This window comes from Vidua macroura, chromosome 13 (genome assembly GCF_024509145.1).
Source record: "Vidua macroura isolate BioBank_ID:100142 chromosome 13, ASM2450914v1, whole genome shotgun sequence".
Taxonomy (NCBI): Eukaryota; Metazoa; Chordata; class Aves; order Passeriformes; family Viduidae; genus Vidua; species Vidua macroura.
The window spans coordinates 20,348,163-20,488,792 of record NC_071583.1 but is presented as its reverse complement, the minus strand read 5'-3'; the positions used below and the strand labels follow the sequence as shown (position 1 = coordinate 20,488,792).

Below are 140,630 nucleotides of genomic sequence, written 5' to 3'. Positions count from 1 at the left end.
GAAGGCAGCTTGGGGATACCCATGGGGAGAGGAAGTGGCAGTGGGATCTACAGGGTCTTTGGAGATTTCCTCGTAGACAGATCTACTGGTGTCCTCTTCTCAGAACTCCAGAAAGGGCTGACCAGGCCCTTATTACTGCTGGAGGTGCTCCACAAGCAGTCTGGGTGTGAGGGGAAGCCCCCGCCTTTCATCTCCTGTCCAGAGCTGCGACTGTGGAAAGAGAGGAGAGCCTGAGGCCACCAGCTGCCAGTGGCACACTGGGACCCTCCTACACAGCAGGGCCCAGAGCTGGCAAGGCTCCCCAGCCCGGCTGGAGCTGCTGGCACACCTTGGCCCAGCTGGACAGCTGCCCCCCAAGGCCCCGGCGAGCAGGGCACGGCTCTGGGCAGGCTCCCTGGCCAGGAGCGGGCCCCAGAGCGTGACTGCCTTGCAAGGGCAATCTCATCCCTGCTCTTTCTCCTCCCCACCTTGCCTCACCTCTGCCCTGTGCCCCTGGGGCTGCTCTTGGCCAGGCAGCCTCAGTGGGAGCCAGCAGTGGCTGCAGCCCCAGCGGGCCCCCCAGGACAAGGCCCAGCAATTAAGAGGCCAATGAAAGCACTGAGCAGCAGCAGAACCCTCAGCAGAGTTTTTTGGACAACCACAGACTGGCCACAACTCCACTGCAGCCTCTCTGGGAACCTTTCCTGTCTATAAGAGACTTTCAAAATAAGCTGTTTGAGGGGAAAAGCAACAAAACACTCACCGTTTTCTCTTCCAGGAATACCAGATTCTAAAGCAGCACAACATGAAGACAAGCTCCAAAAGAAGCATGCCTGCCATTAACCCTAGCCAGTAGCCTGTTCCATGACAGAAACCCCTTCCGATGCCCTTCTGGGAATCTGGAACAGGTGCTGTGGTGCTGGCTGCATCTGTGGGAGCAACGGGGAGTGTGAGCCCGCGCTGTGCTGCACTGCTGAGCTGGCAGCACGGTGCATACGGCCAGGACGCTCTCTGTTTCCCCCAGAGCTGGGGCCTGCAGGCACCTTGCTGACCCTTGGCACAGGCTGTGCCACCCAACAAAGCCCAGCAGGCCGGGAGGAGAGCCCGGGGCCAGCGCAGCTGCTTGGGCAGTCGCTGCTTTGACGGACACGGGCCAAACCCATCCCTGAGCAGCCCCTGCCAGCCCTGGCCCTCCCTGCCCTGGGACGGCTCCCCCAGCCCCAGGGGACAGAGTCAGGCCCTGTCAGGAGCCAGTGCAGCCCCTGCCCAGTCAGGAGCCAGGGCTGGCTCTGGCCCTGGGCTCGCAGCAGGGCTCCCTCTCGGGGCTGCTCCCGTGCCTTGGGCCTCTGGGCACTCAGGGCCAGCTCCGGGAGCAGCTGCAGCGGGAAGGGCGTTGGTGCGCGAGTCCCGATTCCCCGGGGCTGTGAACGAGCTCCAGAGGCCTGGAAGCCGAGGCGCCTCCAGCTTTGGCTGCTGCCGGGCCGTGCAAGGGCAGGGCCTGGGGGAAGAGCTGCTGCCACACAGCCCCGCCGAGGGCTGAGCCCGGCTGAGCCCGGCACAGCAATTACCTCCTGTGCCTGTGCCCGTGCCTGGCATTGCCTTCCTTCCTGCAGCAGAGCTTGCCACTGAGCCACTGCTTCCTCCGGGATGTGCCTCCTTCTGCAGGGATGTTTGGTCCGTCACTTGAAAAAGGAAGAGGCACAGCTGGATCAGATGGAAACATTCCCCATTGGAGAGGTGGCATCTTCCGGAGGCAATGCTTGTCAAAGTCACAGGTAAAGATCAGGAGAATGCCCAGGCTGTGGGGGTCAGAGAACTCCCTTGTGCAAACAGCTGCATCTCCTCATCTGCTCAGAGACTGGGAAATTGCAGGGGATCTCAGGGTGTGCATAACTCGTGATGCAGTTTGGGCTCCCTGTCAGCTGCTGTCAAATGCCTTCCTGCAGTGGCTGGGGAGAAGCTGCAGCCAGGCCAGGCTGGGAAACAGCCCTGCAGGCCGTGAAAGCAGCAGCGGGGCAGCCAGGCTGCCATGGATCTCCTCCCGCTGTACTGGGCACGGCGTGTCCAGATGTGCAGGGAAATCCCCCGGCTGCTGAGTCCCAGAGGAGGCTGAGGGGAATGTACCCACCTTGTCCTCCCTGTGCTTCCTTCTGTGTTTGTCTCAGGAATTCGTTTGACTCATGAGACTTTGTGGCTGCAGTATCTTGGGTCTTTCCTTTTGGAGGACCTTAAGAGAAAGAGGGAAAGTTGTTCCATTTCCCAGGAATGGATCCCACAAAACCAGTGCACAGCCTGTGGGGTCAGCAGGGGCACACTACTCACCCCTGCGACGGGAGGTCTGTTGGTGGGCAGCATCCAGCCCAGGAGCTGGAGAAGTCCTCCCTGCAGACACACCTGTAACTGAATAGCCACAGGAGCTTCTGTCATCTCTGCAGATCTGCACGGGCACCACTGAGCCGCAGAAGCGCTGAGGGGATGGTGCAGGGCGAGGGCACACACGTGCATGGTTCTGTCCTGGCACCTGCAGCAATGCCCCCCTGGCCGAGCTTTGGGCTCTGAGCTGGCAGCTCTCCCAGGGGGAAAGGCCTTGACCTACCCTCAGCATCTCCCAGAGGGTCAGTACTGGGTATGGGTTGGGAAGCTGCACCACCTTCAGCAACAGGTTCAGCTGCAAAGAAAGGCAGGACAGAACAGCTCCCGTGGCGCTGTAGGAGATCCTCAGGCTGCACCCAAGGTTCAGCCCCGGGGCACAGCCCTGGGCCCAGCCCCTTCCCTCTCTGCACTCCTCTGTGGCTGCACAGAGCACACGGAAGGACACACTGGCATTGCACATGGGAGGAAGATGGACAGCCAAATGCTCCTTCCTCCCACTGATAGCGATCCTGTGGGATCGCTCCGGGCTCCAGAAGGGAGCAGGGCAAGGCTTCCAGTTTCCTTCAAACTTAAGATGATGTTAAGGGAAATGGCTCATGAGTGAGCTCTTGTCACATTGACTCAGGTTATTCTCTCAGGAAAGGCACACTGAAAACTTGCCTCCAACATCCTCCAAGATCTTCAAGCCATTTTCCAGCAGGGCTTCCAAATAATCCAATTTGCGATCCCAGTCTAGAAGGGAGCACAGACCAGAACCATTTCTATGGTATGCTGGAGTCCCCCTCTGCCTCAGGGAACTGAGTACTGCAAGGGGGTTGTGTACGGCTGTGGGAACCAGATGCAAATGGATATGACCAAAGCTGCACAGGGGCCTGGGGAGCTCTGGGCTGGCTCCTGGTCACTCTCCACACTCTTTCCCTGTCCGTGCAACATCCCTGGAGGGGCAGCTGGAGCAGCCCAGGGCGCTGGGGGCTTTCTTCCTCCCACAGAGGAAATCCTCCCTAAAGCCCAAGGGTAGACTGCAGCAGGCAGTGCCACAACTGTCTCTCCCTCCCTCTGTCCCTCCTGCTCTCCTTCTGCTAGGACACTTCCCAGAGCCCCAGGGGACATAGCCAGGTCCTCACAGGACACACTGGAGCCTTGCTCCTGCCCTCTGCCCTTTCCCCACCATGGTCACCCTGTGCAGTCTCTCCCAGGTTTCGGGATATGTCTCCCACGGTGGGACCCCAGCAGGACTGCTCAGTACCCGAGTGCCCTGAGCCTGCTCAGGATAATTCCCCTGGGCTGTGCCGCTCTTGTCTGGGCTGTGCCTGCACTGCCAAGCAGCAGAGAGGGCAGCTCAAGCCTCAGCAGGGCTCAGGCCCAGAGACACAGCAGTTACCTCCAGTGACTGTGCCTGGCATCGCCTCCCTTCCTGCAGCAGAGGCTGCCAATGAGCTACTGGTTCCTCCGGGAAACTCAGCCTTTAGCACAGCCTCTCCTTCCATCTCTGGAGAAAGGAAGAGGCACAGCTGGATCAGGGGGGCTGTTCCCCATTGGGGATGGGGCATCTTCAGGAGGCAAGGCTTGTCAAAGACATTGATATTGATCAGGAAACGTCCCAAGCTCTTGTCACTGGGCCAGAGCACTCCCTTGTCAGTAGCACACCCTTGCAATCAGCTGCGCCTCCTGATCTGCTCCGACACTGGGAAATTGCAGGGGATCCCAGAATGTGCATGGCCCGTGATGCAGTTTGGCCACCTTGTCAGCTGGTGCCAAATGCAGAGGCTGGGGACTGGGAAACAGCCCTGCAAGGTGTGAAAGCAACAGTGGGGCCGCAAGGCTGCCATGGGTTCCTTCCCACTGTTCCGCGCACAGCATGTTCAGATGTGCAGGGAAAGCCCCCAGCTGCTGAGTCCCAGGGGAAGGCTGAGGAAAATGCTCTCACCATGCTCTTTGTGCAGTTTCTCCACTATTTGTTTCAGGATGTTGTTTGACTCAAGCGATTCCTTCTCTCCTCTAGGTTTGTTCTTCCCTCTCAGAGGACCTTAACAGAAAGTAGTTCCATTTCCCAGGACTGGATGCCACAAAACCAGTGCACAGCCTGTGGGGTCAGCTGGGACACACTACTCACCCCTGAGAAGGGAGCCGGGCTTGCGTGAAGCAATCAGCAAAGGGGCAGGAAAATTCCTCCCTGCAGACACAGCTGTAATTGAACAGCCAGAGAAGCTTCTGTCACCTGTCCTGGCAGGCTGTCAGCAATTATTCCTTAGTGGGACAGTGGGAACATACCTGCAGGAGGCTCCAAGGGCGTCAGAACTTCATTCAGCCATGCTAATGGAGAAGCCTTCTCATCAATCTCATCTAGAACGGAGCACAGATGAGAACATTTTTCAGGGTGTGCTGGCATCCCCTTCTGCCTCTGAGAAATGGGCACTGCAAGGCAGTTGGGTAAGGCCGTGGCAGCCAGATGTCAATGGACATGGCCAAAGCTGCACAGGGGCCTGGGGAACTCTGGGCTGGCTCCTGGTCACTCTCCACACTCTTTCCCTGCCCTGTGCAACATCCCTGGAAGGGCAGCTGGAGCAGCCCACGGCCCAATGGGAGTCTCTCACTCTCATGCAGAGGAAATCCTCCCTAAAGGCCAGGGGAAGACTGCAGCAGGCAGTGCCACAACTCTCCCTCCCTCCCTCCCTCCCTCCCTCCCTCCCTCCCTCCCTCCCTCCCTCCCTCCCTCCCTCCCTCCCTCCCTCCCTCCCTCCCTCCCTCCCTCCCTCCCTCCCTCCCTCCCTCCCTCCCTCCCTCCCTCCCTCCCTCCCTCCCTCCCTCCCTCCCTCCCTCCCTCCCTCCCTCCCTCCCTCCCTCTGTCCCTCCTGCCCTCCTTCTGCTAGGACACCTCCCCCAGCCCGAGGGCCCATAGCCAGTCCCTCACTGGAGCCAGTTTCACACTGGAGCCTTGCTCTCGCCCTCTGCCCTTTCCCCACCATGGGCACCCTGTGCAGTCTCTCCCAGGTTTCGGGATGTGTCTCCCACAGAGGGACCCCAGCAGGACTGCTCAGTACCCGAGTGCCCTGAGCCTGCTCAGGATAATTCCTCTTGGCTGTGCCGATCTTTTCCGGGCTGTGCCCACACTGCCAAGCAGCAGAGAGGGCAGCTCAAGCCTCAGCAGGGCTCAGGCCCAGAGGCACAGCAATTACCTCCAGTGACTGTGCCTGGCATCGCCTCCCTTCCTGCAGCAGAGGCTGGCACAGAATCACTGCTTCCTCTGGGAAATGCTTCCTTCTGCACAGCCTCTCCTTCCATCTCTGGAGAATGGAAAAGAGACAGCTGGATCAGATGGAAACATTCCCTTTTGGGAATGGGGAAAGTGACAGCTTCAGGAGGCGATACTTGTGAAAGGCATGGGTAAGGATCGAAAAACACTCAGGATTTTGGGACTGTTGGATGCTGGTCCCTTCTCCAAACAGCCCCTAAACCTGATCTACCCAAAGACTGGGAAATTGCAGGGGATCTCAGGGTGTGCACGGCCCATGGTGCAGTTTGGGCTCCCTGTCAGCTGCTGCCAAATGCCTTCCTGCAGCGGCTGGGGAGAAGCTGCAGCCAGGCCAGGCTGGGAAACAGCCCTGCAGGCCGTGAAAGCAGCAGCGGGGCAGCCAGGCTGCCATAGATCCCTTCCCGCTGTGCCGGGCACGATGTGTCCAGATGCGCAGGGAACGCTCCCGGCTGCGGAGTCCCAGGGGAAGGCTGAGGGAAATGCTCTCACCATGCTCTTTGTGCAGTTTCTCCACTATTTGTTTCAGGATGTTGTTTGACTCAAGCAATTCCTTCTCTCCTCTAGGTTTGTTCTTCCCTCTCGGAGGACCTTAACAGAAAGTAGTTCCATTTCCCAGGACTGGATGCCACAAAACCAGTGCACAGCTTGTGGGGTCAGCAGGGACACACTACTCACCCCTGCGAAGGGAGCCGGGCTTGCGTGGAGCAATCAGCAAAGGGGCAGGAAAATTCCTCCCTGCAGACACAGCTGTAATTGAACAGCCAGAGAAGCTTCTGTCACCTGTCCTGGCAGGCTGTCAGCAATTATTCCTTGGTGGGACAGTGGGAACATACCTGCAGGAGGCTCCAAGGGCTTCACAACTTCATTCAGCCATGCTAATGGAGAAGCCTTCTCATCAACCTCATCTAGAACGGAGCACAGATGAGAACATTTTTCAGGGTGTGCTGGCATCTCCTTCTGCCTCTGAGAAATGGGCACTGCAAGGCAGTTGGGTAAGGCCGTGGCAGCCAGATGTCAATGGACATGGCCAAAGCTGCACAGGGGCCTGGGGAACTCTGGGCTGGCTCCTGGTCACTCTCCACACTCTTTCCCTGCCCTGTGCAACATCCCTGGAGGGGCAGCTGGAGCAGCCCACGGCCCAATGGGAGTCTCTCACTCTCATGCAGAGGAAATCCTCCCTAAAGGCCAGGGGAAGACTGCAGCAGGCAGTGCCACAACTCTCTCTCCCTCCCTCCCTCCCTCCCTCCCTCCCTCCCTCCCTCCCTCCCTCCCTCCCTCCCTCCCTCCCTCCCTCCCTCCCTCCCTCCCTCCCTCCCTCCCTCCCTCCCTCCCTCCCTCCCTCCCTCCCTCCCTCCCTCCCTCCCTCCCTCCCTCCCTCCCTCCTCCCTCCCTCCCTCCCTCCCTCCCTCCCTCCCTCCCTCCTTCCCTCCCTCCCTCCCTCCCTCTGTCCCTCCTGCCCTCCTTCTGCTAGGACACCTCCCCCAGCCCACGGGCCCATAGCCAGTCCCTCACAGGACACACTGGAGCCTTGCTCTCGCCCTCTGCCCTTTCCCCACCATGGTCACCCTGTGCAGTCTCTCCCAGGTTTCGGGATGTGTCTCCCACAGAGGGACCCCAGCAGGACTGCTCAGTACCCGAGTGCCCTGAGCCTGCTCAGGATAATTCCTCTTGGCTGTGCCGATCTTTTCCAGGCTGTGCCCGCACTGCCAAGCAGCAGAGAGGGCAGCTCAAGCCTCAGCAGGGCTCAGGCCCAGAGGCACAGCAATTACCTCCAGTGACTGTGCCTGGCATCGCCTCCCTTCCTGCAGCAGAGGCTGGCACAGAATCACTGCTTCCTCTGGGAAATGCTTCCTTCTGCACAGCCTCTCCTTCCATCTCTGGAGAATGGAAAAGAGACAGCTGGATCAGATGGAAATATTCCCTTTTGGGAATGGGGAAAGTGACAGCTTCAGGAGGCGATACTTGTCAAAGGCATGGGTAAGGATCGGAAAACACTCAGGATTTTGGGACTGTTGGATGCTGGTCCCTTCTCCAAACAGCCCCTAAACCTGATCTACCCAAGACTGGGAAATTGCAGGGGATCTCAGGGTGTGCATAACTCGTGGTGCAGTTTGGGCTCCCTGTCAGCTGCTGCCAAATGCCTTCCTGCAGCGGCTGGGGAGAAGCTGCAGCCAGGCCAGGCTGGGAAACAGCCCTGCAGGCCGTGAAAGCAGCAGCGGGGCAGCCAGGCTTCCATGGATCCCTTCCCGCTGTGCCAGGCACGGTGTGTCCAGATGTGGAAGGAACGCCCCCGGCTGCTGAGTCCCAGGGCAAGGCTGAGGGAAATGCTCCCACCTTGTCCTCCCTGCAGCATTTCCCTCAGCATTTGCCACATGAGTTCAGATGGTTCCAGGGATATCTTGTTTGCTGTGTCTTTGATCTTCTCTGTTGGAGGACCTTAGAGCAAAATATTTCCATTTGCAGGACTGGATGGCACAAAACCAGTGCACAGCCTGTGGGGTGAGCAGGGACACACCACTCACCCTTGTGATGGGAGCTGGGCTTGTGTGCAACTTCCACCAAAGGTCCTGGGAAAGTCCTCTCTGCCGACACACCTGTAACTCAACAGCCACAGGAGCTTCTGTCATCTCTGCAGATCTGCACGGGCACCACTAAGCCGCAGAAGCGCTGAGGGGATGGTGCAGGGCGAGGGCACACACGTGCATGGTTCTGTCCTGGCACCTGCAGCAATGCCCCCCTGGCCGAGCTTTGGGCTCTGAGCTGGCAGCTCTCCCAGGGGGAAAGGCCTTGACCTACCCTCAGCATCTCCCAGAGGGTCAGTACTGGGTATGGGTTGGGAAGCTGCACCACCTTCAGCAACAGGTTCAGCTGCAAAGAAAGGCAGGACAGAACAGCTCCCGTGGCGCTGTAGGAGATCCTCAGGCTGCACCCAAGGCTCAGCCCGGGGGCGCAGCCCTGAGCCCGGCCCCTTCCCTCTCTGCTCTCCTCCGTGGCTGCACAGAGCACACGGAAGGACACACTGGCATTGCACATGGGAGGAAGATGGACAGCCAAATGCTCCTTCCTCCCACTGACAGCGATCCTGTGGGATCGCTCCGGGCTCCAGAAGGGAGCAGGGCAAGGCTTCCAGTTTCCTTCAAACTTAAGATGATGTTAAGGGAAATGGCTCATGAGTGAGCTCTTGTCACATTGACTCAGGTTATTCTCTCAGGAAAGGCACACTGAAAACTTGCCTCCAACATCCTCCAAGAACTTCAAGCCGTCATTCATCAGGACTTCCAAATAATCCAAGTCATGATCCCAGTCTAGAAGGGAGCACAGACCAGAACCATTTCCATGGTGTGCTGGGATCCCCTTCTGTCTTTGGGAGCGGGGCACTGCAAGGCAGTTGGGTAAGGCCGTGGCAGCCAGATGTGAAAGGACACGGCCAAAGCTGCACAGGGGCCTGGGGAGCTCTGTGCTGGCTCCTGGTCACTCTCCATCCTCCTTGCAGGCCCTGTGCAACATCCCTGGCAGGGAGGGTGGAGCAGCCCAGGGCCCATTGGGACTCTCTCCCTCCCACAGCGGAAACCCTCCCTAAAGCCCAGGGGAAAACCATCCCCCAGCGCTTCCCGGCAAGCAGGGAGCGCTCTCCCGGGAAAGGGGAGCCAGGCTGCCGGCTCACCTGTTCCCTGCGCTTGCAACGGAGCAGCCTGGGCAGCCCTGGCAGGCAGGGCCACGGCCAGGAGGAGCGGGAGGAAGAGGCGTAGAGCAAGGGCCATGGTGCCTCGCCCTCTGCCAGTCCCTCAGCTCTTGCTGCCACCGCTGTCCTGACACCGCTGTCCCAATGTCAGCACCACTGCTGCCACCGCCGCTGCTGCTGCAACAGTTGTGCTCAAGGACTGACTGCTCGGTCCTTGTGGTGCTGTGCAGCCACGGGGCTCTGGCACCTCTGTGACCTCAGAGCCTGCTGTGACCTCAGCCTGCTGTGACCCCAGAGCCTGCTGTGACCTCATGGCATTGGCTGTACCCCCAGAGTGTACACCCATCTGTACAAATGGACTGCTCTGATTGTAAATGTTTTGCTTCATCCAAGGGCCATTGCTCAGCAAAACCTTTATTTTGCCTGCTGACATTGCTGGTCAGACTGTGTGCCTGGAGACACTCTTGATTGTTACGGTACAAATTTATTTTATTGTTTCCTTGTTAGGTGGTTTGTTCTGTTGTACCCCAATTTTCACCCTGAGTTTGCTTGCCCCTGGGTTTTACCCTCCCTCAAAGCTGACCCTCATGCCATTCCCCGCCTCTTGTTCAGCTCTTTCCCTGCCTGTCATAGCAACCCAGTCCCTTGGTCCCCGAACCTTCCCTGCCACTTTCACATGGGGCCAATCCCTGATTGCAACACCCCTTTGGAATTCCCCTATTCCTCGAAGCCCCACTGGCCCATGTGGCCCATCCTCTCCACCCTCCTACCCCAACTGGCTCCAGACACTTGGTGTAATCCCCCCACTCCTCCCCTGAGGATTCCCTGTTGGTTAGCTGTTTGTATGCGCCCCCTGACTTGTATCTTGCACAGGAGTGCCCGGGGCTCTTTGTTTCTGTTCTTTTCACCTGAAATAAACCCTTTCTTGTGGAACCTCAAGACGGAGAGCTGCCTCCTCTCTCCTCTGCCTGGTCCCTGTTGTGGCTTGTTTCTGGCACCTTCCAGCAAGTGGCTCTAAAGGTTCTGCCTCTGGTAAATCCCCCTGCCGAGGCAGTTCCGCACTCCTGGTGTGGCGCAGGCGTTCTAAGAACGAGCCCGGGTTCTGACAGTCACTTCACTAATCTACCGAATGTCCCTTCTGAAGAATGCCTCCTCTGGTGCCCTGCCACCTCACACACCAGAGCGTGATTCACATACTGCAGCCCAGAGTTAGGTTTTTGCAGCATTGAAATGGATGTGGTCAGCAGGATTGCTGGGGATAAATCGCTACAGAACTGAACTAAAAATGGGGGCACCATCCCAGGCTGGACTTAAATAGGCACAGGAATTTTGGAAAGATGAGGATGTTCTAGATGTATATGATAATCTGTGCAAAGAAGATTGTTGTATATTTTATTGTCATGTACTGTTAAGATATACTCTTATAAGAAGTTTTAAAATGCACATGCCAGTGACAGGGATTGCAACACAATGTCAAAACCACCTGGACAAGGGAGGGAGAACTTAATTTACAATCAAATGAACTTGGCCAGCCCAGAGATGGATCGTCCATCAAGGCGGTCTGAGGAACACCCGGACGAAGAATACGTGATAAATATCTGAGATTGAGATAGCCGGAGCCATCGGGGAGATACATCTCAATGCCGAATTCCGGGAACGTGATCATGGGTGCTCATCACTCTCCGGAAGTGTTTTGTTCAACTTGCCACAGAGAAAGAACTCCACCTGAATATGTGCAGTCCAAAAAGGAAGAAAAGGGACTCTGCCTCGGGCAAGAAAAACCGTATAAAAATTGCTCAGGCAGGACAGTTGGCGTGAAGCATAGGGGACCCTCTGCTGTAGCGGTCAAACCTGTGTCTCACCGAAGTGCTGATACCCGGGTTCAGAGCACTGCCTTTTTTTGGATAGTGGCTTTTCATTGTTATTCTCTAAATTTTTATTTGGTCCAATAAATACATTTTTTTAAATTAATAAATTGGAGCATTCATTTATAACAATCTTGGTGAGCCTTGATGTGATCTGATTTGGGGGTCTGGGGAAACCCTTTTTTGTCTAGGCGGTGCCCTGCCAATTTCAACGGCTGGAGGGCACTGGGGAGTCCCGTAGAACCAAACAGATTTTGAATTCGGAGCCAGAGCCACTATCAAAAAAGGGGGATAAAACGGGCCCAGAGCTCTTGGGAACTCGGAGCAGAATCTCCGAGGCCGCGGTTAATTTTTTTCACTCATAAAAATCTACATGCATGAAGAATCCACGCGGGAAAAAGGACCGTAAGTATCGCATGGTTGAGTGAGGGGTGATCGAGCGTGTGTGTGAGATGTGACATTGTCACGGGGTGAGAGAGGCCCCAAGACGATCGCAGTTCCACTCTTCCACGAGGAAAGTGGTCGGTTGCGGGGGAAGCAAACGGAATGGGGAAATCTCATTTTACGCGTAAAGCGTGCAACTCAGGGAGTTCAGGGGTTCGATCACGGGCAGATTGATGAGGGAGGGTATGTTCTCGGGTGTTTGAGAACTGGTAAACTGTGGCAAGCACATTTCTCTCTCTCTCAGGATTTTTTATTGAGGTGCACAGAGAGAAATGAAAGAGAAAACAATTTCTATTTCTGCTCCTTGTTTTTCTCTTGTGGAATGTGTTTGGAGAATTGTTTACCCAGAGTGAGCGCTTGGTTGGATCATGGTGGATTGTTTGGGCCTGACAGCCAATTGGATCCACCTGTGTCCGGGCTCTGGAGAACAGGGTCACGAATTGTGAGGAGTTAGATATGATGGTTAGAGAAAGTGGCATGTAGTGTTTGGTATCCTCTTTTATATAGCATATTGGTGTGTTGTAGCATAGTTATGGTGGAGAAATCGTTCGGCCTTCTGAGGTGGAGTTGGACATCATCGTTCTTCCCATTGGGTTCGCCGACATCTACAACAGTAAACTTCTTTGGTCCAGGACTTTGGAAGTCCGGGGAAAAGGTAAGAGAGCTCACCACCAGTTGCTGGTCCACAGAGCGGTTTGCTGTGAGTGATAGGCTGGTAACATTCAATCGGGACAGGCTAAAACCTCAGTATCATCCAGGACGGATTCAAGGACTTTGGTAAAGGAGTTGAGGTAAGCAGGCTTGTTGAGGTATGGGGCAGAAAAAGAGTAAAATTCAGGGAAAATCCCAGGGGAAACCTGGTAAAGGGCAGCAGGACTGTTTGCCAGAAATCCCAAGGGGAAGCCCATTGGGGTGGATTTTGGAGCATTGGGAGCACTGCCCCCAGAGACGGAGGAAATCTAAGGAAAAGATGATACATTACTGTGTGGAGGTATGGGGGAACATGGAAATTGGGAAATAGCAGTTTTGGCCCATGTTTGGCACATTTGATACAAGAATGTGTCAGGCCTTATACGATGGTATATATGAAGAAAGCGGGCCAGAAGGGGAGGAGCTGGACTATGCCAGATTGTGGGAATATGCTGGTGTCAGGCTATTCCCGGTCCGAACTCAGGGTGTTAACATAGATCAGGGTGAGACCTGGGAGCCCTTGGACAACCTTCCACCCCCATACCTAAACCAGGTCCAGCCCCCAGTGCCCGCTCCAGTGGATCACCCGCCTCAACCCGCACAGGCACAGGCACCGCCGTGTAATATACAGCCCCCGGCTCTGGCGGTGCCGGACCCGCCGGGTCCCTCTCAGCCCCCGCCTGTGCCACAGCAGGCGGACGGCCCCGGGCACACACTCCCTGCCGGCGAAACTGCCTCTCCTCCAGCCAGCAGGACGCGTCGCAAGACGCGGAGGGAGAACCATGGTGATAGTGAGGGGGAAGGGGACAGACCCGGTCTCTACCCCTAAGGGAAGTACCAACCGCTCCTGGAGACATTGGGCATGTAAATGTGCCTATCAATACGGGAGACGTAAGAGCCTTCAGAAGGGAAACGGGGAAATTAATGGATGACCCTCTAGGGGTAGCGGAGAGGCTGGATGAGTTTTTGGGGAACAGTATCTATTCATATGATGCTATCTGCACCATTCTGAGGTCGTTGTTCAACACCGAGGAAGGGGACATGATAGGGCAGGCTGCAATAACGGATTGGGAACACAGGAATCCCCGGGCGGGGGGAGCGGGGCCGAGAGGTGGCCTGAACAGAGGCCATCATGGAATGCCCAGTCGGAGGAGGATCGGCTCAAAATGATAGGGCTGAGGAACATGGTAACACAGGGAATTGAGGGGGCGGTACCAAAGGGGCAGAACATCAGTAAAGCATTGGGGGAATGCCAGGGGAGGGTTGAAACACCTACCAAATGGCTGGAACGGTTAAGAAAAAGTCTCTAGATGTATTCAGGCACTGACCCTAATTTTCTGCTTGGGGCTATTTTGTTAAAAACACAATTTATTGCTAAAACGTGGGAGGACATGTGGAAAAAGCTAGAAAGAATAGAGATATGGCAAGAGAAAAGCCTCCAAGAATTGCTAAGGGAGGCACAGAAGGTTTACATGAGGCGGGACGACGACAAACAAAAGGCTCAAGCAAGGGTGTTGGTGGCGGCGGTACGGGAAGCGCAAAAACAGGAGCGGCTTCAGGATCCCGGAAAGCCGGCACCAACGCAACGGCCCCGGGGCAAGCTGAACCCCCCTCAAAAGAAGGGCACAAACAAACAGGTAAGTGGCCCTGAGTGCTTTCACTGTAAACAGAGAGGGCACTTCAAGAGGGAGTGCAAGAAAAGAATAAAGGATGAACAAATTTTTCAGGAGGATTAGCGGTGTCAGGGGCTCTATAATTTGGGGTCCAGAACACCTGGAGAGCCCTTGATACAAGTTAAAAATTGGACCCCAGAAACAAGAATTGGTATTTTTGGCGGATTCAGGCGCAGAAAGAGCCACAGTTCAGCGACTGCCACCGGGATGTACTAAAAGTAAGGACTCAATGGTGGTCATCGGGGCCAAAGGAGAACCATTTAAGGTACCGGTTTTGAAAAATGTGGAAATGGAATTGGAAAATAAGTTTTGCCTGGGGAACTTACTGCTGGTAGAAGAAGCAGATTATAACTTGCTGGGGAGGGATTTAATGGTAGTCCCGGGGCTAAGCCTGATAGCACAGGACTCCCAGCTAACGGTAACTTTATACAAACTGACCGTGGAGGATGAGAATAAAATAAACCCTAAAGTGTGGCACACACAGGGAGAGGCGGGGAGGTTAAATATGGAGCCTATTCACATTGAGATTGAGAGGCCAGAGGATCCGATCAGGATCAAAGAGTACCCAATTCCCATGGAAGGTAGGAGGGGACTGAAACCTGTAATAGAGGATCTAATCAAGAAGGGCACATTAGAGCTGTGTATGTCAAGACATAATACTCCTATCCTGGCAGTACAAAAGGTGGATGGTAGTTATAGGCTGGTGCAAGATTTGCGGGCGGTAAATCAAAGGACAAAAACCTTGTTTCCTACCGTCTCGAACCCGTCCGCACTACTGAATAACGTATCCCCGGCAGATACCTGCTACAGTGCAATAGATTTAAAGGATGCCTTTGGGACTTGTCCGCTAGCCTGGGAAAGTCAGGACTATTTCGCATTTCAATGGGAGAACCCGGACACAACTAGAAAGCAACAATTAAGGTGGACATCCTTGCCTCAGGGCTTCGTAGATTCGCCCAACCTATTTGGGCAAGCCCTTGAGAAACTCTTAAGTGAGTTTGTGCCAGTCAAAGGGACCAAGTTATTACAATAGGTGGATGATCTGTTGGTAGCCGGACCCAGGGAGGAGGAGGTACAGGCAGGTACAATAGCACTATTAAACTTTCTGGGGGAGAAAGGGTTGAAGGTCTCAAAATCCAAATTACAGTTCACAGAGCCCGAGGTCAAGTACCTAGGACACTGGTTAACAAAGGGTAAAAAGAAGCTGGGTCCGGACAGGATAACTGGTATTATCACCTTACCCCCTCCCCAGACAAAGAGGGAGGTCAGGCAGCTGCTGGGGCTTCTAGGATACTGCCGGCAATGGATCGAGGGATACAGCGAGAAGGTAAGGTTTCTTTACGAAAAGCTTACCATGGATAAGCTCAAGTGGCCAAAGCAGGATGAGGAAGGTTTTAAGGAAATAAAGGACGCTCTTGTGGCTGCCCCGGTGTTGAGCCTTCCTGATGTAAGGAAACCTTTTCAACTGTTTGTGGACGTCAGCAATCACACTGCCCATGGGGTTCTAACCCAGGACTGGGCAGGGGCCAGGAAGCCAGTGGGATACGTATCAAAGCTTCTAGACCCTGTACGTAGAGGGTGGTCCACCTGCTTACAAGCAGTTGTAGTAGTAGCAATATTAGTAGAAGACGCTAAGACGGTAACCTTCAGGGCAGCACTGGTAGTTGACACCCCACATAGTATACGGAGCATTCTGCAGCAAAAGGCTGATACATGGCTGACTGATGCCAGGCTCCTAGAATACTGTATTAATCCACTCCCAGGATTTGGAGTTGTGGACTACCTCGGCCCAAGACCCCTCACAATTCCTATTTGGGGAGGCAGCAGGAGTGCCTTTCCACGACTGTGCCGAAGTGGTGGAACTACAAACTAAAATAAGACCAGACTTGGAAGAGGAAGAATTGGAAAAAGGTGAGAAATGGTTTGTGGATGGGTCTGCAAGGGTCATAGTCAGGAAAAGGAAGTTGGGTTATGCGGTGGTGGATAGAAGGACCGGGGACGTGGTGGAATCTGGGCCCCTGAATGCTGGGTGGTCAGCACAGGCTTGTGTGTTATATGCGGTATTGAGGGCCTTGTGGAAATTAGAAGGGAGAAAAGGAACAATTTGTACAGATTCAAAATATGCATTTGGGGTGGTACACACGTTTTGGAGGAATTGGGAGGAAAGGGGGCTGCTCAATACCTGGGGAAAAGGGCTGGTGCATGAGGAAATAATCAGACGGATCTTAAAGGCTATAAGGGGGCCAGAGGCAATTGCTGTAGTCCATGTAAAGGGGCACCAAACGGGAATGCGCTTCCGCACCAGAGGGAACAATTTTGCAGACAAAGAGGCCAAAAGCACGGCTTTGATGGAGGCAAGTACCCTGGGAATCGAGGAAGGGGAGGTTCAGGAGTATCCTCCCCACCCCTCCCCGAAGGAAATCAAGGGGTACGAGAAGATAGGAGGCCGGCTAGAAGGAGGTAAGTGGAAATTGCCAAACGGAAGGGAGTTATTGTCTAAGGACTACACCAGAAAGATCCTGAGGAGATCGCATCAACAAACACACTGGGGTGCTCAGGCCCTGGCAGAGCAATTCCTGAGATTTTTTGGGTGCAAAGGGATTTATGAATTAGCCAAACAAGAGGTACAGGGATGTATGGTTTGTCAAAGGATTAATCAGGCAAGGACCCGAAAGGTGGCACTGGGAAGCCGCCCACTGGCATACAGACCTTTTGAAAGGATTCAGGTAGATTTTACTGATCTGCCTAAGGTGGGGAGATGCAAATTCTTCTTAGTAATAGTAGACAAACTAACTCACTGGGTAGAAGCCCTCCCGAGCTCTCGGGCAACGGCTCAAACAGTATCAACATTTCTACTGGAAGAAATCATTCCCCGATATGGGTTAATAAAATGCATAGATTCGGATCAAGGCACGCACTTCAAAAATTGTTAGACAACTAGCTGACTCTCTAGGGAGCCGGCGGGAATACCACACCCCTTGGCATCCCCAGAGCTCTGGACAAGTTGAAAGGATGAACCAAACATTAAAGGCTCAACTGGCAAAATTAATTTTGGAAGCAAAAATGTCTTGGTTAAAGTGTCTCCCCTTAGCCTTATTAAATATTTGAACCATGCCTCACTCCGAGACTGGGCTGTCACCTTTTGAAATGCTGTATGGGATGCCATATGAACATGGTATGCCAGTAGGGCATCCAAGGATAGAAGATGGACAGATACAACCACACCTCATATCTATAAGTAAAAATCTACAGGAATTGTGGAAACAGGGAATCCTGACACAAAATACCCCTTTAGGCTTCTCCATACACAGAATACAACCAGGGGACAAGGTGCTCATAAAAACATGGGAAGAGGTCCCATTAACACTTCACTGGGAAGGCGCTTTTCTTGTCCTCTTAACCACAGATACAGCCATACGAACAGCAGAAAAGGGTTGGACCCACGCATCCCGAGTAAAGAAGGTCGAGCCACGGGAAGAGATGGCAGAGTGGAAAATCACCTCTCCACCTGGGGACCTAAAGCTCACTTTGCGTCGACCAAGTAAATGACTGGTAGGGAGCCGATAAGGTGCACTAAGCCCGATTGTGAATGTTACCCATTTGTGCATTTCAAATGTGAGTACTGTAACGAGGTTTGGGTCATACGCTGTAGAAGGGGGTATTGGCCAAGGGGTTTGTGTGATAAGTGCCTGGAAGAAGAACTGTGCCTGACTAGCCGTATCTTAGAGCTTGCCACAAGACTGGGGATAATCGACGTAGATTCTGAAATTTGGTTTTGTGTGTTCCAAACCGGGATAAGGGAAAAATTGAAATCAAAGGCTCAAATTCTTGCTATCGAGTGCTGAAGGTTAAATAAAGTACGCTGCAGTGCAGACACAGTTAAACTGTCGAGGTGGGGTGTCTTTAAACGGAGGTGTGCAGCTCGGTGCAGGTATGACAGCACAGAAGACTATTCTTGCTGCCGAGGAGATGGCTTACCTCGCCACTGGTGGCACCCCAGTGGGCGCAGGCAGAGGCAGAGGAATAATAATAATCGTGGGGGTCCTGATCTACCTGAATCTGGTAATGTGCCTCAAGACCGGTACGCGTTTGAGGAACTTGCCCAGCACAGAGGTGCAAGGCCCCGGCAACGGGTGCGGGCACTGCGTACAGACTGCCCAGAAAGAACACGGGGAATCGGAGGCTCCGACATCCCCAGTCCCAAAGAACTGCAGCAAGGGTAAGATAAAGGGGCACTGCCCCAGGAACAGCACTCAGCAGGGGAATAGCAGGCTAAAAGGAAGAACAAGGTGGTATACACAAAAGGTGACCCCTAAGGACGGGCGGTCAGAGCGCAAGGTACATAAAAGAAATACTGAACAGGTACCTGTCCCGATCTGTGATAAATGTAACCGAACAGTATGGACCGGGGGAAAAATGGAGTCAGTGTTTGTAGCATACTTTCGGGCCAATCCGTTATGCAATGACAATAACCAGTTGGGAATGTATGTTATGGGTGGTAAAACATATTGGGTGGGGAAGAACTTAAAGTATGAAACTAAGACGTCCCTCAAAGGTGAGCCGGTTATCTTGGACCTTTTAGAGGATCAGGATGACTGAGTTGGCTTGCAATATGACCGAATGTTCTGCTTTTCGAGGAACAAAGAGGGAGTGGACCCAGGGAGCAAAATGAAACAGCTATCACAGGAGCTGAGAAAACAGGAAGCAGAAATGAGGAAAAGAAGGATGGAGCAGGAAAGGCTGAGAACCCTAAGCGAGCAGTATGATCAGCTGGAAAAGCAGTATACCAGCTGGGGTTTACCTGCCTCAGATCAAAACCTATTTGTGGATCTGATGCAGGAAATCGCAACGGAATTGGGCTTATCTAATTGCTGGATCTGCGGGGGGCTCAAATCAGCGGAAAAGTGGCCTTGGAAAGGTGAGAGCCTAGCCCCAGAGCAACTCCTAAAATGGGATAATGCCAAAACCTCAAAAACAATTCAGAGACCTGAGGGTTGGGTCTTGGGCAAAAGAGTGATTGGGATGTTCTGCGTTAGCAGGGAGGCAAAGGCATACATTGAAATGGTAGGATACGCTCCATGTGTGTCCACTCTGACAATAAACTCCTCTAACAAAAGCAGAGTGTGGCAACCTGAGAACCCTACAGGGTACTGGAGCCAAGGAAAAAGAGACAAATGTGAATGGAGTGAAAAAATTGGACTTTGCTGGAACAAAAGCTCTGGAACTAACCCTTACCAATCCTTGGAGGAGTTGAGGGGGTTCTCGAACGAACGCAAAATCAAAAACGTCAGGTGGAAAGCCCCGAATGGTTTGTATTGGATCTGTGGGAAGAAAGCATACAGCGAGTTGCCTCAGCAGTGGAAAGGATCACGTATAATAGGATTAATCAGACCTGCTTTCTTTACCCTACCTCGGTCAGAACGCAGCTCACTTGGGCCCCCCTTATACGAAACACTGAGCAGGAAGAGAAGGGAGGTAAAAAAGAAGGTCCCTGTTTTTGGTGGGGGTCAGACTTGGGGTGAGGAGGAGTGGCCCGCAGAAAGGATAATCGAATATTATGGTCCTGCAACATGGGCTCAGGATGGAAGCTGGGGGTATAGGAGCCTGATTTTGTTGTAAAATGCAGGCGAACCCAATGGGAAGAATGATGATGTCCGACTCAGTTCAGAAGGCTGAATGATTTCTTTATTTATTCTTTATGCTATAATACATTAATATACTATATAAAGGAGGCTACTAAAAACTACACGCTACTTTCTCTAACTACCATATCGAACTAACTAACAACTCGTGACCCTGTTCGCCAGAGTCCAGACACAGGTGGATCCGATTGGCCACCAGGTCCAAACAATCCTCACCAGCATCCAATCAAGCAATCACCCCAGGTAAACAATTCTCCAAGCACATTCCACATCAGAAAAACAAGGAGCAGAAACAGAAATTATTTTCTCTTTCTTTCTCTCAGTGTACCCCCATGAAAAATCCTGAGAGAGAGAGAGAAATGTGCTTGCCCCAGATTTATCTGTTAAACCGGCTGATAAGACTGCAGGCAGTGGTGGAGGTCGTTTGTAACCACACCTCAGACGCCCTTGAGCTGCTATCTAAACAACACTCCCAGATGAGGGCCTTTGTATATCAAAACAGCATAAGCCCTCGACTATTTATTAGCAGAAGAGGGAGGGGTCTGTGGAAAATTTAATGAATCGGAATGTTGTGTAGAGATTGATGACTATGGGGAAAGCATCAGAGGCCTGGCAACAGAAATTAAAAGGGGAGCACATGTTCCAGTACAAAAATGGAACTCCATACTCCAAGCATCCTGGTGGGATTATCTGTTTGATGGAGCATGGTGGAAGAAGGTAATACTCTTTATATTATGTTCAATAGCCGGGATCATACTCCTACCCTGCCTGATACCATGCTTTATTAGGTTGATACATTCCGTAGTACAGGGCACGCAAGCAGCAGCCATGCCCACAGACCCAGAATGTGCGATGGGAAAAACAAATCAAGTATCAAAAATAATGAAACTGGGAGAGGAAAACGTACACCGTAGAGCAGCAGATGCTTTGGCCAGATTTGAAGAACAGATAAAAGGGGAAGGGGAGGTCTACAGACTGTATCAGGGAATTCCGAGGGAAGACTGGCATAATGAACCTTGAGGTAACTAAGATTTGAGAAATAAGATGATAATATAAAGCACCAGTAAACGTAGTTGTGTAGAAGGTAGAGAAAGCACGTATTAATATGTTTATATAGAAGGGGAGGGATTGTTCTATGTGTATATGATAATTCGTGCAAATAAAATTGTTGTATATTTTATTGCCATGTACTGTTAAGATATACTCTTATAAGAAGTTTTAAAACGCACATGCCAGTGACAGGGATTGCAACACAATGTCAAAACCACCTGGACAAGGGAGGGAGAACTTAATTTACAATCAAATGAACGTGGCCAGCCCGGAGATGGATCGTCCATCAAGGCGGTCTGAGGAACACCCGGGACGAAGAATACGCGATAAATATCTGAGATTGAGATAGCCGGAGCCATCGGGGAGATACGTCTCAATGCCGAATTCCGGGAACGCGATCATGGGTGCTCATCACTCTCCGGACGTGTTTTGTTCAACTTGCCACAGAGAAAGAACTCCACCTGAATATGTGCAGTCCAAAAAGGAAGAAAAGGGACTCTGCCTCGGGCAAGAAAAACCGTATAAAAATTGCTCGGGCAGGACAGTCGGCGTGAAGCATAGGGGACCCTCTGCTGTAGCGGTCAAGCCTGTGTCTCACCCAGCGCCGATACCCGGGCTCGGCCCTGACCTTTTTTTGGATAGTGGCTTTTCATTGTTATTCTCTAAATTTTTATTTGGACCAATTAATACTTTTTCTTTAATTAAGAAATTGGAGCATTAATTTATCGCAAGGACAAGATAGCAGAGAGCAATGTAAAAATCGGCTGAAAATAAAAGGAGGAAATGCTAAAGGAGTTATTTGTGCACATTTGGGGGTTTGTTTTTCTTGGGTGCAGAGCAAAATCAAAAGCTCCTAAATGCCCAAAAGATTGGAAATGTGGAATGTCCTCCATAGCAGAGTGTCAGACCTCTGGATCCCTAGAACAATTTTATCGTGGTGGAACAGTGGCAGCTTGAGCTGGTGCCTCTGGAGGACCCTGAACAAAGAACCTCTGGGCTTTTATACCCTCCCAGCTGAAGTGGGATAGTCGGGGTCTTCCTGCTGTGTCCGAGTGCCCGGTCACTGGCTGGCACCGCAGGTCCCCAGGTCCTCTGCTGAGCCATCCCTCTCCTACAGTCAAGTTCAGTCTGTCACATTTGGCTTTTCTCTCTGACCCACCACCAGGACCACAAGAGCACATCGTCCTGAGGATGTAAAAATGCCTGTTCTTGCTGGAACATTGCTGTTGCGTGACAGCCCTGCAGGCAGAGCGGGCAGCTGTAGGGATGTTGACTCGTTTCCCTGGTGCCAGCCATGCTGCATGCATCGGAGCTCCTGGCTGTTGGTGCTCGCTGGGACACGGCCCGGCCCGGCACCACGGGGAGTTACAAAGCGTCTTCAAGGAATCCCCATGTTATGGACAAATTCAATTGGGGAGGCTAATTATAGATAAATCAATTAACAAGAATTTATTAAGCAAGCGGTATTAAGCAAAAAACAGCGCTGGGCGGCCGGGGTGTTTCCACTCTGCCACGGCGCACCTTCCCCCTTTGACCTTTTTGTTTTTATAGTCCCCCCTTTTTTTCGGTTGACGTATTTTCTCTCGATGTACTCTGCGCCGGTGCAATTGGTTGCTAGGGGGTCCTTTTTCTCTCTGCCCTTGGTGGTCATGGGGATGAAGGCTCCTTATCTTCTTTGCCGGTTGTCCTTGGCCTAAAAGTTAGCTTGTATATAGTTAGTTACACAGTCTTCTGTGCTAGCAGCATTTGCACAATTCTTAAGCAGAATACTTGTTGTTTATCAAGCCCCCCCCTGCCTTTTTTCTCCTCTTTCTCTTCTCACAGTCTGAAATTCTCTATTCAGTTTAAATTCTTATCTTCTTTCAATGTTCGTTTTGATGAACAAAGACCTTTTTATTACAATCCCTCCTCTTTCTCTTTACCAATTTGTTCATTAAAACGCTTTAAGTCTTGGTGGCTTAAGACCAGGGTTTCATCTACTTCTGAGTCCCTGGGCAATGCTTCATACCTCTCCCTAATAAGCATTAGATGAGCTGCCTCTAGTCTTCCTTTTACAATGTCTATGATTTTATTAAAAATGCAAGGTCCAAAAGTCAAACCTAGTAACAACAATATCACAGGACCTGCAATTCCCCATATACAGAATTTCTCCTTGAGTGCCATACCATGGAACTTTGCATCCTTTAGGACACCATGAGACCTGTAAAAATTTATCTGGATGGGTAACAGCCCAGGCAGTTGCTATGGTTTCACAGCCCCAATATCCACACAGATATTCCCCAGGGTAATTACAATATCCCCTCCCAGGATTGGAACTAGGACACCAATAGATAGCGTGGAAGTCAGGTTTACTCCATCCCCACACAGAGTTCACCAAGTCCTCATTAGTAACTAAAAAAGTAGGAGCTACAGTGGTGGCATTTTGCTTAACATCTTTCCCTTGGTCTATTTTGGTCAGAGTCCAGTTAAATGGCTGGTGTGCATAGTCCCCTTGTACAGGCCAGGTACAACATATAACTAATATGTACAGAATTTGCCAGCAAGGGTGGAGTCCAAACTTCCCCAGAACTTGATTATCATTATTTCCCCCTTCCCACTGTTTGGTTTGACATGTTATTGCCAGGCTCACCTTTACCCTTGGGAGATCAGTATCCTTGAAGCAGTTCTTGAAATACCTTTGAATTGTCCCAGTTTGAGGGCTTTTTCCTCCACTGCTTCTTATCCCTCTGCCTCGCTCGCCGACCCGGTTGCTTCGAGCCGCGAGGTGTACCATCTTCTCGGCAGCAAGGATATTCTTCAGGAGGACCCTTACTCTGTTTTTGCTGCCTCTTTTTGAATGATTCCCAATTCTTATCCTTCACTTGCGGTGAATTACACTGAATTCCAGGTAAAGTCTTCTGGCAATTCCCTTTTATAATTTGAACAATTAGGAGAATTGATTCATTAGAGTGGTAACAACAATTTTCAGGCCTAGCCCCCTTAGTAAACACCTCCCACCACTCTTGGGATTCCCTTGGTAGGCTCCCGTTCTCTTCTCTAATCTCTAGGACTGACTTTGTCAGTTCTCTTTCTAATTGGTAACACCCTTTACAAATACCCCTAGGAGGGGTGCCTCTATAACTATGGACCCACCACCGTTCCTGGCAGATTTTACAAATATAGCATACAAAAGGGTAACAATCACAATCCTTATTTGTACAATAGACTCTAAAATCATCAGTTATAGGATATCAATAGTCCAATATCTCACTATACCAGCTGGTTTGTACAATTTTTACTGAGTCCATTAAGTCCGTTTAAATGTGACCTTAAGATCTCCGGGTTGGCTGGTTATTCTCCAGGGGTCTTCGGCAGCAGCAGCAGTAATCGGTCCCTTTATTCGGCTCGCATGTGTCCATCCCTTCTCGGCGGTTCTGACTGCAGTTTCTGTAGTAAGTAAAACAACATAGGGGCCTTCCCAGTTTGGGATTAGTAAGGTTTCTTTCCAGGTTTTTTATTAACACCTTATCACCTGGTTTTATATTATAAAAGGGCCTTTTTAAATCAGGAAGACTGAGAACCGGTGCATTTACTAATTCTGCCTTGAGGTCCTGTAGTTTTTCCTATCTTCACGAGTCCACTTAAGCAAGCCTTCTTTTGTTAGTTTCTCATATAGGAATTTTACTTTCCCGCTAAATCCCTCTATCCATTGTCTACAGTACCCAAACAATCCTAACAGCTGTCTAACCTCCCGCTTTGTCCTTGGCCCTGGCATAGCTAAGATTCCCTTAACCCTTTCTGGGTCTAGTTTCTTCGTTCCTTGACTCAGTCTATGTCCGAGATACTTCACCTCTTTTCCCACAAATTGTAATTTGGATTTTGACACTTTGAGTCCTTTCAGGCTTAGAAAATTGAGTAATCTTATACTCTCTTCCCTGACAATTTCCTCTTCTTTCCCAGCTACTAACAAGTCATCTACATACTGAATCAGGACAGCCCCTTCTCTCAACTGAAAATCTGTAAGCAGCTGCTCCAGTGCCTGGCCAAATAAATTAGGGGACTCTGTAAACCCTTGTGGAAGTACCGTCCAACAGAATTGTTGTTTCCTGTGGGTGTCTGGGTCTTCCCATTCAAAGGCAAAATAGTCCCTACAACTTTCTTTAAGGGGACATGCCCAAAATGCATCCTTTAAATCTATGACACTATACCACTGATTTTCGGGGCCTAACTGACTTAATAAAGTATGAGGGTTAGTTACTACAGGGAATCTTTCTACAGTCCTTTTGTTAATTTCTCGTAAATCATGTACCAAACGGTATTTCCCATCGGGTTTTTTTTAACAGGAAGGATGGGAGTATTAAAAGGGGACATGCAGGGTTCTAATAACCCTTGTGCTTTTAATCTTTCAATTTCAGGTTTGACCCCTTTCCTTCCTTCATTTGGAATTGGGTACTGCTTAACTCTAACTGGGACTTCAGGATTTCTTAATATTATCTCAAAAGGTTTTATGTCCAATCGGCCTGCTTTTTCTGGGGTATACCACACTTCAGGGTTAATTTTCTGTTCGTCCTCTACCCGAAGAGGACATAATTTAATATTTAGCTTCTTGTCATTTATGTTGATTCCAATTCCTAATTCAATCATCAAATCTCGTTCCAGTAAGTTATAGTCAGCCTCTGGAACTAACAACAGTGACCCTATACCTATTTTGGAGCTGGTTTCAAAAATCATGGCTTTGATTACAGGCACTTTAAAGGCTTCCCCTTTTGCCCCGACTACCTGTATTGTTTCTCTTGATAATTTACACCCTGAGGGAAGGGTTTGAACCGTTGATCTCTCAGCTCCTGAGTCCACAAGAAACTCATATTCTTGCTGCTGGGGACCAATTTTTAGTTTTACCAGGGGCTCTGTTTTTTCCTGGGTCCCCAGCAAATAGAGCCCCTGACCCCCTCAATCTTCCTTGAATTGCTTTTCATCTGCCAACCTTTTTCTGCATTCCCGCCGAAAATGCCCTCTCTTACCACAATAAAAGCAGCTTCCTTGTCCACTCTCCTTTTCTCTTCTCCCTTCTTCTACCTTCTGGCCCTTCGGCTTACTTCCCTGGAACTGACTAAGCGTTCCCCTCTGCCCTTCACGTACCACAGCCATCATCACTCTTGCTTGTTTCCTATGTCCTTCCTCCTCTCTCCGTACATACACTTTCTGAGCTTCCCACAACAATTCATCCAGGCCTCTACCATGCCAATCCTCAATCTTTTCCAATTTTCTCCTAATATCAGGCCAGGCTCTGGCCACGAACTGGGTCTTTAACAACATCTGTCCTTCCGGAGTGTCAGGATTTACTCCGGAGTACAGCTGAAAAGATCTCTGGAGCCGTCCTAACCATTCCGTGGGGTCCTCATCTTTCTTTTGACTCTCACAAAAAGCTTTATTCACATTCTGCCCCTTAGGGACTGATTCTCTGATTCTCTGGATAAGAATTGTTCTTAAGTCTGCCATATGTGTCCTATGCAGGGGATCCTGCTTATCCCAATTAGGACGCTGTAAAGGCCATTTAGTATCTGCTTGGGGTCCTGCCTGATGGTCTCTATCCCAAATTCTCATACCGGCTGTCCTGATCATCCCTCGCTCCTCAGATGTGAATAAAATCCCCAGTATTGACTGCATTTCGTCCCACTTATACACGTTGGGCCCCAGAAACTGATCCACCCGCTCTGCAACTCCGAGGGGGTCTTCCAATAGATGTCCCATTTCTTTCTTGAACTCCCTCACATCTCCTGAATTAAGAGGTACCTCCACATAACCTATTCCTGGAATTTGGGCTGGTTGTCCCTGCTGACCAGCATTAGGATTAGGGATCATTCCCAAAGCTACTTCCCTTAATGGATATAGAGCTTGCCTTTCCCTCTTGCTTTTCCCCCTTGTTAGGCTACGAGTAACACGATGATTTTCCTCAGGGACCGGTTCCAGGATTTCTACTTCCTGGTTTTCAAAATCCCCCCCTTGATCTAAATTGGGGTAGACTACTGGTGGTGCTGGTGGAGGTGGAGGAGGGGGAGGTATGTATGGTAGAGGGGGTGCAGTTGGAAACTCCTCAGGCTTTTTATTTTTCTTTTTTTTTTTTCTCCCTGGGTGCTTAAGGCAAAAAGTTTTGCTCTTGTTTCCCCCACTATCCAGAGAGCAGCGTACTTGCTCTCTTCCATATCAAAAGGTTCTTTAGAATTTACATAAATGTTTAATGCCTGGCAAATCCAGTCCTCGAATCTTCCAAACACTGGCCAAAATAAATTATCACCACAGATTTGTTTCCCTCCCCATACTTCCATACAATAATGTATCATTTTTGCCCTATCCTTCCCTTTTCTTGAAGGGTATTCATCCCAAGATTTTATTATTAAACCTAACGGACTGTCAGGTGGTATCTGGGGAAACTTTACCGGGGTCCCCGTCCCCATGGAATCAGAGGGCTTGCTTTTCCTCTGTCCCATCTTCCAGGACACCTTCACACACACACACACACACTCGCGGCCCCCTGTTCGTGGCCCAGCCCCTCTCGGGGTCTGGAAACCGCACTACTTAGAGGTCCACACTTGCCTCGTCCTAAAAGGACGTCTCGTACGTTATGTCCTGGGATCCCAACCCCAACCGAGCGGATCCCACTTTTATACTCACGCTGTCCTGCGTCTTCGCCCGGGCTTCATGCACAAAGATTACGGGGTTACCAGTATCCCTTTTGCTTAATACCGAATTTAGGTTCGTCGCTAAGGGCCCGAGAAGGAAAAGCCTGCACCAGGGCCGCTGAAAAGGCAGCGGGGCGCCTCCCTGATTAGGAATTCCTGCCCGGTTGCCCTTATCCGAGTCACGGCACCAAATTTGTTATGGACAAATTCAATTGGGTAGGCTAATTATAGATAAATCAATTAACAAGAATTTATTAAGCAAGCGGTATTAAGCAAAAAACAGTGCTGGGCGGCCGGGGAGTTTCCACTCTGCCACGGCGCACCTTCCCCCTTTGACCTTTTTGTTTTTATAGTCCCCCCTTTTTTCCGGTTGACGTATTTTCTCTCGATGTACTCTGCGCCGGTGCAATTGGTTGCTAGGGGGTCCTTTTTCTCTCTGCCCTTGGTGGTCATGGGGATGAAGGCTCCTTATCTTCTTTGCCGGTTGTCCTTGGCCTAAAAGTTAGCTTGTATATAGTTAGTTACACAGTCTTCTGTGCTAGCTGCATTTGCACAATTCTTAAGCAGAATACTTGTTGTTTATCAAGCCCCCCTCCCCTTTTTTCTCCTCTTTCTCTTCTCACAGTCTGAAATTCTCTATTCAGTTTAAATTCTTATCTTCTTTCAAAGTTCGTTTTGATGAACAAAGACCTTTTTATTACACCCACACGTTAAAGCACACGATTCAGCCTGGGATTTTAAGTTGTTTGTCAACTTAAAGAGGGCCTAAACAAGTCTGCAAGAGGCCTAAACAAGTCTCCTATGAATTCTCTCCGTGGCAAGTTCAGTTCCGTCCCCGAATGCCCCTCAGCGTTCCCAAGGCAGTGGCAGGAGCCAGGCGCTCAGCCGGAGCCCCGCTGGGCGGGAAGAGCGCGACACAGAGCGAGCCCTTGGTGCCCGGGATGGCCACAGGCCCGGGAGAGCCGGGCGGGCAGCGCCAGGGCCCTGCTCAGGGCTCCCCAGGCTCCTGTGGCATCGGTTCCATCCCCTCGGGCGCTGAGCGGTGCCCGGTCCCGCCGCTCTGCCTGCGGGGCTGCCTGTGCCCGGCTCCGCTGGAGGCAGGGCCGGGGCTGCGGCCCCTGGGCTCGGGGTGCCGCCTGCCCGGAGCTCAGCACCGCCCGTGCCGTGCCCGTGCAGCGCAACCCGGCGGGGCAGCTCCGCCTCGCCCCCTCGCCACAGCCGTCCCGGCAGGGCGGCTGCCCCTGGGCCGCGGCAGCCCCGAGCCGGACGGGCCCGGGAGGGCCAAGCAGGGAAGCCGGGAGGGCTCCGGCCCCTGCGTGCCTCAAAAGAGACTCCAGCCCCACTGCCTGCAGCAGGAGGGACGCAAAGCACCGGCACGCTTATGAGAGTCCGCAGCCCTCTCCACATCTGAAATGAGACCCCAAAACCCCGTCACGGGCCTCAGCAGAGACCCCCAGCACCCTGCACACCGTGGGAGACATCCCAAGCCCCCTGCGTGCCTCACACAGGATTCCAAATCCCTTGCATGACTTACAGTGGACCCCCAGAGTCCTCCATGCCTCAGAGAGAACCTAAAATATCCCTGTGTGTCTCACAAGGGACCCTAGTGCCTCGTGCACCCTTTGGGGGACTCCAAAGCCCCCACGTGCCTTATGGGGAAGCCCAGGCCAGCTAGGCCAAGTGTTTTGACCTGGAAATCAAGTGTGATTGCAGCTGGCTTGTTGTGCCTCTGGGGCTGTTCATCAGCCCCATCAGGCCCCGAGGCCACACAGCCCTTCCCTTCCCTTCTGGCCCTCGCCCAGAGGAGCAGACCCTGTGCAGCACCCTGGATTGCTGATGGCCCATCAATTAGGTCCTATCAAGTGTGTGTTAATTAGGGAGGAGCTTTGTTTTGCCTGCTGGCATTGCAGGTCAGGCTGTGTCCCTGGAGATGTTCTTGATGGCTTCCCTCTTTTCCTGGGCATGCCACTGGAGGAGCTCCAGGCCCAGATGATCCCACAGAAGGAAATGTGCCCTCAGCCCAGGGACGCTCAGCATGGGCTCCCCCAGCCCCTCGGGGCCCCGCCGCTGCTCACAGCAGCCCCTGCCTGGCTCCTGCCTGCCCTCACCGTGGGCATCCACGGCTGCTCCTGGGCATGGAGCTCAGCCAGTGCTGGTGCTGGCTGGGCTTTGCTGGTGGTACCACCCGGACACGGGGGTGACAGCTCCATCTCTTTATTGCAACCGAAGTGGGGGCCATCACCTACCCTGGCAGGGGCGGGGGGTTACCTTCAATAGCGTTTAGGGGGCAGGGCCAGGGAGCTTAGGGGCAGAGGAGGGACCATGTTGGTCTCAGTTGGGGCTGGAGGGTGCTGGGCTGGTACCGGGGTCTTTAGAAGAACTGGGGCATGGGCTGGGACGGGACAGAGGGAGATCAAAAATGGGTGAAGGCAGCTTGGGGATACCCATGGGGAGAGGAAGTGGCAGTGGGATCTACAGGGTCTTTGGAGATTTCCTCGTAGACAGATCTACTGGTGTCCTCTTCTCAGAACTCCAGAAAGGGCTGACCAGGCCCTTATTACTGCTGGAGGTGCTCCACAAGCAGTCTGGGTGTGAGGGGAAGCCCCCGCCTTTCATCTCCTGTCCAGAGCTGCGACTGTGGAAAGAGAGGAGAGCCTGAGGCCACCAAGAGAGGAGAGCCTGAGGCCACCACCTGCCAGTGGCACACTGGGACCCTCCTACACAGCAGGGCCCAGAGCTGGCAAGGCTCCCCAGCCCGGCTGGAGCTGCTGGCACACCTTGGCCCAGCTGGACAGCTGCCCCCCAAGGCCCCGGCGAGCAGGGCACGGCTCTGGGCAGGCTCCCTGGCCAGGAGCGGGCCCCAGAGCGCGACTGCCTTGCAAGGGCAATCTCATCCCTGCTCTTTCTCCTCCCCACCTTGCCTCACCTCTGCCCTGTGCCCCTGGGGCTGCTCTTGGCCAGGCAGCCTCAGTGGGAGCCAGCAGTGGCTGCAGCCCCAGCGGGCCCCCCAGGACAAGGCCCAGCAATTAAGAGGCCAATGAAAGCACTGAGCAGCAGCAGAACCCTCAGCAGAGTTCTTTGGACAACCACAGACTGGCCACAACTCCACTGCAGCCTCTCTGGGAACCTTTCCTGTCTATAAGAGACTTTCAAAATAAGCTGTTTGAGGGGAAAAGCAACAAAACACTCACCGTTTTCTCTTCCAGGAATACCAGATTCTAAAGCAGCACAACATGAAGACAAGCTCCAAAAGAAGCATGCCTGCCATTAACCCTAGCCAGTAGCCTGTTCCATGACAGAAACCCCTTCCGATGCCCTTCTGGGAATCTGGAACAGGTGCTGTGGTGCTGGCTGCATCTGTGGGAGCAACGGGGAGTGTGAGCCCGCGCTGTGCTGCACTGCTGAGCTGGCAGCACGGTGCATACGGCCAGGACGCTCTCTGTTTCCCCCAGAGCTGGGGCCTGCAGGCACCTTGCTGACCCTTGGCACAGGCTGTGCCACCCAACAAAGCCCAGCAGGCCGGGAGGAGAGCCCGGGGCCAGCGCAGCTGCTTGGGCAGTCGCTGCTTTGACGGACACGGGCCAAACCCATCCCTGAGCAGCCCCTGCCAGCCCTGGCCCTCCCTGCCCTGGGACGGCTCCCCCAGCCCCAGGGGACAGAGTCAGGCCCTGTCAGGAGCCAGTGCAGCCCCTGCCCAGTCAGGAGCCAGGGCTGGCTCTGGCCCTGGGCTCGCAGCAGGGCTCCCTCTCGGGGCTGCTCCCGTGCCTTGGGCCTCTGGGCACTCAGGGCCAGCTCCGGGAGCAGCTGCAGCGGGAAGGGCGTTGGTGCGCGAGTCCCGATTCCCCGGGGCTGTGAACGAGCTCCAGAGGCCTGGAAGCCGAGGCGCCTCCAGCTTTGGCTGCTGCCGGGCCGTGCAAGGGCAGGGCCTGGGGGAAGAGCTGCTGCCACACAGCCCCGCTGAGGGCTGAGCCCGGCTGAGCCCGGCACAGCAATTACCTCCTGTGCCTGTGCCTGCGCCTGGCATCGCCTTCCTCCCTGCAGCAGAGCTTGCCACTGAGCCACTGCTTCCTCCGGAATGTACCTCCTTTTGCAGAGATGTTTGGTCCGTCACTTGAAAAAGGAAGAGGCACAGCTGGATCAGATGGAAACATTCCCCATTGGAGAGGTGGCATCTTCCGGAGGCAATGCTTGTCAAAGTCACAGGTAAAGATCAGGAGAATGCCCAGGCTGTGGGGGTCGGAGAACTCCCTTGTGCAAACAGCTGCATCTCCTCATCTGCTCAGAGACTGGGAAATTGCAGGGGATCTCAGGGTGTGCATAACTCGTGGTGCAGTTTGGGCTCCCTGTCAGCTGCTGTCAAATGCCTTCCTGCAGTGGCTGGGGAGAAGCTGCAGCCAGGCCAGGCTGGGAAACAGCCCTGCAGGCCGTGAAAGCAGCAGCGGGGCAGCCAGGCTGCCATGGATCTCCTCCCGCTGTACTGGGCACGGCGTGTCCAGATGTGCAGGGAAATCCCCCGGCTGCTGAGTCCCAGAGGAGGCTGAGGGGAATGTACCCACCTTGTCCTCCCTGTGCTTCCTTCTGTGATTGTCTCAGGAATTCGTTTGACTCATGAGACTTTGTGGCTGCAGTATCTTGGGTCTTTCCTTTTGGAGGACCTTAAGAGAAAGAGGGAAAGTTGTTCCATTTCCCAGGAATGGATCCCACAAAACCAATGCACAGCCTGTGGGGTCAGCAGGGGCACACTACTCACCCCTGCGACGGGAGGTCTGTTGGTGCGCAGCATCCAGCCCAGGAGCTGGAGAAGTCCTCCCTGCAGACACACCTGTAACTGAATAGCCACAGGAGCTTCTGTCATCTCTGCAGATCTGCACGAGCAGCACTGAGCCGCAGGAGCGCTGAGGGGATGGTGCAGGGCGAGGGCACACACGTGCGTGGTTCTGTCCTGGCACCTGCAGCGATGCCCCCTGGACGAGCTTTGGGCTCTGAGCTGGCAGCTCTCCCAGGGGGAAAGGCCTTGACCTACCCTCAGCATCTCCCAGAGGGTCAGTACTGGGTATGGGTTGGGAAGCTGCACCACCTTCAGCAACAGGTTCAGCTGCAAAGAAAGGCAGGACAGAACAGCTCCCGTGGCGCTGTAGGAGATCCTCAGGCTGCACCCAAGGCTCAGCCCCGGGGCACAGCCCTGGGCCCAGCCCCTTCCCTCTCTGCACTCCTCTCTGGCTGCACAGAGCACACGGAAGGACACACTGGCATTGCACATGGGAGGAAGATGGACAGCCAAATGCTCCTTCCTCCCACTGATAGCGATCCTGTGGGATCGCTCCGGGCTCCAGAAGGGAGCAGGGCAAGGCTTCCAGTTTCCTTCAAACTTAAGATGATGTTAAGGGAAATGGCTCATGAGTGAGCTCTTGTCACATTGACTCAGGTTATTCTCTCAGGAAAGGCACACTGAAAACTTGCCTTCAACATCCTCCAAGATCTTCAAGCCATTTTCCAGCAGGGCTTCCAAATAATCCAATTTGCGATCCCAGTCTAGAAGGGAGCACAGACCAGAACCATTTCTATGGTATGCTGGAGTCCCCTTCTGCCTCAGGGAACTGAGTACTGCAAGGGGGTTGTGTACGGCTGTGGGAACCAGATGCAAATGGATATGGCCAAAGCTGCACAGGGGCCTGGGGAGCTCTGGGCTGGCTCCTGGTCACTCTCCATCCTCCTTGCAGGCCCTGTGCAACATCCCTGGAGGGGCAGCTGGAGCAGCCCAGGGCGCTGGGGGCTTTCTTCCTCCCACAGAGGAAATCCTCCCTAAAGCCCAAGGGTAGACTGCAGCAGGCAGTGCCACAACTGTCTCTCCCTCCCTCTGTCCCTCCTGCTCTCCTTCTGCTAGGACACTTCCCAGAGCCCCAGGGGACATAGCCAGGTCCTCACAGGACACACTGGAGCCTTGCTCCTGCCCTCTGCCCTTTCCCCACCATGGTCACCCTGTGCAGTCTCTCCCAGGTTTCGAGATATGTCTCCCACGGAGGGACCCCAACAGGACTGCTCAGTACCCGTGTGCCCTGAGCCTGCTCAGGATAATTCCCCTGGGCTGTGCCGCTCTTGTCTGGGCTGTGCCTGCACTGCCAAGCAGCAGAGAGGGCAGCTCAAGCCTCAGCAGGGCTCAGGCCCAGAGACACAGCAGTTACCTCCAGTGACTGTGCCTGGCATCGCCTCCCTTCCTGCAGCAGAGGCTGCCAATGAGCTACTGGTTCCTCCGGGAAACTCAGCCTTTAGCACAGCCTCTCCTTCCATCTCTGGAGAAAGGAAGAGGCACAGCTGGATCAGGGGGGCTGTTCCCCATTGGGGATGGGGCATCTTCAGGAGGCAAGGTTTGTCAAAGACATTGATATTGATCAGGAAACGTCCCAAGCTCTTGTCACTGGGCCAGAGCACTCCCTTGTCAGTAGCACACCCTTGCAATCAGCTGCGCCTCCTGATCTGCTCCGACACTGGGAAATTGCAGGGGATCCCAGAATGTGCATGGCCCATGATGCAGTTTGGCCACCTTGTCAGCTGGTGCCAAATGCAGAGGCTGGGGACTGGGAAACAGCCCTGCAAGGTGTGAAAGCAACAGTGGGGCTGCAAGGCTGCCATGGGTTCCTTCCCACTGTTCCGCGCACAGCGTGTTCAGATGTGCAGGGAAAGCCCCCGGCTGCTGAGTCCCAGGGGAAGGCTGAGGGAAATGCTCTCACCATGCTCTTTGTGCAGTTTCTCCACTATTTGTTTCAGGATGTTGTTTGACTCAAGCGATTCCTTCTCTCCTCTAGGTTTGTTCTTCCCTCTCAGAGGACCTTAACAGAAAGTAGTTCCATTTCTCAGGACTGGATGCCACAAAACCAGTGCACAGCTTGTGGGGTCAGCAGGGACACACTACTCACCCCTGCGAAGGGAGCCAGGCTTGCGTGGAGCAATCAGCAAAGGGGCAGGAAAATTCCTCCCTGCAGACACAGCTGTAATTGAACAGCCAGAGAAGCTTCTGTCACCTGTCCTGGCAGGCTGTCAGCAATTATTCCTTAGTGGGACAGTGGGAACATACCTGCAGGAGGCTCCAAGGGCGTCAGAACTTCATTCAGCCATGCTAATGGAGAAGCCTTCTCATCAATCTCATCTAGAACGGAGCACAGATGAGAACATATTTCAGGGTGTGCTGGCATCCCCTTCTGCCTCTGAGAAATGGGCACTGCAAGGCAGTTGGGTAAGGCCGTGGCAGCCAGATGTCAATGGACATGGCCAAAGCTGCACAGGGGCCTGGGGAACTCTGGGCTGGCTCCTGGTCACTCTCCACACTCTTTCCCTGCCCTGTGCAACATCCCTGGAGGGGCAGCTGGAGCAGCCCACGGCCCAATGGGAGTCTCTCACTCTCATGCAGAGGAAATCCTCCCTAAAGGCCAGGGGAAGACTGCAGCAGGCAGTGCCACAACTCTCCCTCCCTCCCTCCCTCTGTCCCTCCCTCTGTCCCTCCTGCCCTCCTTCTGCTAGGACACCTCCCCCAGCCCGAGGGCCCATAGTCAGTCCCTCTCAGGACACACTGGAGCCTTGCTCTCGCCCTCTGCCCTTTCCCCACCATGGTCACCCTGTGCAGTCTATCCCAGGTTTCGGGATGTGTCTCCCACAGAGGGACCCCAGCAGGACTGCTCAGTACCCGAGTGCCCTGAGCCTGCTCAGGATAATTCCTCTTGGCTGTGCCGATCTTTTCCGGGCTGTGCCCGCACTGCCAAGCAGCAGAGAGGGCAGCTCAAGCCTCAGCAGGGCTCAGGCCCAGAGGCACAGCAATTACCTCCAGTGACTGTGCCTGGCATCGCCTCCCTTCCTGCAGCAGAGGCTGGCACAGAATCACTGCTTCCTCTGGGAAATGCTTCCTTCTGCACAGCCTCTCCTTCCATCTCTGGAGAATGGAAAAGAGACAGCTGGATCAGATGGAAACATTCCCTTTTGGGAATGGGGAAAGTGACAGCTTCAGGAGGCGATACTTGTGAAAGGCATGGGTAAGGATCGGAAAACACTCAGGATTTTGGGACTGTTGGATGCTGGTCCCTTCTCCAAACAGCCCCTAAACCTGATCTACCCAAAGACTGGGAAATTGCAGGGGATCTCAGGGTCTGCATAACTCGTGGTGCAGTTTGGCCTCCCTGTCAGCTGCTGCCAAATGCCTTCCTGCAGCAGCTGGGGAGAAGCTGCAGCCAGGCCAGGCTGGGAAACAGCCCTGCAGGCCGTGAAAGCAGCAGCGGGGCAGCCAGGCTTCCATGGATCCCTTCCCGCTGTGCCAGGCACGGTGTGCCCAGATGTGGAAGGAACGCCCCCGGCTGCTGAGTCCCAGGGCAAGGCTGAGGGAAATGCTCCCACCTTGTCCTCCCTGCAGCATTTCCCTCAGCATTTGCCACATGAGTTCAGATGGTTCCAGGGATATCTTGTTTGCTGTGTCTTTGATCTTCTCTGTTGGAGGACCTTAGAGCAAAATATTTCCATTTCCCAGGACTGGATGGCACAAAACCAGTGCACAGCCTGTGGGGTGAGCAGGGACACACCACTCACCCTTGTGATGGGAGCTGGGCTTGTGTGCAACTTCCACCAAAGGTCCTGGGAAAGTCCTCTCTGCCGACACACCTGTAACTCAACAGCCACAGGAGCTTCTGTCATCTCTGCAGATCTGCACGGGCACCACTGAGGCGCAGAAGTGCTGAGGGGATGGTGCAGGGAGAGGGCACACACGTGCATGGTTCTGTCCTGGCACCTGCAGCAATGCCCCCCTGGCCGAGCTTTGGGCTCTGAGCTGGCAGCTCTCCCAGGGGGAAAGGCCTTGACCTACCCTCAGCATCTCCCAGAGGGTCAGTACTGGGTATGGGTTGGGAAGCTGCACCACCTTCAGCAACAGGTTCAGCTGCAAAGAAAGGCAGGACAGAACAGCTCCCGTGGCGCTGTAGGAGATCCTCAGGCTGCACCCAAGGCTCAGCCCGGGGGCGCAGCCCTGAGCCCGGCCCCTTCCCTCTCTGCTCTCCTCTGTGGCTGCACAGAGCACACGGAAGGACACACTGGCATTGCACATGGGAGGAAGATGGACAGCCAAATGCTCCTTCCTCCCACTGACAGCGATCCTGTGGGATCGCTCTGGGCTCCAGAAGGGAGCAGGGCAAGGCTTCCAGTTTCCTTCAAACTTAAGATGATGTTAAGGGAAATGGCTCATGAGTGAGCTCTTGTCACATTGACTCAGGTTATTCTCTCAGGAAAGGCACACTGAAAACTTGCCTTCAACATCCTCCAAGAACTTCAAGCCGTCATTCATCAGGACTTCCAAATAATCCAAGTCATGATCCCAGTCTAGAAGGGAGCACAGATCAGAACCATTTCCATGGTGTGCTGGGATCCCCTTCTGTCTTTGGGAGCGGGGCACTGCAAGGCAGTTGGGTAAGGCCGTGGCAGCCAGATGTGAAAGGACACGGCCAAAGCTGCACAGGGGCCTGGGGAGCTCTGTGCTGGCTCCTGGTCACTCTCCATCCTCCTTGCAGGCCCTGTGCAACATCCCTGGCAGGGAGGGTGGAGCAGCCCAGGGCCCATTGGGACTCTCTCCCTCCCACAGCGGAAACCCTCCCTAAAGCCCAGGGGAAAACCATCCCCCAGCGCTTCCCGGCAAGCAGGGAGCGCTCTCCCGGGAAAGGGGAGCCAGGCTGCCGGCTCACCTGCTCCCCGCGCTTGCAACGGAGCAGCCTGGGCAGCCCTGGCAGGCAGGGCCACGGCCAGGAGGAGCGGGAGGAAGAGGCGTAGAGCAAGGGCCATGGTGCCTCGCCCTCTGCCAGTCCCTCAGCTCTTGCTGCCACCGCTGTCCTGACACCGCTGTCCCAATGTCAGCACCACTGCTGCCACCGCTGCTGCTGCTGCAACAGTTGTGCTCAAGGGCTGACTGCTCGGTCCTTGTGGTGCTGTGCAGCCACGGGGCTCTGGCACCTCTGTGACCTCAGAGCCTGCTGTGACCTCAGCCTGCTGTGACCCCAGAGCCTGCTGTGACCTCATGGCATTGGCTGTACCCCCAGAGTGTACCCCCATCTGTACAAATGGACTGCTCTGATTGTAAATGTTTTGCTTCATCCAAGGGCCATTGCTCAGCAAAACCTTTATTTTGCCTGCTGACATTGCTGGTCAGACTGTGTGCCTGGAGACACTCTTGATTGTTACGGTACAAATTTATTTTATTGTTTCCTTGTTAGGTGGTTTGTTCTGTTGTACCCCAATTTTCACCCTGAGTTTGCTTGCCCCTGGGTTTTACCCTCCCTCAAAGCTGACCCTCATGCCATTCCCCGCCTCTTGTTCAGCTCTTTCCCTGCCTGTCATAGCAACCCAGTCCCTTGGTCCCCGAACCTTCCCTGCCACTTTCACATGGGGCCAATCCCTGATTGCAACACCCCTTTGGAATTCCCCTATTCCTCGAAGCCCCACTGGCCCATGTGGCCCATCCCCTCCACCCTCCTACCCCAACTGGCTCCAGACACTTGGTGTAATCCCCCCACTCCTCCCCTGAGGATTCCCTGTTGGTTAGCTGTTTGTATGCGCCCCCTGACTTGTATCTTGCACAGGAGTGCCCGGGGCTCTTTGTTTCTGTTCTTTTCACCTGAAATAAACCCTTTCTTGTGGAACCTCAAGACGGAGAGCTGCCTCCTCTCTCCTCTGCCTGGTCCCTGTTGTGGCTTGTTTCTGGCACCTTCCAGCAAGTGGCTCTAAAGGTTCTGCCTCTGGTAAATCCCCCTGCCGAGGCAGTTCCGCACTCCTGGTGTGGCGCAGGCGTTCTAAGAACGAGCCCGGGTTCTGACAGTCACTTCACTAATCTACCGAATGTCCCTTCTGAAGAATGCCTCCTCTGCTGCTCTGCCACCTCACACACCAGAGCGTGATTCACATACTGCAGCCCAGAGTTAGGTTTTTGCAGCATTGAAATGGATGTGGTCAGCAGGATTGCTGGGGATAAATCGCTACAGAACTGAACTAAAAATGGGGGCACCATCCCAGGCTGGACTTAAATAGGCACAGGAATTTTGGAAAGATGAGGATGTTCTAGATGTATATGATAATCTGTGCAAAGAAGATTGTTGTATATTTTATTGTCATGTACTGTTAAGATATACTCTTATAAGAAGTTTTAAAATGCACATGCCAGTGACAGGGATTGCAACACAATGTCAAAACCACCTGGACAAGGGAGGGAGAACTTAATTTACAATCAAATGAACTTGGCCAGCCAGGAGATGGATCGTCCATCAAGGCGGTCTGAGGAACACCCGGACGAAGAATACGTGATAAATATCTGAGATTGAGATAGCCGGAGCCATCGGGGAGATACATCTCAATGCCGAATTCCGGGAACGTGATCATGGGTGCTCATCACTCTCCGGAAGTGTTTTGTTCAACTTGCCACAGAGAAAGAACTCCACCTGAATATGTGCAGTCCAAAAAGGAAGAAAAGGGACTCTGCCTCGGGCAAGAAAAACCGTATAAAAATTGCTCAGGCAGGACAGTCGGCGTGAAGCATAGGGGACCCTCTGCTGTAGCGGTCAAACCTGTGTCTCACCGAAGTGCTGATACCCGGGTTCAGAGCACTGCCTTTTTTTGGATAGTGGCTTTTCATTGTTATTCTCTAAATTTTTATTTGGTCCAATAAATACATTTTTTTAAATTAATAAATTGGAGCATTCATTTATAACAATCTTGGTGAGCCTTGATGTGATCTGATTTGGGGGTCTGGGGAAACCCTTTTTTGTCTAGGCGGTGCCCTGCCAATTTCAACGGCTGGAGGGCACTGGGGAGTCCCGTAGAACCAAACAGATTTTGAATTCGGAGCCAGAGCCACTATCAAAAAAGGGGGATAAAACGGGCCCAGAGCTCTTGGGAACTCGGAGCAGAATCTCCGAGGCCGCGGTTAATTTTTTTCACTCATAAAAATCTACATGCATGAAGAATCCACGCGGGAAAAAGGACCGTAAGTATCGCATGGTTGAGTGAGGGGTGATCGAGCGTGTGTGTGAGATGTGACATTGTCACGGGGTGAGAGAGGCCCCAAGACGATCGCAGTTCCACTCTTCCACGAGGAAAGTGGTCGGTTGCGGGGGAAGCAAACGGAATGGGGAAATCTCATTTTACGCGTAAAGCGTGCAACTCAGGGAGTTCAGGGGTTCGATCACGGGCAGATTGATGAGGGAGGGTATGTTCTCGGGTGTTTGAGAACTGGTAAACTGTGGCAAGCACATTTCTCTCTCTCTCAGGATTTTTTATTGAGGTGCACAGAGAGAAATGAAAGAGAAAACAATTTCTATTTCTGCTCCTTGTTTTTCTCTTGTGGAATGTGTTTGGAGAATTGTTTACCCAGAGTGAGCGCTTGGTTGGATCATGGTGGATTGTTTGGGCCTGACAGCCAATTGGATCCACCTGTGTCCGGGCTCTGGAGAACAGGGTCACGAATTGTGAGGAGTTAGATATGATGGTTAGAGAAAGTGGCATGTAGTGTTTGGTATCCTCTTTTATATAGCATATTGGTGTGTTGTAGCATAGTTATGGTGGAGAAATCGTTCGGCCTTCTGAGGTGGAGTTGGACATCATCGTTCTTCCCATTGGGTTCGCCGACATCTACAACAGTAAACTTCTTTGGTCCAGGACTTTGGAAGTCCGGGGAAAAGGTAAGAGAGCTCACCACCAGTTGCTGGTCCACAGAGCGGTTTGCTGTGAGTGATAGGCTGGTAACATTCAATCGGGACAGGCTAAAACCTCAGTATCATCCAGGACGGATTCAAGGACTTTGGTAAAGGAATTGAGGTAAGCAGGCTTGTTGAGGTATGGGGCAGAAAAAGAGTAAAATTCAGGGAAAATCCCAGGGGATACCTGGTAAAGGGCAGCAGGACTGTTTGCCAGAAATCCCAAGGGGAAGCCCATTGGGGTGGATTTTGGAGCATTGGGAGCACTGCCCCCAGAGACGGAGGAAATCTAAGGAAAAGATGATACATTACTGTGTGGAGGTATGGGGGAACATGGAAATTGGGAAATAGCAGTTTTGGCCCATGTTTGGCACATTTGATACAAGAATGTGTCAGGCCTTATACGATGGTATATATGAAGAAAGCGGGCCAGAAGGGGAGGAGCTGGACTATGCCAGATTGTGGGAATATGCTGGTGTCAGGCTATTCCCGGTCCGAACTCAGGGTGTTAACATAGATCAGGGTGAGACCTGGGAGCCCTTGGACAACCTTCCACCCCCATACCTAAACCAGGTCCAGCCCCCAGTGCCCGCTCCAGTGGATCACCCGCCTCAACCCGCACAGGCACAGGCACCGCCGTGTAATATACAGCCCCCAGCTCTGGCGGTGCCGGACCCGCCGGGTCCCTCTCAGCCCCCGCCTGTGCCACAGCAGGCGGACGGCCCCGGGCACACACTCCCTGCCGGCGAAACTGCCTCTCCTCCAGCCAGCAGGACGTGTCGCAAGATGCGGATGGAGAACCATGGTGATAGTGAGGGGGAAGGGGACAGACCCGGTCTCTACCCCTAAGGGAAGTACCAACCGCTCCCGGAGACATTGGGCATGTAAATGTGCCTATCAATACGGGAGACGTAAGAGCCTTCAGAAGGGAAACGGGGAAATTAATGGATGACCCTCTAGGGGTAGCGGAGAGGCTGGATGAGTTTTTGGGGAACAGTATCTATTCATATGATGCTATCTGCACCATTCTGAGGTCGTTGTTCAACACCGAGGAAGGGGACATGATAGGGCAGGCTGCAATAACGGATTGGGAACACAGGAATCCCCGGGCGGGGGGAGCGGGGCCGAGAGGTGGCCTGAACAGAGGCCATCATGGAATGCCCAGTCGGAGGAGGATCGGCTCAAAATGATAGGGCTGAGGAACATGGTAACACAGGGAATTGAGGGGGCGGTACCAAAGGGGCAGAACATCAGTAAAGCATTGGGGGAATGCCAGGGGAGGGTTGAAACACCTACCAAATGGCTGGAACGGTTAAGAAAAAGTCTCCAGATGTATTCAGGCACTGACCCTAATTTTCTGCTTGGGGCTATTTTGTTAAAAACACAATTTATTGCTAAAACGTGGGAGGACATGTGGAAAAAGCTAGAAAGAATAGAGATATGGCAAGAGAAAAGCCTCCAAGAATTGCTAAGGGAGGCACAGAAGGTTTACATGAGGCGGGACGACGACAAACAAAAGGCTCAAGCAAGGGTGTTGGTGGCGGCGGTACGGGAAGCGCAAAAACAGGAGCGGCTTCAGAATCCCGGAAAGCCGGCACCAACGCAACGGCCCCGGGGCAAGCTGAACCCCCCTCAGAAGAAGGGCACAAACAAACAGGTAAGTGGCCCTGAGTGCTTTCACTGTAAACAGAGAGGGCACTTCAAGAGGGAGTGCAAGAAAAGAATAAAGGATGAACAAATTTTTCAGGAGGATTAGCGGTGTCAGGGGCTCTATAATTTGGGGTCCAGAACACCTGGAGAGCCCTTGATACAAGTTAAAAATTGGACCCCAGAAACAAGAATTGGTATTTTTGGCGGATTCAGGCGCAGAAAGAGCCACAGTTCAGCGACTGCCACCGGGATGTACTAAAAGTAAGGACTCAATGGTGGTCATCGGGGCCAAAGGAGAACCATTTAAGGTACCGGTTTTGAAAAATGTGGAAATGGAATTGGAAAATAAGTTTTGCCTGGGGAACTTACTGCTGGTAGAAGAAGCAGATTATAACTTGCTGGGGAGGGATTTAATGGTAGTCCCGGGGCTAAGCCTGATAGCACAGGACTCCCAGCTAACGGTAACTTTATACAAACTGACCGTGGAGGATGAGAATAAAATAAACCCTAAAGTGTGGCACACACAGGGAGAGGCGGGGAGGTTAAATATGGAGCCTATTCACATTGAGATTGAGAGGCCAGAGGATCCGATCAGGATCAAAGAGTACCCAATTCCCATGGAAGGTAGGAGGGGACTGAAACCTGTAATAGAGGATCTAATCAAGAAGGGCACATTAGAGCTGTGTATGTCAAGACATAATACTCCTATCCTGGCAGTACAAAAGGTGGATGGTAGTTGTAGGCTGGTGCAAGATTTGCGGGCGGTAAATCAAAGGACAAAAACCTTGTTTCCTACCGTCTCGAACCCGTCCGCACTACTGAATAACGTATCCCCGGCAGATACCTGCTACAGTGCAATAGATTTAAAGGATGCCTTTGGGACTTGTCCGCTAGCCTGGGAAAGTCAGGACTATTTCGCATTTCAATGGGAGAACCTGGACACAACTAGAAAGCAACAATTAAGGTGGACATCCTTGCCTCAGGGCTTTGTAGATTCGCCCAACCTATTTGGGCAAGTCCTTGAGAAACTCTTAAGTGAGTTTGTGCCAGTCAAAGGGACCAAGTTATTACAATAGGTGGATGATCTGTTGGTAGCCGGACCCAGGGAGGAGGAGGTACAGGCAGGTACAATAGCACTATTAAACTTTCTGGGGGAGAAAGGGTTGAAGGTCTCAAAATCCAAATTACAGTTCACAGAGCCCGAGGTCAAGTACCTAGGACACTGGTTAACAAAGGGTAAAAAGAAGCTGGGTCCGGACAGGATAACTGGTATTATCACCTTACCCCCTCCCCAGACAAAGAGGGAGGTCAGGCAGCTGCTGGGGCTTCTAGGATACTGCCGGCAATGGATCGAGGGATACAGCGAGAAGGTAAGGTTTCTTTATGAAAAGCTTACCATGGATAAGCTCAAGTGGCCAAAGCAGGATGAGGAAGATTTTAAGGAAATAAAGGACGCTCTTGTGGCTGCCCCGGTGTTGAGCCTTCCTGATGTAAGGAAACCTTTTCAACTGTTTGTGGACGTCAGCAATCACACTGCCCATGGGGTTCTAACCCAGGACTGGGCAGGGGCCAGGAAGCCAGTGGGATACGTATCAAAGCTTCTAGACCCTGTACGTAGAGGGTGGTCCACCTGCTTACAAGCAGTTGTAGTAGTAGCAATATTAGTAGAAGAAGCTAAGACGGTAACCTTCAGGGCAGCACTGGTAGTTGACACCCCACATAGTATACGGAGCATTCTGCAGCAAAAGGCTGATACATGGCTGACTGATGCCAGGCTCCTAGAATACTGTATTAATCCACTCCCAGGATTTGGAGTTGTGGACTACCTCGGCCCAAGACCCCTCACAATTCCTATTTGGGGAGGCAGCAGGAGTGCCTTTCCACGACTGTGCCGAAGTGGTGGAACTACAAACTAAAATAAGACCAGACTTGGAAGAGGAAGAATTGGAACAAGGTGAGAAATGGTTTGTGGATGGGTCTGCAAGGGTCATAGTCAGGAAAAGGAAGTTGGGTTATGCGGTGGTGGATAGAAGGACCGGGGACGTGGTGGAATCTGGGCCCCTGAATGCTGGGTGGTCAGCACAGGCTTGTGTGTTATATGCGGTATTGAGGGCCTTGTGGAAATTAGAAGGGAGAAAAGGAACAATTTGTACAGATTCAAAATAGGCATTTGGGGTGGTACACACGTTTTGGAGGAATTGGGAGGAAAGGGGGCTGCTCAATACCTGGGGAAAAGGGCTGGTGCATGAGGAAATAATCAGACGGATCTTAAAGGCTATAAGGGGGCCAGAGGCAATTGCTGTAGTCCATGTAAAGGGGCACCAAACGGGAATGCGCTTCCGCACCAGAGGGAACAATTTTGCAGACAAAGAGGCCAAAAGCGCGGCTTTGATGGAGGCAAGTACCCCGGGAATCGAGGAAGGGGAGGTTCAGGAGTATCCTCCCCACCCCTCCCCGAAGGAAATCGAGGGGTACGAGAAGATAGGAGGCCGGCTAGAAGGAGGTAAGTGGAAATTGCCAGACGGAAGGGAGTTATTGTCTAAGGACTACACCAGAAAGATCCTGAGGAGATTGCATCAACAAACACACTGGGGTGCTCAGGCCCTGGCAGAGCAATTCCTGAGATTTTTTGGGTGCAAAGGGATTTATGAATTAGCCAAACAAGAGGTACAGGGATGTATGGTTTGTCAAAGGATTAATCAGGCAAGGACCCGAAAGGTGGCACTGGGAAGCCGCCCACTGGCATACAGACCTTTTGAAAGGATTCAGGTAGATTTTACTGATCTGCCTAAGGTGGGGAGATGCAAATTCTTCTTAGTAATAGTAGACAAACTAACTCACTGGGTAGAAGCCCTCCCGAGCTCTCGGGCAACGGCTCAAACAGTATCAACATTTCTACTGGAAGAAATCATTCCCCGATATGGGTTAATAAAATGCATAGATTCGGATCAAGGCACGCACTTCAAAAATTGTTAGACAACTAGCTGACTCTCTAGGGAGCCGGCGGGAATACCACACCCCTTGGCATCCCCAGAGCTCTGGACAAGTTGAAAGGATGAACCAAACATTAAAGGCTCAACTGGCAAAATTAATTTTGGAAGCAAAAATGTCTTGGTTAAAGTGTCTCCCCTTAGCCTTATTAAATATTCGAACCATGCCTCACTCCGAGACTGGGCTGTCACCTTTTGAAATGCTGTATGGGATGCCATATGAACATGGTATGCCAGAAGGGCATCCAAGGATAGAAGATGGACAGATACAACCACACCTCATATCTATAAGTAAAAATCTACAGGAATTGTGGAAACAGGGAATCCTGACACAAAATACCCCTTTAGGCTTCTCCATACACAGAATACAACCAGGGGACAAGGTGCTCATAAAAACATGGGAAGAGGTCCCATTAACACTTCACTGGGAAGGCGCTTTTCTTGTCCTCTTAACCACAGATACAGCCATACGAACAGCAGAAAAGGGTTGGACCCACGCATCCCGAGTAAAGAAGGTCGAGCCACGGGAAGAGACGGCAGAGTGGAAAATCACCTCTCCACCTGGGGACCTAAAGCTCACTTTGCGTCGACCAAGTAAATGACTGGTAGGGAGCCGATAAGGTGCACTAAGCCCGATTGTGAATGTTACCCATTTGTGCATTTCAAATGTGAGTTACTGTAACGAGGTTTGGGTCATACGCTGTAGAAGGGGGTATTGGCCAAGGGGTTTGTGTGATAAGTGCCTGGAAGAAGAACTGTGCCTGACTAGCCGTATCTTAGAGCTTGCCACAAGACTGGGGATAATCGACGTAGATTCTGAAATTTGGTTTTGTGTGTTCCAAACCGGGATAAGGGAAAAATTGAAATCAAAGGCTCAAATTCTTGCTATCGAGTGCTGAAGGTTAAATAAAGTACGCTGCAGTGCAGACACAGTTAAACTGTCGAGGTGGGGTGTCTTTAAACGGAGGTGTGCAGCTCGGTGCAGGTATGACAGCACAGAAGACTATTCTTGCTGCCGAGGAGATGGCTTACTTCGCCACTGGTGGCACCCCAGTGGGCGCAGGCAGAGGCAGAGGAATAATAATAATCGTGGGGGTCCTGATCTACCTGAATCTGGTAATGTGCCTCAAGACCGGTACGCGTTTGAGGAACTTGCCCAGCACAGAGGTGCAAGGCCCCGGCAACGGGTGCGGGCACTGCATACAGACTGCCCAGAAAGAACACGGGGAATCGGAGGCTCCGACATCCCCAGTCCCAAAGAACTGCAGCAAGGGTAAGATAAAGGGGCACTGCCCCAGGAACAGCACTCAGCAGGGGAATAGCAGGCTAAAAGGAAGAACAAGGTGGTATACACAAAAGGTGACGGACCGCCCTAAGGACGGGCGGTCAGAGCGCAAGGTACATAAAAGAAATACTGAACAGGTACCTGTCCCGATCTGTGATAAATGTAACCGAACAGTATGGACCGGGGGAAAAATGGAGTCAGTGTTTGTAGCATACTTTCGGGCCAATCCGTTATGCAATGACAATAACCAGTTGGGAATGTATGTTATGGGTGGTAAAACATACTGGGTGGGGAAGAACTTAAAGTATGAAACTAAGACGTCCCTCAAAGGTGAGCCGGTTATCTTGGACCTTTTAGAGGATCAGGATGACTGAGTTGGCTTGCAATATGACCGAATGTTCTGCTTTTCGAGGAACAAAGAGGGAGTGGACCCAGGGAGCAAAATGAAACAGCTATCACAGGAGCTGAGAAAACAGGAAGCAGAAATGAGGAAAAGAAGGATGGAGCAGGAAAGGCTGAGAACCCTAAGCGAGCAGTATGATCAGCTGGAAAAGCAGTATACCAGCTGGGGTTTACCTGCCTCAGATCAAAACCTATTTGTGGATCTGATGCAGGAAATCGCAACGGAATTGGGCTTATCTAATTGCTGGATCTGCGGGGGGCTCAAATCAGCGGAAAAGTGGCCTTGGAAAGGTGAGAGCCTAGCCCCAGAGCAACTCCTAAAATGGGATAATGCCAAAACCTCAAAAACAATTCAGAGACCTGAGGGTTGGGTCTTGGGCAAAAGAGTGATTGGGATGTTCTGCGTTAGCAGGGAGGCAAAGGAATACATTGAAATGGTAGGATACGCTCCATGTGTGTCCACTCTGACAATAAACTCCTCTAACAAAAGCAGAGTGTGGCAACCTGAGAACCCTACAGGGTACTGGAGCCAAGGAAAAAGAGACAAATGTGAATGGAGTGAAAAAATTGGACTTTGCTGGAACAAAAGCTCTGGAACTAACCCTTACCAATCCTTGGAGGAGTTGAGGGGGTTCTCGAACGAACGCAAAATCAAAAACGTCAGGTGGAAAGCCCCGAATGGTTTGTATTGGATCTGTGGGAAGAAAGCATACAGCGAGTTGCCTCAGCGGTGGAAAGGATCACGTATAATAGGATTAATCAGACCTGCTTTCTTTACCCTACCTCGGTCAGAACGCAGCTCACTTGGGCCCCCCTTATACGAAACACTGAGCAGGAAGAGAAGGGAGGTAAAAAAGAAGGTCCCTGTTTTTGGTGGGGGTCAGACTTGGGGTGAGGAGGAGTGGCCCGCAGAAAGGATAATCGAATATTATGGTCCTGCAACATGGGCTCAGGATGGAAGCTGGGGGTATAGGAGCCCGATTTTGTTGTAAAATGCAGGCGAACCCAATGGGAAGAATGATGATGTCCGACTCAGTTCAGAAGGCTGAATGATTTCTTTATTTATTCTTTATGCTATAATACATTAATATACTATATAAAGGAGGCTACTAAAAACTACACGCTACTTTCTCTAACTACCATATCGAACTAACTAATAACTCGTGACCCTGTTCGCCAGAGTCCAGACACAGGTGGATCCGATTGGCCACCAGGTCCAAACAATCCTCACCAGTATCCAATCAAGCAATCACCCCAGGTAAACAATTCTCCAAGCACATTCCACATCAGAAAAACAAGGAGCAGAAACAGAAATTATTTTCTCTTTCTTTCTCTCAGTGTACCCCCATGAAAAATCCTGAGAGAGAGAGAGAAATGTGCTTGCCCCAGATTTATCTGTTAAACCGGCTGATAAGACTGCAGGCAGTGGTGGAGGTCGTTTGTAACCACACCTCAGACGCCCTCGAGCTGCTATCTAAACAACACTCCCAGATGAGGGCCTTTGTATATCAAAACAGCATAAGCCCTCGACTATTTATTAGCAGAAGAGGGAGGGGTCTGTGGAAAATTTAATGAATCGGAATGTTGTGTAGAGATTGATGACTATGGGGAAAGCATCAGAGGCCTGGCAACAGAAATTAAAAGGGGAGCACATGTTCCAGTACAAAAATGGAACTCCATACTCCAAGCATCCTGGTGGGATTATCTGTTTGATGGAGCATGGTGGAAGAAGGTAATACTCTTTATATTATGTTCAATAGCCGGGATCATACTCCTACCCTGCCTGATACCATGCTTTATTAGGTTGATACATTCCGTAGTACAGGGCACGCAAGCAGCAGCCATGCCCACAGACCCAGAATGTGCGATGGGAAAAACAAATCAAGTATCAAAAATAATGAAACTGGGAGAGGAAAACGTACACCGTAGAGCAGCAGATGCTTTGGCCAGATTTGAAGAACAGATAAAAGGGGAAGGGGAGGTCTACAGACTGTATCAGGGAATTCCGAGGGAAGACTGGCATAAGGAACCTTGAGGTAACTAAGATTTGAGAAATAAGATGATAATATAAAGCACCAGTAAACGTAGTTGTGTAGAAGGTAGAGAAAGCACGTATTAATATGTTTATATAGAAGGGGAGGGATTGTTCTATGTGTATATGATAATTCGTGCAAATAAAATTGTTGTATATTTTATTGCCATGTACTGTTAAGATATACTCTTATAAGAAGTTTTAAAACGCACATGCCAGTGACAGGGATTGCAACACAATGTCAAAACCACCTGGACAAGGGAGGGAGAACTTAATTTACAATCAAATGAACGTGGCCAGCCCGGAGATGGATCGTCCATCAAGGCGGTCTGAGGAACACCCGGGACGAAGAATACGCGATAAATATCTGAGATTGAGATAGCCGGAGCCATCGGGGAGATACGTCTCAATGCCGAATTCCGGGAACGCGATCATGGGTGCTCATCACTCTCCGGACGTGTTTTGTTCAACTTGCCACAGAGAAAGAACTCCACCTGAATATGTGCAGTCCAAAAAGGAAGAAAAGGGACTCTGCCTCGGGCAAGAAAAACCGTATAAAAATTGCTCAGGCAGGACAGTCGGCGTGAAGCATAGGGGACCCTCTGCTGTAGCGGTCAAGCCTGTGTCTCACCCAGCGCCGATACCCGGGCTCGGCCCTGACCTTTTTTTGGATAGTGGCTTTTCATTGTTATTCTCTAAATTTTTATTTGGACCAATTAATACTTTTTCTTTAATTAAGAAATTGGAGCATTAATTTATCGCAAGGACAAGATAGCAGAGAGCAATGTAAAAATCGGCTGAAAATAAAAGGAGGAAATGCTAAAGGAGTTATTTGTGCACATTTGGGGGTTTGTTTTTCTTGGGTGCAGAGCAAAATCAAAAGCTCCTAAATGCCCAAAAGATTGGAAATGTGGAATGTCCTCCATAGCAGAGTGTCAGACCTCTGGATCCCTAGAACAATTTTATCGTGGTGGAACAGTGGCAGCTTGAGCTGGTGCCTCTGGAGGACCCTGAACAAAGAACCTCTGGGCTTTTATACCCTCCCAGCTGAAGTGGGATAGTCGGGGTCTTCCTGCTGTGTCCGAGTGCCCGGTCACTGGCTGGCACCGCAGGTCCCCAGGTCCTCTGCTGAGCCATCCCTCTCCTACAGTCAAGTTCAGTCTGTCACATTTGGCTTTTCTCTCTGACCCACCACCAGGACCACAAGAGCACATCGTCCTGAGGATGTAAAAATGCCTGTTCTTGCTGGAACATTGCTGTTGCGTGACAGCCCTGCAGGCAGAGCGGGCAGCTGTAGGGATGTTGACTCGTTTCCCTGGTGCCAGCCATGCTGCATGCATCGGAGCTCCTGGCTGTTGGTGCTCGCTGGGACACGGCCCGGCCCGGCACCACGGGGAGTTACAAAGCGTCTTCAAGGAATCCCCATGTTATGGACAAATTCAATTGGGGAGGCTAATTATAGATAAATCAATTAACAAGAATTTATTAAGCAAGCGGTATTAAGCAAAAAACAGCGCTGGGCGGCCGGGGTGTTTCCACTCTGCCACGGCGCACCTTCCCCCTTTGACCTTTTTGTTTTTATAGTCCCCCCTTTTTTTCGGTTGACGTATTTTCTCTCGATGTACTCTGCGCCGGTGCAATTGGTTGCTAGGGGGTCCTTTTTCTCTCTGCCCTTGGTGGTCATGGGGATGAAGGCTCCTTATCTTCTTTGCCGGTTGTCCTTGGCCTAAAAGTTAGCTTGTATATAGTTAGTTACACAGTCTTCTGTGCTAGCTGCATTTGCACAATTCTTAAGCAGAATACTTGTTGTTTATCAAGCCCCCCCCTGCCTTTTTTCTCCTCTTTCTCTTCTCACAGTCTGAAATTCTCTATTCAGTTTAAATTCTTATCTTCTTTCAATGTTCGTTTTGATGAACAAAGACCTTTTTATTACAATCCCTCCTCTTTCTCTTTACCAATTTGTTCATTAAAACGCTTTAAGTCTTGGTGGCTTAAGACCAGGGTTTCATCTACTTCTGAGTCCCTGGGCAATGCTTCATACCTCTCCCTAATAAGCATTAGATGAGCTGCCTCTAGTCTTCCTTTTACAATGTCTATGATTTTATTAAAAATGCAAGGTCCAAAAGTCAAACCTAGTAACAACAATATCACAGGACCTGCAATTCCCCATATACAGAATTTCTCCTTGAGTGCCATACCATGGAACTTTGCATCCTTTAGGATACCATGAGACCTGTAAAAATTTATCTGGATGGGTAACAGCCCAGGCAGTTGCTATGGTTTCACAGCCCCAATATCCACACAGATATTCCCCAGGGTAATTACAATATCCCCTCCCAGGATTGGAACTAGGACACCAATAGATAGCGTGGAAGTCAGGTTTACTCCATCCCCACACAGAGTTCACCAAGTCCTCATTAGTAACTAAAAAAGTAGGAGCTACAGTGGTGGCATTTTGCTTAACATCTTTCCCTTGGTCTATTTTGGTCAGAGTCCAGTTAAATGGCTGGTGTGCATAGTCCCCTTGTACAGGCCAGGTACAACATATAACTAATATGTACAGAATTTGCCAGCAAGGGTGGAGTCCAAACTTCCCCAGAACTTGATTATCATTATTTCCCCCTTCCCACTGTTTGGTTTGACATGTTATTGCCAGGCTCACCTTTACCCTTGGGAGATCAGTATCCTTGAAGCAGTTCTTGAAATACCTTTGAATTGTCCCAGTTTGAGGGCTTTTTCCTCCACTGCTTCTTATCCCTCTGCCTCGCTCGCCGACCCGGTTGCTTCGAGCCGCGAGGTGTACCATCTTCTCGGCAGCAAGGATATTCTTCAGGAGGACCCTTACTCTGTTTTTGCTGCCTCTTTTTGAATGATTCCCAATTCTTATCCTTCACTTGCGGTGAATTACACTGAATTCCAGGTAAAGTCTTCTGGCAATTCCCTTTTATAATTTGAACAATTAGGAGAATTGATTCATTAGAGTGGTAACAACAATTTTCAGGCCTAGCCCCCTTAGTAAACACCTCCCACCACTCTTGGGATTCCCTTGGTAGGCTCCCGTTCTCTTCTCTAATCTCTAGGACTGACTTTGTCAGTTCTCTTTCTAATTGGTAACACCCTTTACAAATACCCCTAGGAGGGGTGCCTCTATAACTATGGACCCACCACCGTTCCTGGCAGATTTTACAAATATAGCATACAAAAGGGTAACAATCACAATCCTTATTTGTACAATAGACTCTAAAATCATCAGTTATAGGATATCAATAGTCCAATATCTCACTATACCAGCTGGTTTGTACAATTTTTACTGAGTCCATTAAGTCCGTTTAAATGTGACCTTAAGATCTCCGGGTTGGCTGGTTATTCTCCAGGGGTCTTCGGCAGCAGCAGCAGTAATCGGTCCCTTTATTCGGCTCGCATGTGTCCATCCCTTCTCGGCGGTTCTGACTGCAGTTTCTGTAGTAAGTAAAACAACATAGGGGCCTTCCCAGTTTGGGATTAGTAAGGTTTCTTTCCAGGTTTTTTATTAACACCTTATCACCTGGTTTTATATTATAAAAGGGCCTTTTTAAATCAGGAAGACTGAGAACCGGTGCATTTACTAATTCTGCCTTGAGGTCCTGTAGTTTTTCCTATCTTCCCGAGTCCACTTAAGCAAGCCTTCTTTTGTTAGTTTCTCATATAGGAATTTTACTTTCCCGCTAAATCCCTCTATCCATTGTCTACAGTACCCAAACAATCCTAACAGCTGTCTAACCTCCCGCTTTGTCCTTGGCCCTGGCATAGCTAAGATTCCCTTAACCCTTTCTGGGTCTAGTTTCTTCGTTCCTTGACTCAGTCTATGTCCGAGATACTTCACCTCTTTTCCCACAAATTGTAATTTGGATTTTGACACTTTGAGTCCTTTCAGGCTTAGAAAATTGAGTAATCTTATACTCTCTTCCCTGACAATTTCCTCTTCTTTCCCAGCTACTAACAAGTCATCTACATACTGAATCAGGACAGCCCCTTCTCTCAACTGAAAATCTGTAAGCAGCTGCTCCAGTGCCTGGCCAAATAAATTAGGGGACTCTGTAAACCCTTGTGGAAGTACCGTCCAACAGAGTTGTTGTTTCCTGTGGGTGTCTGGGTCTTCCCATTCAAAGGCAAAATAGTCCCTACAACTTTCTTTAAGGGGACATGCCCAAAATGCATCCTTTAAATCTATGACACTATACCACTGATTTTCGGGGCCTAACTGACTTAATAAAGTATGAGGGTTAGTTACTACAGGGAATCTTTCTACAGTCCTTTTGTTAATTTCTCGTAAATCATGTACCAAACGGTATTTCCCATCGGGTTTTTTTTAACAGGAAGGATGGGAGTATTAAAAGGGGACATGCAGGGTTCTAATAACCCTTGTGCTTTTAATCTTTCAATTTCAGGTTTGACCCCTTTCCTTCCTTCATTTGGAATTGGGTACTGCTTAACTCTAACTGGGACTTCAGGATTTCTTAATATTATCTCAAAAGGTTTTATGTCCAATCGGCCTGCTTTTTCTGGGGTATACCACACTTCAGGGTTAATTTTCTGTTCGTCCTCTACCCGAAGAGGACATAATTTAATATTTAGCTTCTTGTCATTTATGTTGATTCCAATTCCTAATTCAATCATCAAATCTCGTTCCAGTAAGTTATAGTCAGCCTCTGGAACTAACAACAGTGACCCTATACCTATTTTGGAGCTGGTTTCAAAAATCATGGCTTTGATTACAGGCACTTTAAAGGCTTCCCCTTTTGCCCCGACTACCTGTATTGTTTCTCTTGATAATTTACACCCTGAGGGAAGGGTTTGAACCGTTGATCTCTCAGCTCCTGAGTCCACAAGAAACTCATATTCTTGCTGCTGGGGACCAATTTTTAGTTTTACCAGGGGCTCTGTTTTTTCCTGGGTCCCCAGCAAATAGAGCCCCTGACCCCCTCAATCTTCCTTGAATTGCTTTTCATCTGCCAACCTTTTTCTGCATTCCCGCCGAAAATGCCCTCTCTTACCACAATAAAAGCAGCTTCCTTGTCCACTCTCCTTTTCTCTTCTCCCTTCTTCTACCTTCTGGCCCTTCGGCTTACTTCCCTGGAACTGACTAAGCGTTCCCCTCTGCCCTTCACGTACCACAGCCATCATCACTCTTGCTTGTTTCCTATGTCCTTCCTCCTCTCTCCGTACATACACTTTCTGAGCTTCCCGCAACAATTCATCCAGGCCTCTACCATGCCAATCCTCAATCTTTTCCAATTTTCTCCTAATATCAGGCCAGGCTCTGGCCACGAACTGGGTCTTTAACAACATCTGTCCTTCCGGAGTGTCAGGATTTACTCCGGAGTACAGCTGAAAAGATCTCTGGAGCCGTCCTAACCATTCCGTGGGGTCCTCATCTTTCTTTTGACTCTCACAAAAAGCTTTATTCACATTCTGCCCCTTAGGGACTGATTCTCTGATTCTCTGGATAAGAATTGTTCTTAAGTCTGCCATATGTGTCCTATGCAGGGGATCCTGCTTATCCCAATTAGGACGCTGTAAAGGCCATTTAGTATCTGCTTGGGGTCCTGCCTGATGGTCTCTATCCCAAATTCTCATACCGGCTGTCCTGATCATCCCTCGCTCCTCAGATGTGAATAAAATCCCCAGTATTGACTGCATTTCGTCCCACTTATACACGTTGGGCCCCAGAAACTGATCCACCCGCTCTGCAACTCCGAGGGGGTCTTCCAATAGATGTCCCATTTCTTTCTTGAACTCCCTCACATCTCCTGAATTAAGAGGTACCTCCACATAACCTATTCCTGGAATTTGGGCTGATTGTCCCTGCTGACCAGCATTAGGATTAGGGATCATTCCCAAAGCTACTTCCCTTAATGGATATAGAGCTTGCCTTTCCCTCTCGCTTTTCCCCCTTGTTAGGCTACGAGTAACACGATGATTTTCCTCAGGGACCGGTTCCAGGATTTCTACTTCCTGGTTTTCAAAATCCCCCCCTTGATCTAAATTGGGGTAGACTACTGGTGGTGCTGGTGGAGGTGGAGGAGGGGGAGGTATGTATGGTAGAGGGGGTGCAGTTGGAAACTCCTCAGGCTTTTTATTTTTCTTTTTTTTTTTTTCTCCCTGGGTGCTTAAGGCAAAAAGTTTTGCTCTTGTTTCCCCCACTATCCAGAGAGCAGCGTACTTGCTCTCTTCCATATCAAAAGGTTCTTTAGAATTTACATAAATGTTTAATGCCTGGCAAATCCAGTCCTCGAATCTTCCAAACACTGGCCAAAATAAATTATCACCACAGATTTGTTTCCCTCCCCATACTTCCATACAATAATGTATCATTTTTGCCCTATCCTTCCCTTTTCTTGAAGGGTATTCATCCCAAGATTTTATTATTAAACCTAACGGACTGTCAGGTGGTATCTGGGGAAACTTTACCGGAGTCCCCGTCCCCATGGAATCAGAGGGCTTGCTTTTCCTCTGTCCCATCTTCCAGGACACCTTCACACACACACACACACACACTCGCGGCCCCCTGTTCGTGGCCCAGCCCCTCTCGGGGTCTGGAAACCGCACTACTTAGAGGTCCACACTTGCCTCGTCCTAAAAGGACGTCTCGTACGTTATGTCCTGGGATCCCAACCCCAACCGAGCGGATCCCACTTTTATACTCACGCTGTCCTGCGTCTTCGCCCGGGCTTCATGCACAAAGATTACGGGGTTACCAGTATCCCTTTTGCTTAATACCGAATTTAGGTTCGTCGCTAAGGGCCCGAGAAGGAAAAGCCTGCACCAGGGCCGCTGAAAAGGCAGCGGGGCGCCTCCCTGATTAGGAATTCCTGCCCGGTTGCCCTTATCCGAGTCACGGCACCAAATTTGTTATGGACAAATTCAATTGGGTAGGCTAATTATAGATAAATCAATTAACAAGAATTTATTAAGCAAGCGGTATTAAGCAAAAAACAGTGCTGGGCGGCCGGGGAGTTTCCACTCTGCCACGGCGCACCTTCCCCCTTTGACCTTTTTGTTTTTATAGTCCCCCCTTTTTTTCGGTTGACGTATTTTCTCTCGATGTACTCTGCGCCGGTGCAATTGGTTGCTAGGGGGTCCTTTTTCTCTCTGCCCTTGGTGGTCATGGGGATGAAGGCTCCTTATCTTCTTTGCCGGTTGTCCTTGGCCTAAAAGTTAGCTTGTATATAGTTAGTTACACAGTCTTCTGTGCTAGCTGCATTTGCACAATTCTTAAGCAGAATACTTGTTGTTTATCAAGCCCCCCCCCCCTTTTTTCTCCTCTTTCTCTTCTCACAGTCTGAAATTCTCTATTCAGTTTAAATTCTTATCTTCTTTCAAAGTTCGTTTTGATGAACAAAGACCTTTTTATTACACCCACACGTTAAAGCACACGATTCAGCCTGGGATTTTAAGTTGTTTGTCAACTTAAAGAGGGCCTAAACAAGTCTGCAAGAGGCCTAAACAAGTCTCCTATGAATTCTCTCCGTGGCAAGTTCAGTTCCGTCCCCGAATGCCCCTCAGCGTTCCCAAGGCAGTGGCAGGAGCCAGGCGCTCAGCCGGAGCCCCGCTGGGCGGGAAGAGCGCGACACAGAGCGAGCCCTTGGTGCCCGGGATGGCCACAGGCCCGGGAGAGCCGGGCGGGCAGCGCCAGGGCCCTGCTCAGGGCTCCCCAGGCTCCTGTGGCATCGGTTCCGTCCCCTCGGGCGCTGAGCGGTGCCCGGTCCCGCCGCTCTGCCTGCGGGGCTGCCTGTGCCCGGCTCCGCTGGAGGCAGGGCCGGGGCTGCGGCCCCTGGGCTCGGGGTGCCGCCTGCCCGGAGCTCAGCACCGCCCGTGCCGTGCCCGTGCAGCGCGACCCGGCGGGGCAGCTCCGCCTCGCCCCCTCGCCACAGCCGTCCCGGCAGGGCGGCTGCCCCTGGGCCGCGGCAGCCCCGAGCCGGACGGGCCCGGGAGGGCCAAGCAGGGAAGCCGGGAGGGCTCCGGCCCCTGCGTGCCTCAAAAGAGACTCCAGCCCCACTGCCTGCAGCAGGAGGGACGCAAAGCACCGGCACGCTTATGAGAGTCCGCAGCCCTCTCCACATCTGAAATGAGACCCCAAAACCCCGTCACGGGCCTCAGCAGAGACCCCCAGCACCCTGCACACCGTGGGAGACATCCCAAGCCCCCTGCGTGCCTCACACAGGATTCCAAATCCCTTGCATGACTTACAGTGGACCCCCAGAGTCCTCCATGCCTCAGAGAGAACCTAAAATATCCCTGTGTGTCTCACAAGGGACCCTAGTCCCTCGTGCACCCTTTGGGGGACTCCAAAGCCCCCACGTGCCTTATGGGGAAGCCCAGGCCAGCTAGGCCAAGTGTTTTGACCTGGAAATCAAGTGTGATTGCAGCTGGCTTGTTGTGCCTCTGGGGCTGTTCATCAGCCCCATCAGGCCCCGAGGCCACACAGCCCTTCCCTTCCCTTCTGGCCCCCGCCCAGAGGAGCAGACCCTGTGCAGCACCCTGGATTGCTGATGGCCCATCAATTAGGTCCTATCAAGTGTGTGTTAATTAGGGAGGAGCTTTGTTTTGCCTGCTGGCATTGCAGGTCAGGCTGTGTCCCTGGAGATGTTCTTGATGGCTTCCCTCTTTTCCTGGGCATGCCACTGGAGGAGCTCCAGGCCCAGATGATCCCACAGAAGGAAATGTGCCCTCAGCCCAGGGACACTCAGCATGGGCTCCCCCAGCCCCTCGGGGCCCCGCCGCTGCTCACAGCAGCCCCTGCCTGGCTCCTGCCTGCCCTCACCGTGGGCATCCACGGCTGCTCCTGGGCATGGAGCTCAGCCAGTGCTGGTGCTGGCTGGGCTTTGCTGGTGGTACCACCCGGACACGGGGGTGACAGCTCCATCTCTTTATTGCAACCGAAGTGGGGGCCATCACCTACTCTGGCAGGGGCGGGGGGTTACCTTCAATAGCGTTTAGGGGGCAGGGCCAGGGAGCTTAGGGGCAGAGGAGGGACCATGTTGGTCTCAGTTGGGGCTGGAGGGTGCTGGGCTGGTACCGGGGTCTTTAGAAGAACTGGGGAATGGGCTGGGACGGGACAGAGGGAGATCAAAAACGGGTGAAGGCAGCTTGGGGATACCCATGGGGAGAGGAAGTGGCAGTGGGATCTACAGGGTCTTTGGAGATTTCCTCGTAGACAGATCTACTGGTGTCCTCTTCTCAGAACTCCAGAAAGGGCTGACCAGGCCCTTATTACTGCTGGAGGTGCTCCACAAGCAGTCTGGGTGTGAGGGGAAGCCACTGCTTTCATTACCTGTCCAGAGCTGCGACTATGGAAAGAGAGGAGAGCCTGAGGCCACCAGCTGCCAGTGGCACACTGGGACCCTCCTACACAGCAGGGCCCAGAGCTGGCAAGGCTCCCCAGCCCAGCTGGAGCTGCTGGCACACCTTGGCCCAGCTGGACAGCTGCCCCCCAAGGCCCCGGCGAGCAGGGCACGGCTCTGGGCAGGCTCCCTGGCCAGGAGCGGGCCCCAGAGCGCGACTGCCTTGCAAGGGCAATCTCATCCCTGCTCTTTCTCCTCCCCACCTTGCCTCACCTCTGCCCTGTGCCCCTGGGGCTGCTCTTGGCCAGGCAGCCTCAGTGGGAGCCAGCAGTGGCTGCAGCCCCAGCGGGCCCCCCAGGACAAGGCCCAGCAATTAAGAGGCCAATGAAAGCACTGAGCAGCAGCAGAACCCTCAGCAGAGTTTTTTGGACAACCACAGACTGGCCACAACTCCACTGCAGACTCTCTGGGAACCTTTCCTGTCTATAAGAGACTTCAAAATAAGCTGTTTGAGGGAAAAAGCAACAAAGCACTCACCATTTTCTCTTCCAGGAATACCAGATTCTAAAGCAGCACAACATGAAGACAAGCTTCAAAAGAAGCATGCCTGCCATTAACTCTAGCGAGTAGCCTGTTCCATGACAGAAACCCCTTCCGATGCCCTTCTGGGAATCTGGAAGAGGTGCTGTGGTGCTGGCTGCATCTGTGGGAGCAACGGGGAGCGTGAGCCCGCGCTGTGCTGCACTGCTGAGCTGGCAGCACGGTGCATACGGCCAAACCCTTCTCTGAGCAGCCCCTGCCAGCCCTGGCCCTCCCTGCCCTGGGACAGCTCCCCCAGCCCCAGGGGACAGAGTCAGGCCCTGTCAGGAGCCAGTGCAGCCCCTGCCCAGTCAGGAGCCAGGGCTGGCTCTGGCCCTGGGCTCGCAGCAGGGCTCCCTCTCGGGGCTGCTCCCGTGCCTTGGGCCTCTGGGCACTCAGGGCCAGCTCCGGGAGCAGCTGCAGCGGGAAGGGCGTTGGTGCGCGAGTCCCGATTCCCCGGGGCTGTGAACGAGCTCCAGAGGCCTGGAAGCCGAGGCGCCTCCAGCTTTGGCTGCTGCCGGGCCGTGCAAGGGCAGGGCCTGGGGGAAGAGCTGCTGCCACACAGCCCCGCTGAGGGCTGAGCCCGGCTGAGCCCGGCACAGCAATTACCTCCTGTGCCTGTGCCTGCGCCTGGCATCGCCTTCCTCCCTGCAGCAGAGCTTGCCACTGAGCCACTGCTTCCTCCGGGATGTGCCTCCTTCTGCAGGGATGTTTGGTCCATCACTTGAAAAAGGAAGAGGCACAGCTGGATCAGATGGAAACATTCCCCATTGGAGAGGTGGCATCTTCTGGAGGCAATGCTTGTCAAAGTCACAGGTAAAGATCAGGAGAATGCCCAGGCTGTGGGGGCCAGAGAACTCCCTTGTGCAAACAGCTGCATCTCCTCATCTGCTCAGAGACTGGGAAATTGCAGGGGATCTCAGGGTGTGCATAACTCGTGGTGCAGTTTGGGCTCCCTGTCAGCTGCTGCCAAATGCCTTCTTGCAGAGGCTGGGGAGAAGCTGCAGCCAGGCCAGGCTGGGAAACAGCCCTGCAGGCCGTGAAAGCAGTAGCGGGACAGCCAGGCTGCCATGGATCTCTTCCCGCTGTGCCGGGCACGGCGTGTCCAGATGTGCAAGGAAATCCCCCAGCTGCTGAGTCCCAGAGAAGGCTGAGGGGAATGTACCCACCTTGTCCTCCCTGTGCTTCCTTCTGTGATTGTCTCAGGAATTCGTTTGACTCATGAGACTTTGTGGCTGCAGTATCTTGGGTCTTTCCTTTTGGAGGACCTTAAGAGAAAGAGAGAGAGTTGTTCCATTTCCCAGGAATGGATCCCACAAAACCAGTGCACAGCCTGTGGGGTCAGCAGGGGCACACTACTCACCCCTGCGACGGGAGGTCTGTTGGTGCGCAGCATCCAGCCCAGGAGCTGGAGAAGTCCTCCCTGCAGACACACCTGTAACCCAAAAGCCACAGGAGCTTCTGTCATCTCTGCAGATCTGCACGAGCAGCACTGAGCCGCAGGAGCGCTGAGGGGATGGTGCAGGGCGAGGGCACACACGTGCGTGGTTCTGTCCTGGCACCTGCAGCGATGCCCCCCTGGCCGAGCTTTGGGCTCTGAGCTGGCAGCTCTCCCAGGGGGAAAGGCCTTGACCTACCCTCAGCATCTCCCAGAGGGTCAGTACTGGGTATGGGTTGGGAAGCTGCACCACCTTCAGCAACAGGTTCAGCTGCAAAGAAAGGCAGGACAGAACAGCTCCCGTGGCGCTGTAGGAGATCCTCAGGCTGCACCCAAGGCTCAGCCCGGGGGCGCAGCCCTGAGCCCGGCCCCTTCCCTCTCTGCTCTCCTCTGTGGCTGCACAGAGCACACGGAAGGACACACTGGCATTGCACATGGGAGGAAGATGGACAGCCAAATGCTCCTTCCTCCCACTGATAGCGATCCTGTGGGATCGCTCCGGGCTCCAGAAGGGAGCAGGGCAAGGCTTCCAGTTTCCTTCAAACTTAAGATGATGTTAAGGGAAATGGCTCATGAGTGAGCTCTTGTCACATTGACTCTGGTTATTCTCTCAGGAAAGGCACACTGAAAACTTGCCTCCAACATCCTCCAAGATCTTCAAACCATCATTCATCAGGACTTCCAAATAATCCAAGTCATGATCCCAGTCTAGAAGGGAGCACAGACCAGAACCATTTCTATGGTGTGCTGGAGTCCCCCTCTGCCTCAGGGAACTGGGTACTGCAAGGGGGTTGTGTACGGCTGTGGGAACCAGATGCAAATCGATATGACCAAAGCTGCACAGGGGCCTGGGGAGCTCTGGGCTGGCTCCTGGTCCTCTCCACACTCTTTCCCTGCCCTGGCAACATCCCTGGAGGGGGAGCGGGAGCAGCCCAGGGTGCTGGGGGCGTTCTTCCTCCCACAGAGGAAATCCTCCCTAAAGGCCAAGGGTAGACTGCGGCAGGCAGTGCAACAACTGTCCCTCCCTCCCTCTGTCCCTCCTGCTCTCCTTCTGCTGGGACACTTCCCAGAGCCCCGGGGACATAGCCAGGTCCTCACAGGACACACTGGAGCCTTGCTCCTGCCCTCTGCCCTTTCCCCACCATGGTCACCCTGTGCAGTCTCTCCCAGGTTTCGCGATGTGTCTCCCACAGAGGGACCCCAACAGGACTGCTCAGTACCCGAGTGCCCTGAGCCTGCTCAGGATAATTCCCCTGGGCTGTGCCGCTCTTGTCTGGGCTGTGCCTGCACTGCCAAGCAGCAGAGAGGGCAGCTCAAGCCTCAGCAGGGCTCAGGCCCAGAGACACAGCAGTTACCTCCAGTGACTGTGCCTGGCATCGCCTCCCTTCCTGCAGCAGAGGCTGCCAATGAGCTACTGGTTCCTCCGGGAAACTCAGCCTTTAGCACAGCCTCTCCTTCCATCTCTGGAGAAAGGAAGAGGCACAGCTGGATCAGGGGGGCTGTTCCTCACTGGGGAGGGGGCATCTTCAGGAGGCAAGGCTTGTCAAAGACATTGATATGGATCAGGAAATGTCCCAAGCTCTTGTCACTGGGCCAGAGCACTCCCTTGTCAGTAGCACACCCTTGCAATGAGCTGCGCCTCCTGATCTGCTCAGACACTGGGAAATTGCAGGGGATCCCAAAATGTGCATGGCCCGTGATGCAGTTTGGCCACCCTGTCAGCTGGTGCCAAATGCAGAGGCTGGGGACTGGGAAACAGCCCTGCAAGGTGTGAAAGCAACAGTGGGGCCGCAAGGCTGCCATGGGTTCCTTCCCACTGTTCCGCGCACAGCATGTTCAGATGTGCAGGGAAAGCCCCCAGCTGCTGAGTCCCAGGGGAAGGCTGAGGGAAATGCTCTCACCATGCTCTTTGTGCAGTTTCTCCACTATTTGTTTCAGGATGTTGTTTGACTCAAGTGATTCCTTCTCTCCTCTAGGTTTGTTCTTCCCTCTCAGAGGACCTTAACAGAAAGTAGTTCCATTTCTCAGGACTGGATGCCACAAAACCAGTGCACAGCTTGTGGGGTCAGCAGGGACACACTACTCACCCCTGCGAAGGGAGCCAGGCTTGCGTGGAGCAATCAGCAAAGGGGCAGGAAAATTCCTCCCTGCAGACACAGCTGTAATTGAACAGCCAGAGAAGCTTCTGTCACCTGTCCTGGCAGGCTGTCAGCAATTATTCCTTGGTGGGACAGTGGGAACATACCTGCAGGAGGCTCCAAGGGCTTCAGAACTTCATTCAGCCAAGCTAATGGAGGAGCCTTCCCATCAACCTCATCTAGAACGGAGCACAGATGAGAACATTTTTCAGGGTGTGCTGGCATCCCCTTCTGCCTCTGAGAAATGGGCACTGCAAGGCAGTTGGGTAAGGCCGTGGCAGCCAGATGTCAATGGACATGGCCAAAGCTGCACAGGGGCCTGGGGAACTCTGGGCTGGCTCCTGGTCACTCTCCACACTCTTTCCCTGCCCTGTGCAACATCCCTGGAAGGGCAGCTGGAGCAGCCCACGGCCCAATGGGAGTCTCTCACTCTCATGCAGAGGAAATCCTCCCTAAAGGCCAGGGGAAGACTGCAGCAGGCAGTGCCACAACTGTCCCTCCCTCCCTCCCTCCCTCCCTCCCTCTGTCCCTCCTGCCCTCCTTCTGCTAGGACACCTCCCCCAGCCCACGGGCCCATAGCCAGTCCCTCTCAGGACACACTGGAGCCTTGCTCTCGCCCTCTGCCCTTTCCCCACCATGGTCACCCTGTGCAGTCTCTCCCAGGTTTCGGGATGTGTCTCCCACAGAGGGAACCCAGCAGGACTGCTCAGTACCCGAGTGCCCTGAGCCTGCTCAGGATAATTCCTCTTGGCTGTGCCGATCTTTTCCGGGCTGTGCCCGCACTGCCAAGCAGCAGAGAGGGCAGCTCAAGCCTCAGCAGGGCTCAGGCCCAGAGGCACAGCAATTACCTCCAGTGACTGTGCCTGGCATCGCCTCCCTTCCTGCAGCAGAGGCTGGCACAGAATCACTGCTTCCTCTGGGAAATGCTTCCTTCTGCACAGCCTCTCCTTCCATCTCTGGAGAATGGAAAAGAGACAGCTGGATCAGATGGAAACATTCCCTTTTGGGAATGGGGAAAGTGACAGCTTCAGGAGGCGATACTTGTGAAAGGCATGGGTAAGGATCGAAAAACACTCAGGATTTTGGGACAGTCGGATGCTGGTCCCTTCTCCAAACAGCCCCTAAACCTGATCTACCCAAAGACTGGGAAATTGCAGGGGATCTCAGGGTGTGCACGGCCCACGGTGCAGTTTGGGCTCCCTGTCAGCTGCTGCCAAATGCCTTCCTGCAGCGGCTGGGGAGAAGCTGCAGCCAGGCCAGGCTGGGAAACAGCCCTGCAGGCCGTGAAAGCAGCAGCGGGGCAGCCAGGCTGCCATGGATCCCTTCCCGCTGTGCCAGGCACGGCGTGTCCAGATGTGGAAGGAATGCCCCCGGCTGCTGAGTCCCAGGGGAAGGCTGAGGGAAATGCTCTCACCATGCTCTTTGTGCAGTTTCTCCACTATTTGTTTCAGGATGTTGTTTGACTCAAGCGATTCCTTCTCTCCTCTAGGTTTGTTCTTCCCTCTCAGAGGACCTTAACAGAAAGTAGTTCCATTTCCCAGGACTGGATGCCACAAAACCAGTGCACAGCCTGTGGGGTCAGCAGGGACACACCACTCACCCTTGTGATGGGAGCTGGGCTTGTGTGCAACTTCCACCAAAGGTCCTGGGAATGTCCTCTCTGCCGACACACCTGTAACAAAACAGCCACAGGAGCTTCTGTCATCTCTGCAGATCTGCACGGGCAGCACTGAGCTGCAGGAGCGCTGAGGGGACGGTGCAGGGCGAGGGCACACACGTGCATGGTTCTGTCCTGGCACCTGCAGCGATGCCCCCCTGGCCGAGCTTTGGGCTCTGAGCTGGCAGCTCTCCCAGGGGGAAAGGCCTTGACCTACCCTCAGCATCTCCCAGAGGGTCAGTACTGGGTATGGGTTGGGAAGCTGCACCACCTTCAGCAACAGGTTCAGCTGCAAAGAAAGGCAGGACAGAACAGCTCCCGTGGCGCTGTAGGAGATCCTCAGGCTGCACCCAAGGCTTAGCCCGGGGGTGCAGCCCTGAGCCCGGCCCCTTCCCTCTCTGCTCTCCTCCGTGGCTGCACAGAGCACACGGAAGGACACACTGGCATTGCACATGGGAGGAAGATGGACAGCCAAATGCTCCTTCCTCCCACTGACAGCGATCCTGTGGGATCGCTCTGGGCTCCAGAAGGGAGCAGGGCAAGGCTTCCAGTTTCCTTCAAACTTAAGATGATGTTAAGGGAAATGGCTCATGAGTGAGCTCTTGTCACATTGACTCTGGTTATTCTCTCAGGAAAGGCACAATGAAAACTTGCCTCCAACATCCTCCAAGAACTTCAAGTCATCATTCATCAGGACTTCCAAATAATCCAAGTCATGATCCCAGTCTAGAAGGGAGCACAGATCAGAACCATTTCCATGGTGTACTGGGATCCCCTTCTGTCTTTGGGAGCGGGGCACTGCAAGGCAGTTGGGTAAGGCCGTGGCAGCCAGATGTGAAAGGACACGGCCAAAGCTGCACAGGGGCCTGGGGAGCTCTGTGCTGGCTCCTGGTCACTCTCCATCCTCCTTGCAGGCCCTGTGCAACATCCCTGGCAGGGAGGGTGGAGCAGCCCAGGGCCCATTGGGACTCTCTCCCTCCCACAGCGGAAACCCTCCCTAAAGCCCAGGGGAAAACCATCCCCCAGCGCTTCCCGGCAAGCAGGGAGCGCTCTCCTGGGAAAGGGGAGCCAGGCTGCCGGCTCACCTGCTCCCCGCGCTTGCAACGGAGCAGCCTGGGCAGCCCTGGCAGGCAGGGCCACGGCCAGGAGGAGCGGGAGGAAGAGGCGTAGAGCAAGGGCCATGGTGCCTCGCCCTCTGCCAGTCCCGCAGCTCTTGCTGCCACTGCTGTCCTGACACCGCTGTGCCAATGTCAGCACCACTGCTGCCACCGCCGCTGCTGCTGCAACAGTTGTGCTCAAGGGCTGACTGCTCGGTCCTTGTGGTGCTGTGCAGCCACGGGGCTCTGGCACCTCTGTGACCTCAGAGCCTGCTGTGACCTCAGCCTGCTGTGACCCCAGAGCCTGCTGTGACCTCATGGCATTGGCTGTACCCCCAGAGTGTACCCCCATCTGTACAAATGGACTGCTCTGATTGTAAATGTTTTGCTTCATCCAAGGGCCATTGCTCAGCAAAACCTTTATTTTGCCTGCTGACATTGCTGGTCAGACTGTGTGCCTGGAGACACTCTTGATTGTTACGGTACAAATTTATTTTATTGTTTCCTTGTTAGGTGGTTTGTTCTGTTGTACCCCAATTTTCACCCTGAGTTTGCTTACCCCCGGGTTTTACCCTCCCTCAAAGCTGACCCTCATGCCATTCCCCGCCTCTTGTTCAGCTCTTTCCTTGCCTGTCATAGCAACCCAGTCCCTTGGTCCCCGAACCTTCCCTGCCACTTTCACATGGGGCCAATCCCTGATTGCAACACCCCTTTGGAATTCCCCTATTCCTCGAAGCCCCACTGGCCCATGTGGCCCATCCCCTCCACCCTCCTACCCCAACTGGCTCCAGACACTTGGTGTAATCCCCCCACTCCTCCCCTGAGGATTCCCTGTTGGTTAGCTGTTTGTATGCGCCCCCTGACTTGTATCTTGCACAGGAGTGCCCGGGGCTCTTTGTTTCTGTTCTTTTCACCTGAAATAAACCCTTTCTTGTGGAACCTCAAGACGGAGAGCTGCCTCCTCTCTCCTCTGCCTGGTCCCTGTTGTGGCTTGTTTCTGGCACCTTCCAGCAAGTGGCTCTAAAGGTTCTGCCTCTGGTAAATCCCCCTGCCGAGGCAGTTCCGCACTCCTGGTGTGGCGCAGGCGTTCTAAGAACGAGCCCGGGTTCTGACAGTCACTTCACTAATCTACCGAATGTCCCTTCTGAAGAATGCCTCCTCTGCTGCTCTGCCACCTCACACACCAGAGCGTGATTCACATACTGCAGCCCAGAGTTAGGTTTTTGCAGCATTGAAATGGATGTGGTCAGCAGGATTGCTGGGGATAAATCGCTACAGAACTGAACTAAAAATGGGGGCACCATCCCAGGCTGGACTTAAATAGGCACAGGAATTTTGGAAAGATGAGGATGTTCTAGATGTATATGATAATCTGTGCAAAGAAGATTGTTGTATATTTTATTGTCATGTACTGTTAAGATATACTCTTATAAGAAGTTTTAAAATGCACATGCCAGTGACAGGGATTGCAACACAATGTCAAAACCACCTGGACAAGGGAGGGAGAACTTAATTTACAATCAAATGAACGTGGCCAGCCCAGAGATGGATCGTCCATCAAGGCGGTCTGAGGAACACCCGGGACGAAGAATACGCGATAAATATCTGAGATTGAGATAGCCGGAGCCATCGGGGAGATACGGGGAGATACGTCTCAATGCCGAATTCCGGGAACGCGATCATGGGTGCTCATCACTCTCCGGACGTGTTTTGTTCAACTTGCCACAGAGAAAGAACTCCACCTGAATATGTGCAGTCCAAAAAGGAAGAAAAGGGACTCTGCCTCGGGCAAGAAAAACCGTATAAAAATTGCTCAGGCAGGACAGTCGGCGTGAAGCATAGGGGACCCTCTGCTGTAGCGGTCAAGCCTGTGTCTCACCCAGCGCCGATACCCGGGCTCGGCCCTGACCTTTTTTTGGATAGTGGCTTTTCATTGTTATTCTCTAAATTTTTATTTGGACCAATTAATACTTTTTCTTTAATTAAGAAATTGGAGCATTAATTTATCGCAAGGACAAGATAGCAGAGAGCAATGTAAAAATCGGCTGAAAATAAAAGGAGGAAATGCTAAAGGAGTTATTTGTGCACATTTGGGGGTTTGTTTTTCTTGGGTGCAGAGCAAAATCAAAAGCTCCTAAATGCCCAAAAGATTGGAAATGTGGAATGTCCTCCATAGCAGAGTGTCAGACCTCTGGATCCCTAGAACAATTTTATCATGGTGGAACAGTGGCAGCTTGAGCTGGTGCCTCTGGAGGACCCTGAACAAAGAACCTCTGGGCTTTTATACCCTCCCAGCTGAAGTGGGATAGTCGGGGTCTTCCTGCTGTGTCCGAGTGCCCGGTCACTGGCTGGCACCGCAGGTCCCCAGGTCCTCTGCTGAGCCATCCCTCTCCTACAGTCAAGTTCAGTCTGTCACATTTGGCTTTTCTCTCTGACCCACCACCAGGACCACAAGAGCACATCGTCCTGAGGATGTAAAAATGCCTGTTCTTGCTGGAACATTGCTGTTGCGTGACAGCCCTGCAGGCAGAGCGGGCAGCTGTAGGGATGTTGACTCGTTTCCCTGGTGCCAGCCATGCTGCATGCATCGGAGCTCCTGGCTGTTGGTGCTCGCTGGGACACGGCCCGGCCCGGCACCACGGGGAGTTACAAAGCGTCTTCAAGGAATCCCCACACGTTAAAGCACATGATTCAGCCTGGGATTTTAAGTTGTTTGTCAACTTAAAGAGGGCCTAAACAAGTCTGCCAGAGGCCTAAACAAGTCTCCTATGAAATCTCTCCGTGGCAAGTTCAGTTCCGTCCCCGAATGCCCCTCAGCGTTCCCAAGGCAGTGGCAGGAGCCGGGCGCTCAGCTTAGAGCGCGACACAGAGCGAGCCCTTGGTGCCCGGGATGGCCACAGGCCCGAGAGAGCCGGGCGGGCAGCGCCAGGGCCCTGCTCAGGGCTCCCCAGGCTCCTGTGGCATCGGTTCCGTCCCCTCGGGCGCTGAGCGGTGCCCGGTCCCGCCGCTCTGCCTGCGGGGCTGCCTGTGCCCGGCTCCGCTGGAGGCAGGGCCCGGGAGGGCCAAGCAGGGAAGCCGGGAGGGCTCCGGCCCCTGCGTGCCTCAGAAGAGACTCCAGCCCCACTGCCTGCAGCAGGAGGGACGCAAAGCACCGGCACGCTTATGAGAGTCCGCAGCCCTCTCCACATCTGAAATGAGACCCCAAAACCCCGTCACGGGCCTCAGCAGAGACCCCCAGCACCCTGCACACCGTGGGAGACATCCCAAGCCCCCTGCGTGCCTCACACAGGATTCCAAATCCCTTGCATGACTTACAGTGGACCCCCAGAGTCCTCCATGCCTCAGAGAGAACCTAAAATATCCCTGTGTGTCTCACAAGGGACCCTAGTCCCTCGTGCACCCTTTGGGGGACTCCAAAGTCCCCACGTGCCTTATGGGGAAGCCCAGGCCAGCTAGGCCAAGTGTTTTGACCTGGAAATCAAGTGTGATTGCAGCTGGCTTGCTGTGCCTCTGGGGCTGTTCATCAGCCCCATCAGGCCCCGAGGCCACACAGCCCTTCCCTTCCCTTCTGGCCCCCGCCCAGAGGAGCAGACCCTGTGCAGCACCCTGGATTGCTGATGGCCCATCAATTAGGTCCTATCAAGTGTGTGTTAATTAGGGAGGAGCTTTGTTTTGCCTGCTGGCATTGCAGGTCAGGCTGTGTCCCTGGAGATGCTCTTGATGGCTTCCCTCTTTTCCTGGGCATGCCACTGGAGGAGCTCCAGGCCCAGATGATCCCACAGAAGGAAATGTGCCCTCAGCCCAGGGACACTCAGCATGGGCTCCCCCAGCCCCTCGGGGCCCCGCCGCTGCTCACAGCAGCCCCTGCCTGGCTCCTGCCTGCCCTCACCGTGGGCATCCACGGCTGCTCCTGGGCATGGAGCTCAGCCAGTGCTGGTGCTGGCTGGGCTTTGCTGGTGGTACCACCCGGACACGGGGGTGACAGCTCCATCTCTTTATTGAAACCAAAAAGCTCATTTGGGAATCTCTCAGTCAGGGTTCAGTTGACCACTTCCAAGTCCTTTCCTGGGGCTTTCACCTTATGCCCTGGATGGAGGTCTGGGCCTGTGGCCTCAAAGAAGCCCAGAGCTTGAAGGGTCAAATAAAAACTCGTCAGACTGCAAGCTGCTGCTAATTCTCTCTGAGCTGTAGAGGTCTCGGGACCAGCCACCAGCTTTCAGCTTTTCTTCAAGGCTGTGCCTGTGGAGAGAGGAGAGCCTGAGGCCACCAGCTGCCAGTGGCACACTGGGACCCTCCTGCACAGCAGGGTCCAGAGCTGGCAAGGCTCCCCTGCCCGGCTGGAGCTGCTGGCACACCTTGGCCCAGCTGGACAGCTGCCCCTCAAGGCCCCGGCGAGCAGGGGACGGCTCTGGGCAGGCTCCCTGGCCAGGAGCGAGCCCCAGAGCGCGACTGCCTTGCAAGGGCAATCTCATCCCTGCTCTTTCTCCTCCCCACCTTGCCTCACCTCTGCCCTGTGCCCCTGGGGCTGCTCTTGGCCAGGCAGCCTCAGTAGGAGCCAGCACTGGCTGCAGCCCCAGCGGGCCCCCCAGGACAAGGCCCAGCAATTAAGAGGCCAATGAAAGCATTGAGCAGCAGCAGAACCCTCAGCAGAGTTCTTTGGACAACCACAGACTGGCCACAACTCCACTGCAGCCTCTCTGGGAACCTTTCCTGTCTACATTAGACTTTCAAAAGACACTGTTTGAGGAAAACATGAACAAAACACTCACTGTTTTCTCCTCCAGCAATACCAGATTCCAACGCAGCACAACATGAAGACAAGCTCCCCACCAGCCACAATGGACATTAATGTTAGCAAACAGCAAGTTTCCTGACAGAAACCCCTTCCGATGCCTTTCTGGGAATCTGGAACAGGTGCTGTGGTGCTGGCTGCATCTGTGGGAGCAATGGGGAGCGTGAGCCCGCGCTGTGCTGCACTGCTGAGCTGGCAGCACGGTGCATACGGCCAGGACGCTCTCTGTTTCCCCCAGAGCTGGGGCCTGCAGGCACCTTGCTGACTCTTGGCACAGGCTGTGCCACCCAACAAAGCCCAGCAGGCCGGGAGGAGAGCCCGGGGCCAGCGCAGCTGCTTGGGCAGTCGCTGCTTTGACGGACACGGGCCAAACCCATCCCTGAGCAGCCCCTGCCAGCCCTGGCCCTCCCTGCCCTGGGACAGCTCCCCCAGCCCCAGGGGACAGAGTCAGGCCCTGTCAGGAGCCAGTGCAGCCCCTGCCCAGTCAGGAGCCAGGGCTGGCTCTGGCCCTGGGCTCGCAGCAGGGCTCCCTCTCGGGGCTGCTCCTGTGCCTTGGGCCTCTGGGCACTCAGGGCCAGCTCCGGGAGCAGCTGCAGCGGGAGGGGTGTTGGTGCACAATTCCTGTTTCCCAGGGACTGACCGTTGGGGTCTGAGCTGGCAGCTTTCCAAGGGGAACAGGCCTTGACCTACCCTCAGCATCTCCCAGAGGATCATTCCTCGATCCCAGAGGCTCCGTCCTGGACAAGGGTTGGGAATCTGCATCACCTTCACCAACAGGGTTATCTGCAAAGAAAGGCAGCACAGAACAGCTCCTGTGTCTCTGCTGAAGATTCTCCTTCAGGCCAGAGTGGCAGAGAGTGCCCCTGGGTGATTGGTGGCCTCCAAGGCACTCGCTCAGCTCTGCCTCCCACTCAGGAGCAGGGGCAGGGGGAGCACGTGCCTGCGGCGGCCCCACACTGGGTTGGAAGGAGCCCCTTGCTGGGCAGTCGGGGCAGAAAGGACTCCCTGGAGCTGCCAGCAGCTCTAAACCCAGCCCCAGCCAGGGCCAGGCCTTGACAGCAGCAGCAGCAGCAGGAGCAGCTCAGGCTCCCTGGGGCCGGCAAAGGAGCTGTGAAAGGCTCAGCCCCGGGGCACAGCCCTGGGCCCAGCCCCTTCCCTCTCTGCTCTTCTCCCTGGCTGCACAGAGCACACGGAAGGACACACTGGGTGGAAGATGGACAGCCAAATGCTCCTTCCTCCCACTGACAGCGATCCTGTGGGATCGCTCTGGGCTCTAGAAGGGAGCAGGGCAAGTTTTCCAGATTCCTTGAACGCTGCAGTTATGTTAAAGGTAAATGTAGCATGAGTGAGCTCTTGCCACATAGGCACTGATTACTCTGTCAGGAAAGGCACTCTGAAGACTTGCCTCCAACATCCTCCAAGGACTTAAAATGGTTATGTGCCAGAATTTCCAGATCATCCATCTCACGATCCCAATCTAGAAGGGAGCACAGATCAGAACCATTTCCATGGTGTGCTGGGATCCCCTTCTGCCTCTGAGAAATGGGCACTGCAAGGCAGTTGGGTAAGGCCGTGGCAGCCAGATGTCAATGGACATGGCCAAAGCTGCACAGGGGCCTGGGGAACTCTGGGCTGGCTCCTGGTCACTCTCCACACTCTTTCCCTGCCCTGTGCAACATCCCTGGAGGGGCAGCTGGAGCAGCCCATGGCCCAATGGGAGTCTCTCACTCCCACACAGAGGAAATCCTCCCTAAAGAACAGGGGAAGACTGCAGCCGGCAGTGCCACAACTGTCCCTCCCTCCCTCTGTCCCTCCTGTCCTCCTTCTGCTGGGACACCTCCCCAAGCCAAAGGGCAAATAGCCAGGCCCTCTCAGGGCCTTGCTCTCACCCTCTGCACTTTCCCCACCATGGGCACCCTGTGCAGTCTCTCCCAGGTTTCGGGATGTGTCTCCCACAGAGGGAACCCAGCAGGACTGCTCAGTACCCGAGTGCCCTGAGCCTGCTCAGGATAATTCCTCTTGGCTGTGCCGATCTTTTCCGGGCTGTGCCCGCACTGCCAAGCAGCAGAGAGGGCAGCTCAAGCCTCAGCAGGGCTCAGGCCCAGAGGCACAGCAATTACCTCCAGTGACTGTGCCTGGCATCGCCTCCCTTCCTGCAGCAGGGGCTGGCACAGAATCACTGCTTCCTCTGGGAAATGCTTCCTTATGCACAGGCTCTCCTTTCATTTCTGTAGAAAGGAAGAGGCACAGCTGGATCCGATGGCGCTGTTCCTCAACCAGAAGGTGGCATCCTCAGGAGGCGATACTTGCCGAAGTCATGGATAGGCTTCAGGAAATCAGATGGGCTTTGGGGGTCTCTCCCTAAAACCCTCCCTCCTTCAAACAGCTTCCTTTCCTGATCTGCTCAGAGACTGGGAAATTGCAGGGGATCTCAGGGTGTGCACGGCCCATGGTGCAGTTTGGGCTCCCTGTCAGCTGCTGCCAAATGCCTTCCTGCAGCGGCTGGGGAGAAGCTGCAGCCAGGCCAGGCTGGGAAACAGCCCTGCAGGCCGTGAAAGCAGCAGCGGGGCAGCCAGGCTGCCATGGATCCCTTCCCGCTGTGCCAGGCACGGCGTGTCCAGATGTGGAAGGAACGCCCCCGGCTGCTGAGTCCTAGGGGAAGGCTGAGGGAAATGCACCCACCACGGCGTCTCTCCAGATCACTTAGCATCTGGTCCAGAATTTCGGAAGGCTTCAGAGATTTATTTTCTCCTTTAGCTTGGGTCTCTCCTTTTGGAGGTCCTTAAGAGAAAGTTGTTCAATTTCCCAGGAATGCATGGCACAAAACCAGTGCTCAGCCTCTGGGGCCAGCAGGGACACACTACTCACCCCTGCGATGGGCGCTGGGCTTGTGCACAGCATCCAGCCCAGGAGCTAGAAAATTCCACTCTGCAGACACACCTGTAACTCAACAGCCACAGAAGCTTCTGTCACCTGCTTCTTGCCATGTTGTCAATCACTATTCTATGGAAGAACATAGATATCTTACCTGTGGGAGGACCCACTGGATCCAAATTTTCTTCCAGCCAAGGTGCTGGAAAAACATTTCCAGCAATCCAACCTAGAAGGGAGCACATATCAGAACCATTTCCATGGCAGCAACTGACAGAATGAGAGGACAGAGTCTTAAGCTGTGCCAAGGGAAATATACGTTGGATATTAGGAAAAAGTTTTTTACAGAAAGCGTGATAAAGTACTGGAGTGGTTTGCCCATGGAGGTGGTGGAGTCACCATCCCAGGATGTGTATTAAAACAGACTGGAAGTGGCACTCCATCCCATTGTGTAGCTGAGGTGTTAGGGCTGGGTTTGACCTGATGATCTTGAAGGTCTCTTCCAACCCAGTCATTCTGTGATTCTGTAATTCATGGTGTGCTGGGATCCCCTTCTGCCTCTGGGAGCGGGGCACTGCAAGGCAGTTGGGTAAGGCCGTGGCAGCCAGATGTGAAAGGACACGGCCAAAGCTGCACAGGGGCCTGGGGAGCTCTGGGCTGGCTCCTGGTCACTCTCCATCCTCCTTGCAGGCCCTGTGCAACATCCCTGGCAGGGAGGGTGGAGCAGCCCAGGGCCCATTGGGACTCTCTCCCTCCCACAGCGGAAACCCTCCCTAAAGCCCAGGGGAAAACCATCCCCCAGCGCTTCCCGGCAAGCAGGGAGCGCTCTCCCGGGAAAGGGGAGCCAGGCTGCCGGCTCACCTGCTCCCCGCGCTTGCAACGGAGCAGCCTGGGCAGCCCTGGCAGGCAGGGCCACGGCCAGGAGGAGCGGGAGGAAGAGGCGTAGAGCAAGGGCCATGGTGCCTCGCCCTCTGCCAGTCCCGCAGCTCTTGCTGCCACCGCTGTCCTGACACCTCTGTCCCAATGTCAGCACCACTGCTGCCACCGCTGCTGCTGCCGCAACAGTTGTGCTCAAGGACTGACTGCTCGGTCCTTGTGGTGCTGTGCAGCCACGGGGCTCTGGCACCTCTGTGACCTCAGAGCCTGCTGTGACCTCAGCCTGCTGTGACCCCAGAGCCTGCTGTGACCTTCAGGCTGAGGCGGGATTGTGTGGGATGGATCTCAAGAGGTACCCTCCCAGCCAGGAGAGTATGTCCTGCCAGGCAGGTGCATCCAATCTTTCAATCTTTGGGTTTTTTGTTTTTTTTTTTTTTTTTTTTTTTTAACAAGAGCTGCGTTATACAGCTTTGGACAAATGAGACATTTCATGGTTCTACATGCAATAGCATTGTCAAGTCCAAAATTCAACTCACATTGGTGATTCCCACTATTGCAGGCAGCACCAGCCCTGCCATACAACACTGTGCTCAGTGCTGGGTTTTGGGGCATGACTGACACGACAACTAGGCCTTGTCATCCCCAAAAGCAATGTCTGATCAGTGTGTGTGGACACAGGCAGCCTCATCCAGCTGTTCATGATTAAACCTGTCCAGTTACTGGTTTTCTTTCAGTCATTAATCCATTCACTCTAATTTCCTGGCTGCTGTACATCACATGATGTATTTAAAAATAGATGAGGAATGACTTACATGGCTTCTATACCCCCGGCTAAAAGCAGCACCCAAATAGTACTGTCTTGATAACTACTCAAGCCTTACAGTGAAGTGTTTTTCTACATTACACTGAATTATCAGAGAAATAAGGTGTTCCTGCATCACTCAAACTATTTTACTTATTATTTACTTTGAAGATCATTTAGTTGAGGGATGAAGGAACCTGTTAGCTTGTTATCAAATAGTCTAATTGAAAGCTCACTGGAGAGATGTAAATTTGAGCTTGAAGAAATCTGTACCCAGGAGAACAGTCATCCCAAATCTTTAAAGAGCATGCTATGAATTTTTCTCTATCTCTTTTCATTTTAGAAATCTGCACACTTTCTATCCTATAAGTGCTAGCTCCCTACTAAGTAAAAAAATGTATTTATTAGAAATCATAGCTGTTGATCAATACCTCACAAGTCCTTACATATCAAAGTTATTATAATAAAAAAAATAACATTAAGATACAGACGTTTATTCCAAAGTTATGACCGAAAGGAGACACATCTGCCCTTTTCCGAGCAGTACTCCTGGCAAATACCCTGCGATAATTACTTCTGGTCAATTGTGCCGGTGAGCCAGCGAGGTTCCGAGCGGTGTCCGAGCGAGCACGGCCGCGGGCGGTACCGCAGAGCTCGGAGCGCTGCCGGCCGGGCTCGTTCGGGTGCTCCTGCCCCATCTCGTGAGCTCCAGGGGAAGTGCAGCCGCCACCGAGCGCTGCTCGCTGCGCCCGCGGCTCCGCGCAGCTCCTCACCCTGCGCTCAGAAAAACAGGCAAAATACATTCGACATTACAGACAACACGCAGTACAGCAGCCAAGCGGATTTACTTCATAAAGTTTTATCTCCACGAGATTAAAAACTGCATTTTAGCTGTTAAGGCATCATGATTTAGTTTGTTCAACATGCAAAGCATCTGCCTTACCCAGTTAGTAGCTGGGTCGTTGATTAATCTGTTCATTGCTCTCATGACCACCACCAAGGCACACGTTCTCTTTCTGAATCTGGGATAAAATTTACTATTTTTGAAGTGAAGCAGGACACCAGACACACAAAAACTTCATATTTCCAACTCTATAAACTTTAAAAATGTTGTTAAGAACTGACAAGTTTCATTATTTAAAAAATATCTCAAAAGAAAAACTTCTGACAAGAATACATTGTGCATTCACACAGTTTTGTTTACTTCAATATTTGACACTGAATATCATTATATATAGAGTTATATATAATTATAAACATTATATTGAGTATTATAGCCAATACTTTTATTTATTAGAATCAAGACCTATCCCAAAAATCTTGTGAAAATTAAGAGACATGGAAAATTAATGCTATGTTTGAAGTTCAATTTTAAACATAGCATTTCTCTTCCTGAACTTGTATGAGTCCTGATGAGTGTGATATTGCAGACAGACTAAGGAGCTGAAGGACCACTTTTCCTCTGAAAGGCTCTGATGCTCCCTGCAGACCCTGTGCATCCCCAAACGTTACAAAAATCAATCAGGAGTACAATCAGAAAAGGTTATTTGGACCCTAGTGAAGCGATATGCGGAATAAATAAATAGACTCCACAACCTGGGGTAGTTATGAAGTGGGTATGTATGTCAGCACCCGGCACAAGTGAGATAGCTCTCCAAAACTTGTGCCCCGAGCCTCAGTCTGACCCACACTTTTATTCTTAAAGACGTTCCATATGCAATACATTGCACAACTTTTTCATGCATATTCAACCCCTGGCCCCGCCTGTCCTTGCCTCTCATGCTAAATAAGTCCAAGCCCTTCTGGGCGCGCGTGGTTTGCTGTGGTGGTCGCACGGGGGTCTCTCGGTGGTCCTGAAACTGAAGATTGTGGTCTTCTTCATGGCTGAACTTTTGAACTTTTCCTCTCTGTGCGTGCGCTTTTGGTCCTTTGGTGCTTATCTGAGTACGTCTGTCAGTCTTGATAGGCTTGGAGAGAGAGGAGCTTCTTTATCTGGGTTCTTTGCCTCTTCTGGTATTGTTCTTTATGCAAGAAGCTTCAGAAATTTGCATTTTCCTATGCCCTTTGTACCAGGCAGAGATTTTTAAGTAAAAGGTTAAAATTCAATACATAACTCTACAAGCTACATTATAAATGCTTAATTCATTTTGTTAACTTAACTCAAAAATCTGTTTCACTAGTGAGGTGGTGGTGTGCCTGCAGTGAGAGCATCACAGGAAATGGCCTTGACTTGAGACAGGAGATTCAGATTAGATATTAGTAAAATGTTTTCACTGTTCAGGTGGTCGGGCTTTGGAGGGGCTGCTCAGCGCAGTGGTGGAGTCACCATCCCTGGAGGTGTGCCAAAGGTGTCTGGGTGTGGCGCTGGGTGCTTTAGGGGTCAAAGAGTCAGTGCTGGGTGATATTAAAGGGCTTTTTCACCCCTGATGATTCCACGATTCTGTGCGGTGGGCCACGGGGAGGCAAAAACTCCTGAGCCCTGTAATGGTGCTAATGCCGCACCCAACGCCCGAGGGGCGCAGGCCGGGCCGCGGGGCAGACAGGGACAGGGCGGTTCACTCCCAGCAGTGAAGGGCAGGGAAGGGCTGGGCAGGGCCGGGCTTGGCCGCGGGGCCCTATGCCCGGCTGGGCAGGGCCGGGCCGGGCCGAGGTGGAGGCGGGGAAAGGCGGGCGCGGCCTGCGGCCGCCGGGGGCGCCATTACGGGACCGCTGTGGAACGCGCCCGAAATAAATGGCGGAGGGGGGCGGAGCCCTGCTAATAGCTGACCAATGAAGGGCTACATTCCCGCGTGAGGGCGGGACCGCGCGGCCTCAGAGCCAATGGGCGCGGGAGGCGCTGGGTGATGGACGGGCGGGCGGCGGCTGCGGCGGGCGGGGCGCGGCGCCCTTCCCGTGGTGCCGCGGGAGCGGCGGCCGCAGCGGCCGCGACTTCATCCGGGTCCCGCAAGTACCGGGACGGCGGGGCTGGGCGGCGGCCGGGGCGCACGGGAGCGGCCGCGGGGTCGGGGCGCGCCGGGGGGAGGGTGGGGGCGGCGGGACTGAGCCGAAGGGCCCGTACGGGCGGGTGCGGGGCCTCGGCCCGGCCTCTCCGCCGCCTTTGCCGCGGGCCCGGTTCATTGTCCTTATTCCCCTTATCGATGCCTTTTCCCCTCGTTCTCCCTCGCTCTCCTCCAGGCTCACTGGAAGGTCCGGAAGTGCCGCCCCCGGGAGCCGCCGGCGCCAGGTACGTCACTGCCGGGGCCGGGGGACCTTAGCCGGGGGAGCCGCCCTGGTACCGGGGCTGGGGTGGGGGGGGGAAGGGGGGGGGGCTCAGCCCTGCCCGGGCACCGAGAGGGCGGCAGCGGGGGCAGAGCTCGGACCGAGGGGCGAAAGGTGAAGAAAACCCCTCAGGAAGTAGGTGGGAGTGCCTTGGCGGCCCAGCCCCTGTCAGGGGGCACGGAGGCTGCTCGGGGCTGTCGTTTGTAGCGAGCACCATTACCTGGTGTGGGGCTGCGCCTTCCCGGGTCCATCGCCCCCGGCAGTTCCCGCCCGTTCCTCACGAGCGGCTTGTGCTGGGAGGGGGTCGGCAGCGCTGGCACTGGGGCCGCTGCGGCCCTGCCCGACAGCGTGTGGGTAACACAGGCACATCGCAGCCAGAGCCGGTCACGGCGTGCGCGGGGCTGGCTGCACAGCTGAGCAGCAGCTCCCCGGTGCAGCAGAGGTGCCCTGGTGTAACACGTACCTGCAGTTTCTGTCCAGAGCTCTGGCTGGCCTCTGGACGTTGCAGGAGTGGCTCTTGCCTTTGGCATGAGCAGCTCAGCCCCCGGGCCACCTCAGGAATCAGCACATGTGGTTCCCTTGCAGGGCTGGCGGTGGCACAGAGCAGGCTCCGGCCCTGGCACGCCACAGCTGCTGCTGGTGACTTTATTCTAGCCTGGCTCAGTCAGTTTTAGATGAAAGTGTTATCCCATCAAATAGTGTTTTTATAATTTTACGTTACAACTTCCCATGACAGTGGCAGAACACTGAAAGAGGCTGCCCAAGGAGGGCGTGGAGACCTCTCCAGACTCCTCTCTGGAGACACATTCCAAACCTACTTGGGTGTATTCCTGTATCACCTGCTCTGAGTGACCCTGCCTTGGCAGGGGGTTGGACTGGATGACTTCCAGAGGTCCCTTCCAACCTTAACATTCTGTGATTTATTTCAGGAGTGAAAACTCAACCTGATGGTCAAGGTTGGGATAATCCTTGTTTAGTGATGTGCCTGTCCTACCTTGTTGGTACTGCTCGCTGGCTGTACTGCTCTGCACAGGCAGTTTTGTGACTGAAGTGCTTAATTGGCAGGGAAAAATTGCTCCCATTCAAATTGTACGCAGGAAAAATGCTCAGTAGCAGCAGTGGGGCAAATTGAATCCATCACAGAATTTTTGAGAAAATCAATCTGTCCCTTCAAAAGCAATAACTTAAATAGTATTTAAGAAGTAGGGCATCTTCAAACATCCCCAGCTGCCAGGAGCCTCACCAAATACTTATTTGCTGCTGTGGCTTCTGTTGTCAAATTTGACCAGTTTGGTTCACGGCAACACTCAGGTGTTAAATAGTCTGAACTCCCAAGAAGTTTTTTGCAGTGGTGGTTGAAACTTGCTGCAGTCTACACGCAGTGATGGTTTTGAATGGTTTTTTGCCCTATGATAGTTAACTTCATGAAGAGGGACCTAGAAAATAACTGTATTGTGGTATTTTTAATAGAAAATTGCTGACTGTGATTTTTTTTTCACTGACTTTTTTCCCAGGTTGTACTCTGTGTATCTTATGTGAAACCTCAAATCACATAGGTCATGCTAGGAAATGATTTTGCATACTAATACTGGAGATTTAGTACTTCCTTAGTCAAAAGGAAGTTTAGATGAAACATGAGTTCACTCGCTTTGTTTTCCTGCTGCAATGAGCTGTATCCTTACTTCACTTTCCTTTTGATAAATGTCTTCTGTATTTTCCTCTGTTTTTAGTGGTGGAAAACATCGGTTCATTTGCAAATAGTGAAAGGCTCCCAGGAATTAGAGAGGGTAATAGATGTCTGTTTATATTGCCAGTTAATAACACAGCAATCTTGAAATATTTTTGTGCACTAACTTTCTTGCTGAATTTGTGTAATTGTTATCATATGTGAACTTTTTTCAGAAAAAAACGTACTTGCTCCTAGCATGTTCTAGGAGACATAAATCTAGTGAATAAATACACAGTTGTGTATTTCATATATATATGTGTATATATACACAAACACACACATTTATGTTTGAAGCAGGGCCAGATAACCAAACTAATGCTTTCCTTTGAGAAGGGCACTGAGGCCTTCGTAATGTTTGAGGCTGAAGTGTACATTCATTTATTTATAAAGATCTCCCTCTCTGTGTTCTGAGAGAGGAGTACTCAAAGAGGAGTAGAAAATGTGACTATTTTGGTGTCATCATTCTCAGGCCTTCCTGAGGTTTCCAGCAGCACTGTGCAGTGCTGTAGCACATGCACCACTTGGATGCAGAGAGTTTAGTACTATTGCTGTAAAATCACATGTGTATAGGGAGAGATGCCAGGAGTTGTGTTCTGTGTTCATAGCAGAAATCATTAATTGTGCTCACAGACTTTACTTTTCCACGGGAGATGGACTTCACTCTGTGCTTGAGCGGGCAGTGGTGACTTCCTGTTTCTCTCAGGCCACGGTTTATGGATATTTATATTCCATCTATAATTACATGGTTAGAAAAATAAATTGAAACCAAGCACACTAATTGAAAATGTAGCACAACAGTAATATCTTGTGATAATTACTTAAAGCCAGAGTGCTCTGTATTAATTAAATGCAAGTGGGGTAGAGATTTTTGAAAAAAAAATTTTGAAAAAAAAATATTTCCAATTGAGGCAGTAGATAAAGGCATTTTTGGTAGTAGTCATTCCTATTAGTCTTAATGTTGTGTAAAAAATTCCAAAAAATACCATTGTGGACACGTATTCTTGTCTGCGTGTGTGGACTGTGGTGCTGCCCAAGAGCACATCTGTGCATTTTTATGTGCTGGAACTAGTTCTCCTTTTCTCCTCAGGACAATTTCCCAGTTCAGAGTAGCTTTCTGGTATGATTTACTCTTGCTCCAGTGTATTGCTGCTCAGTGGGCTAGCAGGTGCAAAAGGAAGTATTAAATGTTTCAATTTTGGGTCTGACTAGGGGAAGAAGAGGTGCCTGGGTTTCAGCTATGAGATGTTACCTTCAGAATAGCATATTATTAAGACAAAGGAAGGTACAATCCAAAACTGAATATGCAACAGGAAACGTTTTTAGTTTATGCTGAAACTTTTGTGTCAGTCACCATCTGATTTTCCTGAGCTGGTTCTGGGAAGAGGGGCTGAGATGTGCCTGTTGCATGTGACAAGAGGCAGTGCAGGGGTGGGTGAGTGGAGTGAGGGAAGTGGTATCAGGAATCATTAAGTTTATATTCATTATATTTATTAATTATTATATATTGTATTATATTAATTGTGCTGCTCCCTTTCTTCCCGTTGTGCACTCCAGTCACACATAAACCCCTTGGAATAAGCACATCTGAGGCAGGAGCCTGCATCAGTCACTTGGGATGCTCGGCACAGCTGGAGAAGTCAGTACACGGTCACTCAGCAAGCTCCTGGGATTCAGGAAGTGTGGCTTCAGTGCAGGGAGTGCTGCTGGAATGCAGGGGTAAAACTGAGGAATTGGTGTTGGAGCTGGTGTAAACCTGGGAGCTCCATCGTGTGGTGGGAGCTGTGCAGCCAGAGCTGCAGCCTTGGCACCTGGGGCTGCTGAGATTGTCCAGCTCCACAGTTGGAGTCAGTTTGTCTCCTTGCACTGCTCTGGGGATTTTAAACACATGCTGGAAGGAAAAGCAGCCCTTGGGAGCCTGGCTTTTTTAACAGGGAAAGCAGATGACTTGGGGATTGTGTTAAAGCTTGTCTCTCACAATGTGTTGTGCTGAAAGAGTGAACGTGCAGGTGCATGACCCTGAACTCCTGTGCTGCACTGGCTGTGACATCAGCAGCATGGTGACATCAGCAGCAGGGAGCTTCTGCAGCTCTGGATTCACTGGGGATGAGAACACACCAGCTCAGTAGAGACTGTGCCAGCAGGATAATTTGTCAGGCTTCCCTGCTGCTGGGAGTGCCAGAACCCCCTGATGCATGGTGTGAGAGAAGCAGCCCACAGCAGGTCCCCAAGGGGACCTGGCAGATCTCACCTGTCCAGAAACATAGCAACCTAGGTGATGCAGCTTGGAAAGACTCTTAGAAATAATCCACAAGTTAAAAATGCCCCAAAATGCAGGATTAATGTAAAGCAGAATACTAAGAATAAAAGTTGTTTATACATGTCAGGTTGGTTAGGTTTGCAGCTAAGCTTTGTCTAAAGGTGGAGAAATGAAACAGATCTATTTCTAGGTTTATTGTAATCCTTATGTCTTTCAGGCTTAATTTTAAAAAGAAATGGAAAAGCATTGCCTTACATTTTGTAAAATTTAAACAGGTGTGTAATACCCGTCCAGGTTTTCAACGTGCTTCAAACATTTTCAGTACATCGCAGAGCTATCAGCTTCAGACACTGAACGTGGGACTTCATTAACTTCCTGGGGTCACTGTTCAACTGAAGGTGCAGAGTTGGTGCTATGCAGCTCAGCTCCAGGCCAGGCCGCCTCTCCCCATGAAGAATGGGAATTCACACGGATTCTGCTCAGCTGCTCAAGGCTGGGATGCAGGAGCAGAGAGCTGAAAGCAATGTCAGCTTCCCTGCCGAATGTCAGCTCTGCCAGAACTGAGTGTGATGGGAGCTAGTGCTCTGTAAAGGTTTGAATCTGGCCCAGAGCTGTTCTGATTTATTCCTGCTTTGGGCATCAGGACCAAGTACTTGTGTCCAAGCTGAAGTTTATTTTCTGGTAGATGTGTAAGTTAGCAAAAGCACATAATGGGATTTATACCAGTTACAAGTGAGATTTTAAGGTTGATTCACCCAAATTTGTCATCACTATTTGTATAAAGGATTCTGTAGTAAGGCACTGAGGGGGCTGGAAAGTAATTTGATTTTGTGTCTGTCCAAGGAATAACGTCATCCCTTTGTGTGAGTGCACGGGATCACGCGCTGTGTGCTTGGCAAGGACACCAGCGGGCATGAGGGTGCTCTTGTTCTGTGCAGGCTTTGTTTGGAGAGTGGGCTGAAAACAGCAGGCTGCAACTGGGATCAAGTACTAGTAAAATGTATTTAATGTTTTAAAAACTGCTTTTCTCTAAACGTTTTCAGCTATTGTATAAACTACCTGGACAAACAATCATTTTCCTTTCCAGCCCTGTTCTCAAGCTGTCCTTGCTACAAAGGGAATTCTGAGTCACACGTCTGTCTGGCAAGTGTTTTCATTTCAGTATTCAAAGATGATGTTGAGCTGTGTTAATGTGGAAATTGGCTTTAAAGTTACATCAGGGGCAGTTAGAGAAACTCAGACTTCTTTCTGATGGGAAAACATGTCTTTTCAGTGGCCTTTTGGTAACGCAGTTTAACAACTAAATGTCAGGCTAGAGCCCATAATCTTATTGAGTTTTGTTTCTAAGAAAAGAATTCCTGTGCACAAGGCGTAATATAATTTAAGACTAGCAGAAAAAGCTCCAAGCAGTACTTTAGACAGTGCATGACTTTTTTTTTTTTTTTTTTTTTAGTTATTGGTGCAATAGGTGAAAAGGTCACTCTATGTAATAATATTTTTTTAATCAGGTTTGCAAATATTAGGGCAAATTTTTAAATCAGGTTTACAAATGTTAGGGCCTCATCCTGATCCGTATACATCAGTCACATAGCTGTGGTCCTAGATTGCATTATTTTTAAGTTCTAAAGAGGAAGAAATGTATGTCTACCTACAGTGTTTCTGATAGACTTTCTTCTGATTTCAGGTGAGAAGTGACACCTGTGGAACATGGTTGGTAATTCAGCAGAAGTTTAATGACTGTAGTTGCTATGACTGCTACAGCTTGCTTACTTAAGACCCAGGCAATTGGTAAAATTGTGAAATTAGGAAACCTTATTTTTAAAATAACTTCCTTCTGTGACTAGGGGGAGTAAGGGGAAGGCTTTTTCTATGGTGAGTGTTAAAAATGCTGTCTGCAGCTAGCCTGACTTGTCTTGACTGAAGCAGCAATCCTGCCCCAGCTCTGAAGATGCCTGCACTGTGGGATGAGGTAGTAGGTTGTATAGTTTTAGGGTCATACCCACCACTGGGAGATAACTATACAATCTACTGTCTTTCCTAAAGCAGCAGATAATCAACAATGGAAGCTCCTCAGTTTTAAGCTCAATGTCAGATTTTGCTGAACTTCTGTACTTGTAGTGCTTATGACAGGAAAAAAATATTTGTGTAATAGCTGTGTGAATTGTGTTTAGATTTTTCTAGTTCTTGGAAAAGCTAGGTTTCATTCTGCAATATTTTTTCTGCCCTAATGAGTAAAAAGTTACAAAGAGATTATTACTGTATGTGTATGGTGGGGTAATCAACTACAAATTCCTGGTGTTCCAGTTGTTGGGATGTTGGATCAAACATCATTCAGAATGAAACTCGGGTTGGCTGCTGAGCTCTTGCTTCTCTGTCAGAGTGAGGTAGTAGATTGTATAGTTGTAGGGTAGTTATTTTACCCTGTTCAGGAGATAACTATACAATCTATTGCCTTCCCTGAGGAGTAAAACAAACTGCGCTCCTTTGCAGCCGGTCCTGGGCTAAAAACACTCATTGAGTGAAACCAGATGAATTCAGGCTTGGAAAACAGCAGTGCCAGAATGTACAGGACTGACAGTGTGAATGGTGCAACCCCCACAGGATATTCTTGACTTAACATAACTTTTCTCCCAAGGTGAGTGGCACAGTGCTGGCTGGGAATGGAGAATGCCCATGCATTAAGTAGAGGGTAGAACACTCCACAGAGGGAAGTTATTCCAAGCCAGTTAGGAGAACGTAAAATACAGGGAGCTCAAGTTTGTGCATTGTCATTTAAACTCTTCTGGCACCCCAATTTCCATAATGCATTAAAACTCCGTGACTCCCAACTGCTTGGTAGAAGTTGGAGGGAAAACTGAAAATTACCCTTTATTAATAAGTCTACATGTTTTTCTGCAGCTTTTCCAGATCCAATGCAAAATTTAAGTGTTGGCCAATTTTGGCCAAAACTGACCTCTCACCTTTCTGGGAGGGGTGTGAAGCTATGGAGTCTGAGCATTCAGGAACCAGAACTTTTCTCTGAGGTGGTATTGTTTCTGTAAAAAGACTTCTAAAGTTTGTTGCATTCTCTTTTGTCCTCCTGTGCTTGGTGTACGCAGTCTGTAATTGATTCTGTGCTAGCATGCCCAGCAAGCAGCTTGCTGCAGTAACAAAGAACCCCATGGAAATGAGTGACTTTTGGGACGGGAAGTTCAGCTTAGGCAGAGTGAAAATGGAGCCATTGGTGAGTGTTACAGGCAGTGAGCCACTGTTTGTCAGTGCTGACAATGTCACCTCGGAGTGTGTGCCCAGCCAGGGCAGAAGAGCAGAGCAGCTGGGGAGCTAAAGTCCTGCAGAGAGTGAAGAACTGCACAGAGGAAGCGTGGGGCTCCTAGGAAGAGGTAGTAGGTTGCATAGTTTTAGGGCAGGGATTTTGCTCACAAGGAGGTAACTATACAACCTGCTGCCTTTCTTAGGGCTTTATTATAACACCAGGACCTTTTGGGCTCCAGCCTGCAAACCTCTGCAGCTTTGGGACATGGAGAGAAAGGACAAGGTATTGCTAAGCGTGCTGAGGCTTAATGAAAACTGTGTCTTGGCAGATTTGGTCCCCAGTCGAAGTGTAGAAATGGTGGCTGGAATGCAGCATGGTGACATTGGGGCTGCACGTGCCACTTTGGGGACACTGGGCTGTGGTAAGAAAGAGGCTGTGCTGGGAAGGCACTCCTTCCAGAGTAAGCTGGAGGCCCCTGAGGTTAGGGTGGAGGTGGTGTCAGCTTCTGAACATCAAGGTACTGGTACTGTGTGCTCACAGGGAGTTGAAATACACCTTCCTTTGGCTGGGTGCATTTCAAGTGGAAAAAGTCCAGTTTTCCTTCCCTGAAAGTATCAGATTCCAGCCTTCCTGAAAGCTGGTGCTTTCTCACCAGGCATGGGCACTCTGAGTGAAACAAGCTCTCGGTGCATTATTTACAGTGCTGCAGGAGGGAAGTTTCCAGTTAAAAATGGTGGTGTGGTTTCTCATGGAATTGTTAAAAATCAGTCCATGTGTTTTGATGTAATTGCAGTGCACCACAGCAATAGTTCTGGTATGGCTCCAGCTGGGCACTGTTCTGTGGGATACTGTGATGTCAATTCTGAGCACCTTGCAGCATTAATGTGCTGTGCTCACACCAGCCACTATTTAAATTGCAAATCAGACACAGAACTAGCTTATAAACATGTTAAGTATTGTTTATATTGAACATTTTGTGTGAATTTAACTACTTTCTTGATTTAGTTAATAAAATACAGCATTTTGTGCAACTGATGGTGAATTGCCTTTACTCTCTCCTAAATGAAGATGTGAATTTTAAAGGAAAAAACAGTGCTCACATTGAAATAAACTCAAGGCCATGTTTGGTCTTCACTATAATTCCAACACTCTAATTATAGTGTTAATTATTCTAGTATTAACTTTTGTTTAAGATCTTTGGTACAAGACTTCACTACTTGGGTGGGGAACATCTGTTTACTGCTGAATGTGCAGGAGCTCTGCTTATTCCTGACCTGGTTACTGACCATGAGTTTAAATTGCTGCATAAAAATCTTGACTAGTCTCAACATAATTGCAGCTGGTAAGTTATCTACAGGTAAGGCTCAGGCAGAGAAACACCAGTGAGTTTGATTTTGGCAGTACCAAACACCTTAAAAGCTTTAATACACTTAACATTTTATAGATACAAGTGGTATGCTTACAAAAGGTTTAAATCAGCTACTGGTTCAGCAGTCTTGTCTCACCAGATAATTTCTCACCTTGATCTGTCTGTGGATTCTACCCAGTGGATGGGAGCTGCGCAGTGGGGCTCAGGGTTGGTTTGCCTTTTCCATGTGAGTATTCTGAGGGGTGCAAGGATGAGGTGACAGCATGCCAAGAACCCATGTAATACAGGCAGTGGTGAAAAAATGCACAGCAAGCAGTGCAGGAAGGGTTGCAGCAGCAGTGGGGACTTGTTTACCACCCATAGTGCAGTGATTGTGTCATGGTGGTCTTGGAAACATTCCAGTATTGCTCCAAAAATAGAATACATAGCCCCAGCCCAGATCCACATCCCAGGAGAGCAATTTGTGTGCTGTGTGCGTCCGTGCAGGAAGGTGTGCTCTGAATTCCCCCTGTAGTGTGAAGCCTGAGACCTGTTAGGCTTTTTCTGGGAGAGAAAACACTGCTAATGAACATCCCTGTGCTTGCAGAGGGGCTCTGGGTGGTCATGGTAGGGGAACTTGACGCATTAAAAATTTCTTTTGTTGAGAACTTGGGGTGTGGCAGCCAAGAGTTTCCCTCTGCTGTGTCCAGCTCGGGGATCTCCAATATAGGAGGGATGTAGAACTGCTGGAGAGAGTCCAGAGGAGTCCCTGGACCAGCTCCCAGGGCTGGAGCTCCTCTGGAGCTAGGCTGGAAGAGCTGGGAATGTTCACCTGGAGGAGAGAAGGCTCCAGGGAGAGCTCAGAGCCCCTTCCAGGGCCTAAAGGGGCTCAGGAGAGTTGGAGAGGGACCGGGGACAGTGGATGGAGGGACAGGACACAGGGAACGGCTTCCACTGCCAGAGGGCAGGGATGGATGGGACAGTAGATACTGGCAGTGCTGGGTTAATGGTTGGATTCTATCAAAAGGCCTTTTCCAACCTGAAAGATTCTGTGACATCTTTATGCCAAAATCCCCTTCTTGCTCTGTCCCCGGGTAAGCAGCAAGCAGGACTCCCGTAAGTGGAAACAGGTTTTTGCTTTACAAGACAAATTATAAAATACCTGATATATATGCAAGGGGAAAACAAAAACCATTGAAAGAGAGGAACACAAGTCTCAGATACACTGGTCAAGAGATAAGTTCAGCTAAGATTATTGCTTTCACCTGAGCCTCCCAAAAGAACAGACATCCCTCAATTCTGGAACCATCAGAGCATGGTGTAGTCTTCAGCCCCCAAGCTGAAGCTGTGAATTTAATGTCATAATTCTGTAAAGATGAGTCCTGGCAGGAGCTACTGGAGGCATCACATGTCAGCATGTGTGTTGTTGCAACACGAGAAATCAGATTTATTTGTTCTGTTGGTTGTAGTGGAATTGGATTTTCAGGCTGGTTTGTTTCAGACACTTGAAACCACTCCAGTGAAGAGGCTTTGGAAAATCAGACACTGTTCTCTTCCAGCCTGTTGTATGAAAGCAATCTTCAAAATAAAGCCACATAATGCTACTAAGGACTGTATTTTTGGCGACTGAAAAGGTGCTTTCTGAAATAGGAGAATGTTTCTGAAAAAATACTCCTTTGACATTAAAACTCTATATATAGATGATGTTGAGCTGGTTAGTTAAACCCAGCACAACATAAAAGCAGGGAAGGGATCAAGTCATGGAAGTCCCAGTTCTGTGAGGGAGTTCGCTACTCCCTGTGTACCTTACCTATGTATTACACAGCCTTCAGTACACTGCCAACAACTCTGTGTAAATGAAGGGAAAGGAGCAACCAGTGATCAATGAATCACAGTGTCCCAAAATGCTGCCACACATTAACCCTGATTCTCAGCTGGAAGTGGTTTCTGCAGTAGCTCCCTAAAATGAGGAGGGATAAGGAAGAAAAGGAGAGGTATAATTTGAATTTCCCAGCTCCTGCAACAGTAAATGTGTCCTGACTCACACTGTGCCTGCTGAAGCTATTGTCCTGGTACAAAACACTGAAGGGCTTATGCTGAAAGAGCAGCCAGAGCCTTCCCTCAATGTCTGTTTTACAGAGAGCAAGGCTGAGGCTGAGGCTGTTCTTGGAGCCTGATGTAATTCCTGATGGGTTCTTCATCAGGACAGATGTTGGGAGGTGACAATATTTTGCTGCCTTTCAGTTTTACACCCAGTTATCTGCCTCAAGCGTGCTTTGAGCAGCATCAGCTGCCCAGCACTGCCCCAATTGCCTCCGTGCTGCAAGGAAAGGGATGCACAGACAACACTGCCTCAGTTTAGAGCAAACCTCATCAGACCAGTGGGAAAACCTATGGGTAAGTGAAATAGGTGGGATGTTAGGCCTGAGAGTAACTAAGGAGTGTGAAATAAGCAGAGTGCCTGAGTATCTGAGGGGTGCAAAGGCAGGAAATAGGATTCTTGTTAAAGGCTGGTAAAAGTTCCAGCTGACTGTCAAACAGAGGTGCAATGAAAGATGTGAAACTCCTGTGCAGAGCTGAAGTGGGTGCAGTGCCAAGGAGCAGCTCTGGTGAGCTGTCCTTTGACAGGAACAGACGTGTTTAAACCTGGGTTCAGCTGAGTCAAGGGAAATCCTTCTCTTAATCTCAGGGCAGGATTTCATTTTGAACTCAGAATAATTCACAGAATCTTGAATATCCCAAGCTGGAAAGGACCCCTGTGGATTATTGAGTCCTACTCCTGGGTTAGCACAGGAGACCCCAAGAATCCCACCCTGTGCCTGAGGGTGTTGTCCAAACACTTGATTGAAATAAAGTGTACAATTAACTCATTACATTAATTAACATATTAAGAGAAGACTTAGCTAAGACACTAATTATTAAGTATTCTTAATTATATTATCATACTATAAATTAAAATATTTTAAAATTATTAGAATAATTATTAGCTTTTAATAGATTTTTACTTTTTTTTTTTTTTTAATCTACTTTAGGAAAAGTTTATTGTTGCCTGAGTGGGCAGCAGGAAGGTGTGGATGTGGGAAATGCACTGGGCACTTTCCCAGGGGCCGTGTACCAGCCTGGACCACTCAGGGCAGAGGCTACTGGCCCTTGCTGGGGCACTGGTGGCTTTCAGAATGTTTGCTTTGAGGAGCTTGGCCATGTCTGCTTAGCCCAGCCATGAAGAGAAAGATGCTATTAGCACATTGAGGGATACAGGAGTTAATTATTACCATATCACAGAATCCCAGAAATGTTTGGGTTGGAAAGGACTTTAAAGCTCATCTTGTTCCACCCCTGCCATAAACCAGGCTGTTTGTTTATTCATTGTGAAATGAATTAGACCATATTAAATTCTCCAAAGCATTTAAAGTATATTTCTGAGGTGTGTGATAAAAGTTTTTACTCCTAATAAAATACCTGTTTTCTGTTTCACATTTCAACCCTGGCAAAATCTGTGTTCCCACTGGATTGCCATGACTCAGTGAATGCCATTGTGTTGCAGAAATTCTGAAATGGGGCCAAGAAATTCCAAGATTACCTTCTTCAAGAAAAAATACCCAACAAACTGCTTGTCCTTCAAATCCCATTCAGTGACCACAGTGTTGTATTTCAAGCAGGGCCAACACAGGAGCTTTCCTTTGAAATGCTCTTAAAATGTAGGAACTAAAAGTCACAGAATATCCTGAGTTGGAAGGGACCCACAAAGATCATTGAGTTCAGCTTCTGGCCCTGCACAGGACACCTCAACAATCCCACCCTCCTCAGCTCCCCTCTATCCCCTTCCCTTTGGTTTTAGGAGCAGCACTGTGCTCCTGTGAAACTCAGAGCCCGTGTCTGGATGCAGATGCAGCACAGCTGTACACAAAGCCTTCTGCCTTCTCTGCCCATTCATGCCACTGTTGGCTCAGAGAGGCATATCCCAGGGATTTTCAGACTCCACTGAGCTGTGGCTCTGACGGCAGCCAAATCTAAGCTGTTCTGGAACTTATTGCTTTTAGGGTGACTGGTGGGGGAGTGCAAGTGCTCAGGAATTAATCTCCAGAAATCAAAGTCAGAAGTACTGATCAGTGAATTCAATACTGAAGAGGGTGTTTCACTCAGTGGAGAGCAGCACTGAGCTGATCACTGTGCCATCCCTCTCCAATCCAAACACAGCTCTCTCCATCAAAATTGGCAACAGAAAATGGTCCAATGTTGCTTTTAGATTTAGAACAAATTCTGTGACTGGATGACAACAAAACATCTCCTGTGCATCTCTGCCCTGGAGCCAGGCTGGGAGAGCTGGGGGTGCTCACCTGAAGAAGGGAAGGCTCCAGGGAGAGCTCAGAGCTCTTCCAGGGCCTAAAGGGGCTCCAGGAGAGCTGGAGAGGGACTGGGGACAAGGGATGGAGGGACAGGACACAGGGAATGGCTTCCCACTGCCAGAGGGCAGGGATGGATGGGAGATTGGGAGGGAATTGTTCTCTGTCAGGGTGGGGAGGCCCTGGCATTGGTTTGGATGCTCATTTTCCAGCACCAAACACGTTCATTGTCAGACAGATAAGCCATGACAAGTGTTCTTCCTAAATAAAATAAAAAAATACAACATGAAATAGAGCTGAAAGGTCTGGGTGCCCACAAGCTCTGCTTAGCAGGGTTTGAAGCTGTGGAGCTCTCCTGGGAGAACAGCCCGGCTGCCCTTTGGCCAGGGCAGCTCAGAGCTCTGTTAATGACAGCCCGTGGGAGGGTTTCTGTGTCACTGCTGTCTTACAGGTGATCAACAGCTCCGATTTTACTGCAGCTTCCACTGACACATTTGCACTATTAAGGTAACAGGTTGCTGTGCAGATAATGCCCCAAAATATTTTCTCGAGTTGGTTCATGGTCAGGGAAGATGGTGAAGACACTTTAAAAGTGAAGTAATTTCTTGCCCACCATTGATGACCTAATGAGACACAGTCATGAGATAAGGGTTTGCGTCACCATCTTTTATGTAAATTCTTTTTTAGGGTTGGTAAGGGAGTGTTACAGTTGGCCACTTCATAAAGGAAAACAAACAGATGGAGGTCTATTTTTAGTCTTCTGAGAATATAACTCACAAATGCCATTTTTCCAGAGGTGATTTGTTGAGTTTCCACATTTCTGCTTATGGTGAGCAAAGCTTTTAACATGGATTTGCACATTAAATTCATGTGACAGCTCCATGCAAAGTTTTGGAAGTGTTGGCTTGATACCTAACAGAAAGTACACGGGTGGCTTATTCTAACATGCATCTTTGGGAGCTTCATCAAAACTCAATCAATTCCAACCTAGGATTTTGAAAATGGTTACCTACAAATGAGGCAAGTAACCATACTCTGTATTTTCTACTGCCTAAACCATGGTGAATATAACCCTCCCTCATATTTTTAGATTATTTACTGGCCACATTTAGTGGATGTGTTATTGCTTGGGTAGTTTGGGTATTTTTCTTGTACAATAATAAAATACCAAGCAAATCTTTATAAGGTGTACCTGTACAACATTGGTGGTTTAGCACTGTTTACCCAAATAAAAGTGATTTTTATACTTTAGGCAGTAAGTGGAAGGAGCTTTCCCTGCCCAGGTAGCTGCTCTCAGAAGTGTTGCTTCAGAACTCTTGTGCCAGGAAAATAAAATTTTTAAAAATAGTATTTTAAACATGGTGAAGCCAATTCAAAGCATTTAACACTCAAGGGAGCAGCAGCAGATTGAATCTCTTGTGCCACTACAGCCCCAGTTCTCTGAGCTGTTGATGTTACACATCCAAAGAAACTGTAAACGTAAGTGTAGGCTGCTGGGAGAGTTTTCAAAACAAATCAGTGTGGTCACGGTTTATGTTAACTTCTTTGAAGTAAAAGCCACTAGAATATTCCATTTTGTGTTTTTTCTCATGAAACAGGTCATAACTATGTACCATGCAGGGAGAGGTTGTGAGACTACCATCATATATAAAATCAGTTTGGTGCTAAAAACAGTTACATCAGTCAGGAACGTCCCCAGGAGCTGCTCCTGGCCCATGAAGAGCCCACGAGCTGCCTCTGGGCAGCAGGGCAGGCTGGGGCTGTCCCTGCCTCCCCCCGTTTGCTGGCAGGCAGTGGCTGCAGGAGAGCTGCTCAGACTCTGATCCCAGCCTGCTCTTGTGCAGGTTTCCCTCGGTGTGTGTCAGCTCTGGGTGTGCTCAATACCAAAAGTGACCTCCTGTGTTTAGGATGGGCGTCATACTCCACCTGTGTGTGACAGGGTCACAGCAGGAGCTGTGCCTGTACTACCCTGGGGACCTTCAAACACTGCCAGTTCACCAGGTGAAGGTGGTCAATCCAATCCCATCCAGCCTGGAGTTTTCCTGGCTCCCTGTATCAGTGCTCCCTCTTTCCGGCTGTGTCACACCACCAAACAAGCTGTGAGCTGTGAGCTCACCCCTCTAGTGCAAACACCAAAGTGAAAGCAGGGGAAAAATCTCCCAAACAAACCCAAACCAAGCTTCTGACCCACCTTTTGGTACCATCTCTGGGTTTCATCCTGTTTCTGTATGCTGAGGTGGAAGCCAAGCCAAGTGCCTGCTCCAAGCAGAGGTGGGGAGTGCAGGATGTACGGACAGACCCAGACAAGCACGCTGGCAGGAGCAGCAGAGCCCAGCTCTCCCAGGAGTTAATCCTGCCCGCCGGGCATATTCCCTTCCCTGTGGCCTCTGGGCCATGAAGAGATCATGCTAAAGCCTGCCCAGGTTATGTTTTTCATGTTCAGTAAAACTTGGGTGCCAAAAACGTTCAAGATTCTCCCTCCCCTGTCCTCCGTGAGTTATGCTTCCTTGAAAAACCACAACCCTCTCTAAGTACCTTAGAAATGCACCATAAGCATTAAGCCAACACTCAATGATAATAAATGCCAGGATGTGCTAGTGATAATGTTTTCCACTGAAGACAGGAGCAGTGAAATTTTCCAGCACAACAACAGAGGCACTGTCCTCCCACCCCACACGAGTGACCTTTACCTGACCACCCTGTGCCCACCCAACCCCAAACCCTCCCTGTGTGGCAATGTCCCCACAGGTGACACTGGGGCAGTGCTGAGGGTGGCCAGCCCAGCTGAGGCGCTGGCTGACCTTTAAATCCATCTTGTCTTGTTGGCATGGCCAAGAGGAAATCACATGTGTGGCACGAGCCTGACCCAGAAATATTGCAGGGAGTAGGATATTTTGTGCGAATAAGGAAGGGCAGGGTCTGCAAGATGAATCACCAAAACAATAATTATCCTGAGGAAAAACCTTGGAGGGTGGATTAGCCGTGATAACTGCCCTTTCAAGGTAACAACAATGCGAGCCGTCAGCTCTTCTTGGTGGTGAGGGACATGGAACGCTACAGCACAAAGCTTAAAAATAAAAATTATGAAAGTTCATGAGAAGAGATTGCCCAAGGAGGCATCCTTCACTTCCCAAATGCTCTGACTTCAGCCTGTGATTGTTATACAATCTGCCACAAGAATTGCTCCAAAAATTATTTTTAGCACACTAGCAGTTTTCAGTGAAAATAAATAAAGGGCCAGACAGTTGCTATAAAGACAGGAAATAAACTTTAGAAACTCTTTAACTTTTGGCTAAGCAGGGCAACTGAATTACACAGTTCCTGAGCATGCATGATTGTCTCAGATAAGATGAGCTCTGATAGTTTTCTTTTTTCTTTCTCGTCAGCCCAGTTACAACATCATGGTCAGTGCTTTGTGACTGGACACACCTGGAGCCAACACCAGGGCCGGGAATCTCAAGGTGCTGCAGTCTTTGCCTGCACCTCTGGTGTGTATTTCCCACACTGTGTCATGTGCAGGCACAGAGCTCACAGCCAGCAGCTCCTGTGGGCAGCACTGTGCCCACTCCAGCCCCTGCAGGGAGGGCATGTGCCACAGCACATTCCCAGAGCAGTGTCGTCTCCTGCCCAGCCCACCCTGCATGGCTCGGGCACAGGAGCAGGAGTGCCTCCTGAAGAGGCAGGAGAGCCCTGCTTGCCTGGCTCTTACACTCCTGCCAGGAGCTTCAGGTGTCCTAAAGATGGGCGGAGCCACGCTGGCAGCGAGGGGACAAGCAGAGCTGGGCAGGGGCAGCAGCACCTCCAGCCCCTGCAGAGCCCATGGTGGGCAGTGCACCTGCCAGGCTGCCCACTGAGCAGAACGAGTGCTGCCCATCACACATCTCTGCCCTGGAGCACAGTGAGTGAAGGCCCAGCTCTGGTCCCCAAGTGAAACAATCTTCTGATTCTCGTGACCGAGCCAATCTTGTGCCCAGCCGGGGCTGCCTGGGCTGAACGCTCCAAGCTGCCACGCCGTCAGTCAGGACAGATGTTGGGAGGTGACAATATTTTGCTGCCTTTCAGTTTTACACCCACTTATCTGCCTCAAGCGTGCTTTGAGCAGCAGAGGTGCCACAGCCTTGTCTGTGCTTCTCCCCATCTGCCCACAAGGCTGGAGAAAGTGCTGGCATTCCTCTGGGAATGCTGCCTGGCACGGGCGCTTCCCACAGGAGAGCCGAGTGAAAAAACCCACCTGGGGCCACTCAGGCTGTGCCCTGCACCTGGGCAGGGAAGTTCTCTGCACTGACAGCACCTGGGGCAAGCAAGGCAGGAGCTGGCACAGGGAATGGCAGGGATGCATGCTCACTGCAGAGGCAGAGGCTGCTGCCCTGGGAGCAGCAGGCATCGCCTGCCCCGCACGTTCTCACTCGGGCAGAGGCTCCACCTCGCACGCAGCTGGGCAGTGATGTGCTGCCAGCCGCCTTCCAAAGAAAGGCTCCTCCTTCTCCTCTCCCAGATGGCTGAACCCCTGCCAGCAGCCAGGAAAGGGAAACCACAGCACGGCCACAGAGGAGCTGGAGAAGGCACTTCCCAGGTGCTGCTCCTTCCCAGGTGCTCACAGTGACCACAACGTCCTTGTGCCCTTTGTGACCTGTGCAGCAACTTTAATAACAACAAGAAATAATAACAACAATAAAATAATTCCCCTGCTCTGGTGGGACGTGGATACCTTTCCATCTCACAGCTTCTGAGTTATTAGAAGGAGTAAGTAGATGGTTGCAATTCACCATTACTGATCCTGTTAACAGCTTTATGTGCCTCTGCCAGTTCCACTTCACCCTGAGCTGCACAGCCAACACTCTGGTTTCTCCCCACCAGCCTCCCCCGAACGTCTTGGATGTCTGCTGGCTGGAGTTGAGTCCGTTAGCCCTTGAAGGGTGGCCTGGGAGCAGGATGGGGTCAAACCACTTAAACATCCTACTGCTTTATTTGCTTGCTTAGCTGTACACGGAGTTCTCGTCTGATTGTAGTAACATCCCTGCCTTCTGATTTTAATTTAAGGTTTAACAAAATTATTTTCAATTTTTTATGTCTCCAAAACATAAAAAAACCCACCTTCAGCCACAGCCCTTCAGCTTGGACTCAGTCATGCCTCCCTCAGTGACAGAATGGGAGTAAAACACCTTATCAATTTGGACAGATCAGTTTCCTTTATGGTGGAGTTGTTTTCAGCTTGCTGTGATGTGTATTACAAAAGCCAAAGATATAAATGATCAACTGGAAGTTTGAATTAATTTTTCCTTGTGTCTAAATTAGGAGAGTGAGTAATTGCAGCAGTAATCGCGGGCAGAGCCTGTTTATCAATGCCAGTGAATAATTGGCTATCAAACAATAGTGCACTTTGCCTTTGAAAATTCACAACACTCCAGCAGGAAGCACACCGCCGGTTTTGTGCTCGCCTGGTGATTGATGAGAGGAGTGGCAGGATTACAAATGCAGTTTGGGGAAAAGCTTTCTGACGTGTCTCCCCCAAAAGCATCCCTATGCCTCAAGAGTTATCCTTGCTGCAAGGTTAAGCTCACGGCAGCCTCAGATTACAGCATCTGAAGTCACAGGGCCAAAATAGCAGCAGCCTAATTCTGTAATCAATCACTGCTCCTCACAGGCAGCCGAAGGCTGTACCTGGAAGCCAGAGGCAGGAGCTGCTCTTGTTTTTTGATTTGGTACCCGCGCCCGTCTGCCGCGGCTCTGACCTCACCCCCTGTCCCTCCAGCTCCGGCACTCTTATCTTCTTTGGGCCCTCCCATTTTCCGTGCCAAGCCTATCCTCTCCCCACCGTGCTCCTCATCCCTTCCTCTGTCGGCTCTGGGTCGTGTCCCTGTCCTGCCGGGGTCCCACCCCTGTGCCCCTCTCCTCCGCAGCCCTCCTGTGCCACCACTCCTCCTTTTCTCTCTCCTCCCGGCTGTTCATGGACTCCGTGTGCTCACCCAGGCACCCGCAGATCCTCCAGGTCTCTCACCTGTGCTCTCCTCCTCTTCCAGCACCTTCCTTTCTCTGAGCTCTCTGGGTCAGGAGCAGACATGGGCCAAATGGTTGGGGATCTCTCCTGTTCCTGCTGATTCTAAGCCCCTGTTCCTGGCCAGCCTCTCCCCATCCCCCTCCATGCTTGATCCAAGGCTCTTCCTGCTCCTCCCAGATTCCCACATGCACTCTTGGTGATCTCAGGTTCTGGAGTGACAGCCCAGCCAGCTCCTCACATTGGCATCTCCTCACTCCTTCACCTGAGCTCAGCTCCTGTTTGACTCAGGCAGCCTGAAATGGTTAATCTGCAATATTCTGCTCTTAGCACTGCTCTTCCTCACCTCTGCTGTGCAAATTGTGATGTGTAGTGTGTTCTGCTCACTGCTCATCCAGATAATTCAATTAATTTTCCTCTCCTCCTCTGTTTGCAGACCTCTCCTCCCTGTCCTTTCCTCAATTTGAAAATTGCTCATTTGCTTTCAAGCTTCATTTCAGTCCAGTCTATCCTGTTCTCCCAGATTCTGGCCTACTAACTGAATTTCACTGCTTTTTATCCCTCTGGAGCTTTTAACACAGCAGAAAATTCATTCTCTCTACCTTTGTACCATTACCTTTCCAACTATGCAGCTGTAAGATCCAGCTGAATCTGAAGAAATGTATCTGCAACTCCATCTGATGCAATTTCTCACCTGTGGCTCTCTCCTGGCTCCCCTGTTCTCCCAGGAAATATGAGCTGACTGGTTTTCCCCAGGTCTCCAGGAGGACACTTCCTGTGCTCTGTTCTCTCTTCCAAGAGCATCTCCCTGACATCTCACTGTCTTTCATCCTTCCTTCATCCCTTTTAATTCTAATTATGTTTAGCTGTTCTCATTTAACCTTGAATTCTGCAGTTTCCCCTTCACTAACATACTTTAGCATTGCCTTTCTTTAAGATGTATCAGATGTATTGAAAGGCCCTTGATTTCCCTCTTGTCCTGCTCCACCCCAGAGCTCACTGCTGTTCCAAACCTCTGAAGTGTTCACCCCACAGCCACTGTTTGGAAATGCGTGGCTGCATGGCTGCAGACACCAGGCCTGTGGCTGGAAATGTCTGCACAGGCAACCTCCCCAAAACCAGGAGTCAGCCCAGACAAGTGTTTCCCATGAAGGCATTTTTGACGAATCTGTTAATGCTATTTACATCCTTTAAAACTAGATGTTGAATGTTAGACTATTTTGCCCTTCATCTGGACGTTATCTCTGCACAGGTAGATAGGGAAATGTTCCCGGCTTTGCAAGGAGACAGGAGATTATTGATAAGATCCCTGATATCTGCAATACAATCCACTTTCATAGGCTTCACAGAATTGCCCCAAAGCTCTCCTATTAGCAGACTGTTTGGTCAAACTTGGCTGGAAAACAAAATCCAGTTCAGTACTTTTCCTTTTTTTTTTTTTTTTTTTTTTTTTAACCAGCAATGCTATTTTAAGATGAATTTTATGGTTCCAGTTTAGGCAATGGCCAAAACGGAAGGGAAAAAAATGACAATATTTCATAAAGTTTACGTGCTTTGCTCGTGACTCTCACACCATGATATCACCATGGCCTCGTGCATTTCTATTGACATTTGACATCAGCCTTGTAAAAGTGCATCTCAAATCTTTGAATAGATGTAAAAGGGAAGTTTTGTTTTGGAAAAAGACAGGGTTTGAGTTCTCTCATTTTAATTATAGTTATATAGAGATATTAATCTAGTCACGGTCTCAAAATGTCTTCTTCTGATTGTCAGATTTGTAAATATGCTTTAGCCCAAGGTCAGACTTCATCACCACACAAAGTGGACTCGTGTCTTTCTGTGCCCTCCTCCCCATCATTCCACTTTCTCCACCCTTTCTCTCCTTCCTGCCATGGACATGAGTTTGCTTCCCCTCCTCTCCACATGATTTCCTCATGCTATTTGTTACCCCTTCCACACAGGGCTGTAGGACTCCTCCCTGCCATGGCCAGGGAATGGGACACCACCCTTGTTGTCCAGGCTGGTCCCCACCCAGCCACACGTGCTAGGCACATCACCCAGCCAGCCTGGCCAGCCAGGAACAGCTCAGGGTGCTGCTCTCAGAGTGCCCAGAGCCCAGCTCTGCAGTGTCCAGTGCTCCTGCAGTGCCCAGTGCCCAGCTCTCAGGGCCCAGCTCTGCAGTGTCCAGTGCCCAGCTCTGCAGTGCCCAGTGCCCAGCTCTGCAGTGCCCAGTGCCCAGCTCTGCAGTGTCCAGCTCTGCAGTGCCCAGTGTCCAGCTCTGCAGTGCCCAGTGCTCCTGCAGTGCCCAGTGTCCAGCACAGCTCTGCCTCCTCCTCCCCTCCTATGGCCCCCATGCTGGAGCAGCTGCCAGAGCTCAGCTTTTCCCATGGCCAGTCCCTGGTTCCCAGCAGGTTTTGTCACCAAAAGGCTCCTGCAGGACTTCAGGGCCGAGCCCAGCTGGCCACAGGCAGCAAGGATGGCCATGCACATCCAGTTTTGCAGCCCAGCTCCCGTCCCTCCACACGTGCTCTTGCTGCTCCACCTCCCTGTAGCCTTGGGAAGACCCTGATGGCTTTGGAACCTTCTTTTAACAGCATCCACAGCTCTCTGTTTCTTACACTGCCTGGAAGACTGTGCCATGTTTTCTGGATCAGATCCACAGTGTTTAGACCTTTCTTTGGCAATGAATAGTCTGCTTTGACAGTTCATATTTTCACCTTTGTGTCCATTAATAAACGTATAAAGGAAATGTCTTAAAAAAAAAAAAAAAAAAACAACAAAAATAGTGTTTGTCTAAGTGCATGTTGTGATAATGAAGGAATATTATTTTTTTGCAAATACCACATATTCCCCAGTTTGTTTGCAACAAGTAACACATTTTGGGGTGGAATCAGGAAAGTCTCTCAAAGGCGCTGTGCAGGAAATGAATAGTTAAAAAAAGTCTGGATGAGCAGCATCCCTGAGAGCAAATAGCTGTGTTTATGCCTGTCAGGGAATAAAGGGTAAACAAAAAGAAAGAAATGAGCCCCTGTAGATCTGGAAGTCACTGAGTGATGTGCAGTGGGCATCTGGTGACACTTGCACGTTCCTTGAGGGAACAGACAGTGCAGAGCAAAGAAGTTTATTTTCCAGTTCTGCTACCAATGTTGAGTATTACTGTTAGAGAGAGAATTTTCTTCACATGTATTAATGATTAGTTCCTTCCCTGGTGTGTGCAGCAAGGCAGGGTCCAAACTCTAGGCTCTCCAGGTGATACCAGGGGAAGGGGCACAGCCTGCAGGGCAGCAGGGTTGATCCCAATCCCAATCCCAATCCCAATCCCAATTTGGGATCCAGCCCCAGCACTAGCCCGGGGTGAGCCTGGATGTGCCACAGGAGCCAGGGAAACCACTGGGTGCAGCCACAGCTGCTCCAGAGGCAGCACAGGGACAGACAGAGGGATTGGCACAACAGCACAGGAACAACCTCTAGGTTCTCCTGTGGCTTTTAACACTGGTTTTTAGAATTGATGGTCATGGCTTCATACAGACATCCTCAGCTGTCAGACAGAACCATGTGATCCTACCTGAGAAACCAGGCTGGATGGAGCTCGGCAGCTCAGGCTTGGAGCAGTTTAACAAGCCATTACTTTGGTTTGGATGTAAAGTATTCCTTTATTTGTACTTGGATTAAAAAGTCGGAGCAAACTCAAACCTAGGGAAACCCTGTACCATGTTTTCAGGAGCTTCTGAGGCCATGTCCAGCTCCAAAAGCCACAAGATATGTTGGAGGCCGTGGCAGAGGAGAGCCTCCCTGGTGCTGGACAGCCACGCACCACAAACCAGCTGCATCTCCCACACCACTGAACAGCCAGTAAAACCCCAAATGCTGCAATCAGAACACCTCTTTCCTCATCCCAAATCTTCTACTGGCTTCTGATCATCCATCCCCCTCTCCATCGTTCCCCCACAGCCCTCTGAGCCTGTCAGTTCCTAATTAGATGAAGCTGCAGGTAATTAGGTGTCAGGCACCTGTGCTTGCCCAAACTCCTTCTGCTTTCTGGATGCAGTAACTGTGGGGGTATAGTAAAAAATGCAGTGAACCCCAGATCCAGGGAAGAAATGATGATGTCTGGCTCCAGATCAGAAGGCTGAAGGATTGCTTTATTAAAACTATATTATATTACATTAATATACTTTTAAAGAGATACTATACAATTCTACATACTCACTTCTTACTTACCTATCTAACAAAACTCGAGACTCTCTGCTGAGAGCCCGAGCCACAGCTGGATCCCATTGGTCACTGAACCCAAACAACCTTCACCAGAATCCGACACAGCAATCACTGCAAGTAAACAATCTCCACACCACATTCCACATGGGCAAAACAAAGGAGCAGAGATAAACATTGTATTCTCTTCTTCTCTCTGTGCTTCTCCTGAGAGACAGAATTATGTCTCTCTGTCCAGAGAATGGGAATATCACATCGGGATGTCCCTGTGCCTGGCTCAGGGGGCCAACCTGGAGCTCCCCTGGGTGGGATGGGGGTCAGAGCTGCCCTCTCAGGGGGTGCCACCCTGTCCTGGGCTCTCTGACCACTGGCCTGAGCTCACCAGTGTTAGTGTCACCAAATCAATCAATCAGAAGGTGATCGATCACAGCAGGGCATGTGGCACCTCTGTACTGCCACAGGGTGCCCAGGCTGGCAGGGAAGGTGCTGTGCTCAATCCTTCCAGGCAGGACTGGCAGCTCTCACCCTGCTTGACTCTGCCCCTCATGGAATTCACCGAGGGAACAGCTCTGCAGCCTTTGATTGCTCCTTCTACAGCCCCACAGCTGGGAGCTGAGAAGTCACCGTGGCTGCTGATGGTAGCACATATCAGGAGTGGGCCAAGAAGAGCCCAGGAAATCACCTCGCTTTGTGAATGCTATTTATTTATTTCTTTATTTATTGTATCTTTTTTTCCATGCACTTTTAGGAGGCAGGAGATTCTTAATATAGGGAGAGTTGGTATATTAACCTCACATTTTTGCTACTGAAAGGACTCTCCGGTCTGACTTCTACAGGAGATGTTTTGAAAACAAAACAGTGCAGCTATGATTAGCCTGATAAAAGGGAGCCAGAGTTGGAGTATTGATGGTATGTGCATCTAGGATCTAGTTACAAAATGGGCTTTTAACCACATTTTCCCTTGTGAATTCCTGTTATCAGAGGCCATCTTAAAATAAAAAAAAGAGAAAAAGAAAAAAAAAGGCAACCTTTCTTTTTCATTTTAGATGGGGATGTTTCTTGTATTTCTTTATGCTTATGAAAAATGAGCCATTAATAACCCTGACCAGAAGCACACGCAGAGCAGCGGGTGCTGTGTAGATCTCCTCACCCAGCTCCATGGGAGCAGAGCAGCACTGAACCTCTGTAGCTCCTGGACCCAGCTGTGGCTTCGTGAGGGAGCTCAGCAGTCCCAAAGGATTGGATCCAGACCAATAGACTTTTCAAGCTGGTGTTTTTGGTTGTTTTTTTTTTTTTTTATCTAATTTATTTTGAGAATACATTTTCAGAGCTGATTAGCTGCCGTACTAAATCACTGCACTGTCTAACCCCAAAAAGCTGCCCTGACAAACAATTAACAATAGAAACACCATTGTGGCAACAAGTGATGGATGGCTCCAGGGTGCAGTTTGGGCCCAGGCTTTGTTCAGAAGAACGTTGCTGCTGCTAAATAAAGACATGGGTAGTAAAAGGTGAGAGCAGAGAGATTGTATCTGGAATAAAACTATTTGCTCTGCTTGGGGTGTTTCTCACAGCATTAAGCATCTTAGGCAGGAGAGCCCCATGGCTCTAGTCATGATCAGAAACTGCCAGGCACCAGGGAATTGTGGGATGGTTTGGGTGGGAAGGGACTTTAACGATCATGTTCCAACCCTGGCCATGGCCAGGGACACCTTCCACTGTCCCAGGCTGCTCCAAGCCCCAATGTCCAACCTGGTCTTGGACACTGCCAGGGATCCAGGGGCAGCCACAGCTGCTCTGGGCACCCTGTGCCAGGGCCTGCCCACCCTCCCGGGGAAGAATTTCCTCCCAAAATCCCATCTAAAGCTGGTCTCCTTCAGCTTAAGGACATTTCCCCCTGCCCTGTCATCCCCAACCCTTGTGGAAAGGCCCCCTCCAGCCTTCCCCTTTAGGCACTGGGAGGAGCAGCAGACCCAAACCTCCTCCTGCCACGAACTATGGGATTTCTCTTAAATCCTTTTTAGAGCAAGGTTTTGAGTTAATTTCTCTTGCCACAGGCAATTTCCCGATTCCTACTGTTCTGTCATCAATCTCTAATTGTTATTCTAAGTTTTGTGTTAATTTACCAACTTGCCTGTAACTTATTACTCTAAAGAGAAGTCGAATCAGTTATCACAATGCCTCATATTGATTTTATTATGCAGATATTAAAATCTATTTATTAGAAGTAATAAATATGAAGACACAGTGTAAAAAAGGAAGCTGGATACGCAGGCCCTGTCATGGTAGGTAAGGATTAGTAACTACAGACCACTCAAAAGACATTGTGGTTGAAAGGATGATTTAAGGTCTACAGCATTTTAAAAATTATTAAAAAGCCTGAGAAACTTTGCCAAACAAGCCAAACTACCTCCTGTAATCTGCACGGGAATGTTATTTTATGTATGCTTCAAATGCTTGTAGGTCACAACTTTTTTTAGGAATGAACAGAGTAAGAGAAAGTAATTGATTAGTCCAGTAAGTTATTTTCTCAGGAAAGTTTGCCATTGTCCACTTTTCCTGAACCCCAAGAAAACAGTTTTCTCATCCTTGACTTGTCCCATACCAGTGTGCTGTGTTAAACAGCTGAGGTTGAATTATACAGATCCTCACTAGCTTCCACATTAGAAATAAAGAAAAAAACACCTCAGAAAAATGAAGCATAAAAAGTTGTGGATGTATTTGCTGGAGGAGTCTGTGGTGTGTGGGCAGGGCAGCTCTCCCAGATTCCCAAACCTCTGGCTGTTGCACACCTGTCCCTGTTGCCCCCTGCTCGTGGCACTGGAGTGGAGCACAGCTCTGTCAGCACCAACAGCGTGGTCCCTGCTGGTGACGGAGGTGAGTGGAGCATGGCCTTTCTGCTGCCTCGTAATGGCACTTTACTCTTCCAGGGGGTTTCCCCACCCAAAGAGGACCTGCTTCACGCCTTGAATTTATTTTCATCAATACCTGCTGCCCTCTACTCACACCTGTGGGCTCTGGCCCATCCCCTTGTCCCTGGCGCTGGGTGTGCTCCAGGGCTGGGAGCCTTCATTACATTGGAGGCTGCAAAAGCCTCGGGGCAGCTGCACCCACCGCCCCAAATGCCCTGGAGGTGCTGAGGGCTGCCCGCTGCTGCCTGCTTTTCCCTCTCCCCCTTTTCCCCCTCCCCCTTTTCCTCTCTCCGCGCTGCGCTTTCCACGCCTGCAGTTCCGCCCGTGCCCGCCAGGTGCCGCTCTGACAAAGAGGTTGCGGCGGGCGCTGCCCGCGGGGCTCGGGGCTCCCCCGAACCCCGAACCGAACCCCGAACCCGAGCTCCTCGAAATCCTGCGCCCCACGCCCTGCACTCCCCGCACCCTGCACCCCGCAGCCCGCAGTCCTGCACTCCCACACCCCGCACCCCCGCACCCCTGCATTTCTCTCCGTGCTCCGTCCCGGGCCGGGGCCGGGCCGTCCGCTGGCTCCGGGCGCAGCGGGAAGCACGGCCCGGCTGCACGGAGAGGCTGCGGGGCGCCAAGGTGATGGGAATCATCGCCGCACCGGGGAATGCGGAGCGATGAAGAGCTGGACTGGGATGCCCCTTCCCCGCCCCGGGAAGTCGGCAGGGACGGACCTGGCGCACCCCCCAGGACCGGCTGCGCCCCGCTCGGACCCCCCTGGGGTGGTTCGGGAGAGCAAGGGGTCCGTGCGGCCGCGGCCGCTGCCCCGTGAGAGCTGCTCCAGCCCGACTCCTCGGGGGGCTCTGGCCCGGCTCCTCCGAGGGACACTGAGGGATCCCGTCATCGTGTTTCTGTCATCAGAAAAACATTATCAGCAGAACAATTCCCGCACCACACCCCTGTTATCATTTAGGTAACCTCCCTGTTTGAAATATTTTAAGTGGATAATAAAATAGTCACCATATCCGTGTAAATTCCCGCAACGAGGAGCCGGGATCCTCTTTCCGGCCGGCCCGGCGCCCCCGCCCGCGGCAGGCAAGCGGCTCCGCGGAGCTCCCGGGCGACCGCAGCCCCCGGGCCGCCCCCAGCGTGGGCTCGGACCGCGGACACGGACGCGCGCCCACTGTCACGGGGACCGAGCCCTGCCCTGTCACTGGAAGGATCGGCCACAAAACCGGCGGGGAGGTCACTGCGGGCACACGGGGCTCCCTCTTGGCGCCCCCCCCCCCCCGCACCTGCCGGCGCCGCCGAGCCCCCTGGTGCGGGCGGGGCGGCGCTCCAGGGATGCTGCGGCCGCCCCGGGCTCACCTCGGTGCGGGGACCGGGAGGCTGCGGGACAGCCCGCGACACGCGGGAGGCAGACCGGGGGGAGGAGCGTCGGGACAAACGCATAAAACCGGACCCAGGTGCTCGGCGGCCCCGGCGAGCGGGCGGCGAGCGCGGAGTCAAAGCTGCGGCCCCGCTGCCGGCGTGGAGCAGCGCGGGGTGCGGGCCCCCAATGCCGCCCGGCGGGCCGGGGCCAGCCCCGGGGGCGTCCCTCGGTGACACCCCCCGGAGCCCCCGCCGCCTTCCCCCGGGCCGTGCGCGCAGGAGGAGGATCGCGCTGAGCCTGCCCGCAGGCAGGTGATCCGTCTGCCGCTCCTATTCCCCTCCTGCCCACCTCCCCGCCTCGCTTTCCCCCCCCCCCCCCCCGGCTGGACAACTCCCTCCTTTGGAGAACACGCCCAAGTAGCTGAAAAAGACAGAAAGAGAGGAAAAAAAAAAAAAAAAAAAAGGGAAGGGGGGTAGTTGTGTGAAGAAGAGAGAGAGCCAATTCACACCGAAGGTGGGGACGCGGCTGGCTCTCGCAGGACCCTGCAGCCCGTCCAGCCCCGCGCTCCCGGACAGCGCCCGCGGCCGGAGCGGGGCCGGCAGCGCGGGCGGAGCGCAGCCCCGGCGGGGCCATGCTCAGAGACGGCGGGGGCTCGGCGCGGAGTCGCGGGTGCTGCGGGGCGCGGCGGGGGCTGCCCCGCTCGGCCGGGCGGCCGTGACCGCCAGGGACGGAGCGGCCCCGGCCCCGAGCGCGCCGGGCATCGTTTTGCGTGTTGGTCTGAGCCACGGCAAGCAAGGAATATGAACAGGAAAACAAGGCGCTGGATCTTCCACATCTTCCTGAGCCTGGGGATTGTGTATATCAAGATCGGGTAAGTAACTTTTTTTTTCTTTCCTTTATAACAATCGCGCTCTCTTTAGCGCTCAGCCCAACCTGCCCAGACCTGTTACTATTTAACTCGAGAAGTCTCAAAAAAAAAAAAAAAAAAAAAAAAGAAAAAAAAAAAAAAAAAAAAAGAAAAAAGTGATGATGGTGGAGATCACGATTATTTTTCAAAAGACAGGTAAAGTGCCTGCACCTCGGAGCGGCCCTCCATCGGGACGAGGCAGCGGCCCCGGCGATGTGAGAGGCTGCGAGGGTCCCCAGGCTGCCGGCCTTTCCCAGCCCGGCCGGCGGCCCGGTGCGGGGTGCCCCGGCCGTTCTCTGCCCGGTACCTGCCCCCGCCTCCCGCAGGGACATCCCTCGGCCGCTGCCGCCCGGGGAGACAACGCCGCCCGCCCCGGGAGGGGCGCAGGGCGGGCGGCGGCGCTCCGGACCCGCAGCATCCCCGGCCAGGTGCGCTGGGTACGGGAGGAGGCGGCGCGGCCGCGGGGCAGGGAGCGTGGGTTGTCCCCCTCTCTTCCTTCCCTCCCTCCTTCTCTCCCTCTCTCCTCTAACTGCTCGGAAGGTTTGGGAAAACCCTCCCAGCCCTCTGCCTGTGCGCGGCCCGGACAGACAATGCTGCTGCACGTTCTTTAATTCTCGAAGGAGGAAGTTTGGTGGTGTTTTGGCAGGACCAACGTGCTGCCGATCTCTGCCTCGGCTCGGGGAGAGGGCAGCGACAGGGGAAAAGCGGGCGCTCTCCGGGGCACCTGCCAGCGCCGGAGCCGCAGCACGGGAAGGCAGCGGGTGCTGCTCTGCCTCCGGGACGAGCCTTCCCTCAGCCACCGCCGGTGTCTTGTCGTTGCAGGGGTTTCTCCTCTGTGGTGGCCCTGGGAGCCAGCATCATCTGTAACAAGATCCCCGGGCTCGCCCCCCGGCAGCGGGCGATCTGCCAGAGCAGGCCCGACGCGATCATTGTCATCGGGGAAGGGTCCCAGATGGGCATCAACGAGTGCCAGTTCCAGTTCCGCAACGGGCGCTGGAATTGCTCGGCCCTGGGCGAGCGGACGGTCTTCGGCAAGGAGCTCAAAGTGGGTACGTGCTCTCGGCTCTGCTGCCGCCCGCCCGAGGGCACGGGGGGCACCCGGGGGTGGCACGGGCACGGCTGCTGGGCTTGGGGACGGGCAACTCCCAGCCCGTGCCAGCCGGGCAGGACTGTGTGTGCACCTGGGCGCTGTGCTGTCACTGCCGACCTGCTCCCTCCCGGCACGGCACCTGCCTGTGCTTCGCTTCTATGTGTGCCAGCTCCCACCACACTATTTCACAGCCCTGCTCTCAGAAATCCTCTCCAAAAAGCTTCCCATTCATGTGCACAGGACCTTATTCATGTACTTAGGGATGGGAAAAAAGGGGGCTGGCTCTTGTTGAAGGCAGCAGTGAGAGCCAGAATGCTGAGCAGAGCTGGAACTGCACTTCTGGGGTGCAGGCACCCCCAGGGATACCGGCTTGGTGTTTGTGCTTGGTGGGACCCAGGCACAGCCATCAGTCTTGCTGTGAGAAATTCCTACCACACAAAATCCTTCCACAGCAGCTGTACCTCTGTGCCACGAGGAAGAGTGGGTGTGTTTTGCTTTGAGATGTCAGGGCATTCACAAACACTGGTCCAATCCACTGACAGAAGATCCACTTCCATTTCCCATGTCTTCGGTTATTGCAGCAGTACAAAATCTATCCAAATTCTGAACTAAAACAGCATTAATAATAACAAATGTAAATACCTGAAGAAATGGGGCATTAAAACTCTCATGCCCCCATCCTGCAAAACGCTGTAGTGAAATTTACCCAACGTTTCTTTGATTCCATTTCAAATGCAAAGACCAAGGAATGTGTTTTCCAAATACAGGCTAGTCTTTTTTAGAGCCACCACTGAAAGCTCATCACTTCGCAGCACTGCATTCCACATCCAGAAGGATCTGTGGTTTCCAGTCTCTTCCCCATGTAAAATGAAGTTGCAAAACCCAGAAACTCAATCAAGCAATGCTTAGCATGGTAGAAAACATGGATGTTTCATGAGGAGAGCAGGCAGCACAGAGAACAGGGGCCAGGGGAGTCCTGAGCAGCTGTGGGGGAGCCCTGTGGATGGGCTGTCCCCAGGCCCTAATCAGTCCCATGGCAGGATCTCTCCCAGGCCCTCATTCCTGGCACTCCCATGAAACACAGAGGCGCAGCCTTGCCACTCTGCTCTGCAGCCCCTGAGAACACGGAGCGTGGGTTTTACCACATCAGTGCACACTGGTAGGTGCTACCCAGAGCTTAGATAGGTAAGGAAAGAAGAGGAAGAGAACTCAGCTCGGTTTGAAAACCCTGCCTTTCAAAACCTTTGATAATCAGAGTGGCTCAAGTAGAGGAGGTAAAAAGCCCCCTGCACAACATTGGGAAACATCTGAAAATGGAGCATTTATTCAGATTAGCTCATTGTTTCTTTTCCTTGAGCTGAGCCCTTCCTGTCAGTGATGCAGGCATGTGTTTGCCACTTCTGTCAGTGAGAGTCCATTTGGATGGCTGGCAGGTTTGGGCTCTTCTAGTCAAACAGTAACATTTCCTTAAACAGAGAAATGTGAGAAGGAGTTTTCTTCTCTCAGAAATTAGAAAATTGCAGAGTTGTTGTGGTGTGTTGTGTAAACATGCTCTCAGTTCCTTCCCTCCCTCCGAAAATTGAATTATTTAGCTAGCGGGTTATATTTAGGTCCTTTTAAAGAAAGTCAATATCAAAGGAAGTAGACTTTGATCTGTCTTTGAGGTGATAACTCGTAATATGTTCTATCTATCCATTATGAGGCTAAGATGGATAGGGCAAATTCTTACTTGGTTTCAGAACACAGTCAAGAGTTGAACAGCATCCAAATTACAAAACTCCATAAAAATCTTTCAAAGAATAACAAAACCCTCAAATTTAAACAGGTTATATATGTTAATTTTAAAGTAAACTTTGGTAAAAATCATAAGAGGGTTGAAATCCAGTGGTGAATTTTTCTTTAGCACAGACATTCCTGTGGTCTCAGGGATAAAACTACTCAGGCTCTCAAACACCACAGAATATTTTAATGTAACTGTTCTGTTCAGGTGACCTCCTTGTTCTTCCGCTTCTTCCCTATCAGCAGGTATAGAAATTCTGAACATCTGACACAGCTCATCTTTCTATGGCTATGGGGAAAAGGCATCTCTTGTTCTTTCCCAACGATCTCTGCCAGGGTGTGTTCCAGGTTACCATACAAAGAAATAATATTTTACCTTGATTAAAAAGGCAACCTATGTGCCATAAAGCCATAAGTCAAATTTGGCGCCCACAAACATGAGATCAGGCCTGAGGGCCTTACCCTGAATAGGAAAGAGAGATGTGGGACATGAAGGACCATGAAGCCCTATAGGAAGTGTTTCAAGGTGACAGAGCACCAGAACAACTCAGGTTACCATTTGGTGAGGATAATGTACCCTCTTTGCTTTTTAAATTAGCCTTTGACAAGGTGTGTTCCACAATATTGTTCCAACAGCCTCAAGCACGCCAGTCCCTTCCCTGGCATTTAAGAACTGACTGTACCTTTCAGGCAATGGCACCCTGAAGTTATTGCCTGGGGAGTGCAGGGCACCTTTGTCTTGCCAGTTGCAATGTGAGCCGCATGTGAGCTCATCCTTCTGTCTCTGTGAGGCTTCCTTTGCCTCTGGGGTGGCTCTGGTGGGCTGCTCTGTGATGAGGACATGACTTCAGGGTGACAGTGGTGTGGCTGTCCTGGCCACAGCCCTGCGGGCAGGTGCAGCCAGCAGGGGCTCGCAGCAGCCTGGGAGGATGTGCCTAAGTAACTCCTATGGAAATGGAGTTTGTGTGTAAAACAAGCTCCCTTAGGTACCAGAGAGTCTTGTGATCTATTTCCCAGCCCACAGCTTTGATGGCACACCAAGCCACATCTTCAGTTCCAGCTTTCTTTGCTTTTACCCTTGCTGGGTAATCTATTCAATGAATGTTATGCAAATGTACTGCAATTATTTACATTCTCTTATTGCTGTTCAAAGCGATTCCCCTCCTGGCCCTGCTGTTGTGTAGCTAAGGGATCATGGCACTCTCTTCTGTGTTTCTCTTTTCCTATCTTTCAAATGGCAAAAGGAATATTAGCCTTATTTAAACACTTGGACTTCTCTAGAAGGAAAGCATCAAACAGTATTTCCCTGTTCTAACCTGTAGCATGTGAGTATTTTTTAAAATTCACATACAATCCACCACCCAGTGAAGTGATAGTTTATTTGTGGAGTTTATTTGTGGAGTTTTTTTGTAGAGGTACAGTAAGCAACCGTTTGAATTCATCCTAGAGCATATTTGTGCTCATGGGCTTGAGTTTCCTGCTCGTCGCAGTGAGCTTCCAACCAGTGGCCAGCACTCACTCTCCATTTCCTGGGTCATTTTATCAGTTTTGCCCTTCCAAAGAGAAATTCTCCCCTCCTGACACCCTGTGGATGTAACCTCGTGCCAGCTCCTGACAGCAGTGCCAGGAGCACGAAGAGAAGTCACAAAGTGCCATCAGATTGCTCTGCTCTGGTCACGGAGGGAATGATGGAGCCCAGATTGACACAGGCACGATTCTTCTAGACCTTTCCACAGACACCTTATTAATAATGTAGAGTCACGGAGAGAATTTTTAAAATAACCATGGAGATGATGCAACACTGCAATTATGGACACACTTAAAACCAAATACATTTGCCATGGTGGTCAGCAGTTCTGTTCCTGAGGACGGCCACAATCAAAACCAACGTTTTTAAAGCAGGATAGGCCAAAACCCTCCTGCCTGTCTGTCTTCAGGTGAAATGTGGCTCAAGCCTAAGGATCTGAACAGCCAGAGATGCCTTTGATACAGTCTGAAAATCAGATTTGGGCTCTGCTGGATCACAGGAAGAGTGAGAGCTGTGACAAAGGCTGTGCCTCAGGGGCCCATTTTGCGGGGCGCAACCTTGTAAGCAGGTGGCCAGCAATGATTCTGCTGTTGTCTCAGAGGACTGCCTTGGGACACGACTACATTTCACAGGATCTGGAGGACACCACCACATTGGCATCATAGGGGAAAAAAACCCATCTCTTTATTCCACAAGTGAGCAGCACTGGCACTGTTAAACAAGAAAGTGAAGTGGTACAAACTGTTTGACTGCACTTCCACAGGGGGACACGGCCAAGTGGAGACTCCTCAGGACAGATCTGAGAAAAGAGAGGCACAAGACCCCTGCAGAGGATGCAAGGACCCAGTAGGGGGGGAGGAATGGAGGGAGTCCTGCGGTGTGAGTAGTGGTCTGCAAGGAAAATTTTAGCAAAACATTTCAGCCAGGTCTTCATCCTGGCCTTACTAAAATGCATCAATTCTTTGCTCTCTTCTACCCTGGAAAATGCTTCAGTATAATCACATTGATACTTCACCCACCTGACATTACTCTTGGGAATACAGAAAGCTGAAATCAAAAGAAGAATCCCCATAGACAGGCTGGTCCCAAAGCTGATGAGCAAAGCAAGGCAGCCTAGCAGCTCTGCACACTGTGCCCGATGCCTTTGGCTCAGGGATCCTCCCGGGCTGTCCTGAGGCACACACACACCAGGAGAGCCTGCTGGCTTTCCTTTTTCCACTGCACTGTTGGCTCTGCCCTGGACTGAATTTAGCAGTGATTCATTTTCCAGATACTAAAATCAACTTTTCTTTTATGGCTTCAATCAATGTAAGGGAAGAGTGACATTCCCACTCCTGCCTACTGAAACAAATGGCAACTGCCCTACAAGGTAAACCCTTCACTAACCTGTTCAGAGCTGTCAGCTCTCCTGCTGGTATGGAAAACAGAAGAAGATCTAGGACATTTACCTCTCTGGGTAGCTTTAACACAAAAATTAACAGAAAAGTTATGAGTAAATCTTCATATTGTCACTGTATTACAGCCAAACACTTGTGAAAGCACCCCAATACAAGTGTGCTGAAGAACAGATTTAATCTTCAATCATTTCAGGGAGTTGCTGTAGTCTCTTGTGTCAGGTTTTAAAGTCTGATTGTTTAAATTCCAGAATAACAGACCAAGTGAGCAACCACTGGTGGAATCCCAGAATCTCCTGAGCTGTAAGGCACCCTCAGGGATAATGGAGTCCAACCCTTGGTCCTGCACAGACACCCCAACAATCCCACCCTGTGCATCCCCGAGAGCGGTGTCCAAACTCTCCTGGAGCTCTGTCAGGAAAGTCCTTCTTGTTTTTGTATTGCATGGAAGATTACCTGCCCAGGTCTGTGGGAAACAAAGTTCTGAGTGCTGCTGCATTATGTGGTTTGGTCAATATTTAGAGGAAAGTTTGAGAAATATTCTGTTTTCTCAACCACTGCTGTTATGAACACCCCAAGATGCACCAAAAAAAAAAAAAAAAAAAAAAAAAAAAAAAAAAAAAAAAAAAAAATTAACAGGAGTCTTGCTATCTAGTCATGTGAAGTCAGAGTCTGAATTTCTGTGCTAGGTTTCCAGCCCTTACAACCAGTTTTTACTGTCAGTGTCTTGCAGGAGAACAGTCATTTACAGGCAAAACAGAGGCCAGGCTGAAATATGGCCTGATCATCCAAAGCTGCTTTATGCCAAAAAGTCAATCTTTCTCAGCAGGGACTGTCACTACAAGATAAAACATTGCCCCAAGGTCACTGCAGTTGGAATTCCCATCACAAGGTTTTCATACCTGCCTTCAGATGTGTCTTGTGAGTACTTGTTCCAGAGAAAGAGAGAGATTGCATCTGACTGGGAAGGTGGAAGATCTCCTGTGGCAGGGGCAGGGCTTCCCAGTAGGGCTGGGGTGCGGGGGCTCAGAGCCCCCTGAAAAGCAGAGTCTTATTTGAACTCCAGAATAATGGCTCCGATTTTTGCAGTGCACACGCCTTGAGTAGTAACTTTATACATTTAGAGGGGGTATTTTGAGAAATAGTCACTTTAGCTGGAGTGTTTCCTCTGCAAGAGTTTCACATGTAAATGAAAGGAACTTTAGCTCATGAAAGTGGGCAGGACCTAAACCCCCAGAGTCTTGAATGCCTCTTAAAGCCCCTCTGTATTTTATTTATTTGTACTAATCTTTGTAAAACCACAGTGCTGTTTTATAGGGAACCATCCTTTTAATTCCAACTGAATACAAGATTTTAAGGCACCAACCCGCCAAACTTTGTACAGAAAGGGAAGAAAAAATTAGGAAGAGGGTACTTCAATGATTTTTTTTAAGCTACCATTCTTATTAACCACTCATGCTAGGTTAAAGAAAGGTGAAAATAAATAAAAAAAAACTGCTACCAAAGAAGGAGGAGGCAAAGCCCGAAGCAGGCAGGGGATGAGTTCTGCTCTGCGTTTTTCCAGGCTGTGAGTTATGGCCTCTATAGAGAGATGAGGAGAAATGTTTGCTGTGGCACATAATTGGCAAGGTATGCTGTGTTTTCCATCTTTATATTTTCCCAATCATATTTCAGCTCATGTCACTGCAGATAACTCCCTCTCTGACCCTTTGGCTTTAAATAGCAGAAAATACAACCCATGTTTTCCAGTGAGATAAACAGAAATTTGTCTCTCTTTTATTTCACAGCTTAGTCAATTTATGAGGGGGACTGATAGGGTGGGACAGGCTTAGATCCTGAACTGTTGAGTACCTACTGATTGCCTGCAAGTAAATACGCTCTGCACTTTGCAGGCTTAGGCTTTGTTTCCCAAACAACATCAAGGTATTGCACTTCTTTTAAAAAATAAGTTCCAATTTCTAATCAGCGTGAATGAAGTTTTTACAAAGTTTTCAAACTTAAACTTAACCCGAATGAAGTTAGCTAAATTAAAACCAGAATGCAGACCAGTCTGTGCAGCTGGTAGACAGGCTGATCAGCCCAAACCCAGTCTAGCAAACATTCATATCCAAATCAGAGGCATGTAGTGAGTGTTTGCAGAATTAAAGCTCCGAGGTGTGCATGGGTTGTGTATAATTGTGCTCAGTGTTAGGAGACAAGCTGCCCTGCTAGTACCTGTGTCTGCACCCACCTGTGACCCTCTCAGTGCTTCCCCTCGAGACACCTGGCACCCCGGCGTGGTGGCTGCCTGTGCAGAGCTCACAGACACTGGTACAGACAGCCTGGGAAGGTGCCTTGCCCAGTGCAGGGTCTGCAGACAGGATTCCAGTGCTTTGGGAGAGGATCTGCATCAGCAGGTGCAGAAATTTTGGGAGCCATCAATGCCAAGCTCTCTGCCATGAGAGCAAATGGAGCTGCAGTGTGCTGCACACCTCACTGCAGTGCAGAAAAACACAGGAAAAGCAGGAGGATATTTCTGTCCAACACCTGGAGAGAAACCCTGTGGTCCCACAGCACTGAGGCACTGGCTAGGGGTGGGGAGAGCCCCAGGTGAGGGTGAGGGAGCAGAGCCATGGCTGGAACCCATCAGGTCATGGGCCCTGTGAATGGCCAGAGCAAGTTCTGACCGCTGCCAGATCCTTCTCTGGAGGTTCCAGTGCTTGGAGTTGAGCTCTGGAGTGTTTACCATGGTTTGTCTGAGATAAGGAGAAGAATGTGTGATTTGGGAGCTGAAAGAAGGGCTTGTAATTCTTGTACACATCCAGGGCAGGCTGGACGGGGCTTGGAGCACACTGGAGTGGTGGAAATGCCCCTGCTCGTGGCAGGGGTGGATGAGTGGAGCTTTAAGGTCTGTTCCTAACCCAAACAATTTGGGATTCCATGATTCTGTGACAGGTGAGGTGACTCTCCACCTTTGCCTAACATCTGTAGGAGCAGCTGCTTGGCCATACCTTGGTAAAGTCATGCTTTCCCTTCAGATCCTTCAGGAATTTCAGCTCTGCTGAAATCCAAAGTAGGGGAGTACAATTTCTACTTAAAAGTGGCAGGAGCACCCCCATGCCCAGGTTACCCTGTTTGGGCACAATCCCCTGGGACCTCAAGCACTGTCACAGAAGACACTCAAGCTGGTCTGAGCCTCCCTCCCATGCTGGCATTTCTGTGAGCCAGGCTAGGGTAATGAGACTTAAAAAGTCAATCATTTATGAAAAAACAGGAACAGTTGGATGCAGACGTGACAAACGCGCATCACTTTATCACCACTGCACAAGTGCCAAGGCACTTCCTACTTGGGTCAATTCTTCTAGGCACTTGCTTTTTTTACCTTGTAATCTTCAAAATTTGAGTCTTTAAAACCTGCTGAGACTTTCTCCCAATTAAGACAAACTTATAAAATAATTTATGTACTGTAATTTATGATCAAGCTTGACACTGGCTTCTGACTCTGCTTGTACTAACTAATTTTGTATTTTCTACATTGCATTTTTCTCCCTTCTAAAAAGCAAAAAAAGCTGCTCAGCCTCTACAATGCTGAGTATGTCAGATTCAAATGATCTCCCAGTGGTTTTTGTTCTAGATCTTGAAAATAACTTGTGCTGAACAAAAGTAATCAGATCAAAATCAAAAGGAAAAAAGAACCACATGTAAATTCAACTCAAAAATATTTCTTTGACAATGTCCCATTTGCTGCTTTGTGGAGCAGAAACCTGGTGTGATGCATTGCTGCCCTCTGAGAGATAAAGTGGGACTTCTTGTTGTACACTGTTTATCAGTGCCTTTTTCACAGTGTTGTGCTTAAAACAGTGAGGGTGTTGATGAGTGTAAATTGGAGGAAGAGCTCAACTCCAAATACACCTAAAGCCTGGCCTTTCTCTTCCACATTCAGATTTTTATAAAAAACCAAGAGTTCTAGAAAGCTTCATCTGCAATTTCCATGGTCAAAACAAATAATTTTATGATTTTTTTTGTTTTGTTTTGTTTAAGTGAGGAGAAACAAGGAATCCTTTGAGGAAGTCGGATAATTGACTGTTCCTTAATATTTATTAAGTTCTTTAATAAATGCAGCACGTTGCAGCATTAGGGAATACTGCCTTTGCTATTGGAGGGCACGAAGTTGACTATTAACAGATTGTGATAATGTCATCTTGTTTTCCATTTTACTTCCTCGATATAAGGAAGTGAACATTTATCATTAAAAGAGACCAGCAGTGAAACCCAGATCATATTACACGAAAGGGATACAGCCAAGGCTGAGGTGTTGTAAGGTTTCTTTCCCAAGTGATGATTTTTTTTGTGAAATGCAATGAACAGCAGAAATGGGCTTGTTTCATGGGCAACAAACACTTGCCAGCAGCTGAGGTCTGCCAGGACTCAGCTGACGAGCACTTGGAGAAGGGAAGTGGATCTTCCCATCTTCACTCCCCTAATTAAGAGTCTGATTCTGATCCTACTGAACAAGGGTGCATTTTGTCATTGGAGAAATAAGAGTAGGACAAGTTCTCGGTTTGGGAGATCCAAAACTTTTTAAGGGCTGTTTGACATACATGGGCAACCTCTGCAAACCTCCTCAGGCTGTGAAGGGCCCTCTCTCAGCTCAACTGGCCCCAAAAGCCTAACAGATCCCTGAGGGTCCATGTGTGGGAAATACACACATCAGGATGCAACAAAACTTCAAAAAGAGAAATTAAATCTTAGATTTAAAGTGAGAACCCCCCACTCAGGGAGCAGAAACCTGACATAATGGCCTTGTTGCAAAAAGTAATATTGGCCCAACCTGTGTCTCACAGTCCTCTGGTGAGGCTGTCACTTCACCTTGCTCTGGTCATGGTGCCTAAAACAGGTCAGGATTTTTTCTTCATTTTATGAGAAATTTTGAAATTAAACCCAAGACTTATTTCATTGAGTCAGCACAGATGTCAGTGTTGAAAACTTTTTGACACCTACAGTGTGAAAAAATTGTCCCAGTTGAGTTAAAATGTTTTCAGAACACGAGTCAAACAGAAGCAGTCATCCTGTAAAAATAACACTTAGTGTAGAATTAAATTTTTAAATAAAATCCTATTTCCAAGCTGAATTTTTAGAAGGTTGAATGTGGGTGCTTTAACAATTTAACCCCCAAGCCCATCTATTTTGTTTTCCTTTCTTTCTTTAGTTTTGAGCTCCAACATTTGCCACCCCACCCTTTCATTTTAAGTTTAGTTTACCTAGTTCTAATAGCATCTGGAAATATAGAGATGAAGCTGCCTCGATATCTTGGAGTGGCCCCCTAGAACAGAGGCTAGGCAAAGTTAAGAGAATAAAGTGAGTATTTATTAAAAGCCTTCAATAGGCACACCTTGGCCAGTCAAAGCCTCCCAGAGGCTGCACCCAGGATGGATGATGGTCACAAGTTTTTCACACAATTATCAGTTTGGTCCATTTACATATCAGAGGTTAATTCTCCAATTACAGCTGCAGGTAATGAAGTTATTTACCCCCAGTTTCCTCCTCCCCATTCACTTTTGTTTATACTGAGGCTGTAGGATGTCCTTGTGTTTCAGGCCTAGAGGGATTTTTTTGTCTGACCAAAACGTGGAGACAGTTAACTAACACTCTATACGGAGTTTAGAGTTATGCATTAATCAGTACAGGATTTGAAACATATAAAAGCTAAAATCCAAAGGCGTCAGCCTGAACAACAGTTGATCTGCCCCCGCCTTGTGGAGAGCCATTGCTTTAGAGATGAGCATCCAGCAGGTCAGTCCCAGGGGAGCAGAGCCCCGTTCATGGAGCAGATTTACATTTCCAGGAGCAGGTGGTGCTGCTTGCCTGCAGGCGGTGCCGGTCCCTCTGCCGTGCCCGCCGTGCCCCTGCCCGCTGCTCACGGCTGTTCTGCCTTGCAGGGAGCAGGGAGGCCGCCTTCACCTACGCCATCATCGCGGCTGGCGTGGCCCATGCCATCACGGCGGCCTGCACGCAGGGCAACCTCAGCGACTGCGGCTGCGACAAGGAGAAGCAGGGCCAGTACCACAAGGAGGAGGGCTGGAAATGGGGCGGCTGCTCCGCCGACATCCGCTACGGCATTGGCTTCGCCAAGGTCTTCGTGGACGCCCGGGAGATCAAGCAGAATGCCAGGACGCTCATGAACCTGCACAACAACGAGGCCGGGCGCAAGGTGAGTGGCCCTGCTGTCCCCGTGTCTGTCTCGAGGCTGGCATGGGGCTTGGTGCCCTGCGCAGTGGGAGAACCACAGCGCTGCCGTGCTGCCATCATTCACAGGAGACAAGCAGGCACCTCTGCAGGTTGTTGGACCATCTGCCCGTCAAGCATTTGTCTAAATGTTACTCTTTGCAGCTATAAGAAAGGGGGAAAAAAAATCAAACGTTTTATCTGGGAAGTCAAACGGTACTTCTGGTGAAAAGCTGCCTGCTGCTGTGTGGGTGAGCAGGAGTCTTGTCAGGTTCAGACATGAATGTCTCACTCAGCTGAAAAGGGATCATTTTCATCCCTGCTGTTCAAACGTTGCTCTTTGTGTGAGAGCTACCCCTGCAAGGAGGGAAAGGCTTCCACAGCAACACCCCGGGCTGAGTCCTTGTCACTCTGTGTCACACTGTGACACGGATTTGGGTTCGGCACAGCAGCATTCCCACCCACCCCATCCTTTGGGACTGAGAGCAGCTGCTGCAGAGGCAGCACTGGGGAAGGCAGGACTCCAGCAGCTCCCACACACAGGTTTCCTGGGGATCCCAGGCACTGAACACCCTGGGTTTGCTGCCCTGGCCATGTTTCTGATCTCCAGTGGCAGCTAGGGTAGGCACAGGACCCAACCTGGGCTGAGCTGTGCTCCCCAGGTCCCTGTGGGCCAGGCATTCGAGGCAGTCCCAATGGGGCTGTGGCTCCAATTCCAGCAGCTGGAATAGCCAGGGGTGTCTGTATGCTCCCCAGATGCCAGGCACAGCCCAGCAGGGCTCTCCCTGCAGGAGTTCTGCTGATCCCATCTCCCAGGGATGTCAATCCCTGCTTCCTCAGCTCTCCTTTTACCTCCTCCTGTGCAATAGTCCTGATTCCAGCATCATGTGAGTGTGACTTAGAGGCAAATGGGAGAAGGAAGTTGGGAGCAGCAGTTAATTTGTGGATGCTATTTTTGTTGTGGTAATTACCTGTAGGCTGAGACCTTGCCAGTTTTGCTGGAGCCAGGCAGATTGTATTGAAGAAAAGCCATTTCCACCCCAAACAAAAGCCTAACCCTTCTTTAATTTAATGCTACTGTAGGAGTTTTATAGGTGAGATTCTGAGTTTTACTCTGTGTAGAATCCCAAATGCCTGTGTCCGGCTCTGAGGTGCAAAAACTTGTACTTCAACACTGGCAAAATGAACCCTGAATTCTGGGAATAACTCCAGGACTGAGCATTAATATTTGCAAAACGAATGGTTCTGAGATCTTTATTACTCAGCTTCTGGTAGCATAAAGGCACATCCTGAAAAGCCTGGTAAAACCCCAACACCCACAATCTGCTCTGCTGTACATGCACAGACCCAGTGAAACAAAAAACAGCGGAGGAGTTTCACCTTTGTGGCAAAGCTACTTCCTTGAAAGGTCTGCTTGTATTTGATGGGTGCTGGCAGTAAAAGATTCCCAGGAAATGACACACCAGCCTACACCAGACTGCAAACATGGCTGGAACTGCCTACTGGCCAGAAATTTTTCCCCGAAGCAAAGCTCAAAAATGCAGACAAATAGAAAAGTTGCATTTTTTACCTCGGTTATCTCCCAGGAGGGGACCTGGGGCAGAGGAGGGCCATTGGTGCTGGACGTGGCTGTGGGAAGGCCGACTCCAGGAGCCTCCCCAGCCTCCCCAGCAGGCTTCTTGTATTTCTCACCTTTCTGTGCACAATTTGCTGTCCTGGAAGCTTGTGCCTGGAAGGTTCAGCTCTCCACATTGTAATCTGGGAGAGCAGTAGTTTGTAATATCTCTGGCCATCTGCCATTTCTCCAGCAGGCTCAGGAGCTGCTCTGATCTAGAGATAGCTCTGCGCTTCTTCCTACATCCCTCGCAGAGCAAAATTACCCATCTTTGTTCAAACAAATCTCTGCTTAAATCTGCAGGGGAGAGAAAGAGTAACAGGACTGAGGAGAGGCTTGTTGCTCCACTGTCCTGTAGAGAATGAATAAATGATGTTTTTGCTAGAGAGATTTCTTTCAGGCTTTGCTCTTGTGTGAAAGATCACAGTATTTAAAGACAATTGGCAGGGAAGGCCATTACAGGTATTTGGCATGCCAGGACTCTCACAACCTGACTCTTCCACAACAAAGACAGCCTTGTTGTGAGGTGGAACTCCATTTCGGAGCAGTATGGATCTTATCAGCCTCCACACAATCTATTCATGGTGGCTTTCCTCTGGGCTACAAATTCTTGTCTTGTTTCACTCGCCCATGGCTAGGTTTTGATGATATTTATGCACTTAGGAGACAGACTGGCACCTACCAGGTTTCCAAAAATAAATCAATTCTTATTGATTTCTTACCACCACCTGTAGGCACTGCTATGCTGTTCAAAAGTCAGTCCTCTCTACTTTGGTCTTGCAATGTGAAACTGTGCTGTGCCCACTCACCTGGAGTCACCTGTGACAAGGTCCTTCTTCAAGGTGACACCTGCTGCAGGTGGTTCAGGATGCACTCTAGAAAAGCACAGATCCATCAATATCGAGTTGTCTTCTTGAGAACCACTGATAAAACCATCCATTCCATCTTGGCAGGTGAGAATGGTCTGCTGGGCTTACTGGGAGCACTGGGTACAGAAGGGACTGCAGGGTATGAACCAACAGAAAACCGCCAGGAAAAGCCTGATCCAGGATTTGTGGACATCTCAGTTCAAGGCTTTCCAGCCTCTCACAGTCCTGTTTTACCCAAGCAATATCTCTGTGCTCCCTGGGGTGCCAGCAGCAGTCTCTGAACATCCTGAACACACAGCTCTGTCAGAGCAGGGGTACAGTTATTCAGGGAATGGGCACAGCCCCAGGGCTGCCAGAGCTCCAGGAGCCTTGGGATGATGATCTCAGGGATGCCTGGGGTGGGATTGTTGGGGTGTCTGTGCAGGGCCAGGGCTTGGACTGGGTGATCCCTGAGGGTCCCTTCCAGCTCAGGATACTCTGTAATTCCACAATCTGTCAGCTCTTGCTGGAAATGAGACAACTGAGGGTGTCAGATGTGGAGGATTTCAAAGGTTATAGGTGGAGAACATCCCTGTTCCTTTGCTGAACAGCTCGGGTCGTGCAGTGCCTGGAAACCCTTGGGGCATGCCCAGGATGCAGCAAAGAGCAGCCCTGGGAGCAGAGTGGGGGACATGACCCATTCCCATAAACACAGCCAGGGGTGCCTGTGGGTCCTGCAGCCAGGGCCAGCTTTTCTCATGCTGAACGGCTCAGACTCTGTTTCTCTGTCTGTCCAGGGGACAAACCAGCAGGACTCACTTGCACAGCATGAGTTCCTCGGGCTGCTGGAAGGGCAGGGGCAGAGTTCCGCACAGGGGTCACCAACACCCCACCAAAGTGGCCCGAGCAGCCCCAGAGCCTCACCTCATTTGTCAAACCTACTGGAGAGCAGCGATTTCTGACCTTCAGAAGCAGAGTTTAGGGTGTCTTTCCTTTTTGAATTAGCGTTTCCTGAAGTGCTGATTCACTGCAGGAAGGAGCAAGCCGTACAGTGAGAACAGGAGGAGAATTCATAACATCTGGGGCAGAAAAGGGAGATAAAGCTTCAATTAATTTAAAGGCATAATCCTTATTTGCCCTGCAAACTTCCATGTGAGGGGGTATAATTGTAAGACTGAATTGTCTGTTAGCAAATTTGTCTTCTCAAATATGAAGTTGATTAAATTACTGTAAGTAACACAATAATGTATGTCTGAGAGATATTTATACTCCAGGAAACAGAAATGTTATTCTCCAGGTTATCGTGCTAAAAAATAGCGAGCTAGATACTGAAAGGCTCTACACATTCTGGCTGTAAGCATCTCATTCTGACAGCATGGCAAGGTACATGATCAGACTGCTCTCTCCTTTTTTTTTTCCCTGTAACATTGAAATTCCACAAATGGCATCTTGCATCAGCGTTACATCATATTAAGTATAATGCAATATTATGAGTCATTCTTATAAATCATGGGCACAGACTGCATTAGAAGGCTTTTGCCTTCAAGAGCACATCAAGGTGGATTTTTATTCAGCATTTCTCTTCGGAGGCATGTGTAGGTGCACTAACTTTGCAATGTCTCTCCACCCTCTGCATCAGGAGCATTTCAGATTACCCCTTCATCTCTGAGGCTCCCAGGAGATGTGGAAGACGTGCCTGACAGAGCTGCTGCAAACAGCAAGCAAAGCTGGGAGCACCCAGGAGGTGTTCCTGAAGTGGATCATGCAGGGATTACAATAGACTGGCGTGTTTAATGTTTTATCCTGTAAAAAACTGCAGCAGTGACACAGTGGCATTCGGAAAGCAGCGAGCTCAGGGCTTCTCCCAAGCTGTCCTGGAAAGCCACACTTGTGGGACTCTTTACTTGCTGCTTCTCTGACCTCAGGAGAACATTACTGCCATGAGACTTCCTGAACATGTTCCTCTTCTTGTGTGGTGTGCAATACCACTGCAATTAACTTTATCTGGAGGGGACAGCTATTTCTACCTCTCTCAAAATACCTTTTTCTTTAACTACCTTTTCAGTTGTGTTCTGTGCTGACTACCAGCAGCAGCACAGAACACAACCTCCTGCAGATGAGCGACTTAAAAAGCTGTGAGCATGTTAGGAGAGAGACAGGGCTGATAAAAGAGGCTGCCAAACAACATAGCATTCCTATTTTTCTGAATATAGGCCTAAAATTCTGGAGATTTAATAGTTCTGCCTGAGCTAAATCTTAAAGCATATGAAAATATGCAGTGAAAGGGGAGTGCAGCTTGGTGGGCTTGCAGTCGCACTGGAGTGGCCCTGCCTAGGGAAGACCAGTCTTGCAGAGGGACCCCAGCATTCCAGCAGCTCCTGATAGGAGCTCTGCTCCCAAAAGATGACCAGGGATGCTGGTCTGCTTGGCAGGCACAGTGCTGTCTGGGCACAGGTGGGTGCCAGGGAGACAGAGACACAGAGGAGGTAGGAGATTCCTTCCACAGGGATGTGGCTGCTGTAAGCCAGCCCTGAGCAGTGCCTGCACACAGCCCAGCTGGCTGAGAGAGCCACACCATGTGCCCTGCTGCTCCCAGCCCATCAGCAGGAACAGCTCTAATGCCACACACCAGAATAGAGCTCCAGTGTCTGGAGCTGCTCACAATTGTTGAAGACTCCAGAGAGTCTCTGAGAGCAGCTTTGAGCCAAGCAGGACTGGGAGAGGCTGTCCTGGCACTCCTGGCACCAGCAATGAAGGGATATTGGAGTACCAGCAGCATAGCCATGTTTCCTGGAGTTCAGGCTTTAGCAGTGCCTTTGCAATTGCACTTCACAGTTTCCAATGTGTTTTTGTTTGTGGTGGGATTTTTTCTTTTGGTTTGGTTTTTAGTTTGTTTTGGTTTGGTTTGGTTTTTCTGGCATGGGCACAGAAATGTTCCTCATTTTCCTTTTCAGAAACTCCTGTTCTTAATGTTAGGGATTCTCCTCAAACACTCAGCTGAATGGTGCCCCTTGTTGATAGTGGCAGTGACAATTCTGCCAAATCCCACTGTCACTGTCAGAGCTGTGACAGGAGAGGTTGGCACATCTTGACCTACAGCCTGGCCCTGGCACCACTGTGCTGGAGACAACCATGCCCAGAACATCCTGCAAACATCCTCAGCCAGGACAACACACAACACTTCTACTCACAGAGAAGTAGTATTAATAGATAAAAAAATGACTCCACTGCTAAAACGTCACACAAACCCAGGAAATCTGGTGCTGGGTGCAGCAGATGTGCCTGTGTAGGAGCTCTCCTGGTACAATATTCTGCCTAGACTAAAATCAGGCAGACAGAGAAGGTTGAGGAGAAGGTTTACACACAAGGCTTGTGCCTCTCTGTGACCAGACAGAATCTGTAAAAGTATCTTCTGGCAAATCTCTGATGTGGCTGTGGAGGCAAAGAGGAGTGTCCACCCAATGCCCTGGACTCAGTTCTGTTTATCCAAGGTACACCCAGGGCTCAGTCCCTGCCTTCCCTTCAAGCACTCCAGCCCCAGGGCCTGGCACCCCATTGTACTTCAGTGCAATTAGAAAAGGAGCCTTAAATGCCACGAAGTCTGTCCTGGCAGCTTTGTCACCCCGCGCTGGCTGGGGCAGCAGAATTCCCAGAAGGGCCAAGCTCTGAGTTTGGAGTAAATCCAGTTCACTGAATGGAAAAGCTCCCATTGAGGCTGGTGGGACTGGACAGGGCGCAGCTGAGTGCTTCCAAAATCCCATCCAATTCCATCCCAAGGCTCTGCAGGCCAGTCTCCTAGGTGTGAAAAGAAATACACATCCCTAGCAGCCTTAGAGCATTTTGTTTGTGTTTGAAAGGATCAAAGCACTATTTATGGCTTTCCTACTTTTTAGATAATAGTCTTAAAGCAAGTCCGAGCTTGACAGACAAGCTCTGCATCTTCTCAACAGCCTAGAGTAAAGATAAAGGAAGCATTAATGTTGGTCTAAATTATGAGAGGGAATTGGACTGCACAAGAACTGTAATCCACAAAAATGAATTTTCATTCCACTTGTCCTCCACTTTCAGCTAATCAGAAATGGTGATACATGGTCCTACTTGTATTTTGGCTTTCAGCTCCCTCCTATATCTCATGTGGTTGAAAACTGAATTCCTGATTTACACGGGAGATTAGGGAATGATAAATGCTATCACTCGCCTGCAGTCACAGTTTTAGAGGATTCTGTCATTATGAGCAAAACATGCATTTCATGTGTGTGATTACTGGAGCTGACAGTCTGTCATGCTGCTGACAGAGAGCTGGGACTGAGTGCCACCCTCTCTTCATAAATAACAGAGATCTCAAATTCCAAATTTAACAGCGGGCACCTTTTAGAATGGCAATAATCAGATGCTTGCTTTGGTAATTAATTTGCTCAGCAAAGCCACTGGCTGGGTCACAGGTTTCTGGACAATTTCTGATTTAATCTGGCCTTTCTCTTTGGACAGTTAGCAGCACTTCCCACAGGACCATACTTGTCATTCAGTGCTGAGAGGGGAATACACAAAGGTGCTGTGTAGATTATTCACTTCTCCCAGGGTTTTCAGGACCTTTGGAGCCTTGACAGAGTCTTTGGTGTCTCTACTGTTGCAGAACAAAACAAACATTAATGATTTGAAACATATGCTTTCACAGAGCACAATCATCCCACAGCAGATTCCTGTTGTGTTTGGGGGTTGTAAAACTTATCCTGGTCATGAAAAAAAAAACAAAAAAAAAAAAAAAGAAAAAAGAAAAAAAAAATAAGGAGGAGTTGGACCAACAAGATGAGCTTCAAGGTCTCTTGTTGGACCAACAAGATGAGCTTCAAGGTCTCTTCCAGCCATTCTGTAACTCTGTGAAAAGTTGCAAGAAAAAACCAGCACCTGTTAACCTTAACTGTGACCTATGAGCTTGGCTGTCCTGCCTTGTATTATTTTTGTTAACCTGTGCTCCTTGATGTTTTGTTGAGATCAGAATCCAAGATTTTTGAGCTTCATACCTGAATTTTGGCCTAAAGTTTTGAAAAAAATTCAGAAATAGCGTTTGAGAACTGTTCTGTTTCTTCCAGTTGGCATTTGTCACACTGGAAATTCAGGTTTCCAAACCCAAGACTTATTTCCTTGCCTCTTATTATGATCTTCCATATCCACACTTCAGCAGAACTCAAAGAAGATTGGTATTGGCCAAGTCAGCAGGAAACCAATGGTTAGGCCAGTTCACTGAGACCACTTTTAATGCAGAAACAGGCTGTGTTTATACATGAAGTACACACCAAATTCTGGTGGAGATCTCCCACTGTTCAGCCTCATTCACTAAATCGCTGACAAATTAAACCCAAGACTCGGATGTGGGGCAGGATCTCTGCTCCCTGCCGTGTGAAACTGGAATCCTCTGCAGTTACAGCCCAGACCTCCTGAGCCTGAGCTGAAAGTGCCTCCAGGAACGTTTCCAAGAGCCTCAGTGATGAGTCAGGAACATGAACTCAGTTACCTCAGCTAGACCTGTAACTCAAAAGAGGTTTTGGTAAAACTGAAAGTTGAACCAAGGTTTGGTTCAAACCTTATCATTAACATGTGGTGGCAGAAAACTCTGAGCTCATGAAACCCTTATTTCACCAAGAGAAATAATTGCCAGCATGTGCTGTACAAAAGGAACAGACTTTTGCTTTAATGGAAAGAGTTTCCAGGTATTTTGAAGTAAACAATTTAAAAAATCAATGAACAAAGAACAACCTTTTAATCCAAGGACACAGGTCTGTTGGTGCTGGAAGGATGCAGAACTGAGCAATGGAAGGACAGAAAGGTTTCAAGGAACTGCAGGCAGGATGCTTGGCTCTCATGCCCAGTTAGTGCCAGAAGGCACTGGGATTAATTTGAATTAGTGCTGGTTATTGAAACCAGCCCGAGCCTTCTGGTACTTGAAAGGGAGCTGCACCTAAAGGGTGTCCCTGGGCCAAGCAGCAGGAATGGCATGGCATGGGCTGTAACCCAGATCTGAGCCAGCTCCATCCTGGAGCTCCAGCCAGGCTCCCGTGGGAGCAGGCTGGTGGCCTGCACTGAGGGAACCAGCCTTGCCTACAGCATTCCAGATCCTGTACCAAAAATGAGCCCACACACAGTGAGGGAACAGCCACGCACCCTGTGACAGAGCTGCTCCCCCAGGAGATGTTCCCTGAGCCACAGCACACTCTGTTATGTTTGGGTGGATAAATCCTGCAGGCGTAGAACAATTAACCATCGAGAGGGCACAATAGCCTGTGAATAAAGAAATGCAACAAACAGTCAAGAGAATGTGTCCAAAAAACTTGGATTAAGACTTCACAGAAGTTTCTTCAATACATCTACATTTTGTCATTTTTAGTTGAAATTACTTTGAAATTTCCAGTGGGCAATGAGAAGGCAGAAGGAAGCCAGACACCAAGTGAGTGCTTGGGCTTTGCTTTCCCAGGGATTCAGCCTGAGAAGTCTGCCTTGCTATACTAAGAGCAAATTTAGACTGGAAGGTGTAGTCAAAGTCCTAAAATATTTTCTAGAAAACTGTAGATTTGAATAACTATGCTAAGGAATACCCTAGCATTAAGATATTTGTTTAATTTAATCTAACAGACTGCTGCTTTACATTAAGGTATCCCTTAATGAGAGATTTATAAAATTGAGATCAGATCAATACACTAAAGGTGCACTACAGACATGCATGATTTCTTTAGCTGATGGTTCATGTACTGGTGGGACTGGTGTTTAGCTCTGTTACAGGCATCCTGTGGCCTTCTGAACTGGAGACCTGGAGAAACTGGTTAACCCTTTATTAAAAACATCCATCTCAAGGTGAAGACTCACTTGTGCATGGCTTATAAAGAGGAACCATCAATGGCATTGTAGGCTGCTGCTGCTGGTGAACTCGTGTATAAGTGGTGAGCAGGTAGACCAGTTCAGAAAAAGCAGCAGCACTGGGTGGTGTGAGGGTAAGCTGGCCCAGGGGAACCCCATCCATCCACACAGCACACCTCAAGAGTGAATTCTGTTAGCATGTGATTGCTTTGTAAGACAAAAGCTCCAACTATTGCTCAAAATGGTAGAATTGCAGAATCACAGGATGATTTGGGTTGGAAAGGACCTTAAACCCACCCAGTCCCGGCCTGGCCTTGGACACTTCTCTGGGCAGCCTGTGCTTAGGCTGCACTCAGCATTACACATAAATTTAGGAAATTCCACTTCTCCATTGGAGCAAAATTTCATTGAGAACAGGCCAGAAGATCCCTGTTAAAATTCTTGGCCTGGGTCCGCGCGTGCTGCTCTTGGCAGCTGCGGGGCTGCAGAGAGGGGCTCTGCTGGTAGGATCTTATCTCTGATAAGTGGGAGCTATTTGAAAATGTGGAAGTGTGGACCTATTGTCCCAACTGCAGCAGGAGGGGGAAAGCACTTATGGATTAAATTTAATTAGAAAGTCATCTTTGTAATATTACAATTCACACCAAAATCATGTCACTTTATGATAACATGAGTATTTTGAATTGTAAACACAAAATGTGTGGCAGTCTGTTCACAATATACATTCTGTCATTGTGATCTAGCTTCTGCTTCCTAATAACTAACATAATTGCGTGGAGATTATCTGGAGGAATAACGAGACATTTCTTTTAAACTGGCAAGAATGGCTCTCACTTCCCTGGGCAGCTGTTTCTTGATGTGCCAGCCTGGTGAGATTCCACCCAGGGTACAACCATCCATGGCAATGGGCTTGGTGCCTCTGGCACAGCCCAGGTCGTGTTATCCCTGGAGAATAGTGGGGCTGGGAGTAGGAAGGGAATGGGAGTGGGTGTGAGGTGGCTCAGGTGCTCTTCCCAGGTCAACAAATGGCAGGTAGGCAGAGCAGGACATGAATGCCTCTCCAGTGCCATTTACTGAGCTGTGAACTGTGTTAGGACTGAAGTATAAATATGTCTCTCTGTATCAAATACAAGCATAGCTCATGTTTTGTTCTAGACCAAAGTAGTTAATGAAGAAGTTGAGCCAAGAAACTTTGTGTTTTTATAAAGTCAGTACTGCAAAATTGATGGAGAATTGCTTTGACATTACTTAAAAAGGCTGATAGAAAGGAAAAACATCCCTTTCAACTAAAATTACTGTCTTGGAGAACTAAAATTTATAGGCATTTTTCAGCATGATGAATATGTCCTCTGTAGTATCCTCTGCTGGGTACCCTAGGGTTAACTCTCACAGTTTGGTATGCAACCAAATGAACCTATAATTAACTGTGTGTGGCTATTGGTTGGAAATATTTGGAAGCAATATGAAGTGATAATATTCTGCAGCTCATGCTCCTGCCAGTACCTGGCTTTGTTAGTTTAACACAAGAGGTGTTTCCTGATTACTTGTCTGGAACCAGGCTGCTCTCTTGGCTTCCATCACTCTTTGGAAACTTTTCTCTCGACAACTTGAGCATTTCTCAAAATGCTCTACCTGGTGGCTCCCAATTCTTTATACACAACCATTCTTTATGCACAATCCTTTACTGCCAGCACCACTTCACTGGAGAGCTTCCCCTCCACTGGGGAGGGCCCCACAAAGGTAAATTTCAGTGGGAATGAGTCAGGCCTGGGTCATTCCTCTCCGTGTGCATCCGCTGTGATGAGGACAAATTCCAGTTGTGTCATTTCTTGTTTTCTCTGCATCATTTTTATGTGCAGAATGACTCAGGCTCCATGACACTGCTGCCCAAAGGGACAGCAGTGACATCCTTGTCTGAGTAATCCCAAGAGTTTAACTCACTGTGTACCCAAACTGAGGAGCATAATTAAATTCAGTTCCTCTTACCTGGGGGTGTTTCCCATTTCTTCAGAAACATCAAGCTAAAACATAAACTACAAGCACAATTCCCTTCTTAATGCCACCTTTGTTTATAAGTCCAGAGGATGGGTGAAGATCACGGTCCCAAGATCAAAACTTAGAGCAGGCACTCTGGACGTAGGATGCTGGAAGGATTGTATTGACTTGGAAGGGGTCAAGGTCAGCAGACATGGCTCAGCTTGGATTTCATTGACTTCACTATTCTGATCCATGCATTGACTGCAGGGATGAGCTTGCAGGGTGAAGCAGGGATTAAGGAAAATGATGTTTTTAACAATGGACATCCATGATATTTTTAATAATAGCAAAATACCACGCAGATCACTATTTTAGAGAATCCTGATTGGAAGTATCAGCATTTAGGGTGATTTTTAATTGATGACCAGAATGTAAGGAAGGTAGATATGACCTAAGAAGAAATATTATGCAGCTAGCATGTCAAAAGGCAGAAAAATTGCTGCCTAATTTTCTTTGTAAACTTAGTGTCTTAGTGTCAGTGAGCACCATGCTGTTTTTCCATTTCCAAAACTCCTTGATCTTCATCTTTTATTCACTTCTGGCATGAACCTTCTATCCAGTATCTTTTTGGAAAGGAAGATGTGTACCATGGAAAACTTATGTAGTGATAGGAAGGAAAGCTAGATAACATAACCAACAACTCTATCTGTAATTCTGTGCCACCACCCCCATTCCCAGCCTATTTCATCTTCATCCTACAAAGTTCTCAGGTAGGCCAGACAACAAGACTGTTCACTATTTCACAAGCTAAAATCCATCATGTCCACAGTGTCAGTTTTGCTTGGACAGCAGCAAGTAATGATCCTAGATAAATTCTCCCTTAATCTCACAATCCCATTTCAGTGAGGGGCTAGGAAATCCCATTTTCATTTAATTACAGAATATAAAATCACATATTGAATGTCTTTAAGACAATTCAGCTATATTCTAATAATAACAAGTGAAAGCACATTAAAAGAAACCAGATTTTTTTTCAGAGCTATTTTTTCCAAGTTCCTTTCTATGACAGGTCTTCAAACTTCCTACATGATGACACTTCCTTGGCACTGCATTGATCTAGTCTAATCTAGGTGATAATGTGTCTCACAAGAGTTACTTTTCAAAAACAAGTAGTTTATCAAACCCATTGAGAGTTATGCTTTCAAATTATTTCCATTTTTTTCTGTTAAAATATTTGCCTTTCTTTTAAATAGAAAACCCCTCAGAACCAAATGGCAAGTGGTGCTTCAGGCAGCTGTACCCAGGGGCCAGAACAGCTATGACCCCTCAATAAACTGCCAGGCCACCTTTCAAATAGTGAGCCTTTGTCATCAGCAACTGAGAAAGCACAAAGTGCCACACCAGGACCCCCCCATTTCCCAGCTACTTCCAACAGATACTGGGAAAATGCTGCTCTCAGTCTCTGTCCTGATGTAAAACCTACCTAAGCATTAATTTGGAAATTTGTAGTTGAAATTTGAAGCTTTCTAGCAGCATTTCCTGTGAAAGGGTGGGTGAGGACGTTTTGCACTGAATGCACCACAGAAAACACAGAAAACAGGAACTTTGTCTCAGCAACATCCCTTCAAAGCACAGGAAACCCAACCTGAGGCTGCGGCTCCAGCTTGGGCATTAATGGTTTTTATATGCGTTTTGATGACCAAAGAGAGATGAGAATGCAGGTTCCTTTCTGTCTGAGGAGAGCTGGAATGTGCTCGGGAGAGAGCTGAGAAGGAGAGGGGTCCCAGGGTGCTGCAGCTGTTATCAGATGCGGTGGGGAAGGGACAGGGTGAGGGAAGAGATGAGAGGAGAGAACACCTGGGGAGACCTGAGGCAGGAGGGCCTGACCCTGGGGCACAGGGGATTTTGGGGGTGTCACTCCTCTCAAACCCCTACAGATGCTGAGCTGTCAGCATCAGGGGCTGCCACATCACACCCACTACCTCTGCAGGCCGGACCCTGATGGAGGCAAACACAAACTTCAGAGGCTCATTTGACTTTCATAAAGCGTGATCAGATTTGCAGAGCAGTCAGAGAGAGCTCCTGAGGGCTGGGCAAGCTCAGAGCCTCAGCCACATGCACGGGATCCCCCTTGCACAGTTACTTTTGTGAAACCAAGAGGGCTTGGACACAAGTTTATCCCAAGAGCAGATAAGCTGTCCTCCTAGAAGGACCCCTCAGTGCCAGAAAGCTGAGGAAGGATCTGAATTCTCAGGATGAATTTCTTCATGGAAGGCGTTGTTAAACATCTGCAGGGGCTGCCCAGGGAGGTTTGGAGTCCCCATCCATGGAGGTGTCCAAGGACACCCTGGATGTGGCACTCAGGGCTCTGGGCTGGTGACAAGGTGGGGATCAGACACAGCTTGGACTGGATGGTGTGGGAGGGCTCTTCCCCCCTGAATATGTCTGTGGCCCTGAGGTATTGTGACACCTTGTTTTATTTCACAGAGCAGCTCCTACAGCTTCCAAAAAGGCAAGGGCCAGGCCTAATGTTTGAGAAGAGCATTAATTAGGTTGTGTGAGAATCCATCTCATTAAATCTCACCTTTTGAAACCAGTTATGTCCTTTGTGTTCCAAGTTCAGCTATTCTTCAAAAATAACAACTATAAAAGCATTCTGTGAAATTTACTTTCTGGACCCAGAAGTGGTGATAAATTGATTTAGTCTACAGCAAGTCATGGAGGTTATCAGAAGTATAAGAAAAATATGCAGGAGAAAATATTTTTTGCTGCATTCCTCTCAGCTTTTACTGGTCCTGCTCTCATTCATTTGCTATTCTGCACAGTGTTAGGCAATGACTGAAGGGCACCAGCTCTGTGATTTAAACAACACAACTTGCCCAGGGAAAGAGGATCTCATCTCATCTCATCTCATCTCATCTCATCTCATCTCATCTCATCTCATCTCATCTCATTCTGTTTGCACGTGCTGACAGCATTGTGTGAGCACTGTGACCATGCAGAAAGTCTAACTAATACTTGTTCTTTACTTCTTTGACATACTGGGGAAAGAGAAGCTGCATTTCAAAAATAATTCTGGTATATGATCAATTTTTTATAAAGATGAAGTAAAGGGCAACTAAAATTTCAGGCAGAAAGTACAAAAATAAATTTGAAACCCTATAAAGGGCATACAAGAAATTAAAGGAATCTCCTGCTTTGGGTGGCATAGAGAAAGGTCAGAAACGGGACAAAAAAGATTGAATTTAGGAGAGTATAAAATTTCTGAAGCCTTCATTTTTCAGGGTTTCATACTTCAAACCTGGAAAAAGTTTTTTTGCTCTTTAAAACAGGATATCCCTTAGAGAAGGTAGATGGTGGTGTTGGGAAACGCCACCCAGCTGTGGTGTTTGCAGCAGGGTGTCATTTATCAAAATGGTCTTGGCTCCCTGCATAACCAGCCCTCAGACCAGCAGGTTGCCTGATTTTCCTGAGACACCTATTCCAAGGAAAGTGCAAAGGTGGTTTGATTGATGTAGGTCACGTGCTGTGGTGATTCTCTGCTCATTTTTTATTAAAACACAAAAATTCTTGTCACAAGAAAAAGGGTTCAACCTGCCTGGGATAGCAGGATTTCTGGGATAGTCACAGCTTGTGGTGTTCAGGAGCAAAGTTGTTTGATACTGACTTCAGATATTCTTTTGCATGGATTTACTTATCAAAAACATGAGAAAAAACATCTTTTGGCTGTGCTTAATAAGATCTTCATAAGATGTTCAAGTGAGGTATCAAAGCCTGTCTGGGATGAGTCACTCTGTGGGACACAACCCTTTCCAAGCTCATCCCAGTCAGTTTGCTAGAGGAGACAGTGCAAAATGTGCTCCTACAGAAGACTGACAGCAGCTCTCTCTATATAATTAGTGGCCATCCACTGATGGGAATATTTTCCATATTTTCTATTTAAGTTTGCCTTTGCTAATTTTAAGCTTGTATTTGAGTGGCTTTTATGCAGTTTCTCACTTTTCTTAAAGATTCCATAGGATTTGTCTCTGACAGCAGGGTTTCTTTTTTTGTGGTCTCTCTTGTTCTTTTTTTTTCCAATCAAAAAGCACCAGGTATTACTTGTACTGCCATCAGATTTCAGAGCTTTGGTGCTAGAACAGTCCTGCAAGTTACTTCAACAGTAGCATCCTTTTGAGATTAATCTCACACTTGGATAAAACAAGTGGCAGAGACATTTCCTAATAACTTTAATAGACATAGTCCTTTTGCTGTCTCTCCAGTCAGTGCTACACATCCACCCAGTGCCCTATCCAATTCCTGGTCTCACTCTATACATTATTTGGTTCTAATAAAGCCTAAATAAGACATGGCTTTATTTTATTAGCTTAAAACATCCTTTTTATTCAATGAATATTTCCAATAGCAAAACAAATGTATCTCAACGTTAGTCCCAAAGTTTGAGGAGCTTTTGTCTTATTTAAGGAGCTACAATTGCCTCTGTAATAATATAAAACACCAATTCTCACCTTCCACCAGCTGAAAGGGGCATCTCCCCACGGCCCTCCCCAGCCCACAGAAATGTTGTGGCCTCTCTCCAAGCCCTGCCATGTTCTTCTCTGGAGTGAAAATCTCACTCATTTTGCCAATACTTACACTTTCCTTGACCTTTAGTGAAGGTGTGTGTGCAGACATTTGCAGGAGACAGGAATTTCCTGACCCAGGCGATCTGATGTCAGACAAAATTAGGCAAGACCATGGCCTTGGTGAGCAGGAGTCAGTATCTCCCTAATTACCTGGGCTGCAGATGCAGCCTGGGGCCAGGGTTATTCTGGCTGCAGCACTGCAGGCTGCCTGGCTGTGCATTGATCCCGCTCCCATGGGAATCCTGCTGCAGGGGGGATGCTGTGGAGGTGGGATGATCTCCAGATTTGAGATGTAGGTCCTTCAGCACAGCTTTGGCATCAAGGGCTGCAGAGCTCTGGCTGAGCTGGGATGGGGCAGTCCCTGATCCCACTGTGGGGTCCTTGGGGAACTCAGCTACTTTGGTGCTGGGAGCCCAGGACACACCACTGAGTGACTCGGGACAGATTCCGGGCTGAGAAAAGCCCTGTGTGGATGTGAGTGCTGTGTCTGAGCATGCCAGGCACAGAACCAGCTCTCCATGTGCCCTCCAGAAGGGTGGGACAGCCAGGAGCCCTGGCTGAGCCTGCCCCAGCCAGGCTCCAGGGCCACATGGAGCTGGAACAGCCCCACCAGGCTCCAGAAACAAATGGAGCTGGAACAGCCCCACCAGGCTCCAGGGCTGCTGCTGCCTCCCTCCCATGGCCAACCCCACACATTCCCTGCAAAGCTAAAGGGGGAGAGCAAACACGTTGTGTTCCCAATAGCAGTGCCCAAAGGTGCTGCATCTGGAGATAACATCAGCAGTGAGAGCCAGCCCAGCTCTCCCCACACAAACTATTTCCCAGAGGCAAATGGCAAAGGGAGATAGAGGGAGAAACAAGTACTGACAGTTTGCTGTAGGAGCTTAAAGAAAAAGTGGACAAAGCTAAAAGAACTCCAGCTCTTTGTCTGCATTTAATCCAGTTCAGAGCACCCACTGGTGCATACAGATTTACTTCCTATGAGTGGTGGAGCTGGATATGGTCATTTGGTCAAAAACATGGGATCTGGAATTGAAATTTTGTGCCCTCCAGGCTCTTACATTTTAGGAAAAGTCAGTCTGTAACACACCTAAAGTTTAAATCTGATGTAAAAACATGAGCTGCTGGATAATTCCTTCAAAGAAACAAATCCTGAAATAAAAGGTAAAGAATGCTTTCTTATTTTAACACAGACCAAGTTTTTAAGGGAAGGGCGCTGCTTTTGGCTCACAGGAACCAAGGAAAAGACTGTGGTCTGCTGTCCCTACCCAAAGAATCCTGTATTACAGGCACGGATTCATCAGCAGGCACTGGAATAATATAATGGTATTAAAATACCACCATCCACCTATTTTAATGTAAAACAAATAGTCCAAGCACCTGCTATCAGAGTACAACAGAACCATCAAATCACCACTGCAGGGTTTGCTTTTGCTGAGGCCAGACAGTTCGAGTTCCATATAGCCTCATTTCTACAGGCTGTGGAGCCAATTCAGCCTTGCTGAATTTGCAGGACATGGCCCTGAAAGCCCAGAGAGGAGGATGGATTTGTGCGCAAGAACAGAAGCAACAAAAGGGGTTGTGAGCCACAGGGGGAGAGGCTGGGTTAGAGGAGGCTGGACTAGAGGGGACAGCTCAGCTGCAGAGGGCCGGGGACAGAAATGAGGCAGATGTGCCAGAGAGATTCCAGCACAGAGTTTGAAACCTCTGGCACCTCTGACAAGTGCAGAGAGAAAGGAAGAGGGAGCCAGTAAACCTTAGGAAAATACAGAAACAATAAATGGGAGAGAGAACAATAAAGCAAAACTTTCTCATCCCTCTGCTCCTTCCCATCCCCTTCCAGGTGTTTTTGGACCTCCAGGAAGGAGCCCTGGCACTGGGGCTCAGCTGGTGTTGCTCAAACTTCTGCTCAGGCAAAAGCAGCCCTTTTAACCCTGAGTGCCACGGCCAGGCTTGGCTAGAATTGCAGAGCAGGGCCTGGCTGTGTCTGGGGCGAGGGAAGGAGCCCAGCCCAGGACACGAGGCCACCCCAGGAGTCCCCATCCCTTCCCGAGGAGCCCCATCCCTCAGAGACTGCTGGCTCTAAATGGGATGGTAATGAAATAAACCAAAAGGCAATTTAGGCTACTTAACTACACTTTAGGGTAAAAACCTTACCTGGATAGATGGCACATGATGTGTTCTGTGTTAATGTTCCAGGCCAGTTGGGTGGATCCCCATGGCAGATTGGAAATATTTTGTTGCAAGTTTGAACATGGTACCAGGATGTAAGGCCAACCCCTTCTACAAGAGCAGTGATTGAATTAGGGCTGAGAAATGTATCCCTGTCTAGTTTCAATTTCAAAAAAGAGAGCTTTTAAAAAGGTACAAATGAGGCTAAAGGAATTTATGTTATTTTTCCGGTTCCTGTGCTATAACTCCTTTTCCATCTCCTCATCTATCTTCCAAGTGTCCTGCCTTATGAATGAGTGAGCAATAAAAGAAGTATGCAGTGGCTGAGAGAGAAACTCAAGATAACAAGATAAAGCCAAAGCTTGAGCAGAAGTTAAGATGTAGATCAGAATATGGAATTTTCTCACATCTAAGTTTTAGGGCAGTCATTAGATAGTTTGCATGAGAAGCTGATTTAAAACCAGTAGCACAAAATGTGACCTAGCATATGCTGAATTCACTTGTGTCAAAGGCTTGGACCTGTGCTTTTGGGGGTTGTGATCCTGCCTTCAGTCCACTTGTGCTGACAATCTGCTCATAGACTAAAATAAAAATAAAGCTATTTCATAGAATCAAAAAATCACAGAACCATGGAATGGTTTGCATAGGAAGAGATCTTAAAGTTCATCTAATTCTAACCCTCGTTCTGTGGGCAAGGACACCTTCCTCTAGGTCAGTGCTCTGTCCTTGCCACCCCCAGCTCACATTGAGGTTTTAGGGTCGAGATCCCCACACATGTACAGCCTAGGAGCTGGACTTGGCTCCTTCAGTGCAGGCTGCTGTTTTCTGCTGAAAATGGCCAGTTACAGTGTCTGCTGTTTCCAAACACCCCAAACTGAAGGGAGAGGCTGTAACAAAGGGTTAATTCCACTTTCCATATCACTGCCCAGGTTTGGAGCTGCACAGATCAGCTGGGTTTTCTCAGGGGAAAAATGATGTGACCACTCCCTGAGCCCTGATAATCCCTCTGACTGGGCTTTCCAGTGCTGGGCTCTGCCAGGTTAGGCAGAGTTTCATCATCAAAATTATTGTGGCCTCTTTCAAGTAAAAGACAGTGAGAAATTAATTGCTGGAATTAGATGTGTTTGCTTGTGTTATCCCAACGCCACTGCTGCTTGGGGTCAGCTGCAGGGCCCAGGACACAGAGCAGGGACTAAGCTGGACTCCAGTTTTATTTGGCAAAGACTGGGCTGGTAAACAGCAGGAGAAGATACAGGGACAGAATTTCAGGGGATGTGAAGGCGGAAGGGAAGATGAGGCTTGTTAACTTCAAAAGGAAAGTGTTGCGCACTGGGCAATCATGTTGAAGAAAAGCTGTGCCTGAGGAGGGTCCCATTCGAGCATTGGTCCCTTGGCTGTGGAGTTAGGCAGAGTCATCCTGCCTGCTGAACTCACCGTGCAGAAGGGGAATCAGCTCTGCAGGCAGAACTGGGTCATACTGATGAGCATTTGCTGCCTGGGACAGCAGCGTGGCCTGTGTGTGGTGGCAGCTCCCATTGCAGAACAAACCCATCCCTGAGCGTCACCCAGCATCCATCTAACAGCCCTGCTATTAATGCATCCTTCTTTGTTCTTCTAACCACAGATCCTGGAGGAAAACATGAAGTTAGAGTGCAAGTGCCACGGGGTCTCGGGGTCCTGCACCACTAAAACCTGCTGGACAACGCTGCCCAAGTTCCGGGAGCTGGGCTACATCCTCAAGGACAAGTACAACGAGGCCGTGCAGGTGGAGCCTGTCAGGGCCAGCCGCAACAAGCGCCCCACCTTCCTCAAGATCAAGAAGCCCCTTTCCTACCGCAAACCCATGGACACAGACCTGGTGTACATCGAGAAATCCCCCAACTACTGCGAGGAGGACCCAGTGACGGGCAGCGTGGGCACGCAGGGCAGGATGTGCAACAAGACGGCGCAGCAACCCAACGGCTGTGACCTGATGTGCTGCGGCCGTGGCTACAACACCCACCAGTACTCCAGGGTGTGGCAGTGCAACTGCAAGTTCCACTGGTGCTGCTATGTGAAATGCAACACGTGCAGCGAGAGGACAGAGGTGTACACCTGTAAGTGAGCACCTGCCCTGGCCATTCCCTGGCCTGGATACATTTGCACATGCGCTCGACGTAGCTGAGCGAACTGCGGGAAGAGCTGTTCTCCTCAAAGAGATGCTCACCAATGGAGCCCTCTCTTCTCTCCTCACTATTCGTGGCTTATGTGGATACACATTTCAGACTCTTATAAAGTCAGCCAAGAAACAAAAACAAGCAAACCCCACCCCGGGCCACCAGAGACATGCAAGAGAGAGAAAAGGATCATCTCAGTGAGCCTGCCCCTTGGGAGGAAGGAGCGCTGGCTGCCTTGTGGAAAGACACCGGCCAGGGAGGAATCTCTGGGTGTGACAACGAACTCTTGGTTTGGGAAAGGGATGGTCAAACACCTCTGTGTACGAGGAGCAGGGAGGGGTAGGGGAGCAATCCCTACAAAAGGGCTCTGCACAGGATGGGATGGACAGAGCCTGCCCGTGAATTGCCCGTGGGAGTGTGTGGATAAAACAGATTTAGGCTTCCACATTCGTGAAAAGCTTCTACTGGTCTTGCCCATCTTTCCACTTCACAGCACTTGCTGCAGCAAGAAGAACTGTGGAAGGGTTCTGTAGACACTGCTTTATCTGCCTTTCTCGTGTGTGTGTGAGCTGCAGATTTTAGCACAGGGATTTGGGACACTTGGGCATAATAATAACAATATTTAACAATTTATTCAGATAAAACTAATGTTAATTTATTTAATTAAAAGAAGAACTTTACCAACCCTTCTGGAACTATTCTGCAATTGAAGTAGATAGCTGGCTTTCTTTGTGGAATAATTTTGTAGGATCAGCAAGGAAACACTGGAGCTGTTCATATTGTTCTTGACTAGGGTATTTCTATTAGTTGGACTTGCAGGATATGTTCTACAGTACTGGATGTTTAAGGACAAAAGCTGACGTCTTTATATATATGTACATACACAAACACACTGTATTTTGGGGTTTTTGTTTGTTTCCTCCTGTTTGCTGCTAGTTGTCTGGAACAAAAGTGGAGTGGTAGGGGTTAAAAATCTTTACCAGTTTTGCGGTTATATTTTTTTTTCTTCAATTAAAGAAAGAAGCATTAATAAAATCTTGTTTGGAATATGTCTAAAAATAAGCAAATCCAGACAAAATTCCATCTTTTGGAAAAATCAACCATAGGATAAGAGAGTATATTTTGTAAGAGACTATTTTTATATAAATATTTTATTTATACTACGTCTGCTTGTTCAACCTGTACTTTTTCTCAAAACAGGCATACAATTTGTAATTCTTAGGCTATTTAACAGAGAAAGGGTAATTAGTTTGTGAACACAACAGCAGCAAGCTGGATGCATTCAGCTGCAATTGGTGGATGTGTCAGAAAGCAGGATGAACTTTCTCTCCTGGCTCTTTTCCTGCAGCTTAGTTTGCAGAATATGCAAAACAAGAACAGGGTATGTAGCATCAATTTTGTCACATGGCTTGAATTCATGATTGGTATTAACTGGATGCTCATTTATCCCATTCAAGAAAAAAAAAAAATCCGAATTAGCTTCCCACATGCGTCAGTCATTAAACTGTGGCGTTATGACTCGCAAATGTGCTGTGTGTGCTGTCAGTTAAACCTCTGCTTTGTGCTGCTGTCAAATCTGATTCCCATCAGGGTAAGACTGTAGACTGTGACTGTAATAACTTGCATGACACACATCGTCTGATTCTCATAGATAGGATACAAAGCTTACTTTTTGTCCAGCTCCTTTTGGCATTTACATTATCCTCCCCCCACCACCCCCCAAAAGGCCAGAGCCTGAAAATACAAAAAAAAAAAAACATTGGACGTTTAAAGAGGCAAATTTAAAGACTACTCACTTGTTTTTCAGAGCCCAACTAAGCTGTTTTGCATTCCCTTTGTGGTATTTCCTTTTTATCGCTGCTGATTTCTTCAGACATTTGAGTGGTAAATATTTCTCTGCATTTAAAATCGTTCTGTTTCTACTGCTTAACTCATTTGTGGCTGATAAAAAAACGTGTCTAATTCTAACATTGTTTTTCACTGGGTAAGAAACGTGGCCCAGCATTACAGATGATATTGCACATTGCCTGGGACAGATCAGATTCTCTCCTCCTTTCAGGCTGCAGGATCTCCCCAGTTAATGAGGCATCAGTGGTGGGAATGTGTCACTCACTCCCTGCACAGCAGCAAGTTCCATCAGGGGTAGGTGAGACAGCTCTGTCCTGTGTTCTCTGATCCTTCTCAGGCAAAACTCTCACCCAGCACTGTGAAAACAGAGAATTTCTGAGAAGAGAAACAGAAGCATCACAAAAGATGCTGCAGAGTTTGACAACCTGTTAGGACTCGGGTTTTAAATTAATCCTTTGTATATATTATTTAACTACACAAGCCCATGCAGTACTTAATCCTAGCAATGTACATCAGGGGTTAATGCACAGTTTCTTTGCAGACCTGCCACTTAACACTAAATAGAATTTTTATTCAATTCAGTCACCAGAATGGGGTATCAAAATAAAGTTATTAATGTAATTTACTTTCAATTTTATGACTTGTCAATTTTCACTGAGTCTTATTTCATTGAGCTCTTAGTCCTCCTCAATTCCACACAACTAGATTTAAAATGCAACCACATACAGTAGGGATGTTCATTGCAAATCTCTATTATGGTTAAATAATTCAGATCTAACATTTAATATTGGAATCTCCCCCCAGTTTGTATTGGGCTTTGATTTAGTGAATACCACATCATAGTTAAAACTGTGTTTTCCTCACTAATTAGAGTTACTTTACAAATTATTGCTTTTGCAGCATGTTTTTACCATAGGAAAGTAATGTGTAAAACTCATGCTTCCTGTAAATTTCCATATGCAGTGATGTGTCATGTACAGCTAGCAGAATAATTATTGAAGGACAAATATCTTTAAACAGTTTTA

General features: G+C 50.2%; 2 protein-coding genes and 6 long non-coding RNA genes across 10 annotated transcripts; 2 read left to right on the top strand and 6 right to left on the bottom strand.

The window, feature by feature from the left end:
- Positions 1 to 7,340: 7,340 nt before the first annotated feature.
- On the bottom strand, positions 7,341 to 8,203 carry LOC128813788 (uncharacterized). The gene is made up of 3 exons (XR_008439177.1): positions 8,128 to 8,203; positions 7,940 to 8,041; positions 7,341 to 7,482 (listed from the first exon to the last, which is right to left on the bottom strand). It is a non-coding gene; the product is annotated as an uncharacterized LOC128813788 (long non-coding RNA).
- Positions 8,204 to 23,910: 15,707 nt separating this feature from the next.
- On the bottom strand, positions 23,911 to 27,340 carry LOC128813791 (uncharacterized). Its single transcript, XR_008439180.1, has 2 exons — positions 27,303 to 27,340; positions 23,911 to 24,077 (listed from the first exon to the last, which is right to left on the bottom strand). It is a non-coding gene; the product is annotated as an uncharacterized LOC128813791 (long non-coding RNA).
- Positions 27,341 to 29,508: 2,168 nt separating this feature from the next.
- On the bottom strand, positions 29,509 to 73,495 carry LOC128813786 (uncharacterized). Of its 3 annotated transcripts, none has more exons than XM_053989127.1 (9): positions 73,133 to 73,494; positions 72,429 to 72,500; positions 72,269 to 72,340; positions 72,083 to 72,181; positions 71,521 to 71,628; positions 70,806 to 70,877; positions 70,091 to 70,183; positions 30,502 to 30,667; positions 29,509 to 29,945 (listed from the first exon to the last, which is right to left on the bottom strand). In XM_053989127.1, the coding sequence occupies exons 1-9, from the start codon at positions 73,227 to 73,229 to the stop codon at positions 29,783 to 29,785; spliced, it is 942 nt and encodes a 313-aa protein (XP_053845102.1). In that variant the 5' UTR covers positions 73,230 to 73,494; the 3' UTR covers positions 29,509 to 29,782. The 3 variants fall into 3 exon arrangements, with proteins under 3 accessions (XP_053845102.1, XP_053845103.1, XP_053845105.1); XM_053989128.1 differs by having other exon boundaries at positions 72,083 to 72,169; XM_053989130.1 differs by lacking the exons at positions 29,509 to 29,945; positions 30,502 to 30,667 and adding exons at positions 68,588 to 68,847; positions 69,378 to 69,543 and having other exon boundaries at positions 73,133 to 73,495.
- LOC128813787 (uncharacterized) lies at positions 35,063 to 35,954 on the bottom strand. The gene is made up of 3 exons (XR_008439176.1): positions 35,879 to 35,954; positions 35,690 to 35,791; positions 35,063 to 35,231 (listed from the first exon to the last, which is right to left on the bottom strand). It is a non-coding gene; the product is annotated as an uncharacterized LOC128813787 (long non-coding RNA).
- Positions 51,669 to 55,101, bottom strand: LOC128813790 (uncharacterized). Its single transcript, XR_008439179.1, has 2 exons — positions 55,064 to 55,101; positions 51,669 to 51,835 (listed from the first exon to the last, which is right to left on the bottom strand). It is a non-coding gene; the product is annotated as an uncharacterized LOC128813790 (long non-coding RNA).
- Positions 61,817 to 62,806, bottom strand: LOC128813789 (uncharacterized). The gene is made up of 3 exons (XR_008439178.1): positions 62,703 to 62,806; positions 61,962 to 62,033; positions 61,817 to 61,875 (listed from the first exon to the last, which is right to left on the bottom strand). It is a non-coding gene; the product is annotated as an uncharacterized LOC128813789 (long non-coding RNA).
- A 3,351-nt stretch (positions 73,496 to 76,846) lies between the features above and the next one.
- On the top strand, positions 76,847 to 78,995 carry LOC128813994 (uncharacterized). The gene is made up of 3 exons (XR_008439241.1): positions 76,847 to 76,896; positions 77,124 to 77,172; positions 78,938 to 78,995. It is a non-coding gene; the product is annotated as an uncharacterized LOC128813994 (long non-coding RNA).
- A 26,094-nt stretch (positions 78,996 to 105,089) lies between these two features.
- Positions 105,090 to 140,242, top strand: WNT7A (Wnt family member 7A). Its single transcript, XM_053989650.1, has 4 exons — positions 105,090 to 105,484; positions 106,343 to 106,569; positions 117,230 to 117,501; positions 137,226 to 140,242. Exons 1-4 carry the CDS (start codon positions 105,414 to 105,416, stop codon positions 137,703 to 137,705), a joined length of 1,050 nt encoding a protein of 349 aa, XP_053845625.1. The 5' UTR covers positions 105,090 to 105,413; the 3' UTR covers positions 137,706 to 140,242.
- Positions 140,243 to 140,630: the final 388 nt, after the last annotated feature.

Bases quoted from the DNA above. Each gene is read 5' to 3' on its own strand.
- LOC128813786 (XM_053989127.1), bottom strand. From the start codon at position 73,229: ATGGCCCTTGCTCTACGCCTCTTCCTCCCGCTCCTCCTGGCCGTGGCC. The intron at 72,341-72,428 runs GTAAGATATCTA...GTTGAGTTACAG, and splicing joins TCCAGTGGGTCCTCCCACAG to GTGTGTCTGCAGAGTGGAAT. The intron at 29,946-30,501 runs GTGAGTGTTTTG...CTCTTTCCACAG, and splicing joins TATTCCTGGAAGAGAAAACG to TCGCAGCTCTGGACAGGAGA.
- WNT7A (XM_053989650.1), top strand. From the start codon at position 105,414: ATGAACAGGAAAACAAGGCGCTGGATCTTCCACATCTTCCTGAGCCTG. The intron at 106,570-117,229 runs GTACGTGCTCTC...TCTGCCTTGCAG, and splicing joins CGGCAAGGAGCTCAAAGTGG to GGAGCAGGGAGGCCGCCTTC. The intron at 117,502-137,225 runs GTGAGTGGCCCT...TTCTAACCACAG, and splicing joins ACAACGAGGCCGGGCGCAAG to ATCCTGGAGGAAAACATGAA.